The sequence below is a fragment of the Aquarana catesbeiana genome, linkage group LG11, assembly GCF_042186555.1.
Source record: "Aquarana catesbeiana isolate 2022-GZ linkage group LG11, ASM4218655v1, whole genome shotgun sequence".
Classification (NCBI taxonomy): domain Eukaryota; kingdom Metazoa; phylum Chordata; class Amphibia; order Anura; family Ranidae; genus Aquarana; species Aquarana catesbeiana.
In genome coordinates this window covers 60221851-60366029 of record NC_133334.1, presented here as the reverse complement: position 1 = coordinate 60366029, position 144179 = coordinate 60221851, and the positions used below count along the sequence as shown (strand labels likewise).

Here is a 144179-nt window from a genome sequence, read left to right as displayed (position 1 = left end):
CTGGAGGCTTAGGAGGGGCCAGACTTAAAAAAACGCCCCGATGTCTTTGATCATAAACGGTGCCCCATCATTGGTTTAGTGGGAGGAATAGTGCCATAGTGTTGGTATTCAAAGTAGGGAGGGTGCCCCATCATTCGTGTTTTTGGAAGGAATGGTGCCCCATAATTGGTGTCTGTGAGAGTAAATCATGCCCCATCATTGGTATTAGAGGGAGGAATAGTGCCCTGTTGGCATTCAAAGTAGGGATGGTGTCCCGTTATTGTTGTCTGTGGGAAGAATGGTCCCCTGTTACTGGTGTCTGTGGGAAGAATGGTCCCCCATCTTTGGTGTCAGTGAGAGTAAACTGTGCCCCATCATTGGTATTAGAGGGAGGAATAGTGCCCCGGTGTTGGTGTCAGTGGGAGGAATGGGGCCTCATCATTGATCTCTGTGGGATGAATGGTGTCCCATTATTGTTTCAATGGATGGCACAATGCCCCTAGATAAAGAAAAGCAAAGGGCCACATTCAGCCCACAGGATGCAGTTTGGAAACCACTGCCTTAGGTGATGGTCACTGACAGCAAGTGATCAGGATTTAACAATCTGCATTCTCTCAAACGCTATGGCTCTGGTGGGAATAACGTTGCTTGTGTCTCAACTTTGGATGAGCTTAACATCTATCTACTCCAGTTCCCCTAGGATTGTTCCACCTTGCAGTTCTGTTGGCCATGGTATTAGCATGGGTGGGTTTTCTCTGACTAACCAGGCATCTATTCATCTACTCCTTGTGAGCGTAACTATTGTTTTTACACGTTAAAGTTTGAGAATGTGCTAGATTGGTGTGCTTTCGAGTTCTATAGATTACAATTTTGTTTATGTAACCCCTGTAATCAAAAGTTGCAAGAATTGCAGGTTGCATCAAGATGGAACTTAACGATATATGCTCACCCATATAAACTAACATGGAACTGTCTTTTCTTTTTTTTTTTCTTTCCTTCCCCCTCTTTAAGCTTCAACATGTAAATAGAATTTCAAAAGTTGTCAATCTTTTTTGAATCTGCTACTTTCATTCAAAATAATACCTGGTGATCCTACCAGAAAGGTTCAGGCACTTCCTGTTATAGGATGACAACTGGCTCCGAGTTGGAATCCTGCGTTGTCACCCTATTACATGGTTCTCCCATGGAGGCTATAAGCAGCCATGGTCCACTGTTGTCGCTTTTAGGGAATATTTTCAGAGCAATGATATGCAGCTGATGCTGGACTGAATACATGCAGCAAGGAAGTGGCTGGCAAATGCCAGTGGAGATAGCGGTACTAGAATGCAATCAAGGAAGTAGGCTAATTTCACTTTTTCTTTTTCAATGGGAAATGGCATCTGTTTAAGACGCAGTGTAAAAAAGGGGGAAAGAAAGTGGACCAAAGGCCCGGTTAGAATTCTTCAAAAAGGAACAAACTGGAAATGGCAAGAAATAGTAATCTTTATTGAAAACAATTCCACCAAAATATCATTCAAAAAAAGTAAGAAAAATACCTCCACCACATAATTACAAAATATAACGATAACGTTATCAAGACACAGCCACAACAAACATTAATTTATTCAACCCTCATTCAAATCATATACTAGCTGGTACTGAAGTGAACCCTTAAAAGGAATCTCCCTCATGTATATAGAAGTAAAATGCTAGTTGATCATTACTGAGGAAATCTTTAGGCTTTACAGCAATCTTCAGCTGGAGACACTAGTACTGTGCATAGAGAGCGTAGCGAGATTCTTTCCTAAATGTACATAATCTAACCGGGTACTGACATTTATAGGTAAAGTTAATCCAGGGAAAATCCGATTGCTCTGAGGAAGAGGGGATGTTCTCCTTGAAACGCGTCAGATAGTTACCCCTGTGAGTTCCTCTGTGACCTTTGGTGCGTCCGCTGCTTTTAGACTGTATGCTGTTATTCGAAGATTATTTACACTATGAGATCTTCTTCAACGGTTTGTAAGTAATACCTTTTTACCATTGGTTTTAATAAATTTACACCCAAAGGATAATGCACATGGCTGATGCACCCTTTTTTTCTTTTTTCTCATAGCTTACTATTAAAGCGCTGTGTCCCTTGAGCTGCTGGTTCCTGGTTTCCTTGAAATTCTCCTCCATTCCACCCCTGCAGCCATAATCTTCCAGTGTGGCTAGGGTTAATAGAAATGAGGGAGCTTTCAGAGGCTGCCAAACTCTATTCATAAAAGCTGCTATGCCTAAAATACCCTCTGTGAATAGAGGGGACAGGCTTTTCAATCATCCCCCATCCTCCGTTCATAGATTCTCTTTCATTCATAGAAGTTGTAGTACTGGCCTCTCTGAATGGCAGAGCAGGGTGGGCATAGTCAGGCGCTCTTGATGAGTGCAAATGGCAGCTCCATCAGTTCTTTTAACCCCCACCACAACAGAAGATTACAGGTGGGGAACAGGGCTGGTACAAGGATTTTTGACACCCTAGGCAAAACTTTTTCCGTCCCCATTGGCCCCACCCCTGACTCCACCCCCTCTGCCCTGCCAATGTGAAAGAAGGTGCCGCTATATAGGAAGCATCAGCTCCGTTTCCTCTAGCGCTGGCTCCAGTGCTGTGCCGCGCCTCTAATTACACTAGCGGTCGGACTGAGTTATATACTGCAGCCTGCAGAGCATGCAAACACGGAGGCGCCCCTAGGCGGCTGCCTAGTGGTAGCACCAGCCCCGGTGGGGAATTTCAAGGAAACCAGGAGTCAGGGGAAATGAGACAGCGCATTATTGGTAAGCCTTGCCCCTTCTGATTATTGTGGGGTTTTTATTTAGTCTACATGTAGGCTTTATTATCCAATTATGCATACAACCAAGGTTTTGCAAACAATAACACGTTGAAAAAAAAAAAAGGTAACTCCACCTTTCCGACCACAATTCATGTTACACCCATGTTCAGAGTGTAACATGAAAACGTCTGAAGCTCCCCCACCCCCAAACTTGCCTTCCATCCCACTTACAGAATCTGGGTTCTTCTCCCTGGCTTCTGTCAAATTTGAATTTAGCGTGTTTTTGAGTGACTCCTTATTCATTCACAGAGTTGTGAATGGAAAAAAAAAAAAGTACAAGTCCCACCTGCCACCATGGCAGAGGTATTGTAGTTCTCAACAGTGCGCTAATGTGGTTTCCCTGCTGCAATTGTAGTCCATTGATGCTTCCTCCAGACCTGTAACTGGAGTTCTGTACTGAAGTACAAACTTGAGCGGGAGGAATCGTCTGCAGTAGCCAGAGCATTCCACCTGCGATATACTCATGATTGCAATGCTTTGCAGGCTCAAATGCAAAAATAAACAAATGCACATTTTTGCTTTTTATCTCAGGTACTTGTATAGCGCCATCAATTTACACAGCGCTTTTACGTAGTAGGTGAGGTTGAAAAAAGACACAAGTCCATCCAACCTATGTGTGTGATTATATGTCAGTATTACATTGTATATCCTTGTATGTTGCAGTCGTTTAGGTGCTTATCTAATAGTTTCTTGAAACTATCGATGCTCCCCTCTAAAGCCTCATACACACGATAGGACTTTGTACAAACTTTCCCGTGGATTTTTGTACAAAGGGCATTGGCCGTAAACGAATTAAGCATACACACGGCAGGACTTTTTCAGCCAACTTTCACCAAATCATGTGGTTTTTCAGCTCTTTACTGCCATGCTTTGGTCAACTTCTGTATTGTTGTCTGATCTTTTGCATTGGTTCTGAGCATGCATGTTTGTACTTTGGACTAAAGTCCTATGGACTTGTGTACACACGATAGGATTTTGCACCATAGGACTTTTGTTGCTGGAAAGTTTGTCTGTTTGCACAGCCAACGTTTGTCCGATGAAAACCGAAAAAGTTTGTCCGATGGAGTGTACACATGGTTGGATGTTGCCTTAAAACAGCTGATTTGCATGTTTGTTGTCAAAAAGTCCTATCGTGTGTATGGGCCTTTAGACCACCGCCTGTGGAAGGGAATTCCACATCCTTGCCGTTCTTACAGTAAAGAACCCTCTATGTAGTTTAAGGTTAAATCTCTTTTCTTCTAATTTTAATGAGTAGCTACGTGTCTTATTAAACTCCCTTCCGCAAAAAGTTTTATCCTTATTGGAGGGTCACCAGTACGGTATTTGTACATTGAAATCATATCCCCTCTCTGGCGTCTCTTCTCCAGAGAGAATAAGTTCAGTGCTCGCAACCTTTCCTCATAACTAATATCCTCCAGACCCTTTATAAGCTTTGTTGCCCTTTGTACTCGCTCCATTTCCAGTACATCCTTCCTGAGGGCTGGTGCCCAGAACTGGACAGCATACTCTAGGTGCGGCCGGACCAGAGTTGTAGAGCGGGAGAGTTATCATTTTATCTCTGGAGTTGATCCCCTTTTTAATGCATGCCAATCTTCTGTTTGCTTTGTTAGCAGCAGCTTGGCATTGCATGCCATTGCTGAACCTATCATCTACTAGGACCCCCAGGTCATTTTCCATCCTAGATTCCCTCAGAGGTTCTCCCCCAGTGTATAGATTGCATTCATATTTTTTCCACCCAAATGCATTATTTTACATTTTTCTACATTAAACTTCATTTGCCATGTAGTTGCCCACCCCATTAATTTGTTCAGATCTTTTTGCAAGGTTTCCACATCCTGCGGATAAGTTATTGCTCTGCTTAGCATCGTCCTCAAATACAGAGATTGAACTGTTTACCCCATTCTCCAGGTTGTTTATTAACAAAATAAATAAAATTGGTCCCAGCACAGAACCCTGAGGGACCCCACTACCCACCCCTGACCAATCCGAGTACTCCCCATTTATCACCACCATCTGAACTCGCCTTCTAGCCATATACATTGTACATTCATATCAGTCCCTGCCCTCAAGGGACAATCTAAGGTCCCTAACTCCCATTCATACATACTAGTACCAATTTTTTTTTTAACATAAGGAATGGTTATTGATTCAACTGCACGGTACACTTGTAAATGCAATATAGATATCATATACAGGAACTCAGTTGAACAGGGTATACAAATTGTGTTGGTATAGTCACAGAAATATAAATTAAGTAGGGCACCATCATAGTTAGAGTACAATCCAGATTCACTAAGATAAGAACAATATTGTAGCTTAATTCAAAGTGCAAAACTTCATATAGGCCAGTGTAGCTCATACACAGAGGGACCAGCGTCAGTCTCCAGGATCCGTTTATAAATAAAGGTGGGAAAGAGAAGGGGAAAAGGGAAAAAGGCAGGAAGGACGGGGGGGGGGGAGAGGGGAGGAGGGGAAGGAAAAGAAGAGGGAAAAAAAGGGAAAGGAAGGGAGAGAGAAAGCAGGAGATGAGAAAGGACCGGATCTGTCATCATTCGGGAGTCATTGATGCCCCCATACATCTATGTCTCTCACGGGGAGGGGTAGGGTCTTCTTAACTGCCACAATTCAACTAATCTCCAAAGGGAGAACATTGCAGTTTATTCGTATTGTAAGGTGTCTAGCTTCCACCCAAGCCGCCCATATTTTGTCAATCTTCTGGGGGCAGTTCCTGCCCATATTGATGATTTTATACAGTGGAAGTACCGCATTTATTTGGGCGCGCTATGCCAGCACTGTAGGAGGATCTGGGAGTTTCCACCTGAGCAAGATCTCTTACCTGGCATAGTAGGCTGCATAAAATACGAACAGCTTTGTATGCTTAGCAGTTGCTAGGTTGTCCGTAATGCCCAGGAGGAACACAAGTGGGTCAATGTCTAGGTGTAGTCCCGTCACTCTGTTTATATCAGCCACCACCGCATGCCAATAGGTCTGAAGAACTGGGCACAATCGGACCACGTGAAAAAAGGTCCCCACTGACTGCCTGCATTTGGAGCACGTATCCTCCAACCCAGGGTAAATGATGGACAGTCTATGCGGGGTATAGTACACTCTATGCAGAAACTTTAACTGCACAAATCTGTCCCTTGCCGAGATCATAAGTGGAATGCATTGCTGCAGTCCCTCTGACCAATTTTCCTCAGTCAGGGCTGGAATGTCCAGTTGCCACTTAGTAAATAATTGAAGCATTTTGAAGGTGTCTTCACAGGTAAGTCTAAAGTAGATGGAGAACAATGTACGATCTATAGCAGTGGCCATGAGTAGGGATTCAACCGAGTGGACGACGAGTTCTATCCCATTGGGGAATTGCGCTCGGGCGGCATGCCTAAGCTATAGGTACCTGAAGAACATCCAATGGGGGAGTTGATATTTACGTTTCAATTCTGCAAACGAGAGAAGGTGTCCCTCACTAAAAATGTGGCGCAATGTCTGGACTTCATACCTGGCCCAAACTTGAGGGTCCGGAATAGATTGGAAGTGCGGCATTGTGGGGTTACCTCACAGCGGGGTATACGGAGAGGCAGTATCTTGGTTGCTAAAATAGAGGGATACTTTTTTCCATACCTTTACCGTCGCTTTCATAGGTGTAGTAACTTGGGGGCTATATCTCGGACCTCTATACACTAGGTTACTAAGTTCAGAGTATGAGCTGAGAATCTCTGCCTCTAGATTGACTGCTGGGTTGGTGATGTCCTGAGTGAACCACCAACACACAGAGACCAACACTGCTGCCCAGTAGTATTTTTTAAAATTGGGTAGGGAGAGGCCTCCATCTGTAAGGGACAGCTGCAACGTGTGTTTAGCTACTCTAGGTGTTGCCCCTGCCCAGACAAAGGAGGTGATAGCTTTATCCAGTTTAATAAAGAATTATGGTACTTAAAGGTCTCCCAACTGGATGCGGGAGTCGTAGTGGGCGGGTTGGCAGTCCATAATTCCTGCATAGCCAACTCCGCGTCTGGGACTATACGACTGTCCGAGGCCAAGAATTGGGACAGGCGCCAGAGGCAGTCAGTGGGAGCAGGATTCATATTAAGTCATAGCAGGATGGGGGAGTGGTCAGATATACCCCTAGGCAAATGAGATATCTCCTGCACCTTGGCAAGAATAGGGCCAGTGGCGAACACCAAATCGATATGAGACATGGCTCTATCGGAAGCTGATTGGAAGGTGAAAGCTCTTACGAGGGGATTCTTCCATCGCCAAACATCCGTGAGATTGAATGTGGAGGCCCATTTAGAAAGGGGAAACTCCACAACCGTGTCCAGGGTCAGCCTATCCATATTAGGACAGAGAGGCATGTTAAAATCCCCCCTCCAAGATCACGTTATCAGTGGAGCAGCTTGCTATAAATTTGGTAATTTTATGTAGTACCAGCAGTGGCGCCGGTGGAGGGATATAGAGCCCCACCACCACCATGAGCACATTTGCAATGACTGCATGGAGGATCACAAACCTACCCGTGGGGTCAAAGTGCAGGTCCAGCAGTGTAAAAGATTAGGTCTTATGGACCAGCACACTCATCCCTCTGGCATATGAGGAAAAGGTGGCATGATAATGGTGACCTACCCACGTTTTTCTCACGCTAAGGACCTGACCCCTAGTAAGCTGAGTCTCTTGTAATATACAAATATCTGGACGGTGTGTTTTAAGAAAATTAAACACTAGAGAACATTTTATATGGGAGTTCATCCCCCAAACGTTCCAGGAGATCAATGTTTTGGGGGCCATAGCAAGATGGGGCAAATTAATTTAGCCTGCAGGAGGAGTGCACTTGGACCCCAAGAAAGGACAGCCCGACCCATTCCCCACAGATCACTAAGAAACATTGCAGAAGTGAGTGACCTACATTTAGCACCAAAAAAACAATACATTCCTGTGAGTAGCTTGTATAACATTTCCTTTTCAAACTTAATCCTCCCCCCGCACACCCCCCCTAAAGCAGGGTGTGCCTGCATCCCAAAAGTAGACATGGTCAGCGACCAAGTGGGGTCATGAACCAAAGGTCTGAAAGTAGGTAACGTCTACTTAAGGCACAGAGCTCCAAATCTGAAGGAGATGCCGCCAACAAGCGGGAATTTACAGAGTCTTCTCCCGGTCAAGGCTGGGGGCACATACGTAAAAATTAAAATACCCCCCCCCAGCCGAGGAAAAATTAAGTCCAAAAGAAGGTGAGTGAAACAAGATACTACATCCCATTATCCAGGAGCAGGGGAACAACCGCCAGGGCAATCACTGACTGGGGACTGCAGCAGCACAGCTGGTATCACCTACAGCAAAAGGTTGTGTAAGGGACCCCGCCACAGCACCCAACACCCCAAGGAGTAAGTGAGGCAACAGGTTGTCAAGAGCCAGGGCAGCTCCAGGACAAGAGGTGGATAGTCGCCACCTGCATGGAGACCAAATGTCATTTAGAGCTCACAATGGCTGCCAGGTTGTATAGGTGAAGGCTGCCGACAAGCGTGGCCCCGAGTCTCCACAAAGAGCAAAAGCCTTCCCAGGAGGAAGCACTGCTGTAGGGTGATATTGGTAGTCAGAGTTAGGGGTGGTCAGTGGGATCAACACATGACAGCGCATGTTCAGTCAAAGCTCCCTGAGGGCAAACAGGAGGACTAGACAGGGGAATATCCCCAAAAGCAATAAGTAAAGACCAGGGTGATATCTCCACTAATGGCGGGGCAAGGTATTCAGCCACTGCGAGGCCTCAGTAGGGGAGGTAAATAAACGGACACTCTCACCGTCCTGTACACAAAGCCGGGCAGGGAAAAACATACTGTACCGCAGTCCCTTGACTCTCAAAGCTTGTTTCACCGTGTCGAATGACTTGCGCAGCCTCTGGGTATCCACGAGAAGTCCGGGAAGAACATCAAACGGGCCACCTTGTGGCAGATTTCAGCCATCTTGCGAGCTTCACGCAGGACCAGGTTTTGGGCTCTGAAATTGAGCAACCGAAAGATAAACGTGCGGGGTGGGGCCCACGGAGGGCCACGAGCAAGCAGCATTCTGTGGGCCCTTTTGACAGCAAAAAGGCCGCCTGGAGGAAAAGTAGTCGGAGCAGCCACTCCGTGTAGGCGGATGGATCAGAGCCCTCAGATCCCTCAGGCAGTCCAATTATCCTCAAGTTGTTGCGTCGTTTACGGTTCTTGGAATCCTCAGCTCTCGCTTCCAGGTATTTCACCCTCACCTGCAGGGTAATGAGTGATCTCTGACCGTGTCCCCCATCCGGCACTCCACCTCAGTGACCCGCTGTCGTACCTTCTCAAAGGCCTGCCTGATGAGGCCAATCTCCAGCTGCCCAGTGTCTATTTTATTGGTGAGGGTAGACAGGGAAGACTGGCAGCCCGTGATGGCTTGCATAAGGGCAGCGAAATCGCTCTGCTCTGTGAGAGCAGCCTCCGGACCATCCGTCTGGGTCGCCATGCTGCTCACCGCTCCCACGTCTGTGACGGCGCCTCTGGAGGAAGTCTGGGTATTTCTCAGGCTGCAATGATCCAAGCGCCTCCGGCTCCATGTCCACATCCGCAGGGGGAGATCAGGAGCAGTTATAGGTGGTTCAGGAGGCTATCAGGATGGGAGAACAGGATGATTTCCCCACAATGGCTACTCCTTGACTAAGCGTCTTGCATCGTCGCCATCTTGGTCACGCCCCCTACTAGTGCCAATTTAGACAGGATCCAATTAACTTACCAGCATGGCTTTGGAGTGTGGGAAGAAACCCACGCAGGCACAGGGAGAACATGCAAACTCCAGGCAGGTAGTTTTGTGGTTGGGATTCGAACCAACAAACCTTTTGCTGCAAGGTGAAAGTGCTGCCCCTTTTTTCAATATCGTTGCATTTATTCTCTGTTTATTGCAGTTAGGTGGGGTAAATGCATCTCTGTGTTTTATTGATCTGGGATATTCCATCCACATGTTATAATTCCTAGGTACAGTGCAGATTTCACAGCCATGTAAGCATACAGTTGTAATGTGGGTGACTATGTTGTCATGACATGTGAAGGACAGATAACCTCCAGCATTGCCCAAACCTGCTAGACCATAACCTCCAACCTCCCCAATTACCTGATAAAAGACGTGTCAAAGGTATCTTGGAGTAAAATGGCCATAGCAGCCATTTATTTAACAAAATACATAACTTCAAATAAATAACATACTTAAACAAAACCATCATCCAAAATTGTTAGACTAAATCTTGGTGGTCTTTGAGGGCAACTACACACAACCTGGTCACTGCGAAAAACTTTTCTTCAAACTTAGGCCTCCAGTCGCAACAAACTGACTTGGATACGATACTCCTCATCAGCAATGACCTCCATTTTACCTATTCCTAGTTAAACCCCTCGTTAACTGGAATGTACCCGGGAACCCCATACCACAGATGGGTGCTGACCATTTTTCTTCCAGACTTTTTCTCCTTCTCCAAAGACCCACCACTGCCAAGCTGCCATGACAGCCGCAGTGGAAGACCAAAAACATAGGGAGGGTGGGTGGGAAGCTGCTTCTTCTCCTTCAGCTCCCGTCTGGCCCCTCACTGATCACCCCTCCCCCTAAACTTCCCGGGACCCCTCCCAGCCCCTAGCTATACCCCCTGCCTCAAAGAGCTACCTACCTATTCTTTTCCTGCTGTCCTACTGTCCACCCCTGTCATGCTGTCCCTCCGCTCATTTTCTTCTTTCTTTTTGCTCTGGGGCTCCCTTTGTATAGACCAAGTTCCAGAAATAACACACTCATGTACGTCATGTCACTTGTATGAGAGAAACAAGGGAGAAACTAGCTCAGATACCTACACATCAATGCAGCCTTTGTCCTAGGGGTGTCTGACTGGCTCTCCTGGTATCCTAGTCCTCACCTTCCCTGGACCACTCTGCCACATTTCTTATTTACTGCTGGGGATTACAATGTTTTTACTGTATAGTCTTCGCTCCATTTAGCCCTAGATTTACTACAGCAACCGTGCTCTGCCAAATGTACTGCAATGCGGATCTTGGTATTTAGCGTGCTTCCATCTGGGGTTCTGTGAGAAGATACTGACATTATTGGGTAACCTAATAACAGCAGAACAATAGGCCAATTGTCCTTTAATCAGGGAGAGGAGACAAGGCTTTAGTTTGTTTTATTAACTTTTTTTTCATAAGCATGTGGATGGAGGAATATTTACTGATATTTTACTGAGTTTAAAAAATGTAAAGCAGCCATTCTCAACTTCCTACATTAACTTCCTACATTAACTTTCTACATTAACTTACCTTACTGCATAAGCCTGTACACATAGGTGGGTTAATACCGTCTCTCAATAAAAAGGGACAATGTCCATGGTGACAGTCTTTAAAAAACAAGGGAGTTTTCCTTGATACATAGACCCACGCTGATGGAAAGCCCTATAGTTTGCCGGGTCTTGGAAACAGTGGTGGCTGGTGCTCAAAACTTTGGAGGGGGGGGCACAAACAAACTAAAAAATACTGAAACAAAAACATCAATTGTAGCCACTGTGCCCCATCAAATGCAGCCACTGTGCCCCATCAAATGCAGTCACTGTGCCCCATCAAATGCAGTCACTGTGCCCATGAAATGCAGCCACTGTGCCCATAAAATGCAGCCTCTGTGCCCATCAATTGCAGCTACTGTGCCCATCATGTGCAGCCTCTGTGCCCCATCAATTGCAGCTTCTGTGTCCATGAAATGCAGCTTCTGTGCCCATCAATTGCAGCCACTGTGCCCATCATATGTAGCCTCAGTGTCCATCATTTACAGTCTCTGTGCCCATGAAATGCACCCTCTGTGCCCATCAATTGCAGTCTCTGTGTCCATGAAATGCAGCCTCGGTTCCCCATCAATTGCAGTCTCTGTGCCCATCATATACAGCCACTGTGCCCCCCCCCCCGCCTGCTCCCTGTCTGACTGGCACTTACCCCATCTTGGTGGCGGGTCAGGCAACGGGTGACAAGCTGTGGAACGGGTAGCGCGGGTCAGGCGATAGCTCTTGTGTCCTCCGTGCGTCTCTTCTTCACTTCTGCTAGCTGGCCAATGGGATCACCCGTGCCTTCAGCTAATCAGGTGACCGGTATTTGACCCGTGACTCCCGATTGGCGGAGAGGCGGTTCAGTGTTAGAAAAGCAAATATCAATTTGCTTTTCTAATACACCTGGGTGGACTGCGAGTGCAATGCTCTGTGCTCTAAATGCACCTTTTTTGAAGCCTATTAGAGCCTATGGCTCTAATCAGGTGCTTCAAAAAAACACTCAGCGTCCGAAACGGGGCCGGGCGCCTGAATGGGGGTGGCTACAGTGGCCATGGATAGATTCATGCAATGCAATGCATGAATTTATCCATTTGTTATATAGGGGAGGTGTGACAGAGGGGGCAGAGTCCGTGCACCCTTAATGTACCGGCCGCCCCTGCTTGGAAAACTAGAATGTATTTTGTCAAGCAGAAAAAAAGATTTGGAAGCTGATTATTAAGACTTTTCATCTCTGATTAAATCTATATAAACAGTTTGTGGGTAATGCTAGTCTGCTTATTTATTCCATATGTGTTTTGCAGGCACTCCTCCCACAGATGTAAAATCCCTTTAAACCAATGGTCTCCAACCTGCGGCTCCTGGGCCGCATGCAGCCCTTTGCTTGCCTTTATCCAGTTGGAGTATGATTCCTCCCACTGTTACAAGAGACAGTTCCTTCCCTGGACACAATCGATGAAGCAACATTCCTTCCACTGACACCAACAGTGGAGCATAAATCTTTCCACTGACACCAAGGAAGGGCCATGGTTCCCTCCACTGACACTAAGGAAGGGGCACGATTCTCTACACTGACACCAACAAAGGGGCATAATTCTTCCCACTAATTTAAATGATGGGACACTCTTCTTTCCACTGTCGCAAAAGATGGGGCCCTGTTTTTCCCATGGGCACAGACAATGGACCACTAATATCAAGGTGGGGGGCCCTATTCCTCCTCCTACTGACTACAGGTACTATGAATTTTAACTCCCACTGACCACCAAGCCCGGCTTTGTTAACTCCTACTGACACTTTGGTATTTTCCACTGGCCACAGTCTGGTCCCCCTAAAGTCTGAAGGACAGTGAACTGGCTCTTTGCTTAGAAAGTTTGGAGACCCCTGCTTTAAACCATTGATTTTCTGTCATTTAAGAGACTGCCACTTTGGACATTCAGGGTAAAGTGACAGAGTCTCTTGAAAGCCTACCATCCAACCTACTTACATCCACATTTCCCACATTCCCCCCACTGCTCAAATTCTCCACAGTCCTAACCCTGTGTAAGCTCTGTGCCAGAAGATGTCAACCCCTCCATCAATGTTTAGACATGGTAATTATCCACTCAGTCCCAAGCACTGCATCATAAGAGAGGATCGTATATTTCAATTCTAGGCCCATCCTCCCTATTTGCTCCCCATGAGTATTTTTTGATCCCCATAGGTATATATATATATATATATATATATATATATATATATAATTTTTTTTTTTTTTTTTCAATTTTTCCAGATGTCTTCTGTCCAGTCATGTGTCATTCAGGGTCTTTTTTCAGATTGGATCTCCTGATGGTGGGCTGTTGATAATGCAGAGAGCAAAACAGTGGGGATTCCCCTCAGGGGACAAGACCAGGATGCCCTGCACTCACAAGATGTGCTCACTTTGAATGATGATGGGTGTCGTTCAACCTGGAGGACTGAAGGCAAGTAATAGCAGAAGGGTTTTACTGCAAGGAACAGCACTGGAGACAAATATTTTTTTTTATTTTAACCTGGACCTAGGCTTTCAAGCAAATATAATTTGTTTATATAGTAAAAACAGGTATTTATTTAACAAGTATATCAAACATATATGCATGTCATTAAAAAACATGTAAAAATGATTTTTGGATACACAAATTTGTCATAGAGTTATTGTCAAGTTCAGCAACACATACTGATGCTGCTAAAATTTGTGAGTGGCATCTATGCATCAATGATTTCTGGTCATGAAAGGGTTGAAGTGGAACAAAACTGGTCCCTCCTTGATGAAGCTGACATGTATGTCTGCTTTTCTGGGTTCAGGATCTTTGGCCATCTTGATTGGCTGGAAAGATGCAACTAATTTGTGCAATCATTCCGCTGCTGGGTGCCAACTTCTAGGAAGCGTAGCCACAGTACTAAACTATTTCCAACTTTACACATATAGACAGTTTATCTTACTGTCAACTGATGGCTACCTAAACACTTTGAGATTGCTTTTTATTCCATTTCAGCTTTATGCAGATCAGCTACTCTTGTATGCATTCAGAAAACTCCTTTTTGCAAGAAATGGTTCACATCACTTGATGCTTCTTATGAACAGCAAACCTAAAATGTTTGAGTGCCTTTTATCAATCAAAATAGCTCTAAACCATACCTCCAAACCAATTTCATAAATTGGACCCCAGATGTGTAAACTACTGACTCCGATTAGCTTTTGTTAAAGTAATTAGTATATGGGTTCACTTACTTTTTTCTCCAGCACTGTAAATGTTTAATGGGTGTGTTCAATAAAGATATAAGAAAATTGAGATATTTGTGTGTTATCAGCTTAAAGGGGTTGTAAACCCTCATGTTTTTTCACCTTATTGCATTCTATGCATTAAGGTGAAAAAACTATTGTCACTGACCAGCCCCCCCCCCCCCCCCCCCGTTTTACTCACCTGAGTTCTGTATTCCCCCGTCTGAGACGCGCTCTTCCTCTCTGCCCGGGGTTCTCGGCTCTTGATTGGATAGATTGACAGCAGCGCAGCCATTGGTTCCCGCTGCTGTCAATCAAATCCAATGATGCGGGCGCCGGGGGGGCGGGCCAAGTCCTACATTCGGCGTCTATGGACGCAAATGCTGGACTCCGGGAGAGAGCTTCTCCTAGGGGGTTATACGATGCAGGGAGGAGCTACCAGCGCCACTGGGGGACCCCAGAAGAGGATGCTCGGGGCCACTCTGTGCAAAACAAACTGCACAGTGGAGGTATGTATGACATGTTTGTTATTTAAAAAAAAACAAAAAAAATGAAGCTTTACAATCACTTTAAGCACATTGTGTATGTCTATTGTTTTGAATTAGATGAGGATCAGATGACATTTTATGGCCAATTACTGCAGAAAACCAGTTAATTCCAAGGGGTTCACATATTTTTATGGCCACCATATGTGCACTGAGCTGTGCATGTGCAGCTCAGTGTACATTCTAAGTAGGATTGTTAACAGGCAGCTAGAGTTGCCACAGGAGATGGGATGCGGATCATTTGCTGCATTCAGAGGCAGCAGCACTCTGTGCTATAGCCACTTACAAACTGACTGATTAGCTGCAGCCAGTTTGTGTGTGGCCAAAACTCTGCAGAAACGCTGACTCTGGATGCACACTGTCTGGGTCCAGGGTTGGTCGGAAGCTCTATTTGCATGTAACTGCTCAGAGTACAAATCTGACAGCTGCTGCTGGTTGCACAAAGTGAGTGCATGCAGCCTTTAAGAACCACTGGCAAGAATCTACTGATTCTTGCTGGCAGCTACCCCTGGTCACTGCTGTGCAGTCATGAGAATGTAGCCTTTGTTTTATTGCAGAGGAGAGATTACATAGTTTGTGTCTTCTGCAATGAAGAGCCTGCTTGCTTGAATTTTTTCCCACGACAGTATATACTGTCTACTTGCATGGGTTGAAAAAAAGACAGAAGTCCATGTAGCTCAGAGGCATCAGACTCGCTGGCTGCATCGGCAGCATGGTTGTTCTTAAACCGCCGGTTGTATCTGGAGTGTGCTACATACAGAGTGCAGGGTTCAGGAATACGTTACATACAGAGTGCAGGGTTCAGAGGTGCGCTATGTACAGAGTGCAGTTCCTGGAGTGCCTTATGCACAGAATGCAGAGTTTAGTGGTGCGCTATGTACAGAGTGCATGGTTCAGTAGTGTGTTATGTACAGAGAGAAGAGTTCAGGGGTGTGCTATGTACAGAGTGAAGAATTTAGGGATGCGGTACGTACACGGTGCAGGGTTCAGAAGTGTGTTATATACAGAATGCAGAGTTCAAGGCAGTGCTGTGTACAGAGTGTATGGTTTAGGGGTGCCCCCCCCCCCCAAAGCTCCTATACATCTCTCTCTCCTATCTGGCCCAGGTCTAATATCTCCGTGTGTAGGCAGTTCTACCTCGCTTTGCAGAGTTCTCACTCTCAGATTCTAAAGATCTGTCCTTGCCGTGTCCTGCTGTGTGTGTGTGTGTAGGGATCTGTTAGATCCAGGAGCCGCTTTTAAACACAGAAGGCAGAGCTTGAGCAGAGGGTGAGAGCTAGAGGTGGTGGAATGAAGTTCTGCCATGTTTCAGCTGCAAAACTGTGAGGTCCACATGACAAGGCCTGGCAGGCCGGATTCAGCCCACGGTGCTTGTTTTTGACATATGTAATGTAGCTCAACCAATAGAAAAAAAACACATAGAAACCTCCCTATACACAATATTATACCCACAGTTGATCCAAAGGAAGGCAAAAAAAACAATAAGGCATGATCCAATTTGCTCCAACGGGGGGGGGGGGGAATCCATCCTTAATGATCCCCCAGTAGGCATTTAGATACAATTGTGCTCATAAGTTTACATACCCTGCAGAATTTATGAATTCTTGGCCATTTTTCAGAGAATATGAATGATAACACAAAACTTTTCTTTCACTCGTGGTTAGTGTTTGGCTGAAGCCATTTATTATCAATCAACTGTGTTTACTCTTTTTAAATCATAATCACAACAGAAACTACCCAAATGACCCTGATCAAAACTTTACATACCCTGGTGATTTTGGCCTGATAACATGCACACAGGTTGACACAAAGGGGTTTGAACGGCTGTTAAAGGTAACCATCCTCACCTGTGATCTGTTTGCTTGTAATTAGTGTGTGTTTAAAACGTTAATACGTTTCTGGACTCCTGACAGAGCCTTGCATCTTTCATCCAGTGCTGCACTGACGTTTCTGGATTCTGAGTCATGGGGAAAGCAAAAGAATTGTCAAAGGATCTGTGGGAAAAGGTAGTTGAACTGTATAAAACAGGAAAGGGATATAAAAAGATATATATTGAGAATGCCAATCAGAAGTGTTCAAAGTCTAATCAAGAAGTGGAAAATGAGGGGTTCTGTTGAAACCAAACCACGGTCAGGTAGACCAACTAAGATTTCAGCCACAACTGCCAGGAAAATTGTTCGAGATGCAAAGAAAAACCCACAAATAACTTCAGATGAAATACAGGACTCTGAAAACATGTGGTATGGCTGTTTCAAGATCCACAATAAGGAGGCACTTGAAGAAACATGGGCTGCATGGTTGATTCGCCAGAAGAAAGCCATTACTACGCAAATTCCACAAAGTATCCCACTTACAATATGCCAAACAGCCAAGCCTCAAACCTAATTTGGAGTGATGAGACCAAAATGTAGCTTTTTGGCCACAACCATAAATGCTACATTTGGAGAGGAGCCAACAAGGCCTATGATGAAAGGTCACCATTCTTACTGTGAAACACGGAGGTGGATCACTGATGATTTGGGGATGTGTGAGCTACAAAGGCACAGGAAATTTGGTTAAAATTGATGACAAGATGAATGCAGTATGTTATCAAAAAATACTGGGGGAACATTTGCATTCATCAACCAGGAAGCTGCGCATGGGACATACTTGGAAATTCCAACATGACAATGATCCAAAACACAAGGCCAAGTCGACCTGTCATTGGCTACAGCAGAATAAAGTGAAGGTTCTGGAGTGGCCATCTCAGTCTCCTGACCTCAATATCATTGAGCCACTCTGGGGAGATCTCAAACGTGCAGTTCATGCAAGATGGCCCAAGAATTTACAGGAACTGGAGGCTTTTTGCCAAGAGGAATGGGCAGCTTTACCAGATAAGGATAAAGAGCCTCATCCACAAATACCACAAAAGACTTCAAGCTGTCATTAATGTTAAAGGGGGCAATACACGCTATTAAGAACTGGGGTATGTAAACTAATAAATGTCTTCAGTCAAACACTAACCATGAGTGAAAGAAACGTTTTTGTGTTATCATTCATATTCTCTGAAAAATGGCCAAGATATCATAAATTCTGCCAGGGTATGTAAACTTATGAGCACAACTGTTTTCTTTAAAACAACTACCCCTGGTGTTCTTACCTAAAAATGTTAGTAATCTACTGAGCTGGCTATAAATAGTTCTTGAGGGATTCCACATTTTCACAGCTTTTACTATGAAGATGGCTTTCGATCTGTGGAAATTTTATCTCTTTCCTCCAGAAGTAAAGAATGCCCCCTTGTCCTCGGTGATGACCTGACAGTGAATAACTCAAAACAAATTCACTATATGGATCACTTTTGTATTTATACATGGTGGTCATATTCCCCCTTAACCCCTTGGAGCCAGCGCCTGCCACCCCTTAAGGGGTTTTACATACTGAGAAGCGGGGCAGGGTTTAAGGTCATGTGACCGTCATGATTGGCTGTCACGGCGGTCACATGATCGGAAAGCTTCTGATCGCAAGCAGTGATCTGGAGTTTTCTGTTAGCCGCCGGAAACTGTGCTGGGAGCATGCAAGGCGCACGCTCTAGGCACAGCGCTGTTTGCACTAATGCACACAAATATGCGGCCGCTTGGCGCCAGGACCCGCCGATGAGAGGCTGCATATTTGCATTTGGCCAGCACCAAGGAGTTAATCGCTTCTCCTAAAGAGAGGATAAATTCAGTTGAGCTCCAAGAGAGGATAAATTCAGTTGAGCTCCTCCATGCCTCTTATCAGTTGGGTTGTCCTTTACTGCACCTTATCCAGTTCTCCAATATCCTTTTTGTGGACAGGTGCCAAAAACTGAACTGCATATTCCATATGAGGTCTTATTAAAGCAGTTGTAAACAATAATTTTTTTTTAATTAAAAAAAACCCCAAAAAACATAATACTTTCCCGCTCTGTGCGTTCCAGAGCGTTCCCGAACCTCCTCTGCTGGGGTACTCTGCTGGCTCCTCCTCTTCTCTGTGCGCCACCATAGGAAGCCAATTACTGTGAGGAGCACCTGCGTGCTTGCTCCCAAGCCAGGCCGTCCATAGGCACACAAGGCTTTGCTCGGCCCCACCCCCCCCATAGGATTTGAATGAAAGCCATTAGCTCCTGCCACTGCCTCTATGTCCTGTGAGGAGAGAGAAAAAGGAGAGCGCTGCTGCAGATGGGCACAGCACTGGATTGAGGTAGGACTGAGGTCAGTATTTAGGGAGGTGTAGGGGGCAATATAACAGCTGAGAATTTTTTTTACCCTAATGCAGGGAGTAAGGTAAAACATGTATTGTCTTTACAACCGCTTTATTGATTTGTACAGGGCAGATTATCTCTCTCTCTCTCTCTCTCTCTCTCTCTCTCTCTCTCTCTCTCTCTCTCTCTCTCTCGTCTGTACCTCTTAATACAAGAAAGTATTTGATAGCTTTGGAAATTGCACTTGGTTTTGCATGCTATTATTAAGTTTATGATCTACCAGAACATCCAGATCTTTCTCCACAATTGACTCCCCCAGCTGTACTCCTCCTAGAATGCAAGATGCATACGTGTTAACCTCAAAAGTGTATACCTTTATATTTATCAACAGTAAATCTCATTGGCCACTTGGTTGTCCAATCAAACAGTGCATTGACATCAGCTTGTAAGTTGGAGAAGTCCTGTGAGGACGTTATTCCACTGCATAGCTTGGTTTCATCTGCAAATGCTGAAATGGTACTTTTAATCCCAAACTATATATCATTTATATATACTGTACGTTAAAAAAATAAGAGTCCCAACACTGAATCTTGGGTTACACCACTAATAACCTTAGACCATTCTGAGTATAATACATTAACCACTACTCTCTGCATACAGCCTTTTAGCCAGTATTCTTTACATTTACAAACTTAATTTTCTAAGTCTAGACTTTTAATTTACATATAAATATGTAGGTCTAGAAACAAAGCGTTACTAGACTTACTGATTACAAACAATATAGACCTGATCACGGATGTGGAAATACGGGGCAATTTTGGAAACAGCGAACGCAGGTCAATTAGCTTCAGTATAAATCACATAAATAGGAAACATAAGGGGAATACAAAGACACTGAATTTCAAAAGAGCCAACTTCCCTAAACTACGAACCTTGCTAGAGATATAAATTGGGATAAAATCTTAGGAAGAAAGAACACGGAGGAGAGATGGGTTTGCTTTAAGAGCATATTAAATAAGGGCATTAGCCAGTGCATCCCATTGGGAAATAAATTTAAAAGAGTGAACAAAAGTCCTGGATGGCTTAACTCCAATGTAAAAATGCATATAAAAGCAAAGGAGAAGGCCTTTAAGAAATACAAGGCTGAGGGATCATCATCAGCATTCAGACTTTACAAAGAATGCAACAAGAAATGTAAGGGTGCAATTAGGGCTAAGATAGAACACAAAAGACACATAGCAGAGGAGAGCAAGAAAAATCCCAAGAAATTCTTTAAGTATATAAACAGTTAAAAATGGAGGACAGACTATATTGGCCCCATAAAGAATGAGGAAGGAAATTTGGTTACAAAGGATGGGGAGATGGCGAAGGTATTGAATTTATTCTTCTCCTTAGTCTTAACAAGGGAATCGGCGGGCTTCAGTAACCAAAACTGCAGTGTTTATCCTCATGACACATCTCAGGAAGAACCCTCATGGCTAACAGAGGACAGAATTAGAAATAGACTTGGAAAACTTAACATTAATAAGTCACCAGGACCAGATGGCTTGCACCCGAGGATCCTTAAGGAAACTCAGTCAAGTAATTGCCAGACCATTGTTCCTAATTTTTACTGACTGTCTATTGACTGGAATGGTACCAGCTGATTGGAGAAAAGCCAGTGTAGCACCAATATTTTAAAAAGGGCCAAAATACATCCCTGTGGATTACAGACCAGATAGCCTAACATCAATAGTATGCAAGCTCTTGGAGGGGATGATAAGGGAGTATATACAAGATTTTAGTAATGAAAACGGTATCAGCAGTAATCAGCATGGATTCATGAAGAATTGTTCTGGCCAAACCAATCTATTAACCTTCTATGAGGAGGTGAGCTGCCATCTAGATAAAGGAAGGCCCGTAGACGTGGTGTATCTGGATTTTGCAAAAGCATTTGACACAGTTCCCCATAAACATTTAATGTACAAAGTAAGGTCCGTTGGCATGGACCATAGGGTGAGTATATGGATTGAAAACTGGCTACAAGGGCGAGTTCAGAGGGTGGTGATAAATGGGGAGTACTCGGAATGGTCAGGGGTGGGAAGTGGGGTCCCCCAGTGTTCTGTGCTGGGACCAATCCTATTTAATTTGTTCATAAACGACCTGGAGGATGGAGTAAACAGTTCAATCTCTGTATTTGCGAACGATACTAAGCTAAGCAGGGCAATAACTTCTCCGCAGGATGTGGAAACCTTGCAAGAAGATCTGAACAAATTAATGGGGTGGGCAACCACATGGCAAATGAGGTTTAATGTTGAAAAATGTAAAACAATACATTTTGGTGGCAAAAAATCTGAATGCAATCTACTCACCAGGGGGAGAACCACTGGGGGAATCAAGGATGGAAAATGACCTGGGGGTCCTAGTAGATGATAGGCTCAGCAATGGCATGCAATGCCAAGCTGCTGCTAACAAAGCAAACAGAAAATTGGCATGCATTAAAAAGGGGATTAACTCAAGACTCTGGTCTGGCCTCACCTGGAGTATGCTGTCCAGTTCTGGGCACCAGTCCTCAGGAAGGATATACTGGAAATGGAGCGAGTACAAAGAAGGGCAACAAAGCTAAAAAAGGGACTGGAGCATATTAGTTATGAAGAAAGTGTCAGGGTTGAGTTCACCTGTTAGTGGCACTGAGGTTCACTTTGCCGATGGCTGCAGTTCCAGTGTCCACCAGCAGGTTTCTCCCAGAAGCCAGCAGGTTCTGATCAGCCACACCTGGCTTCAGCTGCCAGGTGGATATTTAAGGTTGCTCCTCCCTTCCCCCAGGTCGCCTCCTTGCTACCAGATTGTGCCTAATGCCTATCCTGAACCTTCATGTGTCCTGATCCGTCCTGCACCCCTCGGCCTTGCTCCCTACGCTTGTACCCAGACCTGTTTCCCTTCCTTGCATCCCTGTTACCTTTGTCCCTTATATTGTAGAAATTGTATATAGATAGTAGTTAGGTTCATTAGTTATTTTTGTTCTTGTTTGCTGGAGTGGTTTATGTTTATTGGTGTGTGTTCACTGTAAATAAATATCACTTTAATGATAAATACATTGTTTGGTCTCAGTTTCCTTGTGTATCTACGTGTCTTGTCTCCTTAGCCGCTGATTCCTGACAGAAAGGTTGCAAGCACTGTACTTATTCTCTCTGGAGAAGAGGCGCTTGAGAGGGGATATGATTTCAATTTACAAATACCGGACTGGTGACCCCACAATAGGGATAAAACTTTTTTGCGGAAGAGTTTAATAAGACTCGTGGCCACTCATTAAAATGAGAAGAAAAGAGGTTTAACCTTAAACTCAAATTGAACGTAGAGGGTTCTTTACTGTAACAGCGCCAAGGATGTGGAATTCCCTTCCACAGGCAGTGGTTTCAGTGGGGAAACATATAGGGATATACAATGTAATACTGACATAATCACACACATAGGTTGGACTTGATGGACTTGTGTCTTTTTTCAACCTCACCTACTATGTAACTGTTTGTGGGAAACTGTGCCAAACACTATTACAAAATCCAAGTACTGCATACTATATCCACAGCCACTTCTTTGTCTAAGTTTTTGTTTACTTCGTCATAAAAAGAAATAAGTTTTGTTTGACAACTTTGTTCATTCGTGAATCCATACTGACTATTGCTTAAAATATTTTTATTTTAGCACAAACTCTTCTATGTGGTCTTAGTAAACTCTCAAGTATCTTCTTGACTATAAAAGTTAACCACTTCAGTTCTGGAAGATTTACCCCCCTTCCTGACCAGACCATTTTTTGCTATACAGCACTGCTTTATTTTAACTGACATTTGCTCAGTCGTTGTACCCAAATAAAATTGTTGTCCTTTTTTTCCCACAAAAAGAGATTTCTTTTGGTGGTATTTGATTACCTCTGTGTTTTTAATTTTTTGCGCTATAAACAAAAAAACAAATGACAATTTTGGAAAAAATTACAATATTTTTTACTTTCTGCTATAAAACACATCCAATAAGAAAAATGTAAAAAAATCTAATTTCTTCATAAAGGTAGGCCAATATGTATTCTGCTACATATTTTTGGTAAAAAAAATCCCAATAAGCGTATATTGATTGGTTTGCACAAAAGTTATATCGTCTACAAACTATGAGATATATTATATATTTTATACTAGTAATGACGGCGATCAGCAACTTAAAGCAGGACTGTGATATTGTGACAGACAAATTGGACACTAACTGACACTTCTGGCACTTTTTTGGGGACCAGCGACACTAATACAGTGATCAGTGCTAAAAATATGCACTGTACTAATGACACTGGCAGAGAAGGGGTTAACATCAGGGGCGATCAAAGGGTTAACTATGTGCCTAGCCAGTGTTTTTCTGTAGTGTAGTGGCGGCCTGTGCATTGTGGGTGCACGGGCGCCACCCTCACATCCGTGCTACCGCCTCCCTATCCATGCACCTGGCCCCTTTCAGGCGGGGGCGGGAGGGGGTGTATTTTTTGAAGCACCTGATTAGAGCCACGGGCTCTAATAGGCTTCAAAATAGGGTGGGCTTGGGGCGCAGAGAATGCGCCCTAATCCCACCCAATTGTGTGACCATAGCGAATAAATATTCACTATTTTCACACCACAGTGCCTCCCCGTCAATCAGGAGGCAGGTCAGTGAGACCTGTTTCCTGATTGGCCAAAATGCCAGGCGTTCCTATTGGATGTTGGCAGAAGTGGGACAGAGCAGAGGAAGTTGCCTGGAGGGGACACAGCAAAGGAGGAGAGGACACCCGGTAAGTGCTGCGAGCTACTCGGGTGGGGGGTGCTTTGAGTGTGCTGCGAGCCACCCACGGGGGGTGCTGTCAAAGTGCCACAAGGAGCCTCCCGCAGGGGGGTGCTGTGAAAGTGCCACGAGGAGCCACCTGCGGGGGGTGCTGTGAAATTGCCGCGAGCCACCCACGGGGGGGGGGATGCTGTGAAAGTGCCGCAAGCCATCCACGGGGGGTGGAGGTGCTGTGAAAGGTGAAGGTGCCTCAAACCACCTGTGGGGGTGCTGTAAAAGTGCCGCGAGCCACCTGTGGTGCTGATCTGTATACTATCTGTGGTGCTGATCTGTATACTATCTGTGGTGCTGATCTGTATACTATCTGTGGTGCTGATCTGTATACTATCTGTGATGCTGATCTATATACTATTTGTGGTGCTGATCTATATACTGTCTGTGATGCTGAGCTATATACCCTATCTGTGAGGCTGAGCTGTATACTCTGTCCTGTGATTCTGGAGCTGTACACTCTGTCCTGTGATGCTTAGCTGTATACTCCTGACACTATGGTTGGAAGCAAGTGCAATAAAGGGGACGGAGTGGGTGGATTCTATAAGAGGTGGGGCTTATGTGAAGTGGGAGGGGTAAAAAAAGAAGGGCGGGGTCTGGCACCCCCCCATCCTGAAACATCACCAGCCGCGACTGCTGTAGTGTGAGAGGTGCTTGTACTAGGGGAGGCAAAGATCCGTGTTCCAGTAGTCCATGTCCTTAGTCTGCTTGTCTTCAGCAAACTGTTTGTGGGCTTTCTTGTGCATCATCTTTAGAAGAGGCTTCCTTCTGGGATGACAGCCATGGAGACCAGTTTGATGCAGTCTTCGGTGTATGTTCTGAGCACTGACAGGCTTACCCCCACCCCCCCCCCCCCCCCACCCCTTCAACCTTTGCAGCAATGTTAGCAGCATTCATACGTCTATTTCCCAAAGACAACCTCTGGATATGACGCTGAGCACGTGCACTCAACTTCTTTGGTCGACCATGGCGAGGCCTGTTCTGAGTGGAACCTGTCCTGTTAAACTGCTGGTCTTGGCCACCGTGCTGCAGCTCAGTTTCAGGGTCTTGGCAATCTTCTTATAGCCTAGGCCATCTTTATGTAGAGCAACAATTCTTTTTTTCAGATCCTCAGAGAGTTCTTTGCCATGAGGTGCCATGTTGAACTTCCAGTGACCAGTATGAGAGAGTGAGAGCGATAACACCAAATTTAACACTGCTCCCTATTCACACCTGAGACCTTGTAACAATAATGAGTCACATGACACCGGGGATGGAAAATGGCTAATTGGGCCCAATTTGGACATTTTCACTTAGGGGTGTACTCACTTTTGTTGCCAGCGGTTTAGATATTAATGGCTGTGTGTTGAGTTATTTTGAGGGGACAGCAAATTTACACTGTTATACAAGCTGTACACTCACTACTTTACACTGTAGTAATTTTTTCAGTGTTGTCACATGCGTCTCCTCACGCATCACTCACTTACTAACCGACATATCTGTCTGGATGTCACACCACTTCCTCAAACTCAACTTGTCCAAAACCGAGCTTATAATATTTCCTCCCCCAAGTGCCTCTTCCCCTGACTTCTCTGTCAAGAGCAATGGCACAACCATCCACCCGTCCCCACATGTCAGGGTGCTAGGTGTTATCCTGGATTCTGAACTCTCCTTTCGGCCCCACATCCAATCACTTTTCAAAGCTTGCCGCCTCAACCTCCGCAACATCTCTAAACTACGTCCCTTTCTAACCAGTGAAACCACAAAGCTCCTGATTCACTCCCTGGTTATCTCTCGCCTTGACTACTGCAACTCACTCCTCATTGGCTTACCTTTAAATAGACTATCCCCCCTTCAGTCCATCATGAACGCTGCTGCCAGACTCATCCACCTTACAAACCGCTTAGTGTCTGCTACCCCTCTCTGCCAATCCCTCCATTGGCTGCCACTCGCCCAACGAATTAAATTCAAAATACTAACAATAAGTTACAAAGCCATCCACAACTCCGCCCCCAGCTACATCACTAACCTAGTCTCAAAATACCAACCTAATCGCCATCTCCGTTCCTCCCAGGACCTCCTGCTCTCTAGCTCCCTCATCACCTCCTCCCATATCCGCCTCCAGGACTTCTCCCGCGCCTCGCCTATCCTCTGGAATTCCCTACCCCAATCTGTCAGACTGTCTCCAAATGTATCTACTTTTAGGCGATCCCTGAAAACTTTCCTCTTCAGAGAAGCCTATCCTGCCTCCATCTAACAACTGCACTATTTTCTCCATTAGCTCATCCCCCACAGCTATTACCCTTTTGTATAACTTGACCCTCCCTCCTAGATTGTAAGCTCTAATGAGCAGGGCCCTCTGATTCCTCCTGTATTGAATTGTATTGTACTTGTATTGTCTGCCCTAATGTTGTAAAGCGCTGCGTAAACTGTCGGTGCTATATAAATCCTGTATAATAATAATAATAATAATAAAATATTTACAAAAATGTGAGGGGTGTACTCACTTTTGTGAGATACTGTACGTGATCTTGCGCATCGTGGCCACCAGACTAACCAGTCTGTAGTTTCTTGGTAAAGACTTTTTAATTATAGGCATCACTTTGGCACTACGCCAGTCCAGTAGTACTATGCAAGTCAATGAAAAGTCTCTAAAAATTAGAAACAGTGGCTTTGAAATAACAGTGCTTAACTCTTTGCCATCTGGTCAAGGTGGTTTATTCACCTTTTTTTTTTGTCTAAAAGTTTATGGATCCTATCAATTTTGAACTATTGTGGATCATATTTCCACTTTAAGCAGAGATAATAATCAGATCCCCCTATTAAACAGATGACATCTAGTGGGAGCATTTGAAAATGTTTATAAGAAATACTATATGCAAAATAATAAGTAAAATATGAAAATCAGGATAAAAGTTACTTTCATATGAACCTTGCAGAAATTACTCCACCAGACACAAAGTCAAACAAAAGTTTCTTGAAAAAGATGTTATCATGCTACACTTGTCGCGCGCTCCCTGGACAGGACGTGTAAGGTTCATTTGACGTACCAAGTTGAAGTATCTCTGCACATAAACAGTTCTGTGCATAGAGAAAAAGGAAAATTGTTTGCTAATAATAGCTTCAGCTTCATAAGGTGAGCTGGACAAGTGTAACAAGAAATCTTTTTAACAACAGAAATTCTTGAAGTAAGTTTAAAATAGTGCCCTTTATACCCATACAGGTAATTTATTCTTCTGAGATAATTACTCCTACAGATTCCACGTCTGCCTCGCAAAAACTCCATACTTACAATCTACATGCCTGTGACGACCTTCCATCCAATTTTGACCTCTCTCTTTGCCCTTTTGAAAAAGATAGGCTGCGTCCCATGGAAACGTCAACTTTTAAATAAATTGTTTTTCTCATCGATACCCATTGCGCCAAGTCCCAAGAGTGCCTGCATTGTTTAAATTAATCACAAGAGAATTCGGCAGGCTAATTGATCGATCAACTTGGTACATTCAGCCTGCCCATTAATGGTTCGAATCTCAGCTGGTTCCTGTTTGAATCATGTATGGCCGGCCTTAGACTATCTTTGTGGAAAAATCAAAAATGTAAATCTTTTCATACTTTCTTGCTTAACCACTTTCCGCCCGCCCCGGCGGGGCGGCTCTTGTTCTGAATGGGGGTGCGCATCGCGGCGATCGGTCACACTGCTACACCGATCTCGGTAAAGAGCCTCTGACGGAGGCTCTTTACCATGTGATCAGCCGTGTTCAATCACGGCTGATCACGATGTAAACATGAAGAGCCTTCCGCAAGTAGAGGAGAGCCGATCAGCAGCTCTCCTGACAGGGGGGTCTGTGTTGATTGTTTATCAGCGCAGCCCCCCTCGGATGCCCACCCAGGATGTCGCCAGGACCACCAGGGATGGCAACCACACTGGACCACCAGGTATGCCACCCTAGACCACCAGGGTAATGCCAATCAGTGCCCTGGCAGCTGCCATTTAGTGCCCATCACCAGTGCCATCAGTGATGCCAGCTTAATGCCTATCAGTGCCACCCATAAGTGCTGCCTACCAGTGCTCATTAGTGCCACGTATCAGTGCCGCCTATCAGTGCCACCCTTAAGTACCCATCAGTGCAGCCTTTCAGTGCCCATCAGTGTCGCTTATCAGTGCCCATCAGTGCCCACCGGTGCCACTCATGAGTTCCCATCAGTGCTGCATATCAGTGCTGCCTATCAGTGCCCATCGTCAGTGTCACCTCATCGGTGCCGCCTTATCAGTGCCCGTCAGTGAAGGAGAAAACTTACTTATTTACAACATTTTATAACAAACAAAAGAATAACTTTTTTTTTTCAAAATTTTAGGTCATTTTTTTATTTGTTTAGCAAAAAAAAAAAACGCAGAGGTGATCAAATACCACCAAAAGAAAGCTCTATTTGTGGGAACAAAATGATAAAAATTCTGTTTGCGTACAGTGTAGCATGACCGCGCAATTGTCATTTAAACAGCGACAGCGCTGAAAGCTGAAAATTGGCTTGGGCAGGAAGGTGGTGTAAGTGCCCTGTATTGAAGTAGTTAAAGCAGAGGTTCACACAAAAATTGAACCTCCGCTTTTCGGAAACCTCCCCCCCTCCGGTGTCACATTTGGCATCTTTCAGGGGGGTGCAGATACCTGTCTAAGGCAGGTATTTGCACCCACTTCCGGCATAGACTCCCACGGGAGTCTATGCCTCTTCCCGTCCCCACCACGCTGTCTGCTGGGACACACACGGGTCCCAGAGACAGCGGGGACCAGTTAGGAAGCACAGCGCGACTCGCGCATGCGCAGTAGGGAACTGGGAAGTGAAGCCGCAGCGCTTCACTTCCTGATTCCCTTACAGAGAATGGCAGCGGCAGCACCCGAGGACCGAGGGACGATTCGGTCTCGGGTGCTGACATCGCTGGACCCTGGGACAGGTGAGTGTCCTTATTTTAAAAGTCGGCAGCTGCAGTATTTGTAGCTGCTGACATTTAAAATTTTTCTTTTCATGGGACTCCCTCTTTAAAGTGGTTGTTAACCCTTCCATTTACCATGTTACATTACTATCCTCAGGTGATACACAGAGATGAAACAAATCCTCCTACAAGTTGTGCCTGTTTATCCACGGTCCTCTCTTCTCTACATCCGTTCAAAGTTCAGAATGTATAAAGCTTGTCTAAGCTGTCAGAAAAAAGGGGGCGGAGAGCTGGCGTTACACTCTGCTACACTCAGTGAGAAGAGCTCTGAGCCTGGATTCACACATATCCGATGTCAGATATTGCATGTTATTGGCACCGCATTCCTCTGCAGATCACATGCGATGTCTGTGCGATGCGAGTTCAGCCACACAGTTGTATGGCTGAACTCGCATTGGATTCACACCCATGCGACCCGATTCCTGTCAAAATTCACAGTTTGCACTGCGATCTGCGAACCAATCTAGGGGTGTCATTAACTTTGTATCGACACCCGCAACGGTTCGCAGAGGGCAGTGTGAACTTCCTGTGAGGCAGATGCAATGCGGGAACCAGCACTGAGAGCTGATTGGAGGGAAGGGACACCTCCCAACACAACACTCAGGGGCTGTCAATCAGCTGGAGGTCCCTCCCCTGTCACCTTTTTTCACTTGGTGTCAGGAAAACTTGTCAGAAGTGATTCATGCAGATAGCAAAGGAAGGAAGCAGCAGACAGAAATGACACTTATGCCGTCTGTGTACACATGACCGGACTTTTCATCGGACTGAACTTCGAAGGACTTTTCGACGGAGTTCCAATGGAGTTCCAACGAAACTTGCCTACATACAATCACACCAAAGTTCGATTGTTTCGAACGTGATGACATGCGACTGGACTAGAATAAGGAAGTTCATAGCCAGTAGCCAATAGCTGCCCTTGCGTCCTTTTCTGTTCGTCGGATTAGCATACAGACGAACTGATTTTTCGATCGGACTCGAGTCCGTCGGAAAGATTTGAAACGTGTTCTATTTCTAAAGTCCGACAGATTTTTTGACAGAAAAGGTCCGTTGAAGCCCACACACGATCGAATTGTCAGACGGATTCATTCCGTTGGACCAGTTCGGTCGAAAAGTCCGCCCGTGTGTACACGGCATTAGTGCTCTTAATTGAGACAAGTAAGAATGGTCAAACATTCCCATAGACACACTCTGAAGCTGTTCTATGTGGACCAACTCAATATTGAACCGTACAGAGTAAGACTGGGATGCCATTAAACTTCATGTGCGTGTAAAGGCAGGTGTCCCAATGCTTTCGGTAATATATATATATATTATATAGTATATACGCACACATATACAAACAGCTACATATTCTAGAGAGAAATATTGGCACTACTATTACAGAAAATGCTAGTCACCTGGCTGTCATGCTGTCTGAGTGCCTTGAATATTCCATGTGTCAGTGTTCTAGGTTTGTCCAGGGTAATGGAGCCAGAGACAGCCAGGGATGTGGCACTTCCATGTTCAACAATGGCAGCCCTCCAAAAAAATAATTACAGGTAAAACATACATACTTTTATCTCAAAATATATTATTGAGAAATGCTGACATGTGCCCTCCTAATTTACAGATCAGAGGGATATTCTTTACATTGTTGATGCTATCAGTATTTTAATGATGAGGACTTTGGGGATATGGCATTGAACCCCCTGTGTTGGGACATTCAGCACCCATTTATTATGTATGCTGATTACTCTTTACTTGGTCTGTTTGGTGTGCAAGGGTCAGCCTTACTAATTTATAGTATTTTTAATAAAGATAGCTCCACTTTAAAGGGTTACTACATTTGTGACAAATTTGATGCTGGGGTCTCCAAACTTTCTTCAGACTTTAGGGGGCTGGACTTTGGCCAGTGGAAGTAGAAAATGCTCCAGCATCAGTGGTAGCGGAAAATATCTCAGGCTTGGTGGTCAGTGAGAGTAAAAAAATTACACAGTGACTGTGGTCAGTAGGAGCAGGAATGGTGCTCCATCACTGGTATTAATGGGAGCAATAGTGCCCCATTTTTGGTGTCAGTGGAGGGAATAATGTCCCATTATTTTTGTCAGTTGAAAAAATAGTGCCCCCACCTTGGGTGTCAATATAAGTAATAGTGCGCCATTGTTGGTGTCAGTGGAAAAAATAGTGCTTCATCTTTGGTGTCAATGGAAGGAATAGTGCCCCATTGTTGGTGTGGTGTCAGTGGAAGGAATAGTGCACCCATGCTGGTGTCAGTGGAAAGAATAGTGCACCATTGTTGGTGTCAGTGGAAAAAATACTGTCCCGTTGTTGGTGTCAATGGAAGGAATAATGTCCCAGTGTTGGCATCAGTAGAAGGGATAGTGCCCCATTGCTGGTGTCGGTGGGAGGAAGAGTGCCTCATTGTTGGTGTCAGTGGAAAAAATAGTGCTTTAACTTTGGTGTCAATGGAAGGAATAGTGCCCCATTGTTGGTGTCAGTGGAAGGAATAGTGCACCATTGCTGGTGTCAGTGGAAAGAATAGTGCACCATTGTTGGTGTCAGTGGAAAAAATACTGTCCCATTGTTGGTGTCAATGGAAGGAATAGTGTCCCAGTGTTGGCATCAGTAGAAGGGATAGTGCCCCATTGCTGGTGTCAGTGGGAGGAATAGTGCCTCATTGTTGGTGTCAGTGGAAAAAATAGTGCTTTATCTTTGGTGTCAATGGAAGGAATAGTGCCCCATTGCTGGTGTCAGTGGAAAGAATAGTGCACCATTGTTGGTGTCAGTGGAAAAAACACTGTCCAGTTCTTGGTGTCAGTGGAAGTAATAGTGTCCCAGTGTTGGCATCAGTAGAAGGGATAGTGCCTCACTGTTGGTGTCAGTGGAAGGAATGGTGGCTCATTGTTGGTGTCAGTGGAAGGAATTGTGGCTCATTGTTAGTTTCAGTAGAAGGAATGGTGGCTCATTGTTGCTGTCAGTGGAAGGAATGGTGGCTCATCATTGGTGTCAGTGGAAGGAATGGTGGCTCATGATTGGTGTCAGTGGAAGGAATGGTGGCTCATGATTGGTGTCAGTGGAAGGAATGAGAGTGCCTCACATTAGTGGGAGCAACAGTGTGCCAGAGAAAGACAAGCAAGGGCCACAGTTTGGGGTCCAGTGCATTAGAGCAAAGAAATTAAATAAAATATATCTATAATTGGTCAGAGGGCTCTACCACACTACTTCTAGGCAATAGAATACATTCAACACAAAGTAAATCATACACTTCCCTATGCAGTTATCTGTATTGGCTATTCAGCACATTTTCACCAGAGAACACCCAATGGCTGCCTAGAAAGTTCCCCTTTCTAAAGCTGGTAAATTTATTTTATAAAAGAATCTTTTGTGGAGCACAGAACAGTAATAGCTGGCACTTCTAAAGAACACACTGTATGTACTGTACAAACACTCCCTGTCTATTGTTTTATTGGTGCTTCTCCTCTATATTCTATATGGCTTGTCACTCTTCTGCAAACAATAAGTGTTTCATACAAGAGATAACGCTGGCTTTAAACAACTGAGAGAGCTCAGCCCAGCTTTAGGAATTGACATAATAGATATTTAAAGCGGAGTTCCACCCTAAAGTGGAACTTCCGCTCATCGGATCCCCCCCCCCCTCCGGTGCCACAATTGGCACCTTTCAGGGGGAAGGGGGTGCAGATATCTGTCTAATACAGGTATCTGCAGCCGCTTCCGGGCTTAGATAGCCGCAGAATAGCTGCAGATGCACCCCCCATCCCCCCCCCCCCCGTTGTGTTCTGGGAAACACACAGCTGCCAGAACACAACGGGGACCAGTGAAGACACGCAGCGCAACTCGCGTATGCGCAGCAGGGAACCGGGCAGTGAAGCCGCAACGCTAAACTTCCCGATTCCCTGACCGAGGATGGCGGCGGGGGCAGCCGAGAGATGAGCGATCGATCGGCTTCGGCTGCTGACATCGCTGGAACCTGGGACAGGTAAGTGTTCATTTATTAAAAGTCAGCAGCTGCAGTATTTGTAGCTGCAGGCTTTTAATCATTTTTTTTTTAAGGTGGAGCTCCTCTTTAAGTGAGACCTAGCACAGTGTTTATTACAGCTGCCTTGCAACTTTGCAGACTTGTATTTATAGGATAATTAAAATTCAAGAATAAAATTGTAATATACTACAGCATACAGTGCATCCAGAAAGTATTCACAGCTCTTTACTTTTTCCACATTTTGTTATGTTACAGCCTTATTCCAAAATTGAATAAATTCATTATTTTACTCAAAATTCTACAAACAATACCCTATAATGACAATGTGAAAGAAGTTTGTTTGACTTTTTTACAAATTTATATATACAGTGGGGACCAAAAGTATTCAGACCCCCTTAAATTTTTCACACTTTGTTATATTGCAGCCATTTGCTAAAATCATTTAAGTTCATTTTTTTTCCTCATTAATTTACACACAGCACCCCATATTGACAGAAAAACACAGAATTGATGACATTTTTGCAGATTTATTAAAAAAGAAAAACTGAAATATCACATGGTCCTAAGTATTCAGACCCTTTGCTGTGACACTCATATATTTAACTCGGGTGCTGTCCATTTCATCTGATCATCCTTGAGATGGTTCTACACCTTCTTTTGAGTCCAACTGTGTTTGATTATACTGATTGGACTTGAGGGGGTCTGAGTACTTTCCATCCCCAGTGTATAAAAAAAAAATCCCATGTACAGAAGTATTCACAGTCTTTGCCATGACACTCAAAATTGAGCTCAGGTGCATCCTGTTTCCACTCATCATCTTTGAGATGTTTCTACAACTGGATTGAAGTCCACCTGTGGTAAATTTAGTTGATTGGACATGATTTGGAAAGGCACACACCTGTCTATAAAAGGTCTCACAGTTAACAGTGCATGTCAGAGCACAAACCAAGCCATGAAGTCTAAGAAATTGTCTGTTGACCTCTGAGACAGGATTGCATCAAGGCACAGATCAGGGGAACGGTACAGAAAAATGTCTGCAGCATGGAAGGTCCCAATGAGCACAGGGGGCTCCATCATCTGTAAATGGAGGATGTTTGGAACCACCAGGACACTTCCTAGAGCGAGCCGCCCAGCCAAACTCAGCGATCGAAGGGGAAGGGCCATAGTCAGGGAGGTGACCAAGAACCCGATGGTCACTCTGACAGAGCTCCAGCATTTCTCTGTGGCGAGAGGAGAACCTTCCAGAAGAACAACCATCTCTGCAGCACTCCACCAATCAGGCCTGTATGATGGATTGGCCAGACAGAAGCCAATAAAAGGCACATGACAGCCTGCCTGGAGTTTGCCAAAAGGCACCTGAAGGACTCTCAGACCATGAGAAACAAAATTCTCTGGTCTGATGAAACAAAGATTGAACTCTTTGGCCTGAATGGCAAGCGTCATGTCTGTAGGAAACCAGGCACCGCTCATCACCTGGCCAATATCATCCCTATAGTGAAGCATGGTGGTGGCAGCATCATGCTGTGGGGATGTTTTTCAGCAACAGGAACTGAGAGACTAGTCAGGATTGAGGGGAAGATGAATGCAGCAATGTACAGAGACACCCTTGATGAAAACCTGCTCCAGAGAGCTCTGAACCTCAGACTGGGGCAAAGGTTCATCTTCCAACAGGACAACGACCCTAAGCACACAGCCAAGATAACAAAGGAGTGGCTACGGGACAACTCTGTGAATGTCCTTGAGTGGCCCAGCCAGAGCCCAGACTTGAACCCGATTAAACATCTCTGGAGAGATCTGAAAATGGCTTTGCATCGATGCTCCCCATCCACCCTGATGGAGCTTGAGAGGTCCTGCAAAGAAGAATGGGAGAAACTGTTAAAAAATAGGTGTAGAAGAGGAAAACAAGCAGTACAAATCTAAAGAAATCCTGCAATCTCATGGTGATGAATTCCCTGCAATGAACACGTGTGAAACAAATCAATTCAAGCTGTAAAAGCTGTATTGTTGCTAGCAACATTGTCCTAACATGTAACAATGTGTGTATCCTATATATATATATATATATATATATATATATATATATATATATATACACAGATAAAGTATCAACACAATATTATGTGAAAACAAATATTTTTGTGCAACAAAATTACTTATTCCTAAATTCCATGCTCACATCCAACAATCATACATACTGAAAAAAAATTCATCAAAAAAGTGCAGGTGGAAAATGTATAAAAAAATAGTTCATAAATAAAGTGTGCAAAAAATAAAAGTCCATATTCTCAATTTCAAACAAAAATGTAATCCATAAATACATCTCTGCAAAGATCAAAATCAGTGTATTCAATCTCACAACGCATTAAAAATCAAAACGTGATCATGTATTTATACACGCTCCTTTACCATATGGCCCCCTTTCACACTGCGGCAATTTGAAAGTCACACGATTTTGCCGCGATTTTACGGATGTGATTTTGCCGTGATTTTAAGGAATTCCTGTGTAAACTTGAGGTCTATTGACCTCAACTCACATCAAAGTTGGAACAAAGTAGTACAGGGACTACTCTGAAGTCGGTGTGACTTGAAGTCGCACAGATATGAATGGTACTCATTGGAAATCATGGGGTACGACTTGTCGTGTGACTTTGCAGTCCCAAATCGCAGGACAAGTCGCACAAGTGTGAAAGGAGCCTAAATCCTAAAATGACTCACCAGAAGCTATGGCTGGTCAGAATATAAACCAGCAAAAGCGCATTTTGTTATATGTCAGGCAACTCCACTCTCCAATGTGCTGTCTCTGACGTGTCCTCTTGTCGGTTCCTCTCTCGAATGGACTGAAGGATAATAAGGGGGAAGGAATAAAGATCTCCATAGCGTGATAATGTTTAACTAAATGCTTGTTCATTAAAACTTTTTAAAAAGAATCAGATTCTTCAAGTGTCTACCCAACACTAGGGAACAAATGAATGATAGTTATATATACATTTTTGGATTCGGCTGCAGATCAAGCCACGAGCTCGATCTCAGAAAAGCCAGATGGTGTCAGCATCCTAGCCCTGCCCTACTTGTTTCATCATTCAACGTCCTCACAGAGCGGTAGCTTAAAAAAATAGGTGTGCCAAGCTTGTAGCATCATACTCAAAAAGACTCAAGGCTGTAATTGGTGCCAAAGGTGCTTCAACAAAGTATTGAGCAAAGGCTGTGAATACTTATGCACATGAGATTTTTTTCATTTTTTATTTTTAATAAATTTGCAAAGATTTCAAACTTCTTTCATGTTGTCATTATGGGGTATTGTTTGTAGAATTTTGAAAAAAATAATGAATTTAATCCATTTTGGAATAAGGCTGTAACATAACAAAATGTGGAAACAGTAAAGTGCTGTGAATACATTCCGGATGCACTGTGTATGGGACAGAAAGGCAACACCATAGTGCTCTCCATATAAAACAATTTATTGTCTCCACACTTAAAAAACACTTACAGAAATGTCAAACAATCTTGCATTTGTATAAACATATGCTCATTTTCTCACTTGCTCACCACTCCAAACCCAATTGTGGCTGTGGTGGCATGACATCACAGACTCAGTCCCACCCTCCTAGACGCGTTGCGCCTTCCTATTGACTTCTTCATTAGGACCTACCTACTATTATTATTTTGTTCTGTTTTTCGGGAAAAGACACGCTGTTTTTTGTTTTACAATAATTAATAGAAGTGCATAATTTTACAGTGCTGATTGTATTAGTACATTGTTTTTTGTGACTAGATGGAGCTGACAATCATAGATAACTACACTGAGCAAAATTACTTTTGTGTTTGCCCCTATTTATCATGAGCTGAACACAAAAGGCCTATTTCTCTCAAATATTGTTCACAAATCTGTCTAAATCTGTTAGTGAGCTCTTCTCCTCTGCTGAGATAATCCATCCACCTCACAGGTGTGGCATATCAAGATGCTGATTAGACAGCATGATTATTGCACAGGTGTGCCTTAGGCTGGCCACAATAAAAGGCCACTCTAAAATGTGCAGTATTACTGTATTGGGGGGTCGGGGGGGTCCGAAAACCAGTCAGTATCTGGTGTGACCACCATTTGCCTCACACAGTGCAGCACATCTCCTTCGCATAGAGTTAATCAGGTTGTTGATTATGGCCTGTAGAATGTTGGCCTATTCCTCTTCAGTGGCTGTGTGAAGTTGCTAGATATTGGCAGGAACTGGAACACGCTGTCGTATACGCCAATGCAGAGCATCCCAATCAGCTCAATGGGTGACATGTCTGGTGAGTATGCTGGCCATGCAAGAACTGGGATGTTTTCAGATTCCAGGAATTGTGTACAGATCTTAGTAACATGGAGCCGTGCATTATCATGCTGCAACATGAGGTGATGGTCGTGGATGAATGGCACAAGAATGGGCCTCAGGATCTCTCTGGTGGCTCTGGTTAGCAGCATGGCTCTCTCTGGTGGTTCTGGTTAGCAGTGTGGCTCTCTGGTGGTTCTGGTTAGCAGCGTGGCTCTCTGGTGGTTCTGGTTAGCAGCGTGGCTCTCTGGTGGTTCTGGTTAGCAGCGTGGCTCTCTGGTGGTTCTGGTTAGCAGCGTGGCTCTCTGGTGGTTCTGGTTAGCAGCGTGGCTCTCTCTGGTGGCGCTGGTTAGCAGCGTGGCTCTTTGGTGGTTCTGGTTAGCAGCGTGGCTCTCTCTGGTGGCGCTGGTTAGCAGCGTGGCTCTCTCTGGTGGTGCTGGTTAGCAGCGTGGCTCTCTCTGGTGGCACTGGTTAGCAGCGTGGCTCTCTCTAGTGGCTCTGGTTAGCAAAGTGGCTCTCTCTGGTGGCGCTGGTTAGCAGCGTGGCTCTCTGGTGGTTCTGGTTAGCAGCGTGGCTCTTTGGTGGTTCTGGTTAGCAGCGTGGCTCTCTCTGGTGGCGCTGGTTAGCAGCGTGGATCTCTGGTGGTTCTGGTTAGCAGCGTGGCTCTCCCTGGTGGCGCTGGTTAGCAGCGTGGCTCTCTCTGGTGGTGCTGGTTAGCAGCGTGGCTCTCTCTGGTGGCACTGGTTAGCAGCGTGGCTCTCTCTGGTGGCGCTGGTTAGCAGCGTGGCTCTCTCTGGTGGCGCTGGTTAGCAGCGTGGCTCTCTCTGGTGGCGCTGGTTAGCAGCGTGGCTCTCTCTGGTGGCTCTGGTTAGCAAAGTGGCTCTCTCTGGTGGTGCTGGTTAGCAGCGTGGCTCTCTCTGGTGGCGCTGGTTAGCAGCGTGGCTCTCTCTGGTGGCGCTGGTTAGCAGCGTGGCTCTCTCTGGTGGCGCTGGTTAGCAGCGTGGCTCCCTCTGGTGGCTCTGGTTAGCAGCAGTGTTAACCGCTTGCCGACCGCCTGACGGCGATGTACGTCTGCAGAAGGGCACATACAGGCAGAATCACGTACCTGTACGTTGCCCTTTAAGAGGCAGCCAGCGGCAAGCTCCATGAGTCAGGTTGCAGGTCCCACGGACTCGATCGCCGCGGGGATACCCGCGATTGCCTCACGGGGAGGAAGAACGGGGAGATGCGGATGTAAACAGCATCTCCCCGTTCTGCCTAGTCAGTGAATTGTAATGCACAGCCACCCCCCCACAGTTAGAAACACACCCCTAGGACACACTTAGGACACACTTAACCCCTACACTGCCACCTAGTGGTTAACCCCTTCACTGCCAGCGACGTTTTTACAGTAATCAATGCAATTTTTTAGCATTGATCGCTGTATTAATGCCAATGGTCCCAAAAATGTGTCAGAAATGTCCGCCATAATGTCGCAGTCACGATAAAAATCGCTGATCGCCGCCATTTAAAAAAAAAAAAAAAAAAAAAAATATATATATATATATATATATATATATATATATATATATATATATATATATATATATATATATATATATATATATATATATATATATATATTAATTAATATGTCATAAAACTATCCCCTATTTTGTAGACGCTATAACTTTTGTGCAAACTGATCAGTAATAGCTTATTGTGATTTTTTTACCAAAAATATATAAAAGAATACGTATCGGCCTAAACTGAGGAAAAAAATTGTTTTTTTATATATTTTTGGGGGATATTTATTATAGCAAAAAAGTAAAAAATAATGCGTTTTTTTTTCAAAATTGTCGCTCTATTTTTGTTTATAGCGCAAAAAATAAGGTGAGGTGATCAAATACCACCAAAAGAAAGCTCTATTTGTGGGAAAAAAAGGACGTCTATTTTGTTTGGGAGCTACATCGCATGACCGCGCAATTGTCAGTTTAAGCGACGCAGTGCCGAATCGCAAAAAGTGCTCTGGTCAGGAAGGGGGTAAAATCTTCCGGGGCTGAAGTGGTTAAAGAAGAAGCCTTATAAAAAATGTAAAAAAAAGTCAGTGGTGGCAGTGGACATTGCAAGGACCGCACACGGACCAGTGCCTGTGTGGGGACACCTGTCATACAGCTATGCTAGCCTGGACATCACAATACACTGCATGCCCAGCAGCACACTTCCACAGTCCACTACAAGGCGGCTCTCCTCTTCCATCCAAAATCCATGCAGGAGAGGGTGCATACACTGTACACACCACACATTTCCCCATCTCTTACAGCAGAAATTAAACAGCAGTGGTGGTCACTGGCCATTAACCTCGCCTCAGCCTCCTCCCCTCCCCCAATCTAGCCATTTATTAATCATTTTTTTTAGTGTTTACTTTTACACAAGTTCAGTCCGTCTGTCACACACTGCAATCCAAATCTTCTACCTTAGCTTCCTTCCACCAGAATCCAGCTACAGAATCCAGCTACACTAGAGCCAGCCAGCCAGCCATGCAGAAGCTCCTCGGCTCCTCGAGGTAACAGCGCGCCGACTCCGACACAGCTCCCTGCGCTCCTCTGCGTCCTCCCACCTCGCCTCCGGCCGTGAGTGACGACACGCCGCTGGCAGGGATTACGAGACTCCTCCGTAGGGGGAGTAAACTGACACAGTAGGAAACAGTGAAGTGCTGAGGGAAGGGAGGATGCAGGCAGCAGGAGCGCACGAAATTGGCAATTTGTACAGTGCCGCTGGGCGCTGACATAGTACAGACTGGTGGGCGGCGGCCGTGGCAGAACTTCACCTGCAGGCTGCGCCCCCGCCTATAGCAAATGGTACCACCCAGGGCACGTGCCCCTTCCGCTCCTGCCTTGTACTGGCCCTGCTCATCCTGGTATCTCTGTGCATTCAAAATGCCATCATTAAAATTCACCTGTGTTCATTGTCCATAGCAAACGCCTGCCCATACCATAACCCCACCGCGGGCCACTCGATCCACAGCGTTGACATCAGCAAACCGATCACCCACACGATGCCATACACGCTGTCTGCCATCTGCCCTGTACAGTGAAAACAGGGATTCATCCGTGAAGAGAACGTCTCTCGAATGTGAGCATTTGCCCACTCAAGTCGGTTACGGCGACGAACTGCAGTCAGGTCGAGACCTCGATGAGGACAGCGAGCATGCAGATGAGCTTCCCTGAGATGGTTTCTGACAGTTTGTGCAGAAATTCTTTGGTTATGGAAACCAATTGTTGCGGCAGCTGTCCGGGTAGCTGGTCTCAGACGATCTTGGAGGTGAAGATGCCGGATGTGGTAGTCTTGGGCTGGTGTGGTTACACGTGGTCTGCGGTTGTGAGGCAGGTTGGATGTACTGCCAAATTCTCTGAAACGCCTTTGGAGATGGCTTATGGTAGAGAAATAACATTCAATTCAAGGGCAACAGCTCTGGTGGACATTCCTGCAGTCAGCATGCCAATTGCACGCTCCATCAAAACTTGCGATATCTGTGGCATTGTGCTGTGTGATAAAACTGCACATTTTAGAATGGCCTTTTATTGTGGCCAGGCTAAGGCACACCTGTGCAATAATCATGCTGTCTAATCAGCATCTTGATATGCCACACCTGTGAGGTGGATGGATTATCTCGGCAAAGGAGAAGAGCTCACTAACACAGATTTAGACAGATTTGTGAACAATATTTGAGAGAAATAGGCCTTTTGTGTAGATAGAAAAAGTCATAGTAAAGACCCCTGGTATTTCATCAAAGCCCCCTATTGAGGCTCCTAAAAAATTGTAGAAATAAATAATAAAGAAATATTGTAAAAAAAAATTATTGTAACAAAAAATAAAAAATAAAATTGTAAAAAAGTAATAACAAAAAAATAATAAAAATAAACTACCGACACCAATCTCTCCCCTATTGACATCGTCCAATGCCCTATATATATACACGCACACACACATACACGCATGTGTGTTTCAGCTATGGGCAGCACACCCTAATGCAATAGGCTGCGCACACATATGATCCACCCTATGTTATAAATAGCCAGGGGAGAATTCTGGTTGCCAGTGTACCCAAAAGTGATATTACCCTGTTTCCCTGAAAATAAGACCAAGCTTGATTGTCGGTGATGGCTGCAATATAAGCCCTACCCCCCAAATAAGCCCTAGTTAAAGTCCTTGTAGGTCTTCTTTTCAGGATAGGGCTTATTTTCGGGGAAAAATGGTAGGGCTTATTTGGGGGGTAGGGCTTATATTGCAGCCACCACGGACAATCACGCTAGGTCTTATTTTCGGGGAAACAGGGTATAAATGTGATATTATTTCAACAGGAAGAGCATGCCCTTGTAATAATGATCACCACCGGAATCTCACCAATAGATTGCCAGAAAATATGGGAAAACTATCAAGTAGTTCAAAAATCCAGCATCTTCCAAAAAAGTAGTATTAAAGTATTGGTTCTAGGTGGACCAGCCCTTTAAATAAAATGTATGTATATTTGTTTTGTATCTGCTGGTGTACCATGAATACCTCTATTGTTCAATGTGAAGCTGAGAGTGTTTCCAAAGAAGAAGGTTTTTGTGTAGCTGGCTCTTTCATTCCAATGGGTTCTTTTGTTATTTAAAGGAGTAACTTTCATAAATATTCATATAAATGACATAACTGGAAGTGTGGGCTGCTGAAGGGTTCTTACAGGCTGGTGCCAGGGGTTGGCGGACTACAAAAACTTGGCTTTCTTTCTGCAGCTTGTTTATCTAGAGGAAAACAAATGAAAGGTATAGGGATGATGTTTCTTGTTTTAATGGATAGACTCGCTGTATATCATATCATTTAGACCGGTAAGATTTCTGAAAGTGGAACTAAACCCATTGATTTAACTGTTTCCCATAACAGTTACATTCAAGGAATGTCACAGTTGCTTGTGCTCTTAACCCAACTGTCAAGCCATCAAACGGCTGGTCAGGGCCAATCCTAGGGTCACAGACAGCTGGGTGCAGAAATATTTTGGGCGCCCCCACGTGGGCGTGGTCATCTTACTAACTCCTCCCCTTTACAGATGTTTCTAAGGCATCAACTCACAGAGATCCTCCCCTAAGGAGTCTTTGTTACCCTGGGATCCTCCCACGATCTCTTAACAATAAACTAAAGGAGATGGTCAGAGACTGCAGACATGATACAAGAGATGGTCAGAGACTGCGGACATAATACAAGAAATGGTCAGAGACTGCAGACATAATACAAGAAATGGTCAGAGACTGCAGACATAGTACAGGAGATGGTCAGAGACTGCAGACATAGTACAGGAGATGGTCAGAGAGTGCAGACATAGTACAGGAGATGGTCAGAGACTGCAGACATGACAAAAGAAATGGTCAGAGACTGCAGACATGATACAAGACATGGTCAGAGACTGCAGACATGATACAAGAAATGGTCAGAGACTGCAGACATAATACAAGAAATGGTCAGAGACTGCAGACATACTACAGGAGATGGTCAGAGACTGCAGACATGATACAAGAGATGGTCAGAGACTGCAGAAATGACAAAAGAAATTGTCAGAGACTGCAGACATGATACAAGAGATGGTCAGAGACTGCAAACATGATGCAAGAGATGGTCAGAGACTGCAGACATACTACAGGAGATGGTCAGAGACTGCAGACATACTACAGGAGATGGTCAGAGACTTCAGACATGTTACAAGATGTCGTCAGATACTGCAGACATACTACAGGACAAGGAAAAAGAAGAAGAATTTTGGGACTTTAAATGAGGTAACAGGGGGTCATTCAAATCCCCTCCTCCATCCCGGTTCAATAATGAGATTTATAAAAGAGAGCAAGAGGCTGGACTTTGCGTGAGGCACACGGACGCAGATGAATAAATTTGGATAAATGAGCTGTAATAGATTCAAATAGTAATATATTTACTTATATAATAATAATGCATATTGCTATATATCAATTGTATATTTCACTAGAACCTAATATTGCACAGTACAGTAACATACATTCCAAGAAGGAAATATTGACAAATACATGAGATTTGATGCATATAATACATACATAATACTAAGTACCTATACAAGGTTAGTGACACACTAAAGTGTCACTTGATGGGAATAAACAAAAAAGGAAAAGAAAAAAAGGAAAAAATAAATCTAGATGTGGAACGTCCATACATAGTTGGTAATTGTATATACACATCGGTAGTTGTAAGCTCTAATGCCCCGTACACACGGTCGGACTTTGTTCGGACATTCCGACAACAAAATCCTAGGATTTTTTCCGACGGATGTTGGCTCAAACTTGTCTTGCATACACACGGTCACACAAAGTTGTCGGAAAATCTGATCGTTTTAAACGCGGTGACATAAAACACGTACGTTGGGACTATAAACGGGGCAGTGGCCAATAGCTTTCATCTCTTTATTTATTCTGAGCATGCGTGGCACTTTGTCCGTCGGATTTGTGTACACACGATCGGAATTTCCGACAACGGATTTTGTTGTCGGAAAATTTTATCTCCTGCTCTTCAACTTTGTGTGTTGGAAAATCCGATGGAAAATGTCCGATGGAGCCCACCCACGGTCGGAATTTCCGACAACACGCTCCGATCGGACATTTTCCATCGGAAAATCCGACCGTGTGTACGGGGATAAGTGTTTTGGGACCTTCTAGCCACTCATCAGGAGAAAAACCGTAGTGATTACCTATGAATAGGGAGGACAGCCATAGTTAAAATTGTCTAAAGAAACAGGTGGGCAAATGTGAAATATGAAAGACCCACACATATACACATTTAGCCCACAAACTTATGTGTACATCTGTGCAATGGTGGTGCAGCCATGAGAGTCACAGACCAGCTAATGGTGCCTCGTCTCCGAGCTGAGGGGGCGCACCCAGGCGAACACAGCCAACACATACAGCACCCCAAGTGAGTCAAACTATATGAAGTGACACACGTGTGGACAAAAAATAGCTCCAATTTGGAGACCTGTGTGAAAAAAATGTGAAAAAAGCAATAGTAAACTAAAAATGTGTGTGCAAAGAGTAGAACAGCGTGAACAGGTAGGTGTAAAGAAAAGAGGGGTCTTTACGGCGCACCACCTGCGGGCTGGTTGATGCACATCCTCCAGCACATTGGGGGTTCGTCATGGCGCTCCTCGCTGGGTGGCTTGGGTGGTCTGGCCACTAGCATATTGGTGCCTCCCGTGCCCCCCCTTTGGCTGCTGGGACGTGATGTTGGGGGACGGGCCGTGGCGGCGCTCCCTGCATTGGCCTCTCCCATTGTTCGGTCTCACACATAGATTTACTCACATCATCCAACTTCTTGGAACCACATGCTCCCTGTTTCTTATGCCCCCATTCACTCTGAGTCAGGTAACCATTTCCTTCACTTTCCTCCTACCAACTTGCCATTCAATACTTGTTACCTCCCTCTCTCTTGTCACTTCTCCTACACCTGACTGTACTTCTTAGCTTTTTTTTCATTATTCTCCTCTTTTCTTTACACCTACCTGTTCACGCTGTTCTACTCTTTCCACACACATTTTTAGTTTACTTACACGATTGCTTTTTTCAAATTTTTTTTCACAGAGGTCTCCAAATTGGAGCCATTTTTTGTCCACACGTGTGTCACTTCATATAGTTTGACTCACTTGGGGTGCTGTATGTGTTGGCTGTGTTCGCCTGGGTGCGCCCCCGCAGCTCCGAGATGAGGCACCATTAGCTGGTCTGTGACTCTCATGGCCGCACCACCATTGGGCAGAATTACAGAAGTTTGTGGGCTAAATGTGTATATATGTGGGTCTTTCATATTTCACATTTGCCCACCTGTTTCTTTAGACAATTTTAACTATGGCTGTCCTCCCTATTCATAGGTAATCACTACAGTTTTGCTCCTGATGAGTGGCTAGAAGGTCCCAAAACGCGTAAAGCTTACAACTACCAATGTGTATATACAATTACCAACTATGTATGGACGTTCCATCTAGATTTATTTTTTCCTTTTTTTCTTTTCCTTTTTTGTTTATTCCCATCAAGTGACACTTTAGTGTGTCACTAACCTTGTATAGGTACTTAGTATTATGTATGTATTATATGCATCAAATCTCATGTATTTGTCAATATTCCCTTCTTGGAATGTATGTTACTGTGCAATATTAGGTTCTAGTGAAATATACAATAATTGATATATAGCAATATGCATTATCATTATATAAGTAAATATATTACTATTTGAATCTAGTAAAGCTCATTTACCAAATGTATTCATCTGCGTCCGTGTGCCTCACGCAAAGTCCCACCTCTTGCTCTCTTTTATAAATCACATACTACAGGAGATGGTCAAAGACTGCAGACATTAAACAAGAGATGGTTAGAGACTGCGGACATGATACAAGAAATGATCAGAGACTGCAGACATAATACAGGAGATGGTCAGAGACTGCGGAAGTGATACAAGAGATGGTCAGAGCATGCAGAAATGATACAGGAGATGGTCAGAGCCTGCAAACATACAAGAGGAGGTGGTCAGAGCCTGCAAACATACAAGAGGAAGTGGTCAGAGCCTGCAGACAAGATACAGGAGATGATCAGAGACTACGGACATAATACAAGAAATGGTCAGAGAAAGCCAATGACGAGAGAGTGGGGGCGGGGCCGAATACCGCTGTCTGTGTAAATGGACACAGCCGTGGGGCTCGGGAGCGAGCACACACGAGTGCCCCCATGGGAAGCGGCTTTCCATGGGGGCACCGGACAGAGAGGAGGGGCCCGGAGGAGATTTGCAGCCTCTCTGTGCAATTCCATTGCACAAAGCAGGTAAGTGAAGATATGTTTGTTTGTTTGTTTTTTTCTTAATTTACCTTTACAATCGCTTTAAAGCTGTAATAAAACCCAAAACCAAAAACATAATATACTGCAGCTTACCAATCATTAAATGTGGTGGCTGCAGTTTTCTTTTTTTTTAGGATTTTTCCCCCTCTTTTCACCAGGTGATCTGGCCAGTAACACACTTCCTGTATTAGAGTGCCTCCACTCTGGATGAAGGAGAACAGGGGTACAGCAGACAGGAACATAGTTAATCTGGGGAGAAAGTAAAATTTAAAGGATATGTAAAGGTTTATTTTAAAAAAACAAAAAACAAAAATAACATGTCACCCCCTCTTTGCAGTTGGTTTTGCCAACCATCCATTGGAGTGGCCACCATCCTCCTCTTCTCGAGTGCCCCGCTCCCCATCGCTGGAAAGACCAGGTTCATGCATTAAGGTGAAAAACCTCAAGGGTTTACAACCCCTTTAAGCAGATTTCAATATACTAAAGAAATTGAAGCCAAACTTCAGCTAACAAAGCAGTTACAGTAAAAAAAAAATGCATTTGGGATAAAGGTTTTACATATTAAATAAAAACTGATCATTCTAAGCACCCCTGTTAGTGGAAAAATGGTTTGTCTCAACTCTATAACTGATACATTTGCAGGAGAGCTTGCGCTGTTGAAGAACAACAGACTTACTGGCAGGATCACCAGGTGAAACTAATGTACAGAAAGCCTAAAGAAAAGGAAAACTAATGCTGCCACCACATGTAAGAATTGGTAAGCTGCTACATAATAAATGTTTGCTTTTGGTTTTAATACCACCTTAAGGATGTACTTATAAAGCAGTAAATTTGACATTCATCAAACATTTATTGCTGGTTAATCATCCTGGTGCATGTGTTTTAACTAGTTAAGGACCGGAAGAATTTACCCCCTTCGTGACCAGTCCATTTTTTGCGATACGGCACTGCATCGCTTTAACTGACAATTGTGCGGTCGTGCGACGCTGTACCAAAAACATTTTTTCCCCATAAATAGAGCGTTCTTTTGGTGGTATTTGATCACCTCTGTGGTTTCTATTTCTTGCGCTATAAACAAACAAAGAGCGACAATTAAAAAAAAAAAAGATTTATTTTTTTTACTTTTTGCTATAATACATATCCAAAAAAAATATATAAAAAAATGTATTCATCAGTTTAGGCCAATATATATTCTTCTACATATCTTTGCTAAAAAAAAAAAAAAAAAATCACAATAGGCATATATTGATTGGTTTGCGCAAAAGTTATCGCGTCTACAAACTATGGGATAGATTCAGGGACTTTTATTTATTTTTTTAATGTTTTTACTTAGTGGGACTGCGAGATTGCGGTGGACAAATCTGGCCCCAAATGACACTTTTTGGAGACCAGTGACATTATTACATTGATCAGTGCTATAAAAAATGTACTGATCAATGTAAAAATGACACTGGCAGGGAAGGGGTTATTACTAGGGGGTGATCAAGGGGTTAAGTGTGTTCCCTCAGCGTGTTCTAACTGTAGGGGGGATGGGCTGCCTGGCACATGACAGAGATAGCTGTTACCGATCACTGGGAACAGTAGATCTCTGTCATGTCATCTGTCAGAATGGAGGTCCGCATTGTTTATAAAGGCAGATCCCCATTCGGCAAATAAAAAAATATATGTATAGGGCGCACAGGACTAACGTAGTCTGAATAATGTCTCTATGTAAAGGGCAGTCCAAAATAAAAATGAGGGTGCTGGTAAAGGTGATGAAAGTTGTGGGATGATAATCTTCAGCACAAAGGGCTGCAACTTTAAAAGACTGAAGCAGGATCTATAGGAACACAAAAAAAACAAACAAAGGCGCCTCTAAGTGCAGAAGTAAAACAAGTTTAATGCCCCAACTGGGTTCAAAAACACTTACAAGATGGAAGGTGTAATCAGGCACATCATAAGTAAGGCTGCATTGGAAGGGGTCACGGTGGGAGGAAGCATTCAGAGCGGATGGATGTTGTAACTGGCAGCAGCAGAGTGAAACACAGGGAGCCGCTGTGAAGCCGGCGTCGTCAGCATGGAGAGACGGCGTACCCGGAAGTGATGTCATCCACTGAGCGGCTCCTTAACCAGCCTGGACCGCAAACAAACAGCCAAAGGGAGGATGTGATGTCATCAATGAGGGACGCGTTTCGGAACCGTCAATCGTTCCTTTTTCAACCTATGGCTATAGTGATGACTATGCATGATATATATACACACACTAGCAGTGGGTTGGCCGGGGGCGGGGACAACAATCAGAGTTTAATTCATGACAATGACTTCATTTAAAAACATCTAAATACATTTAAATACATAGAAACACATGTAGCAGCATTCTACAAAGGAGGCAATGAAAAAAAGAATATAAAAAGAGGGGAAAATCAAAAATTAAGACGATAGAGAGTTTAAAAAGCAGAATATATAATGTGTTATATATTAATAATCAGGATGTCTGATATTAACGGGCCAACCATGCATGCACGATAGCATGATATAAATAATAGGAGCAAGCAAGCGTATGTATATGACAGTATAAATATTAAGATTAAGATATTCAAATTGGAACAAAAGGGGACATGTGTGTCACCAATACTATCAAATTATTGTAATATTAAACTACCATGAATGAAAAAGTATTGTAATAAAAAAGGGGGCCTGGATTAATATCTATAAAAAAGAATATAATATCATAGTATGGCACTAACTTCAAAATCCTCGTTTAACCCTCCAGGGGCTAAAACATTTAATAGAAAAATCCAGTACATTTCCCTGTGACATAATCGTCGGTAGCGTTCAGCTGGGGGAAGGTCTTTTGGCATTGCCTCAATGACCCATACTCTGAGGCCATTAGTGGACTTATCATGGGCGTGGAGATAGTGTCTAGGGACACTATGGTTGTCTAATTTACCTTCAATGAACCGGCCATTCGGCCTCTGTACTAGGCGATCGCAGGTCGCCGGTGGACATCAAGTCTGCCCGACCCGCAGGCACACTGCAGTGTGCAGCGGGCATGAGAGTGTGCCGCCAGTGGCGGGTGCCCACCCGCAACTGCACCTGAGCGAGCCGCTGTACATGTACAGCGATTTGCGCAGGAGAGCCAACCTGCTGCAGTACAACTGCGGCCGCTGGTCCTTAAGTGGTTAAGTTAGAATGTTTTGTGAAAGTCGCTTTCACTGCTATATTAAAAAACATGGGCACATTTTACTTTAAATTGCAAAACTTGCACAATTTAGAAAACATTGACCCATGTAAACAATAACAGCTCTTGGGCCTAATGGTGGGGTAATAACATAAACTCAGGCTTAGTGCCCGGTAAGGCTGTACGCTTGAATTCAGCATATGCATTGCCAATCTTCTCTGGCATTATTGTAGTCTTACGCCCTGTATTTTCCGACGGAAAAAGTGCGATTGGATTGTGTTGTCGGAAATTCTGATCGTGTGTGGGCTTGATCGGACTTTTTCCGTCGGAATTTCCCACACACAAAGTTTGAGAGCAGGATATAAAATTTTCCGACAACAAAATCTGATCGTTTAAATTCCAATCGTGTGTACACAAATCCGACGCACTAAGTGCCACGTATGCTCAGAATAAATTAAGAGACGAAAGCTATTGGCTACTGCCCCATTTATAGTCCCGATGTACGTGTTTTAGGTCACCGCGTTCATAACGATCGGATTTTCAGACAACTTTGTGCGACCGTGTGTATGCAAGGCAAGTGTGAGCCAACATCCTTGTATTGCACCAAATTCATTAAAACAGTACACAAGTTATCTATACGTGTGACGCAATTATACAGTTCTGAATAAAGACATGTTGGCTCTCCTGCGCGAATCGCTGTACATGTACGGCGGCTTGCTCAGGTGCAGTTGCGGGTGGGCGTCCACCACTGGCAGTGTGCTCTTGCGTCCGCTGTACACTGCAGGTGTGTGCCTGCGGGTCGGGCAGACTCGATGTCCGCGATGTCCTCACCCAAAGCTGACCCGTCCCTCGCCCCCCGGGTGGAGGCGCCAGCATCTTCAGTAAGGAAATCAGGAAGTGAAGCCTTGCATGCGCGAGTCACGCTGCGCGTCCTGATTGGTCCCTGCTGTCTTCTGGGACCAGTGTGTCTCCCAGAAGACAGCGGGGGGCGGGACGGAGGAGGGTCGGACATGGCGTAGATCGCCGCAGATTCTGCGGCGATCTATCGCCGGAAGTGGGAGCAAATACCTGTATTAGACAGGTATCTGCTCCCCCCAGAAAGGTGCCAAATGTGACACCGGAGGAGGGGCGGGGGGGGACCGGATAAGTGGAAGTTCTATTTTTGGGTGGAACTCCGCTTTAAGATCTGTGCATAATGCAGGCTTTGGGACAAATTTATATATATGAATTTATCGCATTTACTGACATTTGTCATATAGTGGTTGATTTACTAAAACCGAAGAGTGAAAAATCTGGTGCAGCTCTGCAGAGAAACCAGCTTCCAGGTTATATTGTCGAAACTTAATAGAACAAGCTGAAGTTAGAAGTGGATTTGCTACCATGCAGAGCTGCACCAGATTTTGCGCTCTCCAGCTTTAGTAAATGAACCCCATAATGGTGTAGACACTCTTTATAGATTCCTGTGATGATATTTTATGATTTGTCTGGGAAATAGTTCAACAGAAGCATTATGGAACACATTTGGATGCTGCTTAAGCCGGCCATAGACGGTTCAAATTTCAGCTGGTTTAGCAGGTACTGGCAAAGATTCGAACCATGTATGGGCAGGCTAATTTACCGAGGTCGATCCATCGATCGACTTGGGTAAAACCAGCAAGTGGGATTTTTAGAATGCGATTATTGCCAGCGGCTATAGCTGCTAGCAATAATCACTGTGTTCTCAAGGTAGAGACAACTCCCCGTGCCCCCTTCCCCCCACCAGGAGAACACAGTAGTTTTGTGGGAGGGATTCCCCCATCAACACTGACTGTGTTGATGGGGAAATTGAGAGATTTTCTTTCCTGCAACCACTATCATCTATGGCAGGCTTTAGTTTTCAAGCCCCCATTGCCTGAATGAGTGATATTGAAATCATTTGGATTATTTGTAAATCATGGGCTGTATCTGACCAACCAGACAAGTTAGTACCTGCCCAAGGTTGTGTGCCCTCAGGGATGATATCCGGCAATCATTTAGATCTCCCACAATCAGCACAAGGACTTGCTCTCACTTGGGTTCTAATCTGCCCCTTGTAAACTTGTTGTGCATACAAACATCTAAAGAAATGTAAATGGGGCTCAGAGACTACAATCCTTATTAAGTTATGTAAAGAATCCTAAGGATCAGATGCAAAGGACAAACATTTGTTGTAAACTTTGTTAAATAGCCAGCAAATAAAAACAGAGGATGCCGTCTCTCACTTCACACCAATCACACGCTGTTTTTTCATTGAGAACCTTTGTGTTGGCACTATACCTTGTTCCAGGCTCTCTGTATTGAAAAGGATCTTAATGCTGCATACACACGAGCGGATTTTCCGTCTGAAAAATCTTGGATGGTTTTTCCAACGGAATTCCACTCAAGTTTGCCTTGCATACATACGGTCACACAAAAGTTCGCTGAACTTTCGACCTTCAAGAACGGGGTGACGTACAACACTACGACGAGCTGAGAAAATGAAGTTCAATGCTTCCGAGCATGTGTCGAATTGTTTCCGAGCATGCGTCGAATTGTTTCCGAGCATGCGTAGGAATTATGCGCGTCGGAATTGGTACAGACGATCGGAATTTCCGATCGAAACTTTTTCCAACCGAAAAATTGAGAACCTGCTCTCAATCTTTTGCTGGCTGGAATCCCGCCAGCAAAAGTCCGATGGAGCGTACACACGGTCGCATTTTCCGACCAAGAGCTCTCATTGGAGTTTTGCTGGCGGAATTTCCAATCGTGTGTACGCAGCATAAGGGTGAACATTATTTTATTCTAGTAACTCTGTGTGGTTAATACTGCTAATGATCTATCCAGTACATTCATTTCTTTTTCAACTGTCCTTTTTTTAAAAACCCAGACCAAAACCCTCCGATTATTTTCAGCGAATAAACCCCCGATAGCAAGCAATTGTGCTGCAAGTTTGGAAATTACTTGCTAAGCTCTTGCTAGACTGGCCAGGCTTCACAAGTTTGTTGCACAATAGCAGCAAGTCCGCATTGCATGACTCCAGATCAACTTTCTTTGCAAACATTCTGCAAATCTGCTGCAATTCTGGTTCAGTTATGTTGTGCAATAGTCCTCCCACCACAGGGGTCACTGTGGCTGATTTTCATGCTGTAGACTTGCAGAGCTCTTGCTGTAGACTCACCGCTGCAACTTTGCTCTTGCTAGAGACTTGCCACGTAAATTTGCTACAAATTGGAAAAGTGTCAACTAGAACTTGTACTTCAAGTGCTCTGCAAGTGTACAACTTGCCAGTGAAAATGTGCAGCAAGTTAACAGACTTACAATTCAACACTGCCACAAATTTGTGGTAAGTTATCCTTGCTATCTTGGAAGTTGCCTGTTTGATCTGCAACTGCCATGGCACTGCACATGTGATCAATTATGGCTCCAGCCATTTGATGGTTTGACAGTTTGGTTAAAAGCACAAGTTAGGCCTGGTTCACACCTATGCATTATTTAGCACGTTTTCAGTTTTGCAGAAACACACTACAGTCCATTTAACATGGTTTCCTATGGATGTAGTTCACATCTGAACCGGAAATGTAGATAGCTGAGCGGCAATCTTAAGTGGGAGTGGGTTGCCTGTCAAAACCACATTTCTGCTCCCCCCCCCAAAAAGTGGCAAATGTGGTGGTGGTGGTGGGGGGGGTGCGAACAAGCGGAGCTTCCCCTTTTGGGTGGGTTTCAATGCTACTGTGTGACTTCTTTACTCAATCTATTATAGGAAATTGGAAAATAGTGGATCTACCAGCAGGATCAACAGGATGCCTATATTTCTTTATGTTTATCGAATACTTTATGTAAGTACAGTGGAGTACAGTGGAACCTCGGACCGCATTTGGCCAGAGTCAATTGGTGACACTTGGAAACGCTCAGAGACAGTCAGAAACACTCCATTCCTGAGTGTCTCTGAGCATCTCCGAGTGGTCTCCGGGTGTCTCCGGCACCCCCGAATCTCTGGCCACATGCGGTACTGCATAGACAAGCAGTGGCTGTGGAACGGATTATGTGAGTTTCCTTTATTTCCTATGGGGAAACTGGCTTTGATACATGAGTGCTTTGGATTACAAGCATTCTTCTGAAACTAATTGTGCTCGTAATTCAAGGTATTACTCTATGTCAAAGCGCTTAAGCCAGAGTTTCTCATCTAGGGCCAGCTTAACCACCTCCCACCCGGCCACTGCACATATACAGCCAGGTGGATGCTTCCTCCTTCTGATTGGACACTCAGGGACGTCCCTCAGAAGGAGGGGTATTGTGCCCACGCAACGGCGCGATCTCTATGCGCTCGTGTCACCGGAACACGACGCATCTCCGATCGGCAGGAGGGCTCTGTGATTGGCCCTCCTGATCACATGACGGCTGTGTCCAATCATAGCCGTCATGTGATGTAAATAGAGAGCTGGTTGCTAGGCGATCGGCTCTCCTCTCCTCACACAAGTTGTCAGTGAGGAAAGGAGAGTGGATCGCTGCAGCCAGCTGTTGATCAGTGAGTATGAACTGTTTTTACAGCTATTTACACACAATGTAAAATCACAATGTCCCCAAAATAGTGTCCTCAAAACACTGTCCCCACACACATGTCCCCACACACAGTAAAAACACCTGTCCCCCACATATGTAACAGTAAAATCATATGTCTCAATGATCATCTGTACACATATATCCATGATCATCTGTGCACATCTGTACATGATCATCTGCGCACATCTGTACATGATCATCTGCATACATCTGTCCGTGATCACATAAACCAATTATTATACACTTAACAGGATTTTTTTTTACAAAAGACATGTAGCAGAATACATTTTGGCTTAAATTTATGACAAAATTAGATTTTATTGGATTTCTTTTAAAACAGTAGAAACATTTTTTTTTTTTCAAAATTTCCGCTCTTTATTACGCTTATATCACAAAAAATAAAAAACTGATTTGTGAATAAATACCACCAAAAGAAAGCTCTATTTGTGTGAACAAAATGATAAAAATTTAATTTGGGTACAGTGTTGCATGACCGCACAATTCTTATTGAAATAATGAGAGTGCTGAAAGCTGAAAATTGGCCTGGGAAGGAAGGGGGTGAAAGTGCCCAGTATTGAAGTGGTTAAAATGAACCTGTTCTTTGCCTTTCTTACCACTCCGTTCAGCTGCTGGTAGTGAAGAGTCATAACATAGAGCTTACACAGAGATCAGGACATTCTCTACTCCCATTTGTCACCCAATCAATAAACTCCAGTACTGCCACCTGGGAGGGTTTCACATGATCCCCATACTCACATGTTCCCAATCGTGAATGTAGCATGGCAGGGCAGCAAATGGAAGACGAGTATAAGCTACTGCAGGGACCTATAGATTTTCCCTGCTAGACAGAGTTTACTTCTGCATTGGACACAAAGGATCCAATGGAGAGTATTTTTCCAATAGCTTTCTACCAGCCTCTGGACCTCTCTCTCTGAAAACAGCAAGGAACCTCTGGAAGAAGCCATAGAATCAATAGGCAACTGTGGTTCATATCTCCCAGGTCATATTCACTGCGATCCTCTGCCCCCCACATGTACTGTGATCCTCTGCCCCCCATCCCTAAAGTGAACAGAGATTTTGCTATAGTGAGGTGAAAATATATACTATATAAATTATTATTTACAACATACAGAAGATGTTGGTTAAACTGATTTTTAAGTTAGTTGGCAATCTTTTATTTGTAGATGATCATTTTCAAGAAATATTATCAATACAAGCGTATTTAAGGAAACTGTAAGGTAATGGTCAGGTAATACCAACCAAGAAAAATATGGAGACTCAGTCAGCAGAAGTTCTATACAAATCTTGAAGTCCCATCCAACCCCTCCAGTGTCTCCTTATTGGTAATGGATGGCCTTACTAACCAATAGGGTGGCTCAGGAGGTGAGACAGGACCAAGCTCGACTTGTACAGAAAAAGTCAGGATTTGCATAACTTCAGTTATCTATATCTTTGGATCTAATTATAGTTTTAGCATGAGGTTTTCATAGAAGGTAACTTCTAATTATAAATTGTTTCATCATATACTCGGTTTGAACTGGCCAGGTTTTCTACAATGCTGTAATTTACAGGTAATTACATAGAACAGAGAAGATGACAAGTACGGTATGTTATAGCGACGGGACAACAGATCAATCTTTAGCACATAAATTACACTGTCACTCATTGTATGGAAACAAAGAAAGACATATACTGTACCTGTACCAATGCAATGGCAATAATATAAAATTGATACTGCAGAGAAAAGCCACACAAATCAATAAACAAAGTGAAAAGACACACTAGGATTTGAAGCTATAGAGGAGAAAACATGTCTCTGGTAACAATACCAATATACAGTACTAGTGGTCATTACAGTAATACCTTGGATTACGAGCATAATTAGTTCCAGAAGCATGCTTGTAATCCAAAGCACTTGTGTATCAATGCGAGTTTCCCCATAAGAAATAATGGAAACAGATGATTCATTTCACAGCCACTGCTGGTGTATGCAGTACTGTATGTGACCAGAGGTGCGGGGGCGATGGTGTATGCAGTACTGTATGTGGCCAGAGGTGTGGGGGCGCTGGTGTATGCAGTACTGTATGTGACCAGAGGTGCAGGGGCACTGGTGTAGGCAAGACTGTATGTGGCCAGAGGTGCGGGGGCGCTGGTGTAGGCAAGACTGTTTGTGGCCAGAGGTGCGGGGGTGCTGGTGTATGCAGTACTGTATATGGACAGAGGTGTGGAGCACTGGTGGCTCCCACCACTTCCTGGAGAACTCGGAGACACTCGGGAACTGTTGACACTTCCAGGTGCTCCGACGCACGTTACACACGCCCCACCCAGCTAGGAGTGTCTCTGAGTGTATCAGAGCGTCTTCGAGTTCTCCAGGAAGCGCTGGGAGCCAACAGCACCCCCAGACCTCTGGCCACATACAGTAATATATACACCAGCGGCTTTACTACATGGATGAGCACCAGAGTTCTGCTCATCTTGCAAGACAGCGCTCGCATATCAAGTCAGGAGTGAAAACAAACTTTTAAAGGCAGCTCTCTATCCACCACAGTATTCCAGAGGGTCCTTGCAGTAGTCTGTAGAGCTCTATAGAGCAGTGATTCTTAACCTTTTTGAGACCAGGGCCTGGTAAATTCCTCCAAAACCTTCCATAACCCAACAGTAAAACATAACATTCGGACAGGACTAGGGCTTTGTGGGAGGCTGGGTGGCCTTGTAAGACGTGGGGGGCACTATGGAGACTGAGGGCCTTTGGGAGCGTGTGGGCATTGTGGGCTACTATGGGAGGTTGGGAAGCACTATTGGAGGTTAAAGTGATACTAAGTACACACTGTTTCATTTACGTTGTACTCAGAGTTTCTAGTAGACTGTATAAGGAAAGGTATGAAGGGAAAAAACGGAAAATTGTATACTCACCTTTCCGTAATTTTCCTTTCCTGTCGCATCTCATGGCAGCATACACCTATGGGTTGTGGCTCCGCCCCCGCAACCTGATAGGACCGCGTAGCTATTAAAGTCTGAGAGAGCCCCTGCCCCAGCATTCTCCGTGTATATATACCTCACCTCAGATGGGTGGGCATTTGTATGCTGCCATGAGATGCGACAGGAAAGGAAAATTACGGAAAGGTGAGTATACAATTTTCCGTTTTCCTGTCGCATCATGGCAGCATACACCTATGGGGAATAACTCGCAAACTGGGTGGGTATGAGCAAAAGATAAGTTTTTTTATTTAGAAGGTATTGAGGAGTTAGCCTGAATAATTGCTCTCCCAAATTCTACCGTGGACAATCTAGCGGAGTCCACTTTATAATGAGAGATAAAAGTGGTTTTCGAAGACCAAGTGGCTGCTTTGCAGATGGTTTCGGCTGATACCCTGCAGTAGGCCGCCCAGGAGGTCGCCATTGCCCTTGTGGAGTGTGCCCTTAAGCCCTCAGGTACTCGTGCATTGTTAGATGCGTAAGCTCTCTTAATGATCTTCACCAACCATGCTGCGATGGTGCGAGAGGTTGCTGCTTGTCCTCTTCTAAACCCATGAGGAATGACCAGTAGGTCCTCTGTCTTCCTTAAATTGCTGGTTGCCAGGAGGTAGGCCTGGATATTCGACTTTATGTCAAGCGGATGTGGATCACCCTGTTCTGTGGATAGGGTGGGGAGACATAGTTCTTGGTTAAAGTGGAAAGATGATGACACCTTCGGGATGAAGCGATCCGATGGTTTTAAGACTACTTTGTCTGGATAGAACATCAAGTATGGTTCCTTAGCCTGTAAGGCCTGAATTTCCGATACCCTTTTAGCTGATGTAATTGCTATTAGGAAAGTGACTTTGAGAGTTAGGTCCCACAGGGAAACATTCTCTAACGGAAAAAATGGCTCATGGGATAAGGCTTCCAACACTACTGAAAGATCCCATGTCGGGAAGGAAGGTTTCCTAGGTGGTCTCAGCTTTAGGCAAGCCTTCTGAAATTGGATGATGAGAGGTTCTTGAGCCCATTTCACTCCTGTCATAGCGGATAGGGCTGATACATGTACCTTCAGGGTACTAGACCTAAGACCTTTATCTAGACCTAACTGGAGAAACTCGAGGATCTAAGGAACTGATGGAGATGCCGGGTTCCAGGATTGCTGTTGTGCGACTAAGAGAAAACTCTCCCAGACCCTTTTATAGGTTTTATTGGTCGTGGATTTTCTGGCCTGGAGGAGAGTGTCTATCACTTTCTGGGAGCAACCTTGGACTAAGAACCTAGTCCTTTCAATCTCCATGCTGTTAGATGCAGCCTCTCCGGAAATGGGTGAAGGAGTTGCCCCTGCGACAGTATATCCGCTGTCATTGGGAGTGTCAGTGGTTCTGCTGTGCTCAATTGGAGGAGCGTCGTAAACCATGGTCGTCTCGGCCAAAATGGGAGGACTGCTAGCACTGTGGCTTTCGACCTCTTGAGTCTGAGTAAGAATCTCGGAATGAGTGGTGTTGGCGGAAATATGTACCCCAAACGGAAGTTCCAGTCGTGTTGTAGGCAATCCGTGCCTTCTGCCGATGGGAAAGGAATTCTGGCTAGATATCTCTGGCATTTCGTGTTGACCGGTGTTGCCGCCAGGTCTATATCCGGTATCCCCCAGGTCTGGGTTATGAGGGTAAAGGCTTGGTGACTTAAGGCCCACTCGTTGTTTGATACAAAGGTCCGACTTAGGGAGTCGGCTAGTTGATTTTGGACTCCTGGGACATACGCTGCCGTTAATCCCGACAGGTTCAGCTGTGCCCACTCGAAGACTGGACGGACTTCCCGCATCATGGAGCGACTCCTGGTGCCCCCCTGCCTGTTGATATAGGCAACTGCCACTCTGTTGTCCAATTTTAGCAGGACCTCTTTCCCCCTGAGGAGGGGGCTGAAGGCTAACAGAGCTTGGAAAGCTGCTTTCATCTCCAATATATTTGAAACCACGTTCTGTGTTCTGAATGTCCAAAGGCTCTGGACTGCGTGATGGCGGTAGTGTGCCCCCCAGCCCTTCAGGCTGGCGTCTAAAGTAATTATTTCCTGAGGAAGAGGGACTATATGCCTGCATCTCTTCAGATTGTTCAATCTGGTCCACCACCAGAGTGATTGTTTTATTTCTTTCTGGACTACGATCGGCTGAGACAATGATACCCCGTTCCATTGTTTTAACAATGATGCTTGCAGAGGTCTGGTGTTCCATTGGGCCCATTGTACCATTGGGATGGTTGCTGAGAATGACCCCAGTATGCTGAGGTACTCCCGGGCTGGTAGTGTGGTAGAGGCTAATAACTTTCTTGCCTTCTGAATGAGGCTGGGAATTTTTTCCTGCGGAAGTTCCACCGTATTGAGACGGGTGTCTAGTTCCGCCCCCAGGAATATCATTCTCTGAGTGGGCTGCAGATTGCTTTTCCCCCAGTTTATGATCCAGCCGAAGTTTTGTAGGGTGGTAATCAGAATGGATCGATGCAGTAGAAGGGAATCCTGATTGTCTGCTAGCAAAAGGATGTCGTCCAGGTAATGATGGACCCTCAATCCTTGTTCTCTTAGTAAGGCTATTACTGGCAGTAAGATTTTTGTGAATGTCCTTGGAGCGGTGGAGATCCCGAATGGGAGGCTTCGGAATTGAAAATGATGTAGACCTACCGCAAAGCGGAGAAATTTTTGGAATGAGATGTGAATGGGGACGTGCAGATAGGCGTCTTGTAAATCGACGGAAAGCATCCAATCCCCGATATTCATGGCCCGAAGAATTGACTGGAGGCTCTCCATTTTGAATGTCTCGACTAAGATTGAGCGATTGAGATTCTTTAGATCTAAGACAGGGCGTAGATCCCCCGATTTCTTCTTCACCAGAAACAACGGGGAGTAGAATCCCGTTGACCTTTGGGATATTGGAACTTCCACTATGGCTTCCTTTTGTAACAGGTCTTGGACGTACTTTGTCAGTAGCATCCTTTTTTCCCGAGATGCAGGTAATCTGGTTACAGAGAATTGGTCTCTTGGAGCCCGTGTCTTGAATTTCCATTTGTGGCCGAACTGGACAGTGTCTATCGTCCATGGGTCCTTTATTGTATCCGCCCAGACCTGCTTGAAACTCATGAGTCTGGCCCCCACTAAAGCTGGTTGGGCGGACGCACCTTCAAAAAGACTTTTGTTCCCCTGACGCAGGGGTCTTAGACTTTTGGAGCTTGAGGAATGATGACTGGGGATTCTTCCAGTTCCTCCTATACTCTTTCCTGTAGGATCTTGCCTCTCTGTATTTATCTGGCAGATTTCTTCTAGAAACCGGTGGTCTCTGCTGCCTGGGCCTCCTATCTGAAGGGATGAGTCCCGATTTTCCCCCCGTGACTTTAGAAATAGCCACGTCCAGTTTTTCTCCAAAAAGGTTTACGCCATCAAAGGGTATTTTGCACCAATTGGATTTTGAGGAGGGATCTGCCGACCAGGGTTTTAACCAGAGCGCCCTTCTGGCCATTACTGAGCTTAACATTGCTCTTGAAGTGGTTTTAATTATATCCACAGAGGCTTCTGCGACAAAGTCGACTACAAGACTAAGTTCTTGGAGTGCTGAGATAACTTTCTCCTGCTCTATTCCTTCCGATACCAGCTTCTCGGCCATCGTGGACCAGCTTGAGATAGCCTTACCGACGGCAGCCAATGCTATTGCTGGCCTGCAAGCGCCACCTGCCGAGAGGTAGGTTCTCTTAAGATCCAGATCGATCTTTCTATCCAGGACGTCTTTGAATGTGACTGCATCCTCTATTGGAAGTGTTACGTGCCTGGCGAGGCGCATTAGGGAGGAGTCGACCACTGGAGGAGATATTAGTGGGTTGACGTTAGGCTCTTTAAGTGGATAGAGTTTTGATAATCTGTTGCTGAGGCCAGTTTTTTTCTCTGGCTTTTGCCACTCATCCTTAATTAGATCCTCAAGTTCCGGGAAGTTCTCTGGGTCTTTTTTAAGATTTGGAAAGTATTTCCTCACTTTTTGAGGAGTTTCTTTTTCTTCCACCCAGTCGATCGCCTCTTTTACTGACTTCACGAATGGGTCGATCAATGAGAAGTCGAAGCCGGTGGATGCCTCTAGATCATCAGTGTCAGAGAGAGGGTCTGACGTCTTTGATGATGATGGGGCAGTGGATGAGGTACTTTGTATAGGTCTGCTGGCTTCTGGCTCTGCGACTTGTGGTGATGGATCAATTGGTTCTCTTGCCTCTGTTTCTCTGTCTTTAGCTGCCTCAATGAAGCATGTGCGACAGGCCAGTTTGTCTGGAAGTGCTGTAGCACCGCAAATCCAGCAGGAGTTCCTGGGTGGACGGGAAGGCTGGGTGACAGGAGATTTCCTGCGCGCAGGGGATTTTTTGTGGTGGGAGCGACTATGCCTTGATCTTGATCGGCTTCTCCTGCGACTTGATCTGCTCCTCCTGCGACTTGAGCGGCTTCTGCGATTTGAGCGACTTCTGCCGCGCTCTGAGCGACTCTGCCTGTGGCTTGAGCGGCTCCTTCTTGAAGGCTCCCCTCGTCTTGAATGTGACGATCTGGAAGACCTGGTGGGGCTGTTCAATTTAAACAGCATTAGTGAGGGCTCTCTTTTTCCTTCTCTTCATACTTACCCATCATCCCCTCTTACCTAGTAGGCTGGCGATGGTCTACCTGGGCAACGGTCTCCATGAAAGGTGATGAATCAACCTATAATTATATAGGTGACTTAGCATGCATGGGATAGCAGATAGTAAACAAGCAAAGAAAAAAAGCCATCATAGATCTTACCTGGGCGTGGAGATAGCAAGAGAGAGACAGGGTAGATTAGCAAAAGAAATCCGGTCAAAATTCCCCCTTACAGGCTCAGGAGAGAAGAGACAAGAAAATGCTGACATTACAGCATTTTTAAACTTGCCGCCGTCCCGGGGTGATGACGTCACGCTCGAGCATGCTCAGATGCGCTCTGAGGCCTCCGACGCCATTTTGGAAGCTGGAAAGTGGGATGTCCTGACAAGCTGGAGCTATGGAGACAGACAGGAGGGGAAGTTACCCACAGGTGCACAGAAAGGAGCTGGAGACCGCTGCGATCCATAAACCTGTTTAAGGTTTGTAATGTATTGTAACATACCCCTGAGACCATCAGAGTGGGGTTCCTTCCATTGAGCTCATTTAGAGGCTGTACAGGATAGGACTTCCACCCAGGAGAGGCTAGAACCTGGCTGGGGCGAATGTTTTAGGTAAGGGATGCATGTTTTCGGTCCTTGACAGGTGAGGAAAAAAAGGAGAATGCTGGGGCAGGGGCTCTCTCAGACTTTAATAGCTACGCGGTCCTATCAGGTTGCGGGGGCGGAGCCACAACCCATAGGTGTATGCTGCCATGATGCGACAGGAAACAGGAAGTGACCTGGGGTGTGCCGTAGTCACGTGGTCAGTATGCCTAAAGGGGTCATACCCAAGTATAAGTAAAAGAGAAGAAATGGAAAGAAAAGGGAAAGAAAAAGGAAGGCGGGTGGGACACGAAAGAAACGTTGACAGGAAATGGAGGGTAGAGGGTGGGCTTAAATACGGCCCGACTCCTCCTACAAAATCAGGCTGACCTGTGGTCAGCCTTCCCACTTGTCCCTTCTATTTCTGTATGTGGATGATGGCACTGTAATTATTTTACATTTTCCTAATTGATTTACAGCTTTCAGATGACCCAGATCTTTCCCAGCCTGACTACAGGGAAACATAAGCAGGAGGAGCTTCTAGACCTCTACTGCTGGTCACATGGTCAAAAAAAACCAAAAAAACAGCCTTTGGAATACAGAGTAAAAATTAAAAAAAATGATATCAATAAACTGTTTTAAATTGTCAAACAAATATATATTTGAAATCAAATCTTTATTATTTTGTGGAAATAACATGGTGTGGGCATATATCTGCCAGTCACCAGATGTGTCACACCCCTCCAGCCTGTGTCTTAGAATAGGAGGGAGGTGAAGCCACCATTAACCTCTTGCCGACCACCCGCCGTCATTATACTGCGGCAGGTAGGCTCGTTCCCATGAATTGGCGTAGGTGTACGTCGGCTCGTGACCTCAATTTTGTGGGCGCACACGCCACCGGAGGTGCGCCAGTGCTCCCATTGGCCAGTGGGGGAGCCAATCAGCGGGTCCTCAATGTCTGCTGGCCACCCGCCATCGTTCCCCACAGTGACAGAACGGGGATCTGCCTGTGTAAACAAGATCACACAGATCCTGTCTTTCTGCTAAGCAGGAAGACGGATCGGTGTTTCCCCAGTCACACAGTCCCCCATAAAATTAGAAAACACAAAGAGGGAACACATTTAGCACCTTGATCGCCCCTGATGTTAACCCCTTCCCTGCCAGTGTCATTAGTACAATGTCAGTGCATATTTTTAGCACTGATTACTGTAATAATGTCACTGGTTTCCAAAAATTTGTCAAAAATGACAATTATGTGTCCGATCTGTCCGCCGCAATGTCAAAGTCCCGCTAAAAATCACTGATCGCCACCATTACTAGAAAAAAAATGCCATAAATCTATCTCCTATTTTGTAGACGCGATAACAGATGTGATAGGGAGGAAATGCTTAGCATAGAAACTCACTGAAAACTGAGCATGTGCAGAGTTGCCACCACAGCTGCAAAATCCCTGTCTGAAATGGGGACATGAACAGAAGGTGTAGATAGAGAACAGCAGGTTTTTTGAAGAATACAGAAAACGATAGACATGTGCATTTCGTTTCGTAACAAATCGATATTCGGCCGAATTTTGCATCTTTCGGACATTCGGATGCATCCGAATGTCCCAATAAAAATGATCGAATTTCAACTAATATGAAAGAAATTATAGCGTATATAACGAATGATTTTGACATGATTCGGTAATTCGTTAAAGATCTAATGAAACAAAAGGTCAACTCAAAGTAACTCTTACAGTCCAATCAGCTGATTAATTTTGTGCTGGAGGTTGGATGACTGGCAAAGTGCATTCCTGAGAAGGGTGTTGTATTGTATTTGAGCAGAGAAGAGATATTGTCATTGTGTGTGTTAATAGATTCAATAAACAAACGACTTTCCAAACTACGAATCATTATCATGAATATCTATACATACATAAATATCGAATTTCTAATATGAAAGAAATTATAGTGGATATATCTAATGAATTCGACATGATTCGAGATTCAGTATAACGAATATTGACACTCTACAGAAATAACGAATTATCCGATAACGAATTAACGTAACATAACGAATATAACAGAACGAAATTATGTATTGTATGAATGACAACGAACCAAAACTAAACAAAATTTTCCGTTGTGCACAAGTCTAGAAAACGATTCCCACAGTGGCTGAGTGAGTATAAACATCATGTAATACACCATTTTTTGATAGTTTTTTATGATGTGGGTTTAGTGACACTTTTAGGATTAATTGACACTTGCTTCAAAACATGGCTTCAGACACGCTTTGTTAAAGCTCTCTGAATGCCAGTCAAAGCCCCTGTCACTAAATAAAATGGTTAGATTACAATCCCGTTTACACCTTGCGTTTGCTTTGGCTTTGCTTCAAAAATTATACCCCATGTCGCTTTAGTGGTGCTTTAATCCGTCTTCAAAGCCTCCATAGAAGTCTATGGCAAAGCTCGCCGCTTGAAGCACCTGCAGCTTTTGAGAGGCTTTGAAATTTAGCTTTGCTTTGTTTTGGAGAAATTGCAGGTATGAGATATCCACACTCATACACAGGGCATTTGCCAAGCTTCAAAAAAGCACCACCGAAGCATCAAAAACACATCAAAAAAGTATGTTGACGCGGTAGGCACTTTAATGTCGAAGCAAGTGTAAATGAGCCCTAAGTGAACCGCAGTTGGCTGGAGGCCCAGGAGATGGGTGGCTGTGGTCCATCAGTAGGCCATTGACTGCTGGTTGAGAACTACTGCTGTAGAGCATTAGAAAAATGAGAGAGCCCACCATCTGATTCAGTCCAGTAAGAATTCTTAATTTTCAGGACATGTAATCAAACATCCAATGTATTTCGGGGGCTCAGAACTTCCTCTCATTAGGGCTTGTGTGCTGGCAGTAAGTTCAGGTTTTGCATTGCAAACTGATATGGACAGCATAAGAGCTGGCTCCCCAACTAACAGGTGGGCTGTCAGTTGGTGACCCGGATCTCATGCTATCTGTATGAGTGTGCAATTGTCCAGTACAATTCTGAATTTACTGCCAGCACACAAGCCTTGATGAAGGAGGAGTTCTGAGCATCCAAAATGTGTTGGCTTTTAAATTATGTTTTGTGAAAAATAAAATTTCTTGCTGGACTGAATCAAGCTTTGTGTTGTTCTCATCCTGCTATGCTCTATAGACAAAAGTATTTGCCAGATTTGGGTCAGGAGGAACAATCTGTGTGTCTAGTTTACCAAGCTGTCATTCCTCCCGTGAGCTTGTCCTGTTTTTTTTTGTTTTTTGGGGGGGATTCTGTACTTTTCTAGTATATATTGCAGATGTAGCAATAATAGGTGTTGCACCCCCTAGCTGTGTTGCTAGAGTGTTAGAGTTTATGTGTTAATTTTGGTTGGCAGCCAAGCCTTCGTGTTTCCTGGGTTGGGAAGAGATCCAGGGAAAGCTAGATGACTCGCTGGCAGCATCACTGAGACCTCCCCCCTACTTCTAACATGTACTGGAACCTTCAATACAGCAAAACAAATACTCTTGCGCACGAATGTGTTAGCCAGGCAGTCCAAAGTTCAGGGTGGACAATAGCTTTTGGCCTTGCTGCCCTCCAGGATAGGGATATCCTAGCAATCAGAGGAAAAAAACAGAAAAAAGAGGGCTCACCAGCCTTGTGCATTATCCTTTGAGGCTCTGAGGAAGAAGGCTAACCTTCGAAACGTGTCAGCCAGTAGCGGTTTGTACGTCCTCTCTTCAGGATCTGGAGACTGCTATCAGTACACGGACTGTCACAAGCCAAAGACTGTTACAAGTGTGATTTTCTCTCTACCTTTGTGAGTAGTTTTTAATGATTATTTTCTTAATAAATGTATCAAAGGATAATGCACAAGGCTGGTGCGTCCCCTTTTTTCTGTTTTTTCGTCTGATGTACTGGAACCTTCTAGAAGAATGGGGGGAGGAGTAAGGTGGAGCTGCCTGGAGTATTCTGGGACCCCTGACAGCAGGTTCCTCAAATACTCTGGGTCAGACCAGCTGGGGCAGTGTGGAGTTCGGTTGGAAGATAGAATGTTAGGCTGTTAGAGGACCTTGAGAGTAGCTCCCCAGTCTGGGGGGGGGTAAATTCAGGCCTGGGCTCGGGTCCGGAAGGGACCCCTCTTCATGACAGACGGAGGGATCCTGACCAGGAGGCATGGGAGCAAGGAGAGGACAGCAAGAGAACACCTCCAGGCAGATCTCCAGGGTGGAAGACAGCCACACTGTGCCCCATCATATGCAGCCACCTGTGCCCATCAAATGCAGCCACTTGTGCCCCTCAAATGCAGCCACTTGTGCCCCATCATATGCAGCCACTTGTGCCCCATCATATGCAGCCACTTGTGCCCCATCATATGCAGCCACTTGTGCCCGTCACATGCAGCCACTGTGCCCCACCATATGTAGCCACTTGTGCCTATCAAATGCAGCCACTTGTGCCAATCAAATGCAGCCACTTGTGCCAATCAAATGCAGCCACTTGTGCCCAGTATATGCAGCCACTTGTGCCCATCATATGCAGCCATTGGTGCCCATCATATGCAGCCACTTGTGCCCAGTAAATGCAGCCATTTGTGCCCATCATATGCAGCCACTTGTGCCCATCAAATGCAGCCAGGTGCATGCCCCAGCTCGGCTGTCACTTCACTAACCCCCCAACCCCCCCCGGACCCGCGGCCAATCCAGTGGCACTTACCAAGTGACGGGGCTTCCTCCTCCTCTTCTGTAGTAGTGGGAAGCGGAGCCTGTGGCTCCTGTGTCCGCTCAGCTCCTCAGGCTTCCTCCACTGTGTCTCCTCTTCCGCTAAAGCGTCCAATAGGATCGCCTAATGCTTTGGCCAATTAGGAAAGAGGTCTCACTGACCTGCCTGCTGATTTGCAGGGAGGAACATTATTGTGAAAATAGCAAAAATGAATTCGCTATGCCACACAACAGGGTGGGATCAGGACGCAGTGCTCTGCGCCCCCAGTCCACCCTATTTTGAAGCCTATTAGAGCCTCTGGCTCTAATCACGTGCTTCAAAATACACACCCCTGCCTATCCCCCCAAAGAATTTTATGTGTCCGGCGTCTTAAAAGGGGCCAGGCACATGAATAGGGAGGGCGGCGGAGGTGTCGAGGGGGTGGCGCCCGTGCATCCACAATGCACGGGCTGCCACTGCCAGACGCACAGGTCAAAGGTCAATGTGATTGTCACTAATGATCGTGTAATACAGTAATGTGATCAGAAGAGCTGGAGGACCACAAATCCCACATAGTAGGTCAGGCTGACTTTTACATGTACACAGACATGGGAACAAAGTATCAAAATGGTATCAAAAGCCAAAGCTCTCTCTGGTGCCCTGCTAGAATACAATAGCACAGCGGGAGAGATCCACACATCACACATCATTGAGTTGATGCAGGAATCTCTAAAGGCCCATACACACGATACCAAAATCAGATGGAAAAATTCATACAATGAGCTGTCTGACGATTTTTGGATCGTTAGTACGGTGCTTTCGACAGACGATTTTGCTTTTTTGTCAGACAAAAGCTGGATGTGCAGACTATAAAATGTCGGATGTGAACTTAACGTCCGATTTTTGTTTCATCAGTGCGGTTTTCCGTACGAAAACGGATGTTCGGTCGTCCGAAAATCTGATCGTGTGTACAAGGCTTACGTTTTTTTTCTTAGTTCAACAAAAACTTTATGTGTGTACCCAGCTTTATGGCCCATACACATGATCCGAAAATCGGACGAAAAATACCGAATTTGACACGATCATACGATAATCGGATCGTTAGTACAGAGCTTTCGAGAGCCGATCACGACAATTCATCCGATATTATTCGATCAGACAAGCACAAAAATTTTTCTTGTATAATACCAGATCGTACGATTTTCGTTTAGTCAGAACAGTTGTCATCCGAAAATACAATACAAATACATTACAACACATGACATCACTTCCGATTTTCTTTTCTGTACGATGAGAATTTTCATGACTTTAGTAACCTATTCAATTTCTACTTGCGACTATTGAGTGAAAAATGGCGGACGATCTGTCATCCGATTTTCAGATCGTGTGTACGGGCCAATAGACACACAACAGGGTTTAAGCCTCGTACACACAATGAGATTATTGGACGAATGATTGTCCGTTTTTTTTTTTATTGCATGCCAATCTCAGATCGAATCTGATGATCTTACTAAAGTCATGAAAATTCCCGTACGACAGAAAACATTTTTGGAAATGATGTCATATGTTGTAATGCATTTGTATTGCATTTTCGAAGGAAAGCTGTACTGATTAAATGAAAATCGTACGAAAATCGTACGATCTGGTATTGTACGCAAACATTTTCGTGCATGTCCGATAGAATAATAGTACTATCGATCCAATTATCGTACAATCGATTCGAAAGCGGTATTTTCCGTACGATTTTCTGATCGTGTGTATGGGGCAATAATCAGAGATTGCAGGCATAATACAAGAGACGGTCAGAGACTAGAGCTGGAATACAAGGGGTGGTGGGGAGGGGACATGATACAGGAGGGGGGGGGGGGTAACCATGCTCTGTGAGTTGTAGAATGGGCACACAGTGTCCCCTCCCCCCGTGTCGGTAATGCTCTCATTCGACGATCACACTACACACAGCAGAGTTCCTCGGCTTCTCCTGACATTGGGGGCGGTACGTGGTGTAGCCCCGCCCCTTGTACAGTAGAAGAAGCGCAGAGCCCCGCCCCCAGGCTCAGTCCTGGATCTCGGGGAGAGGAGGATGGCCACAGTCCGGGAGAAGGCGCTGAGTCTCGGTCTGTGTGTGGAGTACAGCCCGGTACACCGACCGCCAGGTACGGCCCGCATATATCCCGTGTATAGAGCGGTACACACAGTAGAGATCGGGGTGTCTGTACGGATGGTAGACACACACATAGAGATCTGTATGGAGGGGAGGATTGGAAACTTGTAGGTGATTCTCTCCTGTTCTCTGATCGCACATTGACCGGTGTGTACATCACATGATCTCTGGGTGGGGGGTATATTGTACTGATATGTTGGATGTTCTACCCATGGATGGGGTATTGGAGGGGTATCATTGGTCAGTGTATTGGGGGGGGATCTGGGTGGTGGTCTTTTTGGATATGGATTGGGATATCCTTGTTGATTTGTAGTGAGATGGATTGCCCACCACTGTATATCTGATCCATGTTGGGGGGGGTCCTTCTCTGTATAATGAAGGGTTGGTGATCAGACGGAGACCCCCATGTCTGATGGTTGCAGGTGAGGATTTCAGCCTGGTCTCTCTAATCAGGCTCTTTGTTAAGCCAATTACTCTTTATGTGTTTGATTTTATCAGCAATGATCTCACTCACACTATACACATGTAGGTGTGCATGGAATGCACAGGTACATTTTTTTAACCTTTTGTGGTACATTATATTTCTTTACTTTATATTAATGTAACTTGCTCATGCATTACATTGCAGCACCTTCACACTAATAGGTGTGTGATATTACTATTACAAACTACACAACTGCTGCTTTCCATTTAACAAACACGCTACGATACATTGCAGGACACAGTTCAGTGATTACCTTTTCATTTACTTTTCTTATACTTTGACATTTTATTTAACTGTGATATGGCATGTGTGAAAACTTAAAAAATAAATACATTTGAAGTCCCTACCCTCAAGGAGCTTACAATCTAAGGTCCCTAAAACACATTCATACCTAAACTAGGGACAATTTTCACAGGATCCAATTAACCTACCAGCACGTCTTTTAGAGTGTGGGAGGAAACCGGAGTACCTGAAGGAAACCCACGCAGGCGCAGGGAGAACATGAAAACTCCAGGCAGGTGGTGTCGTGGTTGGGATTCAAACCAGAGACCCTTTATGCTGCTAGGTGAAAGTGCCACTGTGCATCTATCTATCTATCTATCTATCTATCTATCTATCTATCTATCTATCTATCTATCTATCGGTGCAGCTTGTTGGTATAAATTGAAGCTGGGGGAGGGGGTAGTATCATGTCACTGCTCATTGAGGCCAGTGTGAACAAGCCCTTCTGCCGTGTACACACGAGCGGACTTCTCGTCGGACTGAACCCCGAAGGACTTTTCGACTGAGTTCCAAAGAAACGGACTTGCCTACACATGATCACACCAATCATTTTGAACGTGAGCACGTACGACTGGACTAGAATGAGGAAGTTCATAGCCAGTAGCTGCCCTTGCGTTGTTTTTGGTCCGTCAGACTAGCATACAGACAAACGGATTTTTTGATAGGTATCAAGTCCGTTGAAAAGATTTGAAACTTGTTCTATTTCTAAGGTCCGGCAGATTTTTAGACAGAAAAGGCCCGATGAAGCCCACACATGATCTAATTGTCCGGATTCGTTCCGTGGGACCCTTGATGCCGAAAAGTCCGGTCGTGTGTACACGGCTTTAGGTCTAGCTCCTTCTCTTCGTATTTCAATCAGTAGGAGTAGTCTAGACTCTAGAGGGTGTTGTGTATTAGATCTGCAGCCCTTACCTGGAGTACAGGTCCTCTTTCAGTGCCATGTCTGTCTTGAACAAGGAACAGGTCAGTGATCTATGATCAAGTCTACCCCCAGCAGGTCATGTTTCCAATCTACCTGAAGGGTTACCCAATACCATGACCTGGTCATTTATAGGTATTCCATCTGATGGGTGTCCTAAAAACAGAAACCCCACCAACAAAGTTAAGACTCAGTTCACACTAGTGCGACTTATAAGTTGCTACAAAGTTACAGGAAGCGCTGCATGTTTAGTTGCATAGATTGGAACGGGTGATATCTGAAATAAGTTTGGTTTTGACTTTTCATGCGACTGTCACAAATCGCATGATAAGTTGCACTAGGGTGAACTAAGGACAAAGGAAACCCTGAGTCCTGCCTAAGTGGTACGGTCAATGATAGACGTTGAGTCTTCAAATGTCTTCCATCAAAGGTCAGGTAATGTGAGCCTTGCTGCCCCCTTCAGGCTGGGGAAATCTTCAACAGAACTGGTAACAAAAACAAGAGTGCACCAGCCTTGTGCATTACCATAAAAAATGATTTATTGAGAAAGGAAAGTCTGTCCAGGCTCCTTAGAGCTCTGAAGAGGATACGGCTCTTGGAACGTGTTGGCCTTGCTCCCTATTGGGGATCACTTGAGAGCCTTAGACGTGTTCTGTGCTTGTATAATCCTTTGCGTGTATATCGGGATTTATTTTGTTCCACAATAAATAGTTTTTATGGTAACACACAAGCTGGTGTGCCCTCTCTCTCCTTTTTTGTTTTTGGTTCAGTTGTCCTAAAAAACATGACCTGTTAGGAAACCATTAGGACTGCTGTTTAGAACATGACTTGTATAAAACTGATTGGAATTTATAACTGGTTATTGTTAAGTCTAAAAGGGGATGTTTGTAAAACAAATGTGAGCAATTTAAATATTGGGCTGCCTGTGTAAATGCTGGCTTTATATAATGGGGATTTTTCTGGGAAGGTTTTTGGGAGTTCTAAAGGCTTGTTCACACCAACGTTTGGGGGGTGTTAAGTATCACTTCTACCATCCCCTTTAGCTGTGGTGTTTTTTTTTTTTTTTTTACCACTACTATACCTTTTTTATATTGGCTTTTGGAATTTACAAATGCAGCAATTTAGAAATCGGACTAAAGGTTTAGTGCTGGAAAACACTTTTTGATAAATAGTACATTTTATATACAACTATATATAGATCAGACCAAAATGAGGAGGAAAGAGGGACAGAGGGACATTGCTCCAAATCAGGGCCTGTTAGGGTGTGTGTGTGTGTGTGTGTGTGTGTGTGTGTGTGTCTCTTTTATGTAATCTTGTGATTCAGTTTTTACCTCCACCAGTGTCCTATGCTGCTTTGTGTTCAGCATTATTGTATACATGCTTCTGTTTTTATTAGTTTGTTTATGTGCACGTTGTGGTTTGTGTGGTGTTGTAGCTTATTATCCTATTAGTCAGTGGCGTGGGAATCTGGTGCTTTCGGAGAACAAAGCTGGGTAATGCACATAACATATGACAGTTGGACGGGCTGTCCTTTGCTGCGTTACATGTGAAGGTATGTGATGTCTCAGCACAGGGAATGTGGATGGGGCAGCTCAACCGTCTGGTTTGAAATTTTGTATTTGCTCATTTCCTTTGAACGGGCTGTATCTTCCTGTCAGGGAGAGAATACGGATTGTGTGTATACCTGAATTTGTGGATGAGGCTGGGATCAGAAGAATCCTGGGTGGAGATGAACAGTCCATGTAATGTGGTTGGATTAGGCTGTGCTCTGTGCAGTCTGCTTGTTCATGTGTGATTTGTTGGGTTCTCATGCACATGGGTGATTTGTTAGGTTCTCATGCACATGGGTGGTTTTATAAGGGAAAAAAGCTGCGCTGTGAGATGATTTGTGATTGAAAAATATTAAAAAGATTGAATCCATAACCATACAATTAAAAAATGAAGAATTCATGCAATATGTTATATCAGCATTTATACTATCACCAGTGATAGGTGCAAAAAGATATATTAAGATAAAGTGTATAGCAAGATACACAAGCAACAGAGCCAAGTCCACTCCGATAGGCTATTGAAAGAGAGCCCACTTGGTATAACAATCTTCTAGGTGATGGCTTTGCAATCTTCCTGCCAGTGATGACATGCAACTGCAACACTATGGGGGATGTGATGGGGTGCAATAGAGAAGTGCCTCCACCCACGAAAATACTGCCGCTTACCAGCTCCTTAGATCCCTTTTTTTTTTTTTTTTTTTTTAAGAAACTCACGAGTGCCTGTGGCTCTTAACCCCCAGCCTCGGGTCTTTTCAAAGCTAAAGGGGCTCCTCAGACTCTCCGCGTAAGATGTTGTCATGTGGCAGATGTATGCTCATTCCCCATAAAAGGACATAAAAACTTCCATAGCGTAATACGTTTAAAAAAATGTATTGGTAAAAAAAAAATAATGCACTTAGTTATGCAGGAAATAAGAAGCGATGGATTAAAAAAAACACGAGCCGGCTGGCTCTCGTATGCTGCCTGTAGCTCCTGGGACTAGTGCGGTATGTGGTGACGTCAGCACGCCGCTCCTCCCTACGCCGTTTCGTCACAGATGATGTCTTCCAGGGGCACGTGGTTTGTTGGGTTCGCATTCACGTGGGTGGTTTGTTGGGTTCTCATTCACGTGGGTGGTTTGGTCCTTCGGCATCAAATCTGTTTTCGGGCACCTGGGAAGCACGGGCTGAAATACATGTTGGTTGGACAGTGTTCCACACAATACTGGCTAAACTGTATTCGTTCTCAATGCACACCGCTCCTAATGCTGGTACACTGAGCATATATTTCAGCCTGTTTTAGATTGTCTGTCAGTCTTCTAGCAGTAGGGCTGGACACTGCACATGTGCATCCCACGTGCCTGAAATCTCCAGGATACAATGCCAATGGGGAAAACTCCCTCCACCTTTTGCATGTAGCCTTAAAGAGGATCTTCATTTCCCCCTCCAAAAAAAATTGCGTCAGCAGCTACAAATACTGTAGCTGCTGACTTTTTTTAAAAAAAAGGACATTTACCTGTCCAGGGATCCAGCGCTGTCTTCACCTGAGCCAGTTCTTCGATCCTCTGTTCACCGGCATGTTTACTTTGGGAAGCCAGCTGTGACTCCTTGTGGCTTCTCACTGTGCATGTACGAGCCCCACTGCGCTTTGTGAATGATCCCACAGCCTTCTGGGATCTGACGTGTCCCAAAAATGTGATTGGGTGATTGTTTTACAATTAAGGCCTCTTTCACACGGGGCAGATCAGTCATGATCCGCCCCGTGAACATCCGCTTGCTCAGCGGGGATAGCTCCGCCGATCCCCGCTGAGCAGGAAGATGACAGGTGCATCGCTGCACACTGTGCAGCGACGGACCTGTCAGAGCGCCGCTCTCCCCTATGGGGGGATCGGATGATGACGGTCCGTAGTGTCCGTCGTCATCCGATCCGATCCGAAAACGGAGGAAAAAGTAGGTTTTTCCTCCGTTACACTTTTCGGATCGGAGCGGGTCGGATGTCAGCGGACATGTCACCGCTGACATCCGACGCTCCATAGGGATGACTGTGTGTCCGTTTTTCATCCGAAAACGGATGGATGAAAAACGGACATACGGATCATCCGTGTGAAAGAGGCCTTACCCTGTTCAACTGCTGAGTGAAGAAATACATGCGGTACTTCTGGGGATGGAGGCATGACCCACTCATCCCCCCCCATTCCCCCCCCCCCCCCATGAGTGTTCATGATATACAGGATATATATAGCGCCAGCAGTTTGCACAGTGTTTAAAAAAAAAAAAATTAAGGCAGACAATATAGTTGCAAAATGATTCATTACAAGAGGAATTGGAGGGCTATGCTTGTTAGAGCTTACAATCTAAAATCGATTGGCTGTGTTGTCACGTGGGGATAGGCAAAGACTTTTCAGTCCTGGGCTACCTGCTGTAGGCTAACCCTTTCCTGCTCCCATAGGGCATAGGTAAGGTTTGTATGTAGCCTTTTTTGCCGAAGAGACATGCATTAAAACTTCCTTTCCTGTTGATCACCTGTAGAATATACACAGAGCTGCACATGCGTAGCTTAGTTTACATTTCAGCACAATGCCTGTATGCCAGGATAAGCACTCCGTGTGTGGGAGTGACATGTTTTTAGGAGCTTTTGAATTAAACTGGTTGACTCAATGAAGGCAAGTAAGAACATTCTAAGCATGTTCTGATGAGAATTTTTGTATAAACGTTCATATGAAATTCTACCAGTGTATGGCCATCCTAATGAATAGATTGGCCTTGTACTGGATCGGTCAGTTTGGTAATTTTCCTACTAAAAATCTTTATATTCAATCCTGCAATAATCGGTCAGCCCTGGCGTAAACCTTGTTCAGCTCATTGTTTCTGATTGCAGTTTGTTTGCTGGGTGACAGCAGGTTGCAGGCATATAGAGATAAGACCGAGGAATGCTCCGGTATTTATTGCATGATCTGAATGTGACCTTGTTCAAAGTGGAAGTCCAATGTACCAAATCTGTTTGGCGTTTCAGTGGCTTTATATCCAGCGCTGACTAACTCTTTTGGCATCTAACTACAAAGTAGCAAACAGTTACATATTTGCGTTCAATATAACCTTGGTACAGGGGTAATGATGGCAAACATTCAGTGGACCTATGTTGGAAGAGGATTGTCCATACATTGATTGACCTCCCCTAAGAATCTGACCATTTTACCAATATTGGAAATTCAGGATTCTGAGTATGGTTGAATGAATTTGCTATCATTTGTTGTATTTGCCAAAAGTTGGGGCATTTTTTAACATCCTTATTGTACAAGTTGCATTTTATGACCTTTTTATCTACATACTTGATACCTTGCATTTATATTTATGCTTCTCTGTGTACCCACAGAACTACAGGATGAATGCAAAATTTGTCAGGAGGTCCACCACTTGAAATTTTCTTGGGTTGGCAGCTTGTAGGCGCTAACACAGGAAGAACTTGGCCAGGTAGTGTGGTGGCAGAGTATTTGGAGGTCTCCAAGGCAATGCTCTTCTGCCAGAACCAAGCCTTCCCATTGTACTGATCAGCTCCTCAGGTTCTCTCCTTCCAGTTCTTGCAGCTCTCGATACCGAAATCTGTCAAGCGTGCCAAGCAGAAGGGTATTCTGACAGTGGAGGCATCACAGGGCAGATGGACAGCCAAAAGACCAGATGTGGAGATCTGGCCTGGGGGGCTGCAGTTTGCCCAAGTCTGTTCTATGGCACAGACTTTTTTTGTCTTCTGTCATTTTGTGTTCTATAAGCTGGAAGTTAACTTGGCAATTGTCCTGGTTCAGATCCCTTAAGCTCGCCACACCTTACAATCTGATTTTACAACATTCTATGGCCTGCCAAATTGGATAGTAGGTCCATGTATCTGTTTTAGTAAAGTTAGTTTATTGCACTGTCAGATTGTAATGTGTGGGGTGATCCCAAGTATTGCAGTTTAAAGAATTCTGCCTTTTTGCAAAAATTTTATTTGCGAAATGCAAAACTGCATTTATTTTTTTGCTTTTGACACTGCAAAGTATTGGAACTGCGGTCAGTAGATCATGGTTGCAATGCTTTGGCTCCTATAGACTCTTCTCCAGGTCTGTACAGAGGTATATACCTTAAGGTGATAGTAATGGTTCTTTTTTAAAAGTTCCTCTTACCTGCTCTGTGCAATGATTTTGCACAAAGCAGCCCCGATCCTTCTCTTCTGGGGTCCCCCGCTGGCTCCTCCTGCCTTGCTATGGGCACTCCATGCAGGTTTGATTCCGGAGTGCAGCTCTGCACCGCTTTCTACTCCATCACTGGGTTTGATTGACAGCAGCAGGAACCAATGGCTCGTGCTGCTCTGAGATCAGTAAGGTGGGAGAGCAGCAGAGTCATTGCTGAATTGAGATCGAGCTCAGGTAAGTAGTTAGGTGAAGGCAGGGGGGAGCTGCACATAGGGGTTGTTGTGTTTTTTTTTTTTTTTTTTTTTTTTTTTTCTTGCAGAGAATCCATTAAGGTAGACTTTGCAGCCACTTTAAGATACAGGACTGGGGAAAGTATCAATAGATTGTGCGCTAACTTACAGGTCCATTACTCCACTGGAAAGGTATCCAGCCATTCAGTAATATAGCCTGTTTCTTGTATAGATACTTTAACGAGTCTGCAGCTTGCCTGTCCTGTGCAGACCTTTTCATGGTGGTCTCCTGGATTTTGTAAGTATTTATAGTCTTTTATACCTGTAGTAGTTAATTTAGTCTCCTAAATACCACAAGCTGTGCCACGACCATAATACCGGTGTAATCACTTTGAGATTTACTGCTGTGTGTGAATTGACTGCTGTTCTCCTAAGAACAGGGAACTTTAGTATTTCTGCCAGTAAAAATGTCGACTGGTAATATATAGTTGTGGTTTTCAGAAGTACAATGGTTAAGCTAGTAATATTTCATAGCAAGGCGAATGAGGAGAACTTCTAGACTGCAGGCTAAAACCCATTCTGTAGATTTAGTTGGTGAAACCTTCCATGGCTATAAGGGGGCTGATCATTCCCTCCTGCTGTCCCTGCCAGCTTGCTAGTTCCTATATTACTCAGGGCGTTAAAGGGGAAGAGTTGTGTGTTCGCCCCATCCTATGGCTTAGTGTGCAACACATGGGGGAGATTTAGGCCTCCATGTACACTGTTGCTGGTAAATGGACATTCAGAGGCAGTTGGCTGCTTTTTTCAGCTGCCCCTGAACTCATCCAATGTTATCCTATGTGTACATGTACACAGGTTCATTTTGTTGTTGTTTTTAGGCAGTTGCGTTTTATAGGCTTTTCTTCGAAGGCAAAAAAATGAGCTCATATGCCGTAGTTTCTGACGTTTCAGCTGCTAAATGCACTAAATCTCGTTTAGCCGTGTTTTGTTTACAGGCGTTTTTCATTTTTGGCTATTTTGAGGGGGAAATTTTTTTATTTTTTTTATTTTTTTTTCAAATGCAGCAAAACTGACATTTTAAACGTGGGTTACTATCTGTCAAGTTAAATCGTTCAGGAGAGGTTGTAAAAAGGTCCCGTGTACATTAAGCTTAAGGCTCGGTTCACACAGGGGCAGCACGACTCTGGCCGCGACTTTGCGAGGCGACCTGGACACGACCTGAGGGCGACACCACAGCGCGACTTGGGGCGACTTACAAGGCGACTTCAAGTCGCCTCCAGGACAGGCGACTTTCCAGTGGCCAATCAAACAACAATCAGCTCTGAGGGAGGGGGGAGGGAGGGGTTTGCTTGAGAAAACCATCTTCTCTTCCTGTATTGTTGCTTCAGTTAAGACACGATCCGACTTTGGAGGCGACTTCCATTGAAATCAATGGGTACAAGTCGCCTAGAAGTCGGATTGTAGTACAGGAACCTTTTCTGAAGTCGGAGCGACTTCAGTGGTGTACATTAAGACGGCTCTCATTCACTTGAATGGAATTTCTGATGTCAAGCGACTTGGGGCGACTTGAGGTCTGACAAGTCGGATCCCAAGTCGCGGTAGTGTGAACCGGCACTTACTAAAACTGGAGCCCTCTGAATCTGGTGCAACTGTCCATGATAGCCAATCAGTTAAGCTTTGACAATAAAACCTGGAAGCTGATTGGCTTCTATGCACAGCTGCACCAGATTTTGCATTCTCCAATTTTAACAGATCCACCCATTTGGAATTTTTTTTTTTTGCAATTTTTGGGTTCCAGGATAAATTTCCCAAAGTGGCTTTATACATGGGTTTTAGCCAACAGTCCAAAACAAAACTGGTAATTCAATCTGCTATCCAAGGAGTATGTTGAGTTTGTATGACTTAACACCTTATCAAGTAGTTTGCTTAATTTCAAGCAGGCTGATAAAACAAACCGCACACTTTTTAAAGCTCTTAAAACTGTTTGCTGTTCCATATTGTATGGCTTCTCTAATAACTTTCAGTGTAATTATTGTTAAATTGATTACCGTATATACTCGAGTACAAGTCGATCCGAGTATAAGTCGAGGCCCTAATTTACCACGAAAAATGGGAAAAACTTATTGACCCGAGTATGACGAGGGTGAGAAATGCACAGCTACTGTAAGTGGAAAAGAGGGTCAACAATGCCCATTTGCAGCCATAGGTCCCCCGAACTTCAAACTCTGTAGTTAAGGGTTCCTAGATGCCCCCTAGCTGCAGCCAAAATTTGGGGTCTCTGAACCCAAAGGGTCCCGAAATGACAATGCTTCAGATGGACACAGTTGACCGAATTTGGTGCCCCGTATCTTGGGGCAACTTAGTGCTAGGAACCCCAAATTTGGTGTGCAAACCCAGTGGAACTAGCACCATAAAATATCCAAAGCTGGAGTTTCTAGTGCCAGGTGGCCCCGAGATACTGGGCCCCACATATCGGTTCAGAAAATGTCAAGCACTTTTCTGTAGCAGAGAATGACATTTTCCGAACCTAATTTGGGGCCCTGTATCTTGGGGCCACTTGGTGCTAGGAACCCCAGCTTTGGATATGTTATGGTACCAGTTCCACTGGGTTAGCACACCAAATTTGGGGTTCCTAGCACCAAGTGGCCCTGAGATATGGGGCCCAAATTCGGTTTGGAAAATTAAATTTTTTGCTGCAGAAAAGTGCTTGACTCGAGTATAAGTCGAGGGGGGCACTTTCAGCACAAAAAAAGTGCTGAAAAACTCGACTTATACTCGAGTATATACGGTAAACGTTTGTGTATGTGAAGCCTTTTGATTAAAAAAAAAACAAAAAAAAAACAAAAAGCCATGTTGAATACCTAGATCAGGAACATTGCATTGGTAAAATATTCCAACTTTTTTTTTTTTTTATTTATTTTTTAGCACTGGGGTGGGTGGTGTGTGCCAGCAGCAGTCTGACTTCAGGGCTTACAGGTGTGTTGACATGGCATGCTGGGTCTCAAGTTAGGACAGGTGGAAGCTGACCATGCTAGGATACCAAGGGAACTGGCAAGTTCACAAAGTATTTCCTAGTGGTGTAGAGGCATAAGAAGCAACATGTACTAGTTTTTTTATTTTAAAAAAATGCATTCCTTTATCAATTAAGGGTTGCATAAATGGCTTTTTCTCATATAAAACCAAAAAACCCAGATAAAATAGTCCAAAGATGTGGGCACTTTATTATCTGACAAATACAACAAACTGACCTTCTTCTTTTCTTCATCTTGCCAGGTCCCAACCTGAATAACAAACCTTTCCGAGCCACCTACATCTGGAGCAGCATCATCCACGCTCTGCACACTCAGGTGGAGGTGAAGAAGCGGCGGCACCACTTGAAGTCCCACCCGGATTGTTTCATTGGCTCAGACGCTGTGGATGTTATATTTGCTCATCTGGTGCAGCACAAGTACTTTGGCGATGCCGACATCCCGCGTTCCAAGGTTGTGCGGGTGTGCCAGGCTCTTATGGACTGTAAGGTGTTTGAATCCGTATTGAGCACGTGTGTGTTTGGAAAAGAGAAGAAACGCTCAGTGTTTGAGGACAGCAGCTGCAGCCTGTACAGATTCCTCAATGTACCACGTCGCACTACTGGGCAGATTGAAAAGGGCAATGGCCGATGTACACCGCAGAGGTACGAGAGTAAGGTGGTATTGGGCTGTGGGACCTTTTAAGCCTCATGCGCTCAGGGCATCTGTTTAGCCCTTCTGAATGCTGGAACTTCTGGCAGGAGAAAAGCTGCATATTGCACATGCGTTTGAGTATTAATAGATTCCATTGTCTAGAATATTTCACTTATTCTGGCCATTGGAATGCATTAACGCTAAACCACTAGATGCTTTCAATGTTTTTCGGCTCCCCTGAACGTGCTTTTGGTGATTTTTAAAATCCAGTAATACATTCTCTCAACCTACTCTGAACATGCTCATTTTTTTCAGCACTGCTCTAAAAGGTAGTGGATGATGTTCCGGCAGCCTAGATTTACTGCTACTCAGGGGCACTGGGCTTTAACAAAATGGCAGCCCCCAGCAAGAAGAGACTGGAATAATGCTGGAGGCAGTTTACATTGCACAATTTTGTAGCATAATTATCAATGTGGAATGTATGTTCCTTGCTAAAGAACACAATTTTTTATTTTCAGGTTGTGGGTAAAGTTCTGCTTAAAATAGTAGGGAATGGCTAAACATCTGTCAGGGTGGTTGTCCCATTGATTCCCTTAACATCTTTCTTGAAACAAAACCGAACATGGGAAGCCCCCCCTTCAGCTGGCCATAGATTGAAATTCAGCAGGTAGTGTGGCCGCTCCTGCTCAACAGAAGTCGCTAGAACAAGTGACTTCATTCAAATGGAAGAGTCCCTGCTGTTGGCATACAATGTCTCAGCCAGAAGGATTCCTCTGCCCACCTCGTTTGTGTGGATGGAGGAATTTGTTCACTTTTTTTTTTTTTTTTTCCGCATGCTGGCTAAGAGGGGAGGGGAGCGAGAAAAGATCAATCCATAGCCAGCTTTAGTTGTCACTGTACCAGGTGTATCTGTAGGAAGATTACCTTCTCCTGTTCCAAAATTGTCACTAGTTTCTTGACTAGCTGTCCGTTTCCAATCGCTTTCTCTCCCTACGACTATGGTCAGAGGATGAATCGAGTGGGGACATGAGCAGAGATAAAACCAGACCGAGTTCTAACCATTCCATACTCTATCCAAAGTAAAGTTGTACCTGGTTACTATCCTAGGCTCTATATTGTGGCTCTGTAATTCAGTTCTCTAACCCAGTGTTTCTCAACTCCAGTCCTCAAGGCGCCCAAACAGGTCATGTTTTCAGCCTGTCCATTATTTTGCACAGTTGATTTGATTGGTTTCACTGCCTTAGTAATTACCAGGCTTCATCTGAGGGAAATCCTGAAAACATGACCTGTTGGGGCGCCTTAAGGCCTGAAGTTGAATGACCAGATTGCAGCATTCACCTCTTCCACTATATTCCCTTCTGTGACTTTGGGAGAAATTGTGTATTCTATATCTTGTAGTAAGAAAATTCAGGACCTGATCCGGGGGGGCTTGTTAGCTGGATACTGGTCACATAGAACCTGAACAGAGTGGTTGCATTTGAATTTTTTTGAAATTAAGAGAACTGTAACAGACATTTGAGGTTGTGTCTGTGGCTTACATGCATGAGTGTGTGTATAGAATGCATGGTAAAGACCTCAGGTTAGTTTAGCTACATTGAGTGTCTATAGAAGACCCTGAGGCCTATCCTGTTGGTAGTGGAGGATTTGGTACGTTTTGTAGAGAAATCACATTATTTGGCATTAAAGTGCATTAAGGGCCACTTCACACTGCTGCAGTGCGAATTTAGCGCGATTTTGATCCGATTGCGTTGCAAATTTGCATTGCAAATTCTTTGTTCTTGTGATTCTACTGCAAATTTTGCAATCTATGGAGCTGAATTCGCATCGCACACGGATCAAACTTGGACAGGACCCTTTTTGCATGCAGCTTAGATTCGCAACGCATTGATGTGAACGGCACTCATGGGAGAACTATGTTATTAAAATGACTTGCGAATTTGAGCGATCGCACTGGCTCAAATTTGCAGTAGAACCGGCCCTTAAACCCAGAAAATGAAATTTGCAGCATACAGTCTTAGATTTAGTGGCTGCAATTTTTTTCCTTCCACCTTGTGGTCCTGCCTGTAATTTTCCTATCCTAGGGTGACAGCCCTTAAACATCACTTGCTGTACTAAATCTATGGAGTAACAATGTTGTCACACTGACATGACTACAGTAGAGCTTTATTTTTTTTTTTTTAACATGGGGGTTTTTGTAGTTCACTGCTTGGATCAATGTAACTGATACCAGAGCAGCATGGAATGTTATCGGCTCAAAAGAACAGATAGAATGACCCTTTCAGTGGTGTATAATGGAGAAAATGAGCAGGTCGTTAATGAGTTTACATACATTTTTATGCAATCTAACCATGCAGCTAAAAATGCAAGAAAATGCAGTTTAACGGTTACTGTATAGCACAGGTAGGCACTCTTGCTGTTGACCTAGGTCCCATGAGGAACTGAAAACTCCAGGAATGATTTGCAGAGACTTGATGGGACATGTAGTTTCACCACAGGTGCAGTGCCAAGGTTGCCTTCCCCTGATGTACAGATTGGGAAGATCAGGCCAGGTTTGGGGAGATTTTCCTTTCACTTCCTGTCCTGGCGATGCAAATAGTAAGAATTCCCCTCTGACTGCTATCGCCTGAAGGTCTCTTCATAAGATTTTTTTTTTTTTTTTTCCTCACCCTTCCTGGTGACAACTCGGATTATGAATTTCCCATTGTCCCTGTCTTGGTGATGATGGTCACCAAGACAGACTAGAGGGTGACTACCTGGAAAGTACTTCCAAATAAGCAAATAAAAACTTAATGGCTACTAATTCATTCCTATGCTATCCAGATCAACAAAATGTTTTGGCTATACATACTCTCTGCCTTGATGAGCTCCTAAAACAGTTACATTTTCCTCCCAGGAATGTCAGGAATTTCCAAGTTGTTTTATGAAACGATGCAACTTTTTTACGGTCTCCAGACTTCAAATCAAAATTTTCATTGAGTTGTATGTAAATTGGCAGTCAGCCAGTCACGTGATGCTGTCGGTTCCATAATGAAGCTTTATTATATATTTTACTTTACAAGGGTGGTGATTGCTACCGCAAATGTCATAATTACAATTCTAATTTTCCTGCAGGCATAAAGAGGCCAGCTGTTCTTTGTATTGAGCCAGAAGTTCCTTCTGTGCCCTTCTGATTTTAATTTAATGTTTTTCCTAGTGCTGCCTCCATTTGTATTCAGTGAGCATGTCTGTGGCCATCTAGGTCACTTGTTGGACAGGAGTATGGCAGGTGGTGAGGTTTAGCCATGAATAGGGAGAAAGTGCTTACTGGTAACAAAGTCAAACTAAATCAGAGGGGCACAGATGAGACTTTTCAGGCTAATAAAAGGAGGGCTACAACAAATTTTCATAATTGATTAGTTGGCAGATTTATTTTGATTTAATAAAAACCTTAAATGTATTCTTGAATATCTCTATGCAGTGGTAAATATAAACAACCAGCTATATGGTTAGGGAACAAAATAGAGGTTAAATCTGGTACAGAGCAGCCCCGATCCCCTTCTGTCCCCCACTGGTGCTTCTGGCGCCTCCTGCCTTCAGAGTGCCCCATAGCAAGGTAAAAAAATCTTCTGCCTTTTTTTAGAATCCCGTATGTATGTTCCCCCCTCGTCTTCCAGGACAGCTACTTGAGATGATTGGCCCCGCCTTCTACAGGAAACACAAACCAGACACAATTTAAAAGGCCCCTCCCTTTCCCCTGACCCTCAGTTGTTTTGTGTTTCCATACCTCCAGAAGTACGCACCGTCATGTTTGTTTCTTTTGTTTGGTCTGGTGACTGTGGTCGGCGGACCCCCCCTTGTTCAGATTACTCAGACCAGTTGTGGCCAGGTCTGCAGTATTTTCTGCTGTTTCAGCAGTCTGAGAAGGGTTCCCCGTGTTTTTCTGGTGGTTACTTGCATTAAGGAATCTTCTGCAACTTCCACCCCCCCCCCCCAGCCGCCACCTTGGTACACCCAGAGAGCGCTTCCTTGTGTCCTTTTTCAGTTTTGTGTCTACCAAGATGGCGGCGAGTGCACTTCCTGCCTCGCCGCCAGGAGTGATGTCACACACTTCCGGATGCCGAGCCTCTTCATGTTTGAAAAGGACTGGCTCAGGCACACATTCTGCTGGGGATGTTTTGCTGGCTGTACAGCAAACAGACAGCATCCAAGCTCATTACAACGCTCTCCTATCTGGTCCTTCTCATCATGGAGGTTAAGGACACCCCTGTGGACGGTGCACCCGCTCTATCTGATCCAGCGGCTGCAACCGGGTCCTGTTACCCCTAAGGTTAGTACTTCTCCGCTGAGAGATTGTATATCCATGGGCAAATGTTTTAGAAAGTGTAATTTTTTGTATGCCTTTCTTATTGTGGTTTCTTTTTTCTAGGTTGACAAACCTGTGAAAAGAAAATGTGGAAATTGTAGATCCAAGCTTCCTGATAGCTGTAGGAAACTTATGTGAGACATGTATTTCTTCAGTGGCAGGGGCTGAGTCTGCTTCTAACCTAAAGGAATTTGTGGTTTCCATGAAGGAGGTAGTTTCCTCCTTTCAAGCCTTTAATGATAGGTTAGCTGGGTTGGGCCCTTCCACATCTGTAGCAGTGACAGTACCCCAGGTTTCTTCGGGCTCTTCAAGATCTCTACCCCCTTTGGTGTCAGAGACCATTGGTTCTTGTGCAGTCTCTGATCCAGAGGGGGAGAACTCCGATTGCTCATCTGACGAGGAATCAGTGTCAGAGATGGAGGAAACTGTTAATACGGCTAGATACCAATTTCCAGTCGAAGATCTTGAACTGTTAAAAGCAGTTTTTACTTCTGAACAGATTGCAAAAATCTCAATCGGTTCAGGATAGAATGTATGGGGGTCTTCAGGGGCGTAAGCCTAAGCATTTTCTGATACACCAGTCACTTAAAGATATGGTCCTGTCAGAATGGAAAGATCCTGAGAAAAGGTTCCAGTCCAGAGGGCATAAGAGGAGATTTCCCTTTCAGTCTGACATTGAAGAGATGTTTTTCAAGTGTCCCAGACTGGATGCTCCTATGTCTCAAGTGTCTAAGAAATCTGATCTTTCATTTGAAGACTCTGGGGTTCTTAAGGACCAGATGGATAGGAAAGCTGACTCTGCTCCGTAAGGCCTGGGAGGCTTCAGCCTTCTCTGGGGCCAGCCCTGGCATCCACCTGCTTAGCTAGAAATCTAGATGTTTGGGTCCAGAGGCTAGATGACCTGGTCTCCACTGACACGCCTGTAGAAGAGATCAAAGAATCTCTCCCCCTGATTGCCAAATTAGTGGCCTTCTTGGCAGACTCGGTTAGATCAGTGGCCAAAACGTCAGCCTTGATCAATTGCTCTAGACGGGCAATCTGGTTGAAATCCTGGGACGGGGATCTGACCTACAAAAATAAAATTTGCGGTATTCCCTTTGAAGGCAAACTATTTGTTTAGTTCGGCTTTAGAGGAAGTACTTGCTTGGTCCTCGGAAAAGGGTAAACGTTTCCCATCTCAGAAGGTTAAGCCTCAAAGTAAGAGGCCCTTTCGTAGTTTTCGGGCAAAGCTAACTTCAAACCAGTGGATCAGCAGGCAAAAAAAAATGGTTGTTTATCAAAGACAAAGCTAAAGGGTCTCTTTACTCCTTCAACCCAGGCAAAAAGCTCTGTGATGCCAGGTCAGCGGTAGGAGAAAGGCAGACCTCCTTTTCAAGGAGGAATGGGCAAAGATAACAGAAAATCCTTTTGTTCTCAAGGTCATAAGAGGGTTTCAGGTTGGAATTTAATCTCCCTCCTCCCCAGAGGTTTTTTCTCACTCATCTGCCGAGAGACCAAGATAAACGGTAGGGCACGATAAGTCTGATTTGTCTTTGGAAATCAGAAGGGTTTATTGAAATATAAGAGGGGGGGGGGGGGGTTGGGGGTGGGTGCTGCGCTAACCAGAAAAAAAAGCTGTAAATCTCCGTCTGTGAGAGATAGAGATATCTCTCTATCTCTCTCTATCTCCTGAATACCCATAACACATAAAATCGCATAATGAATAAATCGCATAAATATGTGTTGACACTAAAAAAACTAAAGAAATCGTGATAATCAACATCATGTGTTAGTAAAAAATGTGTAAAGGCTTCTACATGTGAATATCTCTAACATACATTAAATACATATAAAATGAGTGAAAAATAGAAATCAAAAACATATCCTTATAGATAGTCCAAAATGTATAGAGTGCCAGTGCTTTAAGGTGATCTAGATATCTCTATTCAGACAAATCAATCCAAAGCAATAAATAATAAATAGTATAAATAAATAACATAATAAAATGTCCCAACAATGGTGATTTTAGAATATTGTGCTGGCCTGCGATAAAATGGTAAATGACATGCCAGTAAGTGCAGCAAACTTAAAGTGCCAGTGTAAAAGTCATTTAAGGTGCAGAAACAGATTCTGGTGTTTTCAATAGGACAACAGTGGGGTGTCTGGGATGCAATTTACTCTGTGTCCTCTTCGTGCATAAAACACTAATGTAAGTAGTGGCCCCTTACCTAGCGGTGCTAGGTCAACCGCAAGAATTGTAGCTAAACCGCCAGGTCCTGAGCCTCAATCACGTCCCTATATCCATGCTTGCCGGTGTTGAGTAATCCAAATGGCTATGGTCCTAGCTGGGGTCCTGGACCAGCGTTGGTCCTAGCTCAGCCTCCACATCTCAGGTGTGTGTGTGTGTGTGTGTGTGTGTGTGTGTGTACAGGACAAAGGTACTTGATAGTGAAGTATGTTTTAACCAGATAGCGCTTTATTTAGAATCTTAAGCAGATGTACTCACAAAAACTGTGCAGAGCAAGCCTTTCTCCTACGAGCAGCGAGCTCGTTCTGTATCCAGCAATGTGAAAAAGCCTATTCTGTCCCTACGCGTGACGTCACTCATTTTATATGTATTTAATGTATGTTAGAGATATTCACATGTAGAAGCCTTTACACATTTTTTACTAACACATGATGTTGATTATCACGATTTCTTTAGTTTTTTTTTTTAGTGTCAACACATATTTATGCGATTTATTCATTTATTATGCGATTTTATGTGTTATGGGTATTCAGGATATATAAATTGATCAGACGGAGATTTACAGCTTTTTTTTCTGGTTAGCGCAGCACCCCCCCCCCCTCTTATATTTCAGTTTTACTTTGGGTTTATGCTTGGCCCTTTTCTCGGTGCGTGCAGCTGCCCAGTCGCATACGTGCGTTTCACCTTTTTTCTGAGTTTTTGTTCTTTTATTTTTCTTTTTCCAATTTGGGTAGCGCAGGAATATTCTTACTACAGAAGGGTTTATTTCCCCTGTTCCGGAGGATCAAAAATTCCAAGCATTTTATCCCCATGTTTTCCTGGTAAAGGCATCGGGAGGATTTCGGATGGTCATCAATCTGAGCCTCCTAAACAGTTTCCTGGTTTACAGGCGTTTCCGGATGGAAGGCATTAATTCACTCATCTGTTATTGCCAGAGGTATTCATGGTGACCCTGGATCTTCAGGATGCTTGCCTTCATGTTCCAATATACCAGGATCATCAGGCTCTGGTTCCCTACCAGAATTGTCTATTTTTGGGCTACCTGATAGACTCAGTCGCCCAAAGAATCTTCTTACTGGAAGAGAAGATCTCCAAGATCCTCCTTTCTGTGCAGAAATTCAGGTGCAATCCCCAGGCATCCCTGCATCAGATAATGCAGCTGTTGGGCTTGATGACTGCAGCAATTCCGGGAGTGCCCTGGGCCCAATTACATTCCAGATCCCTACAGGCGTTTCTTCTGCGCTATTGGGATCGCAGAAAGGCCTCTCTAGACCAGGTTGTGTGGCTTCCAGGAGAAGATTCTCTCAATCTCTCCTGGTGGGTCCGACTGGAGCACCTGCAGGTAGGGAAGGCTTGGGCCCAGCATTTCCCGGTAAAGATTACCACAAACGCCAGCTTGTGGGGTTGGGGGGTGCCAGCTTGTGTGATTGGCAGGCTCAGGGTGCCTGGCAGCCAGAAGAGGCAGTCCAATCCTCAAACTACAGGGAACTGTTAGCAGTAGGAAAAGCTTTAATCACTTTGAAAACCATGGTTCATGCAAAGGACATGTTGATTTTTTTCGGACAATGCCACGACAGTGGCTTACCTCAACAAGCAGGGGGGTGCTCGCTCAGACAGCTTTGCTAGGGTTGAGTCAGGAGATACTTTCCTGGGCAGAGGACAATGTTTCCTCAATCAGGGCAGTCCACATCAGTGGGTAGGCAAATATACTGGCAAATTATCTGAGCAGAGTAACTCGCTTCCAGCAGTTGGGAGCTGAACCAGGAAATCTTCCGGGAGTTAGTGGTCAGGTTGGGAATGCCCAAAGTGGATCTGTTTGCTTCCACCCACAACAGGAAGCTTTCAGCTTATTTTTCTCTGGAGAGAGAAGCAAAGTCTCTAGGGACAGATGCACTCTTTTCAGTGGAATTTTCCTCTGGCCTACACTTTTCCTCCAATTCCGCTATTGCCTCTGGTGCTCCGAAAGATCGTGCAGGATCAAGCAGAAGTGATTCTGATTTCCCCATGGTGGCCCAGGAGGTGTTGGTTCTCCGCACTAAGAGCACTCTCGGTAGATTCCCCCTGGCCCCTGCCAGAGAGAAGAGACCTACTCCAAGGGCCAATGCTAAATCCAAACCCTCGGATTTACCGTCCTGTGGCTTGGAGTCTGAGCGGCGCATCCTACAATTGAAAGGATGTTCAGCTAAGGTTATTGAGACTATTCTAGACAGCCATAAATTAGTCACAAGGAAGATTTATGGCAAAGTTTGGAGGACCTTTGTAGCCTGGCAAAAAAGGGCTGGGTAGACTCGTGTGTGGGTTTTTTTTTTTTTTTTTTTTTTTTTTTTTTTTTTTTTTTATTCCCTATGTTCTGGACTTTTTACAGAGGGGAGTGGAAAAGGGGCTTGCTGTCAGCACTTTTAGGGTTCAGGTTCCTGCCCATCTCTGTTGATGGAGAAAAGACTGACGGAGGAGCCTTTAAGAGATTCCTCCTAGCTAGGGCTAGAAGTACACCCAGAGTAGTCAAGCAGGTTCCCCCTTGGGATTTGTCGTTGGTATTGAACGCCGTTACCAGACCCCCTTTTGAGCCACTGCGTGACTCCTCTTTAAAATGAGTCACCCTAAAGATGGTTTTCCTTTTGGCGATAACTTCTGGGAGAAGGGTCTTTGATTTAGGTTCTTTCTCGTGTAAAGATACTTTCTTAAGGATTTTAGACAGAGTAGTGATCAGGCCTGACCCTTTGTATTTGCCCAAAGTTTCGTCTGACTTCCACAGATCCCAGGAAGTAGTTCTTCCTAGCTTTTGTTCCTCCCCCAGGAATCCTGAGGAAGAAGGGTTCGTTTTTTTAGATGTAAGAAGTTGTCTTCTACATTACTTGGAGGTAACTAGTGAATTTAGGAAAGATTCCTAACTACTGATTACTTTTAGTGGCCCAGGTTCCATTTCCAGATGGATTAGAAAACCTATATGTGAGGCCTACAAATCTTCAGGACAATCCCCTCCTTTTCAGAGTTAGGGCTCACTCTACTAGGTCACTAGCTGCCTCTTGGCCAGAAAGAGCGGGTGCATCATGGGAAGATATTTCCAAAGCTACTGTCTGTGCCTCCTCTCATGCATTATAGAGTCCAGGTGCTCTCCAGCCAGGACCTCTCCTTTGGAGGGAAAGTACTTCAGGCTGTTGTCCCTCCCTAAGGTATAGATCTTGCTTATCCTCTCAAGTAGCTGTCCTGGAAGATGAGTGTGGGGGAAACCCCCGTTTAGACTTGCCGGTAACGGTATTTCCAGGAATCTTCCAGGACAGCGTCTATATTCCCACCCTATTCTTGTTTCACTGGTCCCCTTATTTTAACCTGGTGGTGGTGTATTTGCGTCTGTTATTCCTCTTCTGCGTTTACTTCATCTTCATACAACTGAGGGTCAGGGGAAAGCGAGGGGCCTTTTAAATGGTCTGATTTGTGTTTCCTGTAGAAACTGTTCTACTGTTACTGGTAGGTCTAATGGGTTTTTTTTTTGCCCCCCCCCCCCCCTGCTAAGTGCCTCTAATACCTAGCCTCTTGCTATGGGGGCACTCAAGCAGGCTCACTCCAGAGCCATGCTCCTGTGAATGGACCTTGTCTATTCACACAGTGGCTCGGCACAGCCCCCCATCTCTCCTCATTGGTTCACTGGCTGATAGTTCCTGCTGCTGTGTGAGCCAATGAAGAGAGACCCGGGAGAACAGCTGCACATCGCTAGATCAAGATGGGGCTGAGAGGATGGGGGGGGGGGGTTTTCACCTTAATGCATTAGGGTAAAGCCTTCTGCCTTTAGAACCACTTTAAATTGCTTCCCTCTCCTGTCCAGGACTGTCTCACGAGACATTGCTCCTCACACATTCACAAGTTTTCAGGCACTTACTAACATGTACAGATGGTGTGCTGCACTGTGTATTCTGATATGTATGGACAGTGTACTGAGCTGTATGTGTGCTGCACTGTGTATACTGACGCGTATGGACAGTGTACTGAGCTGTATGTGTGCTGCACTGTGTATACTGACACGTATGGACAGTGTACTGAGCTGTATGTGTGCTGCACTGTGTATACTGACATGTATGGACAGTGTACTGAGCTGTATGTGTGCTGCACTGTGTATACTGACATGTATGGACGGTGTACTGAGCTGTATGTGCATTGCACTATTTTCTGATGTGTAAACAACTAAGGGTCCTTTCACACAGGACAGATTCATGATCCGCCCCGTGAACATCCGCTTGCTCAGCGGGGATCGCTCCATGATCCCCGCTGAGCCGGCGGATGACAGGGCGGTCCCTGCACACTGTGCAGGGACCGCCCTGTCAGATCTCCGCTCTCCCCTATGGGGGATTGGATGAACACGGACAGTCTGTCCGTGTTCATCCGATTCGCTCTGCAGACGGATAAAAAAATAGGATTTTCCTCCGTCTGCAGAATCGGACCATAGCGGGGACAAAATGATATCGGCGGATGTTCATCCGCTGACACCCGCTATCCCATAGGGATGCATGTATGTCCGTAATTCATACGAAAACGGATAGATGAAATACGGACATACTGTCATGTGTGAAAGGGGCCTAATGCATTCTGTATGCAAGCCAACTAATCGGCTGACCAACTAATCAATTATGAAAATAGTTGATGACTTTATAATGGATTATGTCGACTAGTTTCAGCCCTATATAAAAGTAATGGCATGCATCCTATGTCTGCTCTTTGTAAAGACCCCACTGATTACCTGTACTTCTCTCCTTCTTCTTTTTTTTTTTTTTTTTTTTGCTGATCTTTTTCACCGCTTGACGTCTATAAACCAAGCCACATGACTCCTCCTCCTGAGCTGTGACGCTCACTGCTAGAATTGTATTTTGGTCTGTCCTGTCTTGTATTGATCTAGCCAGTTGAGGCAGTTCTACTGGTAGGCTCATAGCCTGAGGTTTGTTAGTATTCATGTTGTACAAACTGGATAATTCTAGGTATGTTGAATGATGGCTTCTCTCTAAGTTGGACAATTTGTCAATAGCTTAAATTCTTGGTAACAAGCTGTACGGTTTTTGTGTAGTGTAAACAAAGCGCACTTTGTTTTTATTCCATTGCGATATCAGATGGTATGCACTCCAGCAGTGGAGATCAAAACGGGTTTCCGGTATCGTGAGCCTCTTGTTGCCAATCTTAAATCTGTGAGGTGGACTACAAGCCCCCAATTTAAATGGCTGAGGTGCCTTCACTTCCTGGCCTGTGGAGGCAACCAGAGAGATTCTCGTCACCAGACTGTTATTCCAATTAGACTTCCCCTTTTATCCCTGGTCTGACAACTCCCAAATTTTGGATTTTCCCTCACTTTGTCAGGGTGGATTTGATTTAACCACTTCAGCCCCGGAAGGATTTACCCCCTTCCTGACCAGAGCACTATTTGCGATTCGGCACTGCGTCTCTTTAACTGACAATAGCGTGGTCGTGCGACGTTTTACCCGAACAAAATTGACGTCCTTTTTTTTTCCACAAATAGAGCTTTCTTTTGGTGGTACTTGATCGCTTCTGCGGTTTTTATTTTTTGCGCTATAAACAAAAAATAGCGACCATTTTGAAAAAACACAACTTTTTGCTATAATACCCCCATAAATATATATATATATATATAAAAAAAAAAATGTTTTTCCCTCAGTTTAGGCCGATATGTATTCTTCTACATATTTTTGGTTAAAAAGTGTTCCCTGGGAGGTGATTCTAACTGTAGGGGGAGGGGACTGACCTGGAGGAAGTGATGGATCGTGGTTCCTAGCTAATAGGAACACACGATCTGTCACTTCTGTCGGAATAGGGAAGTGTGTGTTTGCACACTCTTGTCCCTGTTCTGTCTCTCCTGCTCACGATCGCTCATGGCCGGCGGTCATCACGTCCGTCGGCCACGAGCATCGGCGCCCCCGCTGTGCAGCGGGCGCATGCTATCCTGACCCCCGCGAGCCGCCTTATAGCTACTACGGCTCTCCCAGGGGAGCCAACGGTTGGTCGGGAAGCAGTTGAATCACAATTTAAATCGCTAGTAAAATGGCTTGATTTAAATCATAATTTTTAAAGGGCAACTGTCATCTGACCCACAGCAGCTCCTCCCTCCTTTGACCCGCTGTTGACACCCGACAGTCCCATTCACTGGACCTGGTGGCAGCAGGTGAGTGGATGCCTGCTAACAGGTGCCGCCATGATGGATCTGAAATGACAGGTGCTATTTAAATGTAAGGGCTTATTCTTGCTTGTAGTTAGGATCTTTAATATTTGCAAACAAAATAAAGGTTTCCTATTTAGAAAAGGCTGTCAGGTTAGTAAAACAGCGATATCGGAACCGATTTCAATAATTCAGTTTGTAGTGTACATAGCAAAACCATGTGATAAAGAAATATTCCTGAACTTTGTTTTATCTCATGGTTACTGTAAAATTGTGTGAGTGCATCAATGCAGTGCATGTTATCTCCGCTTGCAGAGCTTGGATTCATTGATTGAGTTTACAAAAAATGTAAGTATTGCAGAATATAAAGCTTCATGCTACATAACTAAACTCCATTTCATGCTGAATAAACTAAATTATTAATATATCTTAAATAGAAAACCATCTTTGGATAGATTTTCACTCCAAAAGCATTTTATTCAAATTTGATAAAAATCAAATCTATTTTTTTTAATCAAAAAAATATATACTATACAGTCTCCATTGCCACCAGAACAAAAAGTAGGGTGGATATGAAATCAATGTTTTAACAAAAAAATAAATTATATATGTGTGTGTGTGTGTTAACATTGATTTCATATCCACCCTACTTTTTGTTCTGGTGGCAATGGTTACTAAGACAAACCGAGCAGGTTTCCCCACTATGAGCATGGACCACAATAAAATCCAGGGCCACATATAACCCCTTTTCACTTATTTTGCAGCCCTTTAAAACCTTTCAGATGTCATGTGTGTGTTTGGTTTTTTTTTTTTGTTTGTTTTTCTCCCTGTCCCGTATATGAAATGTCTAGAACATGTCCAGTCTCTGAACATCTTCTGTAGTATGCAGTCTCTTACCATCTCCTTTTCAATAACTGCAGTCTGACTGCTTTCTGTAGCATTACATTTACTGATTGTTTTGAGTGGCCCTTTGGCGATGTCACCTGATGCCCCCTACATCAGTTGACCACCACTGTATTAGAACCTTCTCCACTCTATCCAAAGCTTTAGCTTTTACGGGAATTAAATATGATGGGTTACCCATTAACAGATTAGTTCAACTCCCATATTTAGGGTTTGGCACATTACTCCTCATCGTGCCCCACTGTGACAGAGGGCAGGGGAATCCTTTCCCCGCACCTGCTGTCAGATTTTAAAAACAGCCCACACAGCCACGTCATTTAATCATTGATCTGTGAATGAATAATCTACTAATCCCGTCTGCTACCATGACGGGCGGCTTGTAGTTCTCAATGAACTATTAGGTTTATTGGCACCCTCGTAGTTCACTTCCTGTAGCCCATCATAGATGGATTGCATCTCAGCCCATTCAGCAGGGACTGGCCGAGATTCCATCTATGTATGTGCAGGCTGATTGTACACAAATCCATCAATCAACTTTGGTACAACCAGCAATTTTTACTTCCACATGTGGTGGAGGGAATAAAAATCCATCTATGGTTGTCTAACTTGACTGTCTGCCCCTTGGAGTTACAGGCAGACAGATTTTAGGAGTTTTTCGCAGGACACTGCAATTCTTTGCTGGCTTCATGGTAAAAAATATGCACTTTACCTGCAAAATCATGTGCATTTATTTAAATTTTTTTGCAAAAAGTGAACTTCTTTTTAAAGGGAGGGTGAAGGGTACTGTCGTGGTGCTCACCTGTGGAGGCATGTCAGTATTACGCGGTACTGGGAGCTGATGTGGTAAATAACGCTGGGTGTTCTCTAACCTGGACTGGTGCTGGATCAGAGGAGGAAAGTCCACTTTTTACTGGGCATCTTTATTTTGAAGTAGATTTCCTAAGAACCAATTTTTTATTTTATATAACCTTTAAAAACGAAACCAATTGAAATACTTAGACTAGTTGATGCATGAAAGCAATGCAAAGGTCATCTCCTGCTTTGTTTGTAGAACAAATATCAAATATTTTACTCATCAAGGGTAATCTTTTTTTTTGTATCTTAAGCTGTATTGGGTTTTTCCCGTTGAAGGAAATGGTGGAAGTGATGCCCATAGCATTTCACCTGCCCCCCTTGTAATTGGGTGAGCTGAAACAGAATAAAGGGTCGTAGATTTATTTTTCTATTGTATTTGAAGCGAACTTAAAATGGAACTAAACCCTCCTATCCTTTACAGTCAAGGAAGCCGCCATCTTGGCCTTTTTGATCTGCAGTTGCTGTGGTGCTGCAAATGTGATCGACTATGACACTAGCCATTTGATGGCTTGACCATTCCAAGGGCTAACCTAAGCACACTAATAACTGTTTATTCTCACTCAAGGCATGATTAAATCAGTGAGGCGATTTTTTTTTTTTTTTTTTTTTTTTTTTTTTTTTTTTTTTTTTCCCCTTTTTAAATTCACCCTATGCTGGGAAAATGAGGGCTGCTTATGCTGGCCTCTCCTATAAAAAAAAAAAAAAAAAAAAAAAAAAATTGCTAGTTTGCTGGCTGCCATGCTGAACTGCTTGCTTTTAAAGTGGAACTAAAAGTCCTGATACTTGGCCATAACGGTCCATCCCACTCCGGTATCTTGTACCTAGTTTCTTCCATGTGTCAGGCTGTGGCTCTTCATTGACTGATGTGGAATGTCCTCCCTGTATAGGAGTTTGGTTGTAACAGGGGAAAAGCGCTGTACTAGAACGCAAATTGATCTGCACTTGCTCTGCTCATTGCACATTCCAAAGACGACTTGCTTGCAGGTAGGCCTTTTTTTTTTTTTTTTTTTTATTGCAGAAAAGACATTGCATATCTCTTCTGCAGTAAAGAGCTGCCTGCTCAGTCTTTTAAATCTGGGACTTTAGTTCCCCCTTTAACTTGAGTCACGAGTACTTTTTTATTTTATCTGTTTTTTTTTTTTTATGGCCAGAGATGGGCTTTGCGATTTTGATTTTGCTAAAGCCAGATTTTAGACTCTCACCTAGACTTTTTTTTTTAGATCCACCGTAACACAAAAGCCCTTGTAGGACTTGATTGCCCAGCCTGCTGAAAGACTCAGTGCCTGGAATATAGCAGCTGTCATAAATACTGTACCCTGTTCATTTCCAGCAACTCGCTCACGGACTGTGTATAAATGCCATGTGACCTTGCTGTATTGTTGACTAACCTGTAATCTGTCACTGGCAGGCATGAACAGGCTCCTTTCCAGTCCGCTCCTCTGCAGTCACAGAGCCTGGAAGATCTCTGGGATAACCTCAGTCTGACACCTGCTGACCCAGCGCAGATGAATCTCCCCATAGACCTACCTCCCAAAGGTAAGAATGCATGGGATGCTGAAACAGTGCTTTGGGGCACACTTAAGCCCAACTCTAGCAGAAAAAAATTTAGTTGTGGACAAAGGGACTTGGATATATTATAGAGTTTTTTTTTTTATGAAACAGCTTTAGTGTAGTTCTACTTTATGTGGTGTTTGCATTACCTTGTAATGTTGGTATCACATGTTGTCGTGTCTGATTCCCCTATGTCCATGTATTCCTTCACCTAGTTTGTCCCTGTTCGCTAAAGGGGCAGGCAGTTTCTTGTTCCGGGTCACACAGCGTCCAGTCCATGTGTTGCATCACAAATGTGGGAGTGCTAACATGTTAAAAGCACATCTCTTCCAGCATGGTGAGCTTTCAGAATGCTCTGCCAGTTTGTGCCTCTGGATCTAGTTTTGATTTGGCTCTTACCTGCACCAGTACTAGATTGAGACCCAGTGATTGTGGGATATGTAGTTTCTGCAAAGAAAGTGTCAGTTCTTGGACTACACACAGGCCACGAGGTAATCTGTGCAGTGCCATGCCTCTTTGAACACAAACAGACTTTGGATATTGAGATGTGGCGATTTACTCTACTAGTTATGGTGCACAGGCCAACAAATGACAGCATGAAACTACAATTGCACATCTTATGCAGGTAAATAAAACTCTGTACATGTAGGAAGGTTTATATACCTTAAAATGGTTTGTAAACCCTTACATATAGCCAGTGAAGTGACTTGTTCCCTTGTTTTTCTTTCTCGTACATCACGGGACACAGCCTCAGTAATCACTGATGGGTTATGTAGTATCACAAGGTGATTGGACACTGGTCACACCCTTGACAGGAAGTTCAACCCCCTATATAACCCCTCCCCTTACTGGGGATACCTCAGTTTTTTTCGCCAGTGTCTTAGGTGTTGGTCACAAATAGATATGCTGTGCTGAGCTCCAAAGGGTATCCTATACTGGGGCAAGCCATGCAACCGGATCTATTCAAAGTGCTTTTTCAGGCCAAATTGGATGGTACCCGGACCTCGTGTCTGAAGAAACGAGGTTTTACCTGTAACGCTTCTCTTTTTAGAGAGCTGGACCCTGGGACCCAGTATTTGTTTTTTTTTCAGCCATATCCCTGGCAGGGTGCTTTACGGGGCCATAACTGCGGATCCTCCTATTCAAGGGGGCCCCAGTCTCTGAAGGTTTCTCAAACTGAACCCACCAGAGGTGAAGATTGGGTCTGTTATACAGAACTCTGCAGCTGGATAAGGTAAGGGAGATTCCGCAAGGATTTTTTAATTCTAGCAGGTATTCTCCTTTAAGTAAATGTATGCTATGCCTATTGTCGCCACTGGGGGCTGCCAAGAACACATACCTTGTCATGCTTGTCTATCTGTCTCAGTGTCCACGCTGCACGCTTCTCCAGCCAGCTCCAGGTAGGATGGGTTGGGGGGCTCTCTCCTTAGGGATGATTCCTCCCATGATTTAGGGGGGCCGTGTGGTCTGAATAGATAGCGGTAATTACCGCTCCACCGCCACCGCTGCTGCCGCGCTACTGGCGTTCTCAGCGGATTCCCCATCCACCGGCCTTCTCTCTCCTCCACCCCAGCCTCCACTCCATGTTTGGCCTGAGGATTGGAGCCTTGGCTCGCGCGGGAGGGGGAGCGTTGGCGCGACGTTCGGCGTGATTAGCCGCCCACATCGCTGGCTATACAGGCTATAAAGTGCACTCTTTTTTCAGATGCACACAGCCTATGGAGGGACAGAGCTAACAGTCAAATGTGAGGTGGGACACAGGCATTCTCCCAGGCAGCATTAACTTTAAAACACTGGACTGGGCATTGGTAGCAGCGGCAGTTGCTGAACTACATCGCTCAGCAGTCAGTGTTTTGGTGATGCCTCCACCTTGTTGCTTTGCACTATGGGTAGAAGAGGTACAGGTACCCCGAAAACCAGAGGCTCTAGGGGATCTCCCTCAGGCTCTGAGGACCCCCCGTCTGCAGCACCCCCCCCCCCATCCCCCCCTGTGGGACCTGGGATGGCTGGCCAGGGTGAGCCGTCGGGGTCAGGGGCTGCATCTGCTTCTGGCACTTCAGCCCCTGTATACATTACACAGGAGGTTTTTTCCTCAACCATTAATGGACTAGAGGAAAGACTAATGGCCTTAAATGCGTCTTCACTCAGTGGAAGATAACGCACTAGGTCTCCCTCCGTTACCCAGGACTCTCAAGCTGAGGAACTCTGGGCAAAAAGGAGAGGAATCCCTCTCAGAGGATCGGAATGGGACTGATGATTCCTCTTCTGAGGAATCAAGTGGAGAGGGACCCTCTTCAGCTTCTCAGGATGAGAAGGTGCTAGTTCAGATCCTTGCTGGATTGGTCCGCTCCACATTTAAGTTGCCCGTATCTGAGTCAGTTAAAGAACCCTCCTCTTCTTTGGGTTCACGGAAGCCTCCTCAAACACATACTTTTCCTGTTCATAATTTACTGGAAAAGCTCATTTATTCTGAGTGGGATCACCCAGATAAACAATTTTTTTTTTACGCCTAAAAAGTTTTCAACACTTTATCCTATGGAGGAAAAATTTCGAAAAATGTGGGGTATACCGGCAGTTGACGCCGCCATATCCTCCGTAAATAAATGTCTGACTTGTCCTGTTGACAATGCTCAGATGCTTAGGGATCCAACTGATAAAAAAATGGAATTCCTGTTAAAAAATATTTTTTCCTTAGCAGGTTCAGTGGCTCAACCTGCAGTGGCAGCAATTTGAGTCTGTCAATACTTGAGAGACCATGTTAAGCAGGTCCTCAAAGTTCTACCTGAACAGCAGGCCCAGGGGTTGGCTAACCTTCCAGCTGCTTTATGTTTGCATCAACAGCAAATCAGAGATTCTATCATCCAAACCTCTCGCCTTTCGCTTGGGTTGGTGCATATGCGTAGAATCTTATGGTTGAAAAATTGGTCAGCCGAATCGCCATGTAAAAAGCTTCTGGCTGGATTTCCATTTCATGGTGCAAGGCTGTTTGGAGAGGATTTGGACAATTATATCCAAAAGATCTCTAGTGGGAAAAGCGCACTCTTACCAGTTAAGAAAAGGAGCAAACGTCTTTTAAACGGGCGCTTTCCCCGGTGCCAGGAGCATCAGCCTCCAAGCAGTCGCGACAGCCTCCCCCGTCAGACTCAAGGAATACATTTCAGAGTCGATCCCAGGGACAAAGTCCTGGGGGAAGAAGCCTACTAGACAAGACACTAAAGCCTCTTTATGAAGGAGCGCCCCCGCTCGCTCGGGTGGGGGGGGAAGACTGCTACAATTCTCAAAGCTCTGGCAGGAAGATTTCCAGGACAAATGGGTAATCTCCACGGTAACCCTAGGTTACAAACTGGAGTTCCGAGTATTCCCCTCTCCTCAATTCCTCAGATCAAATGTCCCCAGAGATCCAGAGAAAAAGCAGTCTCTCCTTCTAGTGTTAGAGCGACTATTGTCTCAAAAAGTCATCGTGGTGGTTCCCACGGAGGAGCAGGGATTGGGGTTTTATTCAAACCTTTTCACGGTTCAAAAACCAAATGGAGATGTCAGACCTATTCTGGATCTAAAGGATCTAAACCGATTCCTAAGGATTCGATCCTTTCGCATGGAATCAATTCGATCTGTAGTCTCCATCCTACAAGGAGAATTTCTGGCATCGATGTACATCAGAGATGCGTACCTGCATGTACCCATTTGCCCTGCTCATCAAAAGTACTTGCGTTTCGAAGTAGAAAAACGCCACTTTCAGTTTATAGCCGCCCTGCCTTTCGGGCTAGCCACTGCACCTCGGGTGTTTACAAAGATCTTGGCTCCTCCTCTTTCCAGATTAAGGGCCCAAGGTATAACTGTCATAGCATACCTAGACGACCTGCTCTTGATAGACCGGTCGGTAGCCTGCCTGGACCAGAACTTGGTCACCACAGTCAACTACTTAGAATACCTAGGTTGGATCCTCAACTTAGAAAAGTCTTTCTTAAAACCAGTAAGAAGACTAGAGTATTTGGGCCTGGTCATAGACACAAACCAAGAGAAGGCATTTTTACCTCGGGCAAAGATCAGTGCCTTAAAAGAACTGATTCAGGTGGTCAGGACAAAAGAGTCCTTCTGTTTGCCTTTGTATGAGGCTGCTGGGAAAGATGGTGGCTTTATTTGAAGCAGTTCCCTATGCTCAGTTTCATTCGAGACTGCTGCAACACAGTATCCTGTCTGCCTGGAACAAGAAGGTGCAGGCATTAGATTTTCCAATGCATCTGTCTCCCACAGTGCGTCAGAGCCTCAGTTGGTGGTTAATTACCAAAAAACCTGAAAAAAGGGAAATCCTTTTTACCGGTTACCTGGACAGTGGTAACAACGGATGCCAGTCTTTCAGGTTTGGGAGCAGTTCTGGAACAGTCTGCGGTCCAGGGGGAATGGTCCAAAAATGAGAGGACCTAACCCATCAACATTCTGGAGATCCGTGCGGCGTATCTAGCCCTAAAGGCCTGGACTCAGGCTACAGGGATGCCCTGTCAGGATCCAGTCCGACAATGCCACAGCAGTGGCTTATATCAATCATCAAGGAGGCACCAGGAGTCGTGCAGCTCAGGACGAAGTGAACCAGATTTTAGTCTGGGCAGAGAAACATGTGCCATGCATATCGTCAGTTTTCATTCTGGGGATAGAGAACTGGCAGGCGGACTATTTGTGTCGCCAGCGGTTATTCCCAGGGGAATGGTCTCTTCACCCCGACGTCTTTTGAGCCATATGCCAAAGATGGGGGATTCCAGATGTAGATCTCTTTGCATCCAAGATCGACAAGTTTGTGGCAAGAACAAGGGATCCTCTTGCATGCGGGACAGATGCATTGGTAATTCCGTGGCATCGGTTCTCACTGATTTATGCATTCCCTCCTATTCTGCTACTGCCACGACTCCTTCGCAGGCTTAGAATGGAAAAGAAGCTGGTACTTCTGGTGGCCCCAGCTTGGCCCAGAAGAGCTTGGTATGCAGAAATAGTAAAGGTGACAGTGGGTTCCCCGTGGACCCTACCGTCACGTCCAGACCTGTTATCTCAAGGTCCAGTATTCCATACTGCCTTACAAACGCTAAATTGGACGGTTTGGCTATTTAAAACCCAGGTTCTGAAGAATCGTGGGCTTTCAGGGCCTGTGATCTCTACATTGATCAATGCAAGGAAGCCAGCTTCCAGAGTAATTTTATCATAGAGTCTGGAAGACTTGTGTATCCTGGTGTGAAGCCAGGGATTGGCATCCCAGGAAATATGTCATAGGTAGAATTCTTGACTTTCTACAAATGGGATTAGAAGTGAAGCTGGCCTTGAGTACCATCAAGGGCCAGGTCTCAGCCTTATCAGTATTATTTCAATAGCCACTTGCTTCATTCTTTGGTCCGAAACTTTATGCAGGGGGTGATGCGCCTTAATCCCCCGGTTAAGGCGCCCCTAAACCCCTGGGACTTGAATTTGGTTCTGTCAGTCTTACAAAGACAGCCTTTTGAACCAATACGTCAAATTCCCTTGGTCTTGTTGACAAAGTTAATTTTTCTGGTAGCCATTTCTTCTGCTAGAAGAGTATCAGAATTAGCAGCTCTTTCCTGTAAAGAGCCTTATTTAGTCCTGCATAAGGATAGTGGTATTGCACCCTCATCCAAGCTTTTTACCGAAGGTGGTTTCAGATTTCCATCTAAACCAAGATATTGTTCTGCCTTCCTTTTTTCCCAGATCCTTGTTCTACGGAAGAAAGGTCACTACATTCTTTGGATGTAGTAAGAGCAGTCAAGGCCTATCTGGAAGCAACTGCTCAAATTTGCAAAACTGATGTTTTGTTCGTACTGCCAGAAGGTCCCAATAGAGGACAGGCAGCGTCAAAGTCTACCATTTCAAAATGGATTCGACAAATGATTATTTAAGCTTACGGTTTGAAACAGAAAATTCTACCTTTTCAAATAAAGGCACACTCCACAAGTGCTATTAGTGCTTCTTGGGCGGTGCATCACCGAGCCTCTATGGCTCAAATCTGCAAGGCCGCAACCTGGTCTTCAGTCCATACATTCACCAGATTTTATCTGGTGGATGTGGGAAGGCATGAGGATATCTCCTTTGGGCGTAGTGTGCTGCAGGCAGTGGTACGAGGTCCTCGGGTCTGATTACACCCTACGTTGTGTGGTCCCCTCCCCTCAAATAGCATTGCTCTGGGACATCCCATCAGTGATTACTGAGGCTCTGTCCCGTGATGTACGAGAAAGAGAAAAATCCTATTTTCTCTAACAGCTTACCTGTAAAATCCTTTTCTTTTGAGGTACATCATGGGACACCGAGGTCCCACCCCTCTTCTAATACACTTTTTTATATTGCTTTGCTACAAAACTGAGGTATCCCCAGTAAGGGGAAGGGTTATATAGGGGGTTGAACTTCCTGTCAAGGGTGTGACCAGTGTCCAATCACCTTGTGATACTACATAACCCATCAGTGATTACTGAGGCTCTGTGTCCTGTGATGTACCTCAAAAGAAAAGGATTTTACAGGTAAGCTGTTATAAAAATCCTATTTTCATCTGCAGTCTGAGCTGTCAAAGGAGGATAACAATAACTTCATTCTGCAGAGCTCAGCGGGGGAGAGCTGAGAGCTGATTGCAGGGAAGGGACACACCCCCTTTCATACAGAGCTGAAGCTGTCAATCAGCCAGAGCTCCCTCCCCTAATTTTTTTTTTTTTTTTTTTTTTTTTTTTTTTTTTTCCCGCTTGGTGTCAGGAAAACTTGTCAAAAGTGACTTGTGCAGATAGCAGAAGAATGAAGGATGGGACATAAATGACACTTGGTGCTCTTAATTGAGACAAGTACACACTATGGAGGGATATGCTTTGTTTAGATTTTATATCTGAGGTTTAAAACCACTTCAATGTTGTGTGGTGGTTTTTTTTTTTTTTTTTTTTTTTAATTCTTTTTCTATTTTGTCTTTATACAATTTTTGGCTTATAAAGTATAATCCTAAAACTGTCTTTTTTTTTTTTTCATTAAGGACCTTTGCTCACTTTTCGGTGATTACGGTATCTCCATGAGTAATTTCTAAAAATGCCTGATGCCTATCAATACCGAAGGTCCATGCTTTGACTGATTACTTGTAATTATTAAACCACTGATGAAGTTGGAATACTGTACCCACTTAATAAAGAATTTAAGAAACCTGAAATATTTGCCTCTAGGGCAAATCTGCTGCCAGACTGGTAACAAACACTTCTATTGACTAAGGCACAGTTTATAGCATTGTTCAGCTCTTGTCACGTTCATTATAAAGTATAATGACAAGCTCAGTAAGTCTATGAAAGGAAGGGCTTATATGTAATTTCACTTGACTGTCAGTTTTTGGCTTCAAGATTGTAGAAGGAAATCTCTAAAAGGTCCCTTGTATTACAATGGTGGTGATTGTAGTCTGCACAATGGAAGAAGACACTCTGTATATTTTTGTTCAGCAGCACTACATGTACTGTCCAAGTCCACCAAGACTTTTCCAACAGATCTTGGAGAGTTTTACAGTGCATTTGGTGATTCCATGGTGAGTCATTTAAACTTGGAACGTTCTAAAGTCCCAGTAAATGTTTGGCTGTATATTCTACAGGCTCATACAGACAAGTACTGTAAAACTTATCAAAACGCAACAATAAAAACGTAATATTACAGCTTATCAATTCTGGGATGTGATGACTGCATTATGTATGTGGTGTGGGGGGTGTGGGTTTTTTTTTTTTTTTTTTTACCCAGTGATCCTACTAGTAACACCCTTCTTTCCTGGGGTGGCCATGTTCACTTTACTGTACCTATGGAAGAGCAACATTGTCACCCTGGGCTGCTCTTATTTGGACTACGACCCAAACCTCTTCATTAAATAGGGTTGTTGTAGTCAGCAGAAGATGTTTGATCAGTTTAATGCCCTGAAATTTCCAGGAAAAACTGGATTTCTGGGACACTGTAGGTTTTTTCCTATACTTGCCAAAATGTACATGGCCTGAAAAAAAAGCTATAGGCAAGGAATGGTAAGCTTCAATATGTTGAATTGTTGATCTTGTGTTTAAATATACTTTATATTTACTTGACAGCAAATATGCATATACCTTTTTTTTTTTTTTTTTTTTTTTTAGTTCTCAGTGAAGTTTGGCAAGAACAAACAATTCGCCGACTACTGCAGCTAGTGGACCTCCCAATTCTGGACTCTTTATTAGAGAGCGCTCCTGCCATGCCTAAAACACAGCCATCAAAGGAGGAGCTGCTACTCACCTCCCACTATTTGGACAGAGAAATCCTCAAGGCATTCAGTGACTCTCAGTAAGTGACCACTTTTTACTATAGGATCAAACAATATAAAGCGTTTTAAGCAAATTGCAGCTATTGCTGAGCAGGATTGTTGCTTGCCTTGTAACCTATGATAAAGTTAAATGGGGTTTACTTTAGGTGTAGAAAATGCCACCCTGTGGTCTGGTGCCAACACAAATTGGTCAAGTAATCAGATCTGTCCCAAAATGTCTAAACTGGCTTCTCTGTAGCCTTTTAAGTCATTGTCTGTCTTGTGTGGTGGTTTTTATTATGTAGTGTCCCTGCAGTGCTGCACTATTTTTATGTTCTCGCCTAAGGCAGTGTTTCAGTGAAGCTGGACAAAACAGTAGTAGAACCAGATCTTCAACATTGATCTCATCCAGTCTTGGAACACTGTCTTAAAGAACTGTTATGCTCAAACTCCTAATGTAAAACCTTGTTCCGTTTCTGGAAGGGGTAACGGGAGAAATATTAGAGCTAACCATTTTACTTTTCCAAGTTAAATACTTTAGAGTTTTCACATTGGGCAGGGAAGGTCTCACCCCTGTGTAAGCTCTGACCAGAGTGATTGTAGCCGATGCCTGAACAGCTACGGCAGACAACAAAGAATGCGTGCTACTGGGGACAGATCACTTTAAAGCAAACTTGTTGCATTACACTGCATAGGGAAAAACATTGGTTTGCATAAGGCTTTTGAGCAAGCATATTCCAGTCATCTGATTTTTATGAAGCTTTTATTTCTGTGACAGGGCAGATGAATGGGTTTCAGCTGCAGTGGACTGTTTGGAGTACCTCCCAGACCAGATTGTGGTGGATGTGAGCCGTAACCTCCCTGAATGCCCAGATAAGGACAGGTCGTGGAAACTGCTGCTGTTTGAGACCATCAGCAAGCACTACAACCAGAACAGGGTTCCACTTGTTACCAACCCATTCTTTGACATTCACTCAGGCATTGCTGAGCTTTTAGGTAAGTTTTAGAAACCAAGACCTTGAATCTGTATGTGCTCTACAAAATCCTTCTTGAAAGATTGAGTTTGCACCTTTAAGGTCCCTTGTGAGATAATTGTGTGCGTATAAGCCCAGTTAGCAAAACCTAGTCCCTTTATGGACTGGCTGTCCCATTGTTTCAAGTCCTTTTTGAAGACTTGACTGCCACGCTCTAGCACAGGTGTTGGTCCAAAGCTGGCATGTCTCAAATGAACCCTTGGGATGAACATGGTTGGAAAATAAAAATCTTCATGGGATTGCGGATTGCACCTCTTCAGGTTAACACTAGTTTCTGGAAAAGCCCTGCTGTTCCCAGTTAAAGCTAAAATAAAAAAAAAAAAAAAGGTTTTATACAAAACACTGCAGCTGAATACTTCAGGAAAATGCTTAAGGGATCCTTTTTCTGGGATAAATGTTGTAAGTTGTAATTTTTTTACAAAAATGTTCATTACTAAAGTGCTTTGTGGCACTTTAGTAATGAACATTTTTGTAAAAAAATTGCAACTTACAACATTTATCCCAGAAAAAGGATCCCTTAAGCATTTTCCTGAAGTATTCAGCTGCAGTGTTTTGTATAAAACCTTTTTTTTTTTTTTTTTTTTTTTTTTTTTTTTTTTTTTTTTTTTTCTTAACTGGGAACAGCAGGGGCTGCAGAGGATGACTTGCAGATGCTCATGTGGCCAAAAAACAAATTATGAATGTTTACTTTTAATGGTAACCACTGAATTCGGATGATGGTTTCTCTGATGCCCATGTCTATGTATATCCCCAGGGCCAAAGATGTTATGAAAGGTGGTGGTCAACAATGATTGTTACCAGCATCTGGAATTGCTTTCAGAACATTCATAAACTGGACAAAATTCTGATCCCTTGGCCATCACGCTTGACAAATCCATTCTAAGACCGTGCTGAGTTTGTTTTCCATTGAAGAGTACAAAGCCATATTCATAAAGACTTTTTGTTGTGGAGAACGAGTGGCTTGCACAGAGCCTTGAACTCCACCTTACTGAAAACCATTGGGATGAACTGGAACACAAATTGTCGGGTTTCAGCACACTAAAACAGAGGGTACTTGGCACTTGAACAAGATTTTGCCATTTTCAGGCCTGCTTTAAAAAAATTCTCTTTACATGCAAGCCTACACTTCCGGAGATGTTTCAGAGTTTAAAGTACATTATCCAGAACGTAGTTACCAAACTATTTAATGGCAAATGACAAGCTGTTTAAATAAGTTACAAGAGAACGTGAGATAAGACCAAGTTAACTCAGATAAAGTGCTTCAGTTCTGTAGAGGTGTTGAGCAAACAGTTTATGTACTCTAGTGCTTGCATGGCTTCAGTGATCCTAATTGTAGGATGTTGTCACTTCAGCTAGCTAAGTTTCAGTACATTTCCACTTCTGTTTCACCTGTATTATAGCAACATTTAGTGGATTTGACTTGTATGGTTAAATGGTGAAAAGGCTCTATACTGTTCAACGAAGACAAAAATAAAAACATGTTGCATTCTTATAAACCCATATCTGGAGCTGAACCAGAAAAAGACAAAAAAACCTTTATAAAACTTGGTCCAATGTGTTGCAGCAGGGAAGAAATTCCTTCCAGATCCCCAAAGGCAATCTGATCTCCCTGGATCAATGTACAGTGTTCTTATAATTATGGCAGCCAAGCTTAAAAGTAAATAACCTGTGAGGACAAACATTGGAGCTGCCCTTAATCATTTTTTTCCTAAATGACCAGGCTGAGCTTTTCTGCATTTGCTTTCTGCATGATCAAATTTTAGGTCAACCCCTTAAATAGTGAAGCCAGTGGTGAGATGACAGCCCTGGGCCCACATTTATTTACTTTACTCTGCTCCAAAAAAAAAAAAAATTTAGTAATAGCAGCTCCTTTTTGTGTTCTGTTTTGCTCTAATAAACCCATAGACAGATGTCTGGTCTGATGAAATACCCATGTATCATGGAGTATTACTCAGCAGGCTTGGCAGAATGGGCTCTGTTGTGTGGAAACAGTGCGCAATTATCACTGAATCCAATATGGTAGGCCCCTCTAGGATGTGTGGGTCTCCGACTTAAGTGTGCTATGGACTTAATTGCTTTTTAGCTTTATAGCCATATTCTCTTCAATAAAAAATGGGTTGGAGGGGGCTCAGGGAAAGCATGCTGTCAGCCATGATGGCTTAACAACCCTACTAGTTTAGATGGGCATTGCTGTTATAAAAAGCGAACAGTCTGCTCATGTAGATTTCAACTGGGCAACTCTTTAGGGTGACTATCTACTGAAACTGAAAAGCTCCACCCTGGTCTCTGCTTGTAAAAACAAGAACTGCTTTTGAGGATTGTCTCGTTCTTTGTTCGTATCTGCCTTGTATGGTAGATATCAAGGATGAGCATTGAAAGTCCTAAATGTTCTGCATGATGTAACAAGTTTCATCCCGGCGTGCTGTTTTCTGTCCATTTTTTGATGACTGTTCAGCTGATGAATAGTTTCCATGCACAGCAAAGTGAAAAATGCAGAAACCGCCACCAGCTAATTAACATTCGTGCCTTCAATTAAAAATAACCTAGCTGCATTACCTATACTTAAAGCTGTATTGTTTGAAGGCTACCACTGCTTTAAAATGTTAGTTCCCTGGCTGTGGTGCTGATCCAGTGGCTTTCTGTGTTGTCCAAAGTCAGACTTGGAACAGGTAAACATATTTTGGATTTTTCAGGCTAGGGGCTCAATTTGATGACCCCTCAATATACTAGTTTTCTGGCTTCCATGGTAATTCAATGGTGTCAGTCCTTGGGTCAATGGCTTGGATCACGTTTGCTTAACAGTAGTTCTGACTTTACAACTTGCATGTTTGATAGTATCAATGCCAGAAGCAGACCGCCACTAGCATTTTCAGAGTGGTCCATAATCTATTTTTCCTGTGTTGGTTTCCTGCAAAGTCTACCTGTTATGGGACAAGTATGGGGGGATGACTTTTATGGTTTGACTTCTGAAAATGCTAGTTGCCTTGTTTGGCTTCAATACCTGGAACAAGCATGCGGAGTCAGAATTCCTCATTGCTGTACTTGTGAAGGATGAGCATTATGACATGGTGTGGATATTAAAATGGGTAGCTTTCACAAATCCTCAGGTTTAATTTGCCTATATTTTGCCTTCCCCTCTGCCAACATGCTAATGAAGTTTAAATAAACTAGTTTTTAATATATACCTTGTTTTGGACCCACTGATGTCCTCACTGGGTCTCTGTGCTTCCGTATGAAATGACAGACCAGCAGGATGCTTTCATGGTCTTCTGAAAACATGACACACCCTGCCTCAAGAGCCATCAGCCCTGATGCAAGCAGTGAGCTGACTCTTAGGAGGAGTTGGGCCAATGCCTTGATGGGTGGTTGTCAGTCTAGCAGTAAATGCTCCTAGGCAGGCTTCTTTTGTATGCAACTCCGTGGTGGTCAGGTTTCCTGAATGAAAAACTTTCATTTCAGTGAGTGAAAGAGTTTAGCCAGGGATGATAAAGTTGGCTATAGATGGATTGAATCTTGGCCAAGACTTTGATCCATCTGTGGGCAGGCTGATTGTACCCAAACTGATCCAATAATCAACTTGGGTAAAACTACCCTGTCGGATTTGTTGCATGTGATTTACTGCTGCTGGCTATAGCAGCTAGCAGTAATCATTTGTGTTCTGGCCGGGAAGGCTCCTTGTCTGCAGAACACAATGACTCCATGGGAGGGGTTCCCCCATCAGTACCCACTGTGATGGGGAAATACAGCAATCACTCGTGGTGGAAGGAAAAACTCAAATCATCTGACTTGCCTAAGGTTGAGGAGGAAAGACTAGATGCTGATGTCCTCAGCCAAGAAATGAGGTAGGCTCTAGAGTAAGCCATTTCAATACAGAGGAGCCTGAGTAAGGTTGGATTTCATCTTTAGGCACTTATCTACACCACTTTGATTTGGTTTAGTGTCTATTAAGCCTGCTTTTCTGATCTTGCTTTCGTTTAACCCCATTTTGTACTTTTTAGTTAATGGAAAGACCGAACAAGCACTGGAGGCCACACAGTTGTGTTTGAAGCTCCTGGATTCTCACACCCGCGAGGAATTCAGGCGTCTGCTCTATTTCATGGCCATTGCTGCGGAGCCCTCAGAGTTTAGACTTCAAGAAGAGGTACCGGCTATGTGTGGATATGCAAAGTGGGGATGTTTTGTTCTTATAAGTTAATGTGACATTGCAGCTGGCACCCAACTTTTTGAGCCATTTTATGGAAGAATGCTGGTGGCACAGAATGAGAGATCTTTTTATTTAGTTGTGCTCATAAGTTTACATACCCTGGCAGAATTTATGATTTATTGGCCACTTTTCAGAGCATATGCATAACACAAACATTTCTTTCACTCATGGTTAGTGTTTGGCTGAAGCCATTTATTAAACGGTTTTACTCTAGTGTTTAGTTTGTGTATAAAAGGTCAATGAGTTTCTGGACTCCTGACAGACCCTTGCATCTTTCATCCAGTGCTGCACTGATGTTTCTGGATTCTGAGTCATGTGGAAAGCAAAAGAATTGTCAAAGGATCTGCAGGAAAAGGTAGTTGAACTGTATAAAACAGGAAAGGGATATAAAGATATATCCAAGGAATTGATAATGCCAATCGGCAGTGATCAAACTCTAATCAAGAAGCGGAAAATGAGGGGTTCTGTTGAAACCAAACCACGGTCAGGTAGACCAACTAAAATTTCAGCCACAACTGCCAGAAAAATAGTTCGGGATGTAAAGCAAAACCCACAAATAACTTCAGGTGAAATACAGGACTCTCTGAAAACATGTGATGTCTGTTTCAAGATGCACAATAAGGAGACACTTGCAGAAAGATGGGCTGCATGGTCGAGTCGCCAGAAGAAGGCCATTACTATGCAAATGCCACAAAGTAACGGCACAGACAAGCCTCAAACCTTCTGGCACAAAGTCATTTGCAGTGATGAGACTAAAATTTAGCTTTTTGGCCACAAACCTAAATGCTACATTTGGAGAGGAGTCAACCAAGGCCTATGATTAAAGGTACACCATTCCTACTGTGAAACACGGAGGTGGATCACTGTTTTGGGTATGTGCAAGCTACAAAGGCACAGGACATTTGATCAAAATTGATGGCAAGATGAATGCAGTATGTTATCAAACCTTTGCATTAATCAGCCAGGAAGCTGCTCATGGGACGTACTTGGACATTCCAACATGACAATGATCCAAAACGCAGGGCCAAGTCAACCTGTCATTGGCTACAGCAGAGTAAAGTGAAGGTTCTGAAGTGGCCATCCCAGTCTCCTGACCTCAATATCTTTGAGCCACTCTGGGGAGATCTCAAACATGCAGTTCATGCAAGACAGCCCAAGAATTTACAGGAACTGGAGGCTTTTTGCCAAGAGGAATGGGCAGCTTTACTATCTGAGACGATAAAGCGCCTCATCCACAAATGCCACAAAAGACTTCAAGCTGTCATTGATAAAGGGGGACAATACACGGTATTAAGAACTGGGGTATGTAAAGTCCAGTGACTTTACATACCCCAGTCCGCGACATCACTGGATCTCTGACGGACCTCCCTGAAGACCCGGCGGAGAGGTGAGTACCGATCAAAAGAATTTTGATCGATCAAACATGGCCAAAAATCGTCAAACTCTGCCACGGTATGTAAACGTATGAGCGCAACTGTAGATGCACGGCAAGTGCCTACACTTTGACTTGGTATTGGCCTCTTAAATCCCCATACAGCAGAGCTCAGTTTGGGCAAGGGAGAAAAAAGACAAGGAGCCAGCTGTTTGTGCTGCAGTACTTGTGTGTTAAAGGGGCATGCTGTTGGAAGGTGAGGACAGATGTGAGCTCATTAGTCTGCTTCTTTTACTGTCCAGTTAGACTGGGGAGAGTAACAAGACCTATAAGTATTACTGCCACAGAGAAAAATTAGGTCTACCGTCCTGCTAGACAAAGCTGTGCTGTGACAGAACTAGATGGGCAGGAATAAAAAAAATCTTAGCAGGAAAAATTGCTGGGGGGGGGATGATATATGTATTCCAGCTGGGTTGAACAAAAACAATATAGAAATTAAACTTGAATGAGTGTAGATTTTGATCCTCCTTTTACATTTTACAGTAAAAAAATGAAGCCTAAAGGCAATAGAAATATGAGAACTGTTTAGAAGGGTAGTGTTCACATTTTTAAATCAAGCCATTTGAATTTCTGTCCATTCTCAAACCTGAGGATGAATGGTATGCCTAGGGGTTGGTTCTCTTGTAAATAACTGTCATATGAACATTAGAGCTGCACGATTCTGGCAAAAAATTTTTTTTTTTTTTTTTTTTTGCTTCAAATAAAGATCACGATTCTCAGCATACAGTGGGGACGGAAAGTATTCTGACCCCCTTACATTTTTTCACTCTTTGTTATATTGCTGCCATTTGCTAAAATCATTTAAGTTCATTTTTTTTCCTCATTAATGTATATACAGCACCCCATATTGACAGAAACACAGAATTGTTGACATTTTTGCAGATTTATTAAAGTAAAAACTTGAAATATCACATGGTCCTAAGTATTCAGACCCTTTGCTGTGACACTCGTATATTTAACGCAGGTGCTGTCCATTTCTTCTGATCATCCTTGAGATGGTTCTACACCTTCATTTGAGTCCAGCTGTGTTTGATTATACTGATTGGACTTGATTAGGAAAGCCACACACCTGTCTTTAGAAGACCTTACAGCTCACTCTGCATGTCAGAGCAAATGAGAATCATGAGGTCAAAGGAACTGCCTGAAGAGCTCAGACGAGGCACAGATCTGGCTAAGGTTACAAAAAATGTCTGCTGCACTTGAGGTTCCTAAGAGCTTAGTGGCCTCCATAATCCTTAAATGGAAGACGTTTGGGACGACTAGAACCCTTCCTAGAGCTGGCCGTCTGGCCAAACTGAGCTATCGGGGGAGAAGAACCCAAAGATCACTGTGGCTGAGCTCCAGAGATGAAGAGATGAACTATCACTGCAGCCCTCCACCAGTCGGGGCTTTATGGCAGAGTGGCCCGATGGAAGCCTCTCCTCAGTGCAAGACGCATGAAAGCCCGCATGGAGTTTGCTAAACACCTGAAGGACTCCAAGATGGTGAGAAATAAGATTCTCTGGTCTGAGACCAAGATAGAACTGTTTGGCCTTATTTCTAAGTGGTATGTGTGGAGAAAACCAGGCACTGCTCATCACCTGTCCAATACAGTCCCAACAGTGAAGAATGGTGGTGGCAGCATCATGCTGTAGGGGTGTTTTTCAGCTGCAGGGACAGGACTGGTTGCAATCAAGGGAAAGATGAATGCAGCCAAGTACAGGTATATCCTGGACGAAAACCTTCTCCAGAGTGCTCAGGACCTCAGACTGGGCCAAAAGTTTACCTTCCAACAAGACAATGATCGTAAGCGCACAGCTAAAATAACGAAGGAGTGGCTTCACAACAACTCTGTGACTGTTCTTGAATGGCCCAGCCAGAGCCCTGACTTAAACCCAATTTGAGCATCTCTGGAGAGACCTAAAAATGGCTGTCCACCAACGTTTACCATCCAACCTGACAGAACTGGAAAGGATCTGTAAGTAGGAATGGCAGAGGATCCCCAAATCCAGGTGTGAAAAACTTGTTGCATCTTTCCCAAAAAGACTCATGGCTGTATTAGATCAAAAGGGTGCTTCTACTAAATACTGAGCAAAGGGTCTGAATACTTGGGACCATGTGATATTTGTTTCTTCTTTTTTTTTAATCTGCAAAAATGTCAATTCTGTATTTTTCTGTCAATATGGGGTGCTGTGTGTACATTAATGAGGAAAAAATGAACTTAAATGATTTTAGCAAATGGCTGCAATATAACAGAGTGAAAAATTTAAGGGGGTCTGAATACTTTCTGTCCCCACTGTAACATCTTTCGCATACAAAATAATTGGGCTAACGTTACAGTTTAGTCTTTTTTTTTTTTTTTTTTTTTTTTTTTATTCATTGAAGTGTATTTTTCCCAAAATTGCTTTTGAAAGACCGCTGCGCAAATACAGTGTGACATAAAATATTGCAACAACCACCATTTTATTCTCTAGGGTCTCTGCTAAAAATATATATATATATATATATATATATATATATATATATAGATATGTTTGGGGATTTGTAGTAATCTTCTAGCAAAATTTTATTTTATTTTTTTTTAACTTGTAAGCAACAAGTGTCAGAAAAAGGCCTGGTCTTTTAAGTGGTTAAAGCCAAGCTTCAGTCATTATTATATATATATTTTTTTTTTTTTTTTTTTTTTTTTACCAGTAAATTCCTAGGCATTTGAAATGCACAGCTCTCTAGTGAGAGTTTGGAAGGGAGGGGGATGAGTCATAAGTGGGCAAATCGGAGCTGCAGAGCTTGAAGTGTATCTCTGTGTTTTTTTTGTCTGTGTAAATCCAGGAAGTGAACAGGCAGCAGTTTCAGCTGCCCACAGCTAAAATTATTGCAGCCGGACTCGGTAGAGGGAGATTTCTGCAGCGTATTTGGCAAGTACAGAATCGCAATATATATATTATGCAAAGTGGTTGGAGGGAAGCTTCAGAATGGCAGAGATGTTTTTATTATTATTTATTAGTCAGCAGACTGCAGTTCCTCTTTAAACTGACCTCATTTACAGACCAAAATTCGTCCCTTTGATCTTCTAAAAAGAACCAAATGATATGTTTTTTTAGTTTATCTCAGTGTTGAGGAATGTTAAACATTTACCAGCTTTTTATGTATTTTTTTTTTTTTTTCTTTTACTATTAATCGTGCAGCTCTAATTTTATTTTTTTTTTTTTTTTTTTTTTGTCAGAGTGACAACCGAATGACTGTAAAGAGAAAGTTCTCTCGAGCCATTGTGGACCACAAGAATCTGTCTAAGGGAAAGTCTGACATGCTGGTTCTGTTCTTGCTGGACCACCACAAGGATGTGTTCAAGGTAACTAGTTTGATATGTTTGGAGCATGGACATTTTGTGGGCTCATTCTATGACAGTACCAAGTGCAGTAACCATCCCAACACAGGGTTTTTTTTTATTTGATTTGGCTCAACTTCCATCTTGCTCTTGGTCAAAAAGACTAAGCAATGGCTGTAGGGACTTTTTTTTTTTGGGGGGGGGGGGGGGGGGGTGTCAGTGGTGAAACACTGCAAGAGGGTTTTAAGGTTTGTGGTGCATAATTCCTAGATAATTTGGCTACATTTTAGGATGACTTGAGACGGTCATAGACTGTTTGTTTGGGTTTTTTATTGCCAGTTCAGCAGAAAGTGGACGAGATTCGAAACCATGATTGGGCAGGCAGAATGTACTCAAGTTAATCAATTTTGATTAACTTTGGTACAACCAGCCTGCTGGCTGTTGCATGCGATTATGGCTATGGCGATTATGGCTAGTATAGCCGCTATCTATCAGTCTTCTCCCGGTGGGGACAGCTTCCCCCGCCAGTAGAATACAATGACTCGACGGGAAGGATTCCCCTGTCAACACTGTCTGCAGGAAAGCAATTTGCTCAGTCTATAGCCGCCCTTGATTGAAAGAATGTCCTTGTTCCCAAGTGCTTTATGACGTGTGAGTCAAGTGAATTGGGCAGGTGATGAATCTCAGTTGCCAAGCCTTCACGTGCACAATTGGTTGATCAGGTAAATTGTTGAGCACCTTAAGGAGCCCTTCAATTAGTCCATCACTACCTCTTAGACAATTTTTTATTATTTGGTTGCAAACCAGATGATTGGCACACCAGAACTGTGTGTGTGTTTAGTAATGCAACATGCTAGGCTAATGGTTTTTTTTGTTTTTTTTTTTAAGATTCCTGGGAGTTTGCACAAAATGGTCAGTGATAAGCTGGTGGCTATTCAGCAGGGAAGAGACCCAGACAAAGACACAGGTGAATATATCACAAATGTCCTTCTGCCAAATGATTTTGTGGGGCTTTTCACATGGCTTCTAACATTTGGGTACTTTTAAAGATGCTTTGACTGATGGATGGTCCCTATACATAACTGCATTTCCTAGCCTCATGGAGACCACGGCTTTTTAGGATGGCATGAAAATTCATAAACTGCAGCTTGTGAATTGCCCTGGAACAAGCATTTATTCATTGTGGTTGCCCTGGAACAAGCATTTATTCATTGTGGCTTGCAATACTTGGGTTTATATGAAGAAGTTTTTGGTCGGTGCATAGGAGGGTTTCCTCCAGTGTATTGGGGTAATAGGTTCTCTTTAATAAAAATCAGCCTTCATTCTTCCTTGCAAAAGGAAACTCGTGTAATATGTTTATGCAGACCTCAGACCTATATCTGCCTTTTTGCTCCCCAGCCAATCTGCTCATTTGGAAGTGAAAGCAAAGCTCTTCGGGAGTGGAGTTGGTAGTCGTAGCTTACACAGGGCTATGGATTTCACTTGTGAAAGCATGGCTCGGGCCCACACTATTGCATGCTCCTCCTAAACTTTGGAATTGCTCGTTATCTCCTTTTTGGCTTCGTGGAGTTGGGGAGGTGGGAAGGAAAGCTAAATATATGGTGAGGGATTACACAAAACCCATTTTATATTCCTTTTTATAATCCACATTTTATGTTGGTCACTGTATACTCAATTTGTTTTCTGGATACGGAACTGAAGGGTTAAAACTTTAAACCATTTTTTTATTTCTCCCCAGTGGAGTGATTAACCTTTTTATTTGGAATGGAGGCAGTGGTGAATGAGAAGTGATTGGGAAATTTTTACAAATTTTTTTTAATTTTTTTTTTTTTTTTTTTTTTTTTGTCTTTTTTTCCACTTCCTGATGCATCGCTGGGGCAGGAAGTGAAGACCAATCAATCCAGGGACACTGCAGCAAATAACTGTTTTTTTTATTTATTTATTTTTTTTTTTACTGTACCATCACTAAAATGTAATTGTGTTTAAGGCACACCTGCAGCCTAAGCTCCTAAGCTCCCATTCATACCTGTGCAACTTTTCATGCAATTTTTGCTAAATTTTATTTTAGATTTTTAGTTTATAATGTTTTTGTATGTAAAAATCAAACAAACCTTATCCCTGTTTTCCTACCCTAATTGTGGCACTCACTCCTTTCGCTCCAACTCCATTTCCTAGTTTTCGTACATTCCTTCCACTTTTCCCATATACTGGAAAATCTTTCTTTCTGCTGGTCTTCTTCCCTGCTATTCAGGTACTCCATTTTGTATGTGCCAAAACCTAGTAAAGCCATAGTTCTATAATGGATATGGGCTGAAAGTGCATTCAGGTTTAATTTGAGGGTATGTACAACCAAATCAGAGGAAGGGTTTAGGTATTGCAGCTCTTAATAGCCATCCCACCCTTTTCAAGGGCCCAAAAGTAATTGGACAATTGAATCAAAAGCTGTTTCATGGCCAGGTGTGGGCTACTCCTTCGTTATTTCTTCATCAATTAAGCGGGTAAAAGGTCTGGAGTTGATTTTAAGACCCCTTTCACTCTGGAGGTGTTTTTCAGGCGCTTTAGCGCTAAAAATAGAGCCTGAAAAATGCCTCATCTGCAGTCCCAGTGTGAAAGCCCGAGTGCTTTCACACTGGGGCGCTGCGCTGGCAGAATGTCAAAAGTCCTGCAAGCAGCAGCTTTGGTGCGCTTAAGGAGCGGTGTATTCACCGCTGCCCCTGCCCTTTGAAAACAATAGGCAGCGGTGCTTCGCGGCTGCTTTTAACCCTTTATTGGGTTGCTAACGGGGTTAAAAGCGACCCGCTAGCGGCCGAATAGCACTGCTAAAACTAGCATCGCTTTACCGCTAACATGGCCACACTGTCAGTGTGGAAGGGCTTTAAGTGTGGTATTTGCATTTTGAATCTATTGCTATGAACCTACATCATGCATTCAAAGGAGCTGTCCTTGCAAGTGACACAAATTCATCAGAGAGATGGCAGCAACATTAGGAGTGGCCAAATCAACAGTTTGGTACATTCTGAGGAAAGAATGCACTGATGAGCTCATTAATATTAAAAAAGCCTGGACGTCTAAAGAAGACAACAGTGGTGGATGATCGCAGGATTCTCTCTATATGGTAAAAAACCCATTCACAACATCCAAACAAGGGACACTCTCCAGGAGGTGGTCATATCATTGTCAAAGTCTACAATCAAGAGAAGATTTCACGAGCGCAAATACAGAGGGTTCACCACAAGGTACAAAACTTTCAAAAGCCTGAAGAATTGAAAAGCTAGATTAGACTTTGCCAAAAAACATCTAAAGTCAGGCCATTTCTGGAAAAATTCTTTAGATAGTTGAAACTAAGATTAATCTGTAGTAGAATGCGGATCCAGAGTCTAGTCTCGGGAGGGGCACTGCCAGAAAATATATTTTTTGGGGGTACATCTATCGGGGAAATGGCTGGTGTTGGCACTTCAATCATCACGGCACCTTGGTTGTTATGGTGTCAGGATGATTGAAGAGCATTATTACTATTACATTGTTATAAAAAATTAAATAGTTTAACTCACCATAATGCAGAATCAGTGGGAGCCCCGAGTGCGTCACTTGCCACGTCGCCTGCCACACATTGCGGATTGTCACGTCGCCTGCCACATGTTGCGGATTGTCACTTGCCATGTCGCCTGCCACCAAATGCGGATTGTCACTTGCAACGTCACCTGCCACATGTTGCACATTGATAGTCACTTGCTGTGTCACTTTCCTGCTAAGGTGGTCTCTTGTGTCCCAGAGTCAGGCAGCAGAGAGATGATGTAATCTCTCTGCTGCCGCAGCTGCCTGCAGGGCGGGCGCCGAGCGGTGAGAGATGTCATCTCTCTGCTCCCCCGCCCGCCGGCTCCCTGATTGGCCAGCAGCCCGCAAACACATCGAGCGGCACATCTCACCAACTGAGCCGCCGGGCCAGCCCGCTGTCTCTCTCCTGCGGAGCCGCCCGCCGGCTCTCTCACCTGCGGTGCCACCTGCCGGCTCTCACCCGCGGATCTACCCGCCGGCTCTCACCCGCATTCTCGGAGGGGGGCAAGTGCCCCGTCCTTCACCCCCTCCCCGGATCCGCCCCTGGTAGAATGACGGAAAGAAAACATTTTGGCGAAGGCTTGGAACAGATCATGATCCAAAGCACAAGTCATCTCTAAAACATAGTGAAGGCAGTGTGATGACATGGGCATGCATGGCTTCCAGTGGCACTGGGTCATTGGTGTTTTGATGTGACAGACCGAAGCAGCTGGATAAGTTCTGCAGTGTTTAGAGATATACTGTCAGCCCAGATTCAGCCAAATGCAGCAAAGTTGATTGGATGGCGCTTCACAGTACAGATGGACAATGATCCAAAACACACTGCAAAAGCAACCCAGGAGCTTTTGCATGAAAAGTGGAACATTCTGCAATGGCAGAGTCACCTGATCTCAACCCAGTTGAGCATGCATTTCACTTGCTGAAGGCAAAACTAAAGGCAGAAAGAGCCACAAAAAAAAACTGAAGACAGATGCAGTTAGAGCCTGGCAAAGAATCAGAAAAAAGGAAACCCAGACTTCAGGCAGTCATTGTCCGTAAAGGATTCTCAAAATATTAAAATTATTTTATTTGATTATATTAATTGTCCAATTACATTTGAGCCCCTGAAAATGGGGGTCTGCATAAAAATGGTTGCAGTTTTTTTAACCACTTAAGGACTAGCCTTGTTTTGAGATTTTGGTGTTTACATGTTTAAAACAGGTTTTTTGCTAGAAAATTATATATGTGTGTGTGTGTGTGTGTGTGTTTGGGGGTTCCAGCACCCTAGAGAATAAAATGGCGGACACTGATATACTTTTTTTTCACATTGTATTTGCGTAGCGGTCTTACAAGCGCACTTTTTTAAAAAAAATTCACTTTTTTGAAAAAAAAAAAAAAACCAGTAAAGTTAGCCCAATTTTTTTTTTTTTTTTTTTTTTTTTTTTTTTTATACTGTGAAAGATAATGTTACGCCAAGTAAATTGATACCCAACATGTCACGCTTCAAAATTGCGTCCGCTTGTGGAATGGCATCAAACTTTTACCCTTAATCTCCATAGGAGATGTTTAAGGCCCCTTTCACACGGGACGGATCCGTGTTGATCCGCCCCGTGTTTATCCGCTGCTCAGCGGGGATCGCTCCGCTTTCCACAGCTGAGCAGGCAGATGACAGGGCGGGACCCGCACACTGTGTAGGGACCGCCCTGTCAGATCTCCGCTCTCTCCTATGGGGGATCGGAGGAACACGGACCATCTGTCCGTGTTCCTCCGATCCGCTCTGCAGACGGATAGAAAAATAGGATTTTCTTCCGTCCGCAGAATCGGACGAGAGCGGAGGCGGACGACATCGGGTGTTAGCGGATGTACATCCGCTGACACCCGCTATCCCATAGGGATGCATGTATGTCCGTATTTCATCCGAAAACGGATGGATGAAATACGGACATACTGTCCGCATGTGTGAAAGGGGCCTAACTCAAAACATGCAACATGTAGAATTTTTTTTTTTTTTTGAGGTCTAAGGCTAGAATGGCTCTCGCTCTAACGATTGCGGCGATACCTCCCATGTGTGGTTTGACAACCGTTTTCATATGCGGATGCTACTCACGTATGCGTTCACTTCTGCGCGCGAGGTCGTTGGGACGGGGCGCTTTAAAAAAATGTATTTTTACTTGATTTTATTTCTTTTTTCACTGCTTAAAAAAAAAATTGGGTCACTTTTATTCCTATTACAAGGAATGTAAACATCCCTTGTAATAGAAAAAGGCATGACAGGTCCTCTTAAATATAAGATCTAGGTTCAAAAAGTCCTCAGATCTCATATTTGGACTTAAATGCAATTAAAAAAAAAAAAAATTGTCATTTGAAAAAATTACTTTGAAAAAATGGACCTTTTAAGATGTATGGGCGGAAGTGACGTTTCTTCCGCCCTGCTATGGTATGGAGACGGGTGTGGGGGGGGGCCCATCTTCCCCTCACTCGTCTCCATACCTGGCCACGGACAGGTCCCGATCGCCTCCACCGCTGCCGACTGCTCGGGTAAGCAGTGGGAGGGGGGTGGCACATCTCCCACTGCTGATAACGGTGATCTTGCTGCGAAACCTCCGCATAGACCACTATTATTGTAAACATGACAGACTCCTGAAGAGATGGATACCTCGGTTGTGGCAGCAGCTGATGCCGTTACTGAGATATCCATCTTTAAAGTGCCGACATATATGTACAGGAGCCAGTCGGCAAGTGGTTAAAATTTGTACTTGATATTTATGTTCAACCCCTTGAATTAAAGCTGAAAGTCTGCACTCAAATTTAATTTGGATTATTTATTTTTTATTCTGGTGGCATACAGGGCCAAAAGTGTGAAAAGTGTGTGTGTGTGTATATAATATAAAAAAAAATTATATTTTTAAATCCTTCTTTTATTGTGGGTTTTCCTGGGTCAAATTTTTTTAATACTGTACTTATAATACATTTTTGGGGCATCTGTTATGAAATGGGCAAAACCATGAGTCGTTGAGTCTCTGATCCCATAATCTCCCCTATGTATTGTTGTACCTCTTGCCAATTTTCCTGTATCTTCGGGCACTCCCACCATAGTTAGTATGGTGCCTTTCTGATTACACCCTTCAACACAGGGAAGGTTTTTCTAGTTGTATTTTTGTGCTTTATCAGGCGCTCTGTACCATCTTGCCAGATATTCATGAGTTTCTACTGTGTTTTATCTACTGCAAAATCATTTACAGCTCAATGCTTTGCTTACTTGGTCTCTTAAGCGTGACCCTAATTCCCTTTCCCATATTTTGATGAATGGGGGCATTCCTGGCTTCTCTAACCTTGTGAGTATTTTATAGATCTGAGATGACTTGTCATGCAATTTGACAGTTCCAAATGACAAGTTGCACCCTATTGTCAGCAATGGAACCCTTCGAATTGGTGTAAAAAGGTTCCTGTATTTCAGCAATTTCAGGTGCAACTTTCATAGAAATCATCTGTGCATGAAGTTGCACCTGAAAATCCCACTGGCCTGCAGTTTTGAAATTGCGCTAGTTCAAGTGAAGTAGCATGATTTTAAAGTCTCAATTGGTGGGAAACTGGTCTAAATGTGTAGATTCAGTTTTGTGGCTGTTTGTAGCAGTTTCAAGTACATTGGTTCTTGGTGCAAGATGCAGAAGCAATAGAACAGGGCTTATAGAGCAGAGATGCAGGATTATGATCATTCAGATAAAGGAACACTAAAGCTGCTGGTGCTGACGTATATTTTCTGAAACGTAATTTTTGTCTTTGTTCTCAGGTTATGCCTTCTGCCAAAGAATAGAGAAAAGCGAACTTGATTCTGCCACAAAGAAAACTACACGGGCAGAACTGTGGACTTTGTTGAAAACTATATATGAGAACACTAAACTGTCACCTAAAGAAAAAAAGCGTCTTCTGGGTCAGTTCTACAAAAGTCACCCAGATGTATTCATCCAGTTCTTTGGTGACAAAGTCAGCACTGTGTATACGTAATATATTGTAAATATATAACATGTAAAGTGTTAATATTGTATATGTATGTTTATTTTGCACATTAATAAAAGAAGCCTTTTTTTAAAAAAATTTGATAGAACGTAAATTACATTAGCGCACATAGTGATGAATCCTTGCTCATAAAGATACCCGAGGCAGAGTGTGAATGGGCAATGACATAAACGCCTAGTTGTGTGTAAACCTGGGTTCACACATTTGCGAACTGACATTGCATGTGATTCGCAACCACACTGCTGTACTGATCACATGCGATGAATGTGCAATGTGGGTTCAGCCATAGTTTGTATGGCTGAACTCATTAGATTTGCACAAGTGCAGAATTTTTTTTTTTTTTCCCCCTGCATTGGAATTGGATCGCATGGAGGCGCTGCGGAGATTCACCGCTCAGGTGGAAGAATCTGTCCACAGGACAACTATTAGTTGTGAACTCCACAAATCTGGCCTTTATGAAAGAGTGGCAAGAAAGCCATTGTTGAAAGTAGGCCATAAGAAATCCCACTTGCAGTTTGCTAGAAGCCACGTGGGGGAGACGGCAAACATGTGGAAGAAGGTTCTCTGGTCAGATGAGACCAAAATTTAACTTTTTGGCCTAAACGCAAAATGCTATGTGTGGCAGAAAACTAACACACTGCACATCACCCTGAACACACCATCCCCACCGTGAAACATGGTGGTGGCAGCATCATGTGGGAATGCTTTTCTTTAGCAGGGACAGGGAAGCTGGTCAGTTGATGGGAAGATGGATGGAGCCAAATACAGGACAATCTTAGAAGAAAACCTGTTAGTGTGCAAAAGACTTGAGACTGCGGCGGAGGTTCACCTTCCAGCAGGACAATGACCCTAAACATACAGCCAGAGCTACAATGGAATGATTTAGATTAAAGCATATTCATGTATTTAGAATGGTCCAGACCTAAATCCAATTGAGAATCTGTGGCAAGACTTGTATTGCTGTTCAGATGCTCTTCAGCCAATCTGACAGAGCTTGAGCTATTTTGCAAAGAATGGGCAAAAACTTTACTTTTTAGATGTGCAAAGCTTGTAGAGACATCCCCAAAAAGACTTGCAGCTGTAATTGCAGCAACAGGTGGTTCAACAAAGTATTGCTTCAGGGTGGCTGAATACAAATGCACGCCACACGCTTTTCAGATATTTATTTGTAAACCATTTTGAAAACTTATAATTTTCCTTCCACTTCACAATGTGTCCCTTTGTGTTGGTCTATCGCATAAAATCTGAAACTTTTTGGTTGTAACATGACAAAATGTGGAACGTTTTTAAGGGATGTGTATACTTTTTTTTTTCAAGGCACTTATACATGTTCCAACCATTTCTAGGGTGTAAAAAAAATGGTAAATGCATTTTTAATTAAGTGAACTTTTCCTTGAAGTTCTAGAGCAGTGTAACATCATACAAAGACCTTTAAGAAATGTTTGCTTCCAACCTTGTAGAAATTATTTGGGAAGACCTTTTTCTGTTAAAGCTGCTGTTCAGTCAGGTCCATAAAGACCTGGTTTAGAGTGGAGGAACTGGAGTGGCCTGCACGGAGCCCTGACATAAATTGGAACCCTACTCAGCAACTTTTGGGTAAATTAAAATGCCTGTTGTAAGAAAGATCTTGCCAACATTGTTACCTAATTTTTACAATTGCTTCGGTTAAATAGACGCAAGTTTTCAAATGCACTACTCTTATGGAAAGTCTACCCAGAAAAGCGGAGGCTGTTATAGCCACTAGATGAGGGTTGGGCAAATGGGTATAGAGGTCTGTGGGTTTGGATGTTGTCATTCTAGCTCATTTAACTGTGCTGATCAGCAGATGTCTATAAACTTTCCTCCATCTAAGGGGTGCCCTATTCTAGTAGGATTTCTGTACTAATGCCCACTCTTGCAGGAATAGGTTTGTATGGGGCATTCCAAGGCTGATTTTGAAGTTCTGACCATGGTTGATGGCCTTCTACATGGTACACTAGGTCATTGTTTCTTAACCCTGTCCAAGTACTCCAACAGGCCATGTTTTGGGAATTTCTTTGATGAAATAGCTGTTTAAAATACCAAGCCATCGACTCTGACTCAGATTTTAACCACTTGCCGATCGCACTATAGCCAAATGACGGCTACAGTGTGGCTCTAACTCTGGGAGGGCGTACTATGATGTCCTCCCAGAATAGCGCCTCCAGGGGCGCGCATACTGGAGTATCCATGACCGCCAGGCCCAGAGAACCCGAGGTGGATCATGGCAAATGGCCGCTGACAACAGCCGTTTACCACGTGATCGTTCCGTCAAATGACGGAGCGATCACATGTAAACAAACCGGCGTCATGTCTAGTTCCTCTCTCCCTTCTCTGGACCGAGCAGTACAGTGTGAGAGGAGAGGGGGAGGGATCGGATGCAGCAGCTCTGTGGGCTGGATGTGTAGTGCCCACAGGGCTGCTCAGTGACAACTGCAGCCTAATCCAGCCATCCATCCCTCTGCATGAGCCATCCACACTCGGCCATTTCCTCCATCCACACTTGGCCATTCCCTTTTATCTAAAAGTACATAGTGGAAATCAATTTTTATATAAAAGTGCATAATGGGGAGGCATTGCTTGACAATGGCAGCGTGAGGACACGCTATCCGGAGCTCTGCACGGGCTGAGGCCGGGAATTGCCTGACAACGGACACAGGCAAGCTTTCTCACATGCCAAGGGACCGCAAGCACCCGTCGACTGCTGGGGAACCGAGGGGGCCCGAGATCACGCAATACTTTCTAAGGCAGCACATCGTAGCCTCTCCCGCAGCCCTGGCCAAGATGGTGCCACCGCGGGTCGCTCTGGCAAGCGCAGCTGCCACATCCAGTAGCAACAGGCGAGGCACACAGACAGCTAAGACGGCTGGGGACCCGCATACTTCTGCGGACCAGCCGCTCTACCCTATCCCATTCCCAGACATCCCCCACACGGACTCACAACCAGCCACACAAAACCTGGTGCTGGGGGCAGGCAGCCATGCTGAGGGGACCCTCCGGGACATTGTGGCAGGCCTGCCCACTAAACAAGACCCTTCAGGCCATGGCTGCTTCCATTGTCACTGCCCTCACAAGGGAGCTCCATGATCTGTACCAGCAGGTGAAAACTGTGGAGGGATGGGTCATGGACCTGGAATCCTCCAAATCCACAACAGATGCCTGCCTCACCACGCTGGAATTGGAGCAGCAGACTTTTCGCCGCCACCTTGTTGAGGTCCAACTGCAACTCGACGATGGAGAAAATCGCAGCAGATGCAACAACCTGTGACTCCGTGGCATCCCGGAAGCTACCGTGGGCCCAGATCTACGTGCCGCAGTGATGGCCATCTTGAACCAAATCTTGGGCAAGCCCCCCACTTCGGAATTGGAACTAGACAGGGTCCACAGACTGCCAGGCCTAAGGGCTCCTCCCAGACCCTCAGATGTACTCTGTCGGGTCCATTTCTTCACTATTCAAGAGGAGATCATACGCCTGGCATGGTCAAGGGGCCCCCATTGACTTTGATGGAGCTATGATCTGGATTTACCCTTATGTCTCAAGACACACACGAGCTCTACGTGGTCTTATGCGACCCCTCCTGGAAGTGATCCGCACAGCAGAGGCCACATACCGTTGGGGTCACCCCTTTCATCTGTGCGCAAGCAGGGATCCGTGTTCTACCTCCGCTCACCCGATGAACTCCCTGACCTGTTTGGCTTCCTGGATCAACTGTCCATCAGTGTTCCTAACTGGCATGATTTTCTACTTGCCCAAGAAGCGCTCGGTCCAGCCTTGCCAAGGCCGCGACGGCTGCGAAGATCCCGCTCCTGTGCTCCCAGTCGTGAGGCTCCCCAGTCCCACCCAACCTCATCCGAAGCATGACATATTCCAGAGCGCAGGTTGGTAAGACCATTTGTACTGTGTCCCTGCACTTTCATTTGGAGACTTGTCACTTGCTAAACCCTCTGGGACCAGGTCTGTGCCAACTCGATGCCTCCAGATATTCGGGGATCCATGATTTGTCTGCTGACCCACTATTCAGTGTCTTAGCTAGATGACCCTACAGCTACACTTTCAGGATGTTGGATAAGGGTATGGGTAACCAGGGACCCACCCTAGCCAAGTTGGGCTGTTTTGGCTTCTACCAGTTAGTCTCACCACATTTTGTTAGATCCTCAATGTCTGATCGCTCTCCCCGACCCGTCATACTCTTTACTGGGATTCGGACAGAGAGACTGTTTTTAGATCACTGGATGGGCCTCGTGAGTCGCCACCTCCACAATACCTGAGTCAGAACTGACTGGCTACCTGCCGACCCCACTGGGTCATACCTGGTGGGTGCATACACCCTTTCAGCCCTCTACCCTGTCCACCCCCCATTTGGGACCTTACCGGTCTACATCCTTACTTTGACAGAGGGGGAGGTGAGGCCTGTCTGGTGACTGTGTATATTTTTTTTTTTTTTGTAAGGGGGATGGCCTTGCTGGTCGTTGGGTACGCATTGATGCCTTTTTTTTTTTTTTTTTTCGTGGTCCATACATGTCCACGTCCGGGCCCTCCATTGGGGTGCCCCGGGTCCTGGTACTGAGATGGCCCATGCATGTGTCCTCCCTTGATGTTACCCGCCTGGGTATTGTGCCACTCTCGCTGCCGGTCCGGGGCATCAGCGCGGACGGGTTACGGTCGTTGGCCATCTATCACTGTCACTGCTGTATGCACGTTATTTTGTCATGTTATATTATTATTGTCTTGCCTATTCACTGAATTATATTATGTTCCTTGTTGCTCTCATCCTGTGCAACTCCAACTATATTGGTTTTCCTTGCTTAAATTTACAACCTTATTGCCCACATCGGGCACCCTCTACTGCCTATACCACCCCCGTATAGGGCGGACTTCCACTCAGACAACTGAGTGCTGAGTCATAGTCCTCAGTGTTCTAACATCTTAGACAGTTCCCTCCTCCCTTCCACTCTCCTCTTACTCCCCTCCCCCCTTTTTCTCACCTCCCCCCTGACCACATATTCATCTACTTTCTCTCTTGTCCTCTCCCTTACTTCCCTCTTATTTACCCCATTCTCAGCCTCTCGCTTGGGTGGACTATCCCTCCCGGGGTAAGATCCCACACTTTATTGCTGACCTGTTTTGGCCAGGCGGTAATATGGGTCTCCTTAGGGTCACTTCCGTCAATGTAAGGGGTTTGAACACACCCAAAAAACGTTCCCAGCTTTTGGCTGAGTTGCGGAAGCATAAGACTCAAATCGCTTTCCTACAGGAAATGCACTTCCGCGGTGATCGAATCCCTAAGTTGACAAATGACTTTCCCCGCGGTGTACCACAGTGTGTCTCCCATCTCTAAATCCAAGGGGGTGAGCATTCTGTTGGCCAAGTTGGTCCCATGGATCTTTCAAGCGCAGCAGACGGATGAGTTGGGTCGCTTTCTCCTCTTGAAGGGAAAGGTGTTTGACAGACAGGTCACCTTTTTCCAATGTTTATTTTCCAAACGTGGACCATCTGCAATTTCTGCGGAAGCTTCTCCCTGAAATCCTAGAGTTTGCGGAGGGGCTCCTAATCTTTGGAGGAGATCTCCAATTTCGCTATGGACCCCCTTCTTGATGTCTCCCGGGGTTCCTCCCACCTCCCCTTTTCTCGTCTCAATCGCCTTAAGGGGGATCTGCACTTGGTTGACCCCTGGAGGCTGTTACACCCCCAGGATTGCGACTATTCCTTCTCTCCAGTGCACCAAACCTACTCGCGGCTTGATTATCTTCTAGTCCCGCATAAGGACCTTTCAAGAGTAGTGTCGACCAGCATTGATGTTATCTTTCTCAGATCATGCCCTGATTCACCTGACCCTTCAACTGGGCCCTGTTACCCCGACTCACCATCCTGGAGATTGAACGAGTCTCTGTTCCAAGCGGCAGAGATTTGTGACGAGCTCCTGGCCACCACGTGTGAATATTTTGCCATCACCGAAGCCTCAGTCGCTAACCCCTTAGTGGTGTAGGAGGCTCACAAAACGGTGATTCGGGGTCCATTGATCAAAATAGGAGCCTGCCTTAAGAGGGAGAGGTCTCGCCGCGCAGAGGAACTTTTTTGTCCAGCTACACAATCTAGAGTGCTCCCACAAGGTGCACGCTCCAAATACCAAGATCTCTGAGTTTGTGAGGAGCTCCATGTACTCCTATTCCACAAAACAAAGCAAAAGCTAGCATTGGCTCACCGTACAATGTACGAATTGTCCAACAAACCGGGCACACTTCTGGCGAGGGCACTGTGGGCCCCCGCATGAACACCTACATCCCTCACATTATGGGCTCTTCGGGGCAGAAGCTCCATACTTCCTCTGACATGGCGACGGAGTTCAGATCCTTCTACGAGGGCCTGTACAACTTAGACTGCTCCCCCACTATGGACACTCCTTCTGGTGACGTGACCACTCCCCAGTCCTACCTTGCCTCCTCAGGCATGCCATCTTTCCCCCTTGCAGCTAGGGAGGAGCTGGAGGAGCCAATTACGGTGGTGGAACTTGGGGTGCCCCTGGCCAACTAAAAGGCCTCCGGCCCGGATGGCCTCACCCCGAGCTAGTACAAAGTTTTTTTTTTTTTTCCCGAGACCCTATCTCAACCGTTGGTCTCGGCATTGAACTCTATCACGGAAGGGGAGTCATTCTCAATTTGATACACTGCGAACCTACATCTCTTATCCCGAAAGAAGGGAAAGATCCATTGCACTGTGGGAATTATCGCCCGATAGCACTTCTGAATATGGATTTGAAACTGTTTGCCAAAATTCTGGCAAACAGGTTGCTCCCACACATCCCGAGCCTTGTTCATAGAGACCAAGCAGGTTTTGTACCCCTCCGCGAACCACGAGACAATACCATCCGGGTGGTGAACCTGATCCATGCAGCCAGGTCTTCGGATCGGCCTCTTCTCTTGCTGTCCACGGATGCAGAGAGAGCCTTCGACCGTGTGAACTGGTCTTTCATGCGAGCTACTCTAGAACACATTGGTCTATGGTCCTCCAGGCAGAGTTGGATACTATCCTTTTATTTGAACCCCACGGCCGCTGTCAAGGTCAATGAAACAAGATCTGACTTTTTCAACATCCATAACTGCACACAATAGGGCTGCCCCCTGTCTCCTTTAATCTTCATACTAACCCTAGAGCCCTTCCTGTGCAAGATCAGGGTGGATTCTGCCATCGCCGGCTTTCAGAAAACCTCTGGGATGCACAAGGTGGCCGCATTTGCAGATGACTTGATCTTTTTCCTAACTGACCCACTGACCTTCCTTCCAAAACTCCTTCAGTCCCTAAAGGAATACGGTGCCCTCTTTCTTCCAAATTATTCTATCCAAATCGTCCGCGCTGAACATCACAGGAGGGAAAAACCTGATCACGTCACTTCGCCCGGCGTTCCCCTTCCACTGGGCAACTGACTCAATTTACTACCTGGGTGTGGATATGACCTCTTCACTCTGCAAACTTCTTACCCTTACACACCTCAAAACAGATCTTCTCCATTGGCACTTACGTTAACGTGGTTTGGCCGTTGCAATGCCCTCAAGATGACGCTACTGCCCAGGGTGCTATACTTGTTGCAAGCACTTCCCATTCGCCTCCCTCCAGTGTTTTTTAAAAGGGTGAACTCACTGTTCAGAGATTTCATCTGGTCTTGCTGTAAATCTCGCCTTAAGATGAAACTTCTCCATCTTGCAAAGCATAGGGGAGGAGTTGTCTCCCAGATGTAAAAGCCTATTACAGAGCTGCACACCTCACCAGGTTGGTGGACTGGCACTGCCACGCAGCAGTGAAACAGTGGGTGGAGATGGAGGACTCTGGAGATGCAGCCAAGAGTTGGCTGTGGATTTCATCACCACTCCTAAGGACCGTCACTGAACACCCTACATTGGGTAGCACCCTTCTGGTAGCCAGGGACGCATTTAGACATACTTCAGTGTCACCGCAGCCTTCTCCTGTGGTACCGGTGTTGGGCAACCCGGAATTCCCCCTAGGCCTTCAGAATCCTCGTTTCCAACATTTGGTCATGAGAGGGAATCTCCGCCTGGGAGACTTTGTGGGCTTCGATGGCTGACTTACCCCCTTGGCAGGGGTATCTGCTACGGACCCTCTGTTGGATTTCTGGAGCAGTTTTCAGCTGCGCAACTTTCTGCGTGGGTGTTTACGGACACAGGGTGCATCTCGCCAACTGACGGAATTGGCACTCCTATTGCAGGGGGGAACCAGTCCGCCATGGCCTTTCAATAATATATGCATCTCTGATTCGGCTAGCGGATGGATACACCCCACCCTTCCTAACTAAATGGGAATCGGACTTGGGCACCCAGTTTAATGATTCCCAGAAAAAGAAGATTCTTCATTTCTCCCAGAAGTCCTCTATAACCACAAGGATCGAGGAGACAGGTTATATAATCTTGACCAGATGGTACAGAGTGCCAACCGCTTTGCACTGTTTCTTCCTATATGTCCCCAGCGTTTGCTGGTGCTGAAGGGACGATGCATATTTTCTGGGATTGTCCCAAACTTGCCCCCTTTTGGCGCGAGGTGACCTGTACGATCAAACACTTGACCAATGTTGACCTAGAACGGGACCCGGTGGCCTGCCTGCTCCATCTCTCTAATTGACCGATCAGGAAAATGCGTCAACCCCCCCCTCCCGAAAGCTCTGTGGTACTCCAGGGTGAATGAATTGAGAGACATGGAAGATCTCACTGCCACCTTGCCTGACAGGGAGGAGACCTTCCGAGAGACCTGGCGACCCCGGAACCACTTTGTGTGCACCGACGCATGTTTACAGGAGATGGCATACAAGTTGGCCCGGGCGAGAGGCCTCCTAAGAGCTCTCTATCTCTAATCTCTATCTCCTCACACCTAGTCTCCTCCTCTCAACCTCTACCCCCCCACTGCAGCTGTTTCAGCCCCCCCACCCTGCCCTACACCTTCCTTCCTTCCTTCCTTCCTTCCTTCCTTCCTTCCTTCCTTCCTTCCTTCCTTCCTTCCTTCCTTCCTTCCTTCCTTCCTTCCTTCCTTCCTTCCTTCCTTCCTTCCTTCCTTCCTTCCTTCCTTCCTTCCTTCCTTCCTGAAGAATTCTATGTTAAGTTACCTTATTCTACCGTATATTACATGTTTTATTGTAGTTTGTCTCAATTTTTCACATATCGAAGCATAGATGCCTTGTCCATTGAGATAAATGTTTGTTAGACGCCCTAGTGTGGCGCATTGAGCACTTTACGCACCTAAGTATATGCTGTTATGGTCACTTACTCTGTACAACTCTGAACATATTGTCTTCAGTCTCGGGCCTCCGATTACCTTCCTACTGGTTATTTACTTGAGATACTGTACATACACTGTTTCTTTTTTGTTTAAGTTTTTTTATTAAGGAACAAAATACACAATACAAGCAAGTGTAAACAGACCAGTAGGTCTTGTGACATTCTATCAGTGGCCTGCGTAATATAGATATGTACTTTAGGTTGCTCCAATATGTCATTCTGCGACTTTTAATTATGTCCCGGAATCACAGGATTCCGTCGTGTAGTCATGTAAAGTAACCTTTTCGAGAAGGTCGCACTAGGCAGAAGCTACTGTAAGTACTTCCAAGGTAGCCCTGATTAACACATATAGCTTAGAGTAAAACGAGACCAGAAATAAGAAAAGTGGGAAATCCAGAAAAAGAAAAGATGAGGGATGAGATGGTGTAAGGGGGGGGGGGAGTGCCGTTATAGTTTTTTTTTTTTTTTTTTTTTTTTTTTTATATGCGATCCTGCTGGTTGGCTTGTACAGTGCAGTAGAATAACCCATGGATCATTAGGAGTCTCAAAACCTTGGATCTCTTTAACCCAGTATAGGATGGTTAGCCAATAAGGGCGGATAAGGGGACAATACCACCAAACATGAGCATGTGTCGCCCGTTCTCCGCATCCGCGCCAACATAGTGGTGATGTTAGTGGAAAGGACTTGTGGAGCACCACTGGGGTATAGTGCCACCTTGTCAGCAATTTATAGTTGACCTCCGCCGTTTTGGAAGACATCGAGGACGTGTGTGTAATAAAGGATTGTGGACCGCTGCATCTGAGATCTTTCTCCCAGTCACTGATGAAATTAGGATGTCCTGTAGCAGCTAGCATTTGTAGGGCGTGGTAGAAATAGGAGAGAGGCTTCTCAACTGGTCATTCTTCTGAGAAGGCAGGTTCTATCAGCGTCAGTTCTGAGATGGAACGTATGGGTTTTGGTAGAGAGTGAACAAAGATTGATAATTGATGGTAATGCCATTGATCCATGAGCGATGCTGTAAGGGTGGAGATGAGCATCGAGAGAGGTACCACGCCAGATGCGGTAGTAACTTGGTGTAGCAGGGCCGTAGCCCCAAGGTTCCAGACATGGATTTTGGGGTCTATGTTTCCGGGGGTAAAATATTTGTGCCCAGTCAGAGGTATCAGAGGAGAGTTACTTGTCCAATTGTGTGATTTACACGTGTGAGCGGTGAGGTGGTTGTGGACATAGACCTGTATTTTTTTTTTCTAGGGATCTATATTTGTGGGAAAAGGTCTGCACCACAGAAATCCATTTCTAAGGTTACCCAAAGTTTAGATTCTTTGTGATCTTTCCAATCTGAGATTCTGTTCAATACTACTGCCAAGAAATATCTTTTAAAGTCAGGTAGGGCTAAGCCTCCTTCCCTTTTAGATCTGGTAAGGAGGGTCCTAGCAAGTCTGGATCATCTCCTGTTCCAAATATAATCAAAGTTCTTAATAATGTAAAGAAGCCCGTGGGGAATCTGTATGGGATCATCTGAAACCAGAACAGCAGCCTGGGCAATACGTTCATCTTTACTATGCCAATCCTTCCCAACCATGAGTGTGCAAGCTGAGACTATTTCTGCAGGTCCGACCTGATTTTGTTTAACAAGGGCATAAAATTGGCACGGAACAAGGATGTGGGATTAGGGGTGAGAAATAGTCCCAGATACTTCATGGATCGAACCTGCCAACTAAAGGGGAACAATCTTTTCAGTTGAGTTGCCATCGCTTTGGGAATTGATCTATTTAAAATTTCAGATTTCGTCATTAATTTTAAAATTGGAAATGATACTAAATGCTGAGAATGCTGACATCAAGTTGGGCAGGGAGATCATGGGTTGTTGTACATAGAACAAAATCTCATCTGCGTAAGCAGCATATTTATGTTCTGAGTTCCCCACAATAATCCCATGTATGCTAGGATTGTTTCTAACCGTCGATAAAAATGGTCCTAGTGATAAGGCAAATAAGATGGGTGAGAGGGGGCAGCCCTGGCGGGTGCCATTATATAATGTGAAGGGGTCGTTTAACGTGCCATTTATTCGTTGAGCAGTGGGAAAGTTATACAGAGTGGATATTTGGGCTAGAAGGAAGGGGCCAATACCCAGGTGAGCCAGTGTTGCCATCAGATATTCCCAGTCCACCCTATCGAATGCTTTTTCCGCGTCAGTCGATAATAGAAGGGTGGGCTGGGAAGATCCACGCACATGAGCCATCAAAGACCGGGTACGCAGCGAGTTGTCATGTGCCTCTCTGCCTGGGATGAAACCTGTTTGGTCCCTAGAGACCCATTGTGGGATAAGTGGGAGGAGCCTATTTGCTATGACTTTGGCGTACAATTTGACGTCTAGATTCAATAAGGAGATGGGCCGATAGCTCCCACAGTTGCAGGGGTCCTTGCCAGGTTTGGGGATGACTGTAATATGTGCATGGAGGGTTTCAGGTCCAAAAGCACCACCTGCCGAGATCGTGTTGGCATAGCCAGTCAACCTAGGGAGTAAGGTATCCGCAAAGGTGCGGTAGTATGCTACCGTAAAGCCATCTGGGCCCGGAGCCTTGCCATTGGCCATGGCCTTTAATGCGACATGCATTTCTGCAGTGGTGAATTCTCCTTTTAAGGGTTGCTAAGGTGTCAGGAGGGAGTTTAGGTAAGGTGGCTTGTGCCAAGTAATCTTGAATAAGTTTAGTTCTAGTGACCTGATCTGATACGTTTTGATGAACATGGTATAACTGCTGATCGAAAGATCTAAATTGTTTGGCTATTGCAGGGGTATCATGTAGCAAGGTATCGGTCGGGGACTTAATTTTAGCTATAAAGGTTGCAGATTTTCTCTGTTGCAATGAGCGAGCCAAAAGCCGACCCGGCTTATTGCCTCATTCATGCATACGTTGGGCCACAATGCGGAACTGCTGTTTCTGCTCCAGATGAAAGAGGGCTTTGAGTTCCTCTCTCCTCTGGGTAAGAGTATGGAATACTGTCTGAGAAAGTCCAGCTTTGGGCTGCTGTTCAAGAGAGCTAATGTCACGAGTAACTCTGCCTGTTTGTGTATCTGTTCCTTCTTTTTCCTGGCGCCTAATTCTATAAGTTTCCCACGAATAAAGGCCTTATGGGCCTCCCAGAGAGTACCCGGTGTTGTATCTGGATGTGTATTTTCTTTAAAATATTGGTTCAGAGCATCTCCTATCATTTTTCTGTTACTGTCTTCTAATATCAATTGATCTTTGAGTTTCCAATTTGTTGTCTTTTGTGGTAAGTTGGGGATTTTAAGCTTGAGTATGATGGGGCATGGTTGGATAAAGTAGAAGTCTCAATGCCTGCGTCTATGAGGAGGGGGAGGTGGTGGTGGTCTAAGTAATCAATTCTAGAATAGGAATGATGTAAATGGGAATAATGGGTGTAGTCCCTCATCCGCAGATGCACAACCCTCCATATGTCCATTAATTGTGCTTTATGTAAGCGTCTGAACACCAGATGTTTATGCGAGATACAGGAGCTTCCCTGTGATGTATCTTGGAGAGGTTCTAGGGGGGTATTAAAGTCCCCAGCTAGGATAATGCAACCGCGGACGAAGTCACTCAGCTTTTTAAGAGTGGCAGCTATAAAGCTCACTTGATCATGGTTGGGGACGTACAGGGTCGCTAGAGTACATGGCATACTACCCAGGCTGCCTTTTAGGAACAGGAAACAACCCAGTGGACCACTTACCATAGATTCTAACGTGAAAGAAGTACCCCTGCGGAATCCAATGGCCACCCCTTTTGCCTTATGCACATCAGATAGCCTATAATACCACGTAGGGTAATGTTGAGAGGTAAGTTTCACAGAAGTAGTGTGCGTGAGGTGGGTCTCCTGTAGGAAAACTGTCTCCCCGCAGCCGACCCAGCTTCCTGTATAAATTATGTCTCTTACGCGGAGCGTGCAGGCCCCGCACGTTAAGCGATATTCGGTTCACTGTGGCCATTGGAGCAGGCTGGATAGTTCATTAGCACGCATCTCCGAGGGAATCGAACCTGAGGCAAACCATTAGGGAAGGCAAGGGAGGGGAGGAGGTAAAGGATAGGAACAGGAGAAAAGAAAAAACAGAGAACAGTGTAGAGAGAAGATCAAGTTAACTCCGTACAGCAGTATACTCGAAAACCACCTAAAGGGGTGGCTAATATGTGCACACAGAAATCTGCAGTGCAGGTATGGGGCACTCATAGGTCTGAACACCCCCACGCCCCATTGAGGGCAAGGGACATTAGGGTATGAGGCCCCATGGCACCCCATAGCAGGGGGTGCAAATACCCAGGCATCAGACAGTGGGCGCCCAAACTGGTGTGAGTGCTGTCTCAGTGTCCTGGTGCCGACACCATATCAACCAGAATTAGTTATTTTGAGATTAAACATAACACCAAACTTTAACCTGTACCCTCATGTCAGAGCTATCTGCCATGTAGTAAGTACTAGTGTCACCTCTAACACTCATAACAACGTATATAAAACCACACTGCAGTGTAGAGGGGGTTAAACAGGACCCTGGAGATCATTTTTATATGAAAGTGCATAGTGGAGATCAATTTTTATCTAAAAATGCATAGTGGAGATCATTTTTATATAAAAGTGCATAGTGCCCTGCGGAACCTCATGTTTTGAACTGCATACAAGATTGGGAACGGGACCTAGGTAAAACTTTCAGCACAACACATTCTTTTCAAATATTTTTATTGGTAATTAACAAGCAACTGTTCCATACATTACAGTAAGGGTATCAAGTTAACATAAAACAGTGCATATTACAGTCAAACAATGTAACACTGACATAATAGAGTAGAGAATTATGCAAGAAGTGAATACTCAGTCAGATAACATGTTGGTATGATTTTGGTATGATTGCAGAAGGTGAAAGGGGACAGAGTCCCTTAAGTGAGCATGCTGGGGTGCCGGCAGTCCCCCCAGAGAACAGACAGGAGAGCCGCCGGGGCCATTATACAAGACGGAGTACACTACCAGTAGGTATTAGCAGAGGAAGAAAGGAGAAAAAAAGAAAATGGGGGGGGGGGGGAGGTAGCAACAGATTGAAAGGAGAGGATCTAAAGAAGGGGGAAAAGCAGAAAGGGGGGTTGTTTGTCAGTCGGATCGCATGGGTAATGGTGCGGTGCCGTGATCTTAGATTAAGGGCAGGATTAATTCAGAGTCCCAGAAGGTATTCGTCGACACCAGCGGGTAGGAAATGCTCAATCCATGGTTGCCAGATTTTGGCGTGCTGGGGGACTTTATCTAGAATTTTCGCTTCTATCTTGCTATGTACCATTGCTTGGGTGATCTTATTTTTCATTTCAGCTATACTGAGTGTGGGTGTTTTCCAAGCCTTAGCAATCGTTTTCTTAGCTGCAGTGAATAATTGAAGGAGGAGGCGAAGCTGCGCACTGGTGTAATCTTGTGGAATGAGATTGAGCAGAGCTACCGCTGGGTTAGGTTTTAGGGTGATTTGGTGGAGGGTAGATGCCATTTGGAATGTAGTTTCCCAAAAACGCTGCACCAGTGGGCATGTCCACCAGCTGTGCAAGTGAGTACCTCTATCACTGCATCCTCTAAAACAATTTGGGGAATATTCAGGTAAAAATTTAGCGATTCTAGCCGGGACTAAATACCATCGCATCAACACTTTATAGTTTGCCTCTGAGGCAATAACATTTTGAGAGTTTTTTGTGTTGGTCCATATGGCCACCCAGTCTTCCGCTTCAATATTATTATCTAAGTCCTTTAACCATCGTTGCACGTAGATGGGAGGGCTTGAAGGTGGCATAGTGAGATGGGCGTAGAGGCGAGAGAATTCCTGGGGCATGCGGGTCCGAGTCGCACATGGTTTCGTACTCTGTTAAAGTATCCAGCCCAGAGAGAGATTTTATTGTTGTTTGGGCAAAATGAGCGATTTGGAGATAACGAAAGCATTCTCTGCTGGGGAGCTGTGTTTGTGCTTGGATACTTGGGAATGATTTAATAGTATCACCGTTAACTAGGTCGCATATGCGAGTCAGGCCCGCCTGCATCCAGGACTGAAATGAGGTTGGTGCTGTGTAGGCTGGATAAAATTTAGGGTGACCTAGAAAAGACAGGAGGGGGGAGTGCGGGGAGATCAATTTGAAGGGTATCTTCAATTTATCCCAGAGTTTGAGTGTGTGTTGCATTAATGGATTGGTAATGGGGCCTCGTGATGTTGAGGGGAGCCATAGCAAATTAGTTATAGTAATCGGAAATAAGTCAATAGCCTCAAGGCTGACCCAGAGTGGTATTTCAAGTGATTAAAGAGTACTCTGAGCCAGCCTGGCAGCGTGCTTAATGTAGAAAATTTGGTATACCAAGGCCCCCATTGAGCTTGTTGCGGAGAAGAACGGGTCTAGCGACTCTAGGCCTTGTAGGGCCCCAAATGTATTTAAAGATTTTACTTTGTATAATCCTATGATAATAGGGGGAACCGTAACTGGAAGTACTGTATAAATATAAGGACATTTTTACAGCCGCAATACGTCCGAGCCAGGAGACACATAAGGGTAGCCAAGAGTTAAGAAGAGAAGTTAGCTGAGTTAGCATTGGAAGATAGTTGGATTGGAACAAGTTAATTGGATCGCTCGTCAGTTTAATCCCTAAATAGGGAATAGATGTGGTGGACCAGTGAAAAGGGAAGTTCTGTCATAGCATAACTAGATCAGCATGCGGCAAAGACACATTGAGAGCTTTCGATTTAGCTTGGTTGATTTCCAGTCCTGAGACCCGAGCAAACTCATCTAGGGTGCGCAGTAGGATTGGGAGGGTAGTGTGGGGTGATGTGATAAACATGAGGGCATCATCAGCAAAGAGACAGTTTGTGCGAGGTTGCAGCAACCTCCAAGCCTCAGACATCAGGGTTATTTCTTATCAGGGCAGCTAAGGGTTCGATCACGAGCGCAAGCAATAAGGGGGATAAGGGGCAACCCTGCCTGGTTCCTCGCAAAATTGGGAAGGGCTCTGAATGAAATCCTGAATAGTGCACATATGCCTGTGGATGGTTGTATAGAGCATTGATCCAACCCAGAAAATGCGGGCCAAAGCCCCAACGTTGGAGAATATAAAATAAGTAGGGCCAAGAGACTGTATCAAAAGCTTTCCGGATGTCTAAGGAAAGGAGGTGCATCGGAATTCTACGGGAGCGGGCTAGGTGTTGGAGGATTACACGGTGAATGTTATCACTCGCTTGTCGTTTAGGTATAAAACCCACTTGGTCTTTATGAATCAATCCCCCTATAATAGGATTGAGGCGTAGGGCTAAAATTTTGGCCAGGATTTTGATGTCCACATTTAGGAGTGAGATTGGTCTATAATTGGACCATAAGGTGGCATCTGTGTTTGGTTTCGGGATCATCGATATGAGCGCTGTCAATGTGTCTCTGCCGAAGGAGTGCTGTCTAAGTATGGCGTTAAAAGAATTGGTAAGAAGGGGGGCTAATTCAGTTGCAAATTTTTTATAATAAAGGCTCGGGAGGCCATCTGGACCTGGGCGTTTGTGGGGTTTGAGCGACTTGATGGCTGATAAGACTTCCTCTATTGTGATCGTGCTTTCCATAAGTTCACGGCTGGCATCAGATAGCGTAGGAATAGGCAGATTACGGAAGAGTTTCTCCGCCTGATTTAGCGGGAATGCTGTTTTGGACTCCTACAGATTTGCTAACTGTTTATGAAATTCGGAGAGAATTTTGACTGGGTTACTGGTAATGGGTATCTTTAGTCAGTCTGAGTCTGATGGGGACCTGGACACGATCTGGTCTGCGGAGGCGTAAGGCCAGGTATGTGTCTGGTTTGTTTGCTTTGGTATAAATCGTATGGTTGGATCTGCGGATAGTCTTAGCCGCTTCAGCCAGGAGTAGGTCTAATTCAAGTTTAGTTTTTTCCAGAGTTATTTTATGTGCTTCAGTTGGGCTAGTTTGGAATTGTAGGAAGTGATTGTGATATTCTGACTCAAGTTGGTGCAATCTAAGGATTTTATCTCTATTGAGATGTGACGCAACTGAGATGCATGTGCCTCGTATAACAGGTTTATGTGCTTCCCAGAGCAATATAGGGGAGATATCTGGAGTGGCGTTATGTGTTGGGTAATCTTTGAGGGCTATCTGGATATCTAAAAAGTATGATTGGTTGGTTAGGAGAGAATCGTTCATGGTCCACGACCTGTGGGTAGCCTGCGGTATTAAGGATGATACTGTGGTGATGACAGCACAATGGTCAGTCCATGTGATTGGTTGAATATGTGAATGAAGGAGGAGTGGGGCGGATGCTATGGAAATAAAAATGTGGTCAATTCTAGAGAAGGATTTATGGGGGTGCGAATAAAATGTGTAATTTCTCTTAGTGGGATTGGATTCTCTCCATGTATCCAAGAGAGGCATTTTGTATTTGTTTACGAAATTGGATTGAGGGGGCGTGGTGTTCGGGAGCATAGGGAGATTTATCTGTATGTGGTTGTAGTACTAAATTGGAATCACCACAGAGAAACAAAGTTCCCTTACAGTGTGTTCTCACAACCTGTAATAAGTGTGAGGAAAAAGGGGTTTGGATTTGAATTAGGGGCATAATAGGAGACAAAAGTCGTTGTAACGTCTTGTAGCAGGCCTACAAGAAGCAAGTAACGGCCCTCAGGGTCTTTTATTTCAGTTACAGGAGTGAATGGCATGGTGTGGTGAAAGGCTAGCAGGACCCCTCGATGTTTCGTGTCTGCTGAGGCGGTGAAGACTTGTGGATATTTAGAGCTAAAGAAGCTAGGGGTATGGCGTTTAGAAAAATGTGTTTCTTGAAGAGCCACTATGCTGGTTTTAAGGGATGTGAACGTTTGAAAGGCTTTAACCCGCTTATGCGGAGAGTTGAGCCCTTTAACATTTAGGGTTAGTATATTAAGCGGAGCCATGGATGGGTACATGAAGGGCTAGTGTCAAGGGATACAGGGCCCATGCGAGCCGACTGACAAAAAGGAAAAGGAAAAGGGAAAGTAGAGGTGTAGAGTTGGAGAGGGGGGAGAGAGAGGAGAAGAGAAAGGAGTGCGAAGGGTGTAGGGCACACCACTGAGGTCTCCTCCAAACGGGGAGGCTATAGATCAGTAATGCCCGACTAGTGAGTGCACCAACTCCGCAACCAGAAAACCAGTCAGGGAGAGGGTGCACCATAGAGAGGGAGCACAATGACTGCTCCCCACTGCAGGCGGGGATATTAGAATCAGTTTAACATCAAAACCTTCAATACTGCAATTAACATTAGGGTATTAACCAAAAAAAAAAAAAGAAAAGAGAAAATAAAAAGGGGAGGGTAAAAACATATAGAATAAAGATTGTAAATAATTAACGGGTATATATACTTATTTATTTATGGTGCCATTCCCAAGAGATAACATTATGTAAATGTGGGGGGGTTAAGTGGGAGGAGGGGAATGGGAAGGGGGGGAAAGGAGAAATGGGAATAAAATGCAGGGAGGGAAAGGACTAGGGAGAAGACATGGGGAGGAGGGGGGGAATGGAAGTTTGATAACTAGCTCTGATCTAGAAGAAAGCATATTGATAGCAAATAGCACACCTTTATTATCTGTATTTACAATAATCCTGCGATTCACAAAGTGTTCTTTCCAGATCACAATTGAAACTATAACCGGAAACAACTCAAGTAGGACTATATTGTGCAAAATGTCTTGCTGCAACCAACTAGAGTGCCACCTAGAAGCACACCAATGGCCATCTAGAAAAGCGCCAAAACTGGATGAACCAGCAGCATCTGTAAAGAAATTTAACTGAAAATCATTAGTAAAGGATTGCTGACATACTGTGGACCCATTGAAATTGCAAAGAAACGAATCCCAGATTTTTAGATCTTCTTTGATACTCTTAGAGATGCAGACATGAGAACAAGAGTTCTTAAAACCTTTAATAGCCAAAGCAAAACGTCTGGAAAAAATTCTAGCTATGGGAATAACCCTAGCTGCAAATGCAAACAGACCCAAAAGGGATTGGGCCTCCTTTTAACAAAACTTTCCGCTTTGACAAGAATAAAGAGATCATTATTCTCATACGATGCAATTTATCCCCGGGCAATCTGAACTCCATTGATGAGTCAATAGTGATGCCCAAAAATTCTAAAGTGGATGCAGGAAGGACCGTTTTTTCATGAGCAATGGGAATACCGAAGGAGTCACAAATATGAAAAAATTTGTTCAGCAATTCCGAACATATGGGGGAGTCAGCTGGACCCAAAAATAAAAAATCATCTAAATAATGTAGAATACCCCCAACAGGGGAACATTCAGACAGAACCCAGTGCAAACATTTTGAGAGACAAAATAAAAGCACGATAACGAAAAACCCATGGGCATACATTTATCAAAATAAAATTGGTCCTGAAAATGGAAACCCAGGGAATTGAATCCTTGTGGATGCACTGGTAGCAGTCGAAAGGCAGATTTGATGTCCGCTTTTGCTAACAGTGCACCGTGACCAAAGCGATGTAAAAGCTCTAGTGCTTCATCAAAGGAAGAGTATGAAACGGGGGCTATAACCTCTGCAACCTCATCATTGAGTGAAGTGTCCTCAGGATATGATAAATGGTGAATGAGCCTGAAACTACCCTGTTCTCTTTTAGGAACAATGCCCAATGGGGAGAGACGGAAATTTTTAAAAGGTGGGCAAGAAAAGGGGCCAGCTACTCTTCCTTCTGTCACTTCCTTAGAGATTTTTTACTTGTACAATTTCAGGTTGACTCATAGCAGAGCGTAAATTCTTAACCAAAGTGCATCCAGACCCTGCAAAGGAGGGGACCAAGAAACCGTCCTTGAAACCATCAGTTAGCAGCCGTGCCATCTTGCGGTCTAGATAAAGATCTAACCACGGTTGCATGCTTAGCAGGCTCACCGGTGTCTTGGCCTTTTCCACCAGCATCGCGTGGAAAGGATGGGAGAGAAGCTGCTGATGCCTTCTTGAAACATCTATTCACAGAATGGTTCCCATTGCAGTAAGAGCACTCATGCCTATACCTACAGTTTGATAAGAATTTGCATTGTCCTTCGTTAAAGGCAAAACAGAAGCCTCTACGAAAGACATTTTGTGGGCTAGGCACTGTTCTAGGTGTGAACTGCGGCTTCTGTGGAAGCATGAGATTCAACCATAGACCCACATCCTTGCATCCCCATTGCAAGGAAGGGTGAACTGCTAATTTCTGCCTGAAATTCTCATAGGTGAACCAGGCTGTGCCACCAAAATTACGGAATGCTTCAGAAACTATGTCCACGTGTTGTAAAAGGCCTGAGCATTTCTCAGGAAATTGTTCTCCCAACACAGCTGCAAAAATGCAAAAAGCCTGCAGCCAATTCTGAATGGTTTTGGGTACAGCCCTCCGCCTATCCTCCTCTGTGCGCTCATCTGATTTCCTGTCAGATTTAGCTAGAAACTCTTTGGAAGCTGGCAATAATGACAACAGATCAATAAATTCACCCCCCCAAATTTTTTCTTTGACTGAGGCGGATAAGTGGAAGCCTAGCGGGGATATTTCACATGGCATAGGCGCCTTAAAGGAGGATTCTGCAACCATGGAATGCGCAGAGCGTGCAGAAGGCATAACAGATTTGCGAACCTGAACCGGCTTGTGGGCCATGCCTGTATTAATTTTAAAATTCTCACCAAGGGGGTTCTCTAACATATTATGCCAAATTGTACTTATATCGTCTCTCTCGTTCTGTTGCAAAAGGTTCTCATCCTGCTGTAAAAAAGCACCATGTAACTGTGCCCCTTTTAAATCATCGGCTTCGGCTTTTTCTATGAGGCGGCGGAGCAAGCTCTCTCTCCTCTCAGGTGAGCGGTGCTTCATGCTCCCGAGTCCCGGTCCGGTTCCACAGGGTCTGCTTGTTTAATGGCCGGACTGCCCCTTTTATCTTCAGAAACGCGGGCTACGCAAACCACCAATTTCCTCCAATCAGCTGCTTGTTGCTGTGCAGGAGAAGCTGCTGCTGTAACCAATAGCAATCCTACAGAAACATAAGGAAACACGCATCCTCTTTGAGCTCTCCCATGTTGGTCCTGCATATTGCATGGACCTGTCATACTGTCCACTGCAGGCAATAAAATGCTCTTGTATATAACATATACATGCAATGTAATGTAAGATAACACTCTGTGATTGCCCAGATATCTGTCTTTGATCTGTCTTTGAATAAATAAAATAATTGTAAGTGCATAATGGAGATCATTTTTATATAAAAGTGCTTAGTGGAGATCAATTTTATATAAAAGTGCATAATGGTGGTCAATTTTATATAAAAGTGCATAGAGAAGATCATTTTTATATAAAATTGCATAGTGGAGATCAATTTTATATAAAAGTGCATAATGGTGGTCAATTTTATATAACAGTGCATAGAGAAGATCATTTTTATATAAAATTGCATAGTGGAGATCATTTTTATCTAAAAGTGCATAGTGGAGATAATTTTTTTTTTTTATATAAAAGTGCATAGTGGAGATCGATTTTATATAAAAGCGCATAGTGGAGATCGATTTTATATAAAAGTGCACAGTGGAGATCAATTTTATATAAAAGTGCATAGTGGAGATCAATTTTTATCTAACTGCATAGTGGAGATCAATTTTTATATAAAAGTGCATAGTGGAGATCAATTTTTATCTAACTGCATAGTGGAGATCAATTTTATATAAAAGTGCATAGTGGAGATGCATTTTATATAAAAGTGCACAGTGGAGATCATTTTTTATATAAAAGTGCACAGTGGAGATCATTTTTATATAAAAGTGCATAGCGGAGAACATTTTTATATAAAAGTGCACAGTGGAGATCAATTTTATATAAAGGAGCATAGAGAAGATCATTTTTATATAAAATAGCATAGTGGAGATCAATTATTAGAAAAAAGTGCATAGTGGAGATCAATTTTATATAAAACTGCATAGTAGATACCTTTTTTTTATATAAAAGTGCATAGTGGAGATCAATTTTAT

General features: G+C 44.3%; 1 protein-coding gene across 2 annotated transcripts; it reads left to right on the top strand.

Annotated features, from left to right (window-relative positions):
* Positions 1 to 68631: 68631 nt before the first annotated feature.
* DEPDC7 (DEP domain containing 7) lies at positions 68632 to 121934 on the top strand. 2 transcript variants are annotated; one of them, XM_073604472.1, is made up of 9 exons: positions 68632 to 68754; positions 79645 to 80044; positions 95923 to 96050; positions 104189 to 104372; positions 105110 to 105327; positions 109364 to 109506; positions 114204 to 114329; positions 115194 to 115272; positions 121630 to 121934. In XM_073604472.1, the coding sequence occupies exons 1-9, from the start codon at positions 68682 to 68684 to the stop codon at positions 121842 to 121844; spliced, it is 1566 nt and encodes a 521-aa protein (XP_073460573.1). In that variant the 5' UTR covers positions 68632 to 68681; the 3' UTR covers positions 121845 to 121934. The 2 variants fall into 2 exon arrangements, with proteins under 2 accessions (XP_073460573.1, XP_073460574.1); XM_073604473.1 differs by lacking the exon at positions 68632 to 68754 and adding an exon at positions 69726 to 69811.
* Positions 121935 to 144179: the final 22245 nt, after the last annotated feature.

Bases quoted from the DNA above. Each gene is read 5' to 3' on its own strand.
- DEPDC7 (XM_073604472.1), top strand. From the start codon at position 68,682: ATGGCCACAGTCCGGGAGAAGGCGCTGAGTCTCGGTCTGTGTGTGGAG. The intron at 105,328-109,363 runs GTAAGTTTTAGA...TGTACTTTTTAG, and splicing joins AGGCATTGCTGAGCTTTTAG to TTAATGGAAAGACCGAACAA. The intron at 115,273-121,629 runs GTGAATATATCA...CTTTGTTCTCAG, and splicing joins AGACCCAGACAAAGACACAG to GTTATGCCTTCTGCCAAAGA.